At 44.0% G+C, this 143,364-nt stretch overlaps 3 protein-coding genes and 1 non-coding gene across 6 annotated transcripts; 2 read left to right on the plus strand and 2 right to left on the minus strand.

Moving 5' to 3' along the window:
• Positions 1 to 8,179: 8,179 nt before the first annotated feature.
• TRNAR-UCG lies at positions 8,180 to 8,252 on the minus strand. The gene has a single exon. It is a non-coding gene; the product is annotated as a tRNA-Arg (tRNA).
• Positions 8,253 to 8,464: 212 nt separating this feature from the next.
• POLG (DNA polymerase gamma, catalytic subunit) lies at positions 8,465 to 26,566 on the plus strand. Of its 2 annotated transcripts, none has more exons than XM_025391539.1 (23): positions 8,465 to 8,641; positions 9,408 to 10,195; positions 12,988 to 13,180; positions 14,111 to 14,278; positions 14,397 to 14,543; positions 14,693 to 14,772; positions 15,882 to 16,064; positions 16,168 to 16,319; positions 16,494 to 16,620; positions 17,544 to 17,780; positions 18,749 to 18,869; positions 19,077 to 19,163; positions 19,471 to 19,578; positions 20,003 to 20,163; positions 20,885 to 20,938; positions 21,043 to 21,160; positions 21,662 to 21,797; positions 21,914 to 22,160; positions 23,564 to 23,686; positions 23,815 to 23,983; positions 24,172 to 24,380; positions 25,365 to 25,525; positions 26,068 to 26,566. In XM_025391539.1, exons 2-23 carry the CDS (start codon positions 9,567 to 9,569, stop codon positions 26,142 to 26,144), a joined length of 3,687 nt encoding a protein of 1,228 aa, XP_025247324.1. In that variant the 5' UTR covers positions 8,465 to 8,641; positions 9,408 to 9,566; the 3' UTR covers positions 26,145 to 26,566. The 2 variants fall into 2 exon arrangements, with proteins under 2 accessions (XP_025247324.1, XP_025247323.1); XM_025391538.1 differs by having other exon boundaries at positions 8,479 to 8,653.
• On the minus strand, positions 25,770 to 108,410 carry FANCI (FA complementation group I). Of its 2 annotated transcripts, XM_025391535.1 has the most exons (38): positions 108,341 to 108,410; positions 104,690 to 104,792; positions 92,575 to 92,647; positions 84,040 to 84,170; positions 83,130 to 83,286; positions 82,993 to 83,050; positions 81,427 to 81,468; positions 80,871 to 80,994; positions 80,324 to 80,409; positions 76,417 to 76,543; positions 71,201 to 71,293; positions 70,360 to 70,496; positions 67,148 to 67,328; positions 65,292 to 65,379; positions 62,769 to 62,899; positions 62,239 to 62,309; positions 59,861 to 59,975; positions 57,570 to 57,692; positions 51,875 to 51,943; positions 50,463 to 50,564; positions 49,358 to 49,534; positions 49,160 to 49,281; positions 48,251 to 48,415; positions 47,137 to 47,316; positions 43,386 to 43,552; positions 42,965 to 43,050; positions 41,824 to 41,940; positions 39,384 to 39,435; positions 38,027 to 38,154; positions 37,860 to 37,928; positions 37,571 to 37,664; positions 37,072 to 37,259; positions 35,416 to 35,469; positions 35,275 to 35,334; positions 30,004 to 30,072; positions 28,194 to 28,289; positions 27,514 to 27,621; positions 25,770 to 26,498 (listed from the first exon to the last, which is right to left on the minus strand). In XM_025391535.1, the coding sequence occupies exons 2-38, from the start codon at positions 104,771 to 104,773 to the stop codon at positions 26,436 to 26,438; spliced, it is 3,987 nt and encodes a 1,328-aa protein (XP_025247320.1). In that variant the 5' UTR covers positions 104,774 to 104,792; positions 108,341 to 108,410; the 3' UTR covers positions 25,770 to 26,435. The 2 variants fall into 2 exon arrangements, with proteins under 2 accessions (XP_025247320.1, XP_025247321.1); XM_025391536.1 differs by lacking the exon at positions 47,137 to 47,316 and having other exon boundaries at positions 26,412 to 26,498.
• A 16,507-nt stretch (positions 108,411 to 124,917) lies between these two features.
• RLBP1 (retinaldehyde binding protein 1) lies at positions 124,918 to 136,827 on the plus strand. Its single transcript, XM_025392215.1, has 9 exons — positions 124,918 to 125,156; positions 126,877 to 126,999; positions 127,655 to 127,766; positions 128,030 to 128,158; positions 129,401 to 129,605; positions 131,492 to 131,670; positions 134,794 to 134,952; positions 135,886 to 135,996; positions 136,254 to 136,827. Exons 3-9 carry the CDS (start codon positions 127,755 to 127,757, stop codon positions 136,410 to 136,412), a joined length of 954 nt encoding a protein of 317 aa, XP_025248000.1. The 5' UTR covers positions 124,918 to 125,156; positions 126,877 to 126,999; positions 127,655 to 127,754; the 3' UTR covers positions 136,413 to 136,827.
• Positions 136,828 to 143,364: the final 6,537 nt, after the last annotated feature.

The following is a 143,364-nucleotide window of genomic DNA, read 5'->3' on the forward strand; positions in this document are numbered from 1 at the left end:
AATCCCAGCACTTTGGGAGGCCAAGGCAGGTGGATCACCTGAGGTCAGGAGTTTGACACTAGCCTGGCCAACATGGTGAAACCCTGTCTCTACTAAAAATACAAAAATTAGCCAGATGTGATGGTCGCACATGCCTGTAATCCCAGCTACTGGGGAGGCTGAGGTAGGAGAATCGTTTGAACCGGGGAGGCGGAGGTTGCAGTGAGCTGAGATTGCACCACTGCACTTTAGCCTGGGCAAAAGGGCGAGACTCTGTCTCAAAAAAATAAAAATAAATAAATAAAAAATAAAAAACTCAGTCTGTTTCCTAGTTCTTGATCTGAACTCTGAACGATACAATGGGTACAGAGGCGAAAAAGAAATTTATTCTCACTGGGGTGGTTCATTTAGCACATACTGATTGGGCACCTCCTAGTGCAGGCCCTGTGCTAGGTGCTGGGGATGTAAGAGAATCTAGGCAGAATCCCTGCCCTCAGGGAGCTCCCACTTTGATGGGGGAGATGTTAAACAATCTTAGTCCCTGCAATCCATGCACAAGGTGCAGTGGGAGCCCAGAGGAGGGCACTGGAACCAGTCAGCGTTCACCTGCAGGAAACACAGGCCTTTCCAGATATTTTAATGAGAAAGAGATGTAGTACAGAAGATTAGGTGCTTACAAAACTTTGGAAGGGCCAGACAGTGGGTTCTCAGTGGGGTCTCCAAAATGACTTCCAGAATGCCACAGAACTGGCCCTCTAGTAAAGCAATGACCCTGGCTACCATCCCAGCCACTCCTGGGACTGCTGACTTGGCATCACTCTAGTGCTCCAAGTACTGTGGGGAGAACCGCCTGAGCTTTCACGGCCGGGATGTTCTGCCAGCCTCCTCATCACCACATGCTGCAGCACTAGCTCCGGTGACCCTGGGCATCCTATCCTCTCAGATGAGAATGGCCAGGGTCCCTTCTCACAATTCCCTAAAGAAGGTGATATAACTGGGATGCTTTGTTACCATCTGCTTTGGATCAGCTCTATTGGCCGAGCCTCCTCATGGACGTTTGGTCTCCCTCAAGCCTGGCCGACGCATACCTACCTTGCTCAGGCACCTGCCTGTGTCCAGCCTGCTATGGCCGGGGAGCATGACCAGATTCCTGGGCGGTGGGCCTGTGGGAGTGGCAGGCCCTGCTATACCTCCTGGCAGGACGCCACCAGGTAGTTTGAGCTGCTTCCCTCTTTATGCTCAGATAGCAATGATTATGTGATCACAACTAACCTCTGCCACCTCAAAGTCTTTCTGGAACACAGTGGGCAGTAAATAAATAAATACAGACCAATCCAAACTGAATGACACTATGCAACGACCAAGCATGTCCATCATTTTCCCTGAAGAAAAAAAATACAGAATCTTTCCTCCAAGCCCTGACAATTAAATGAAAAAGCAACGTGGCTATTTGCTTCCAGATTCAGGACGCGGGAGATGATGTTCCCTGACATGTGAGTACCTGCTCACGGAGTCTTGCTCTTGTTTTCCTGCATTGCTTGGATAACTTAAACACTTGTCGTTCCTGGGATAGGATGGGGTGTTGTTTCCCCTTTCAACAGGAGAACACCACCAAGAACAAAAGTTCTTGACCCCAAGAGTTCAGCCCAATGTACTCCTCAAAAGAAGGAAAAACACTGCGAGAAAGAAATACACATTTATCTTCACCCCTTTTACACTCAGCTAATATTTTGAGCTGAAAAGCTCCTGTGATAAACAAATTGCAAAAAACCCATCTACCATCTGCACCAGGCCCCAGGCAGTGGGTTGTAGGTCAAGGCTATAAGCCAAGGCTGCCCTCAGCGGGCAATGCTGTGCTGGCCTGGACCTGACTGGGATCTAATAGGTCAGGAGGTGGAATGTACAATTTTGCAGCTGGTGAAACAGGCCACAGGACCCTGACCAGGACTCAGAACCCATGGATGTTTCAGTCATTCAGAAACTGAAGATTCTGCCCTTCTCTCTGAAGGACACACTGCCCTGATGACATGCTTCCAGAATGGATCCTTCTATTCAAGTGTCCACTCTTTTTAATTTTTAAACCATTATTTTAAAAATTTGTTTTTAGTAGAGATGGGATCTCACTATGTTGCCCAGGCTGGACTCAAACTCCTCGCCTCAAGTGATCCTCCTGCCACGGCCTCCCAAAGTGCTGGGATTACAGGTGTGAGCCACCAAGCCCAGACTTCTAGTGTCCATTCTTTTTTTTTTTTTTTTTTTTTTTAGTTTTGGAGACACAGTCTCACTCTGTCACCCAGGCTGGAGTGCAGTGGTGCAATCTTGGCTCATTGCAACCTCCGCCTCCAACCTCTACTTCCTGGGTTTCAAGCAATTCTCATGCCTCAGCCTCCCGAGTAGCTGGGACTACAGGTGTGTGCTCCATGCCCGCTAATTTTTTTGTATTTTTAGTAGAGACGGGGTTTCACTATGCTGCCCAGGCTGGTCTCAAACTCCTGAGCTCAGGCAATCTGCCCGCCTTGGCTTCCCAAAGTGCTAGGATTACAGGTGTGAGCCACCGTGCCTGGCCCAGTGTCCACTCCTATTGGAACTTTTTTTTTAGTAATGTATAGAAACGTTACTACTCGAAATCAATATTTGTTTAGTATGTGCAAGTGTGCAAAAATATATCAGAAATGGCAGTTTAATTTTTTTGCCTTTTCTGGTGGCATACACATGTAGACTGAGATTCTTGAGGTTAACATCAACATTTTCAAAATTAAATTGTCTTATTGACATAGAATCTCATCTTTGTCTTAAACTATGAGACATTAATGGAGTATCACCTTATTGCACATTGCTCAAAAAGTTTCATTCTTCTGATCAAGGAACTTACATTCAGGTATGACTTTTGTAAGCTGGTTGACTTTCTTACTGGTGCTTGTTATTTTTTTTTTTAACACATTAAACTAAATGATATATCAAATGTATATTATATATTTTAATAAATAAATTATATATTGTGTAGTTATATATAGTTGTCTATATTTAAATTGTATGTATGGTAAGTGACAGCAGTTTTCAATTTAGGGCAGAAATACACCACATTTCCTTTGAAAATACTTACCTGTATCATAGATACCTCCCGTATCATAGATTGTTGTGGAGCGAAGGTAATATTATAAGTAGTTGCAAACAACAAACTACAAAGCATTTTGCAAATCTAAGAATCTCACTTATAGCCTAGCTAGTCTCATCTCAGTGAAACTTACTTCTGTGAAATTTAGCTGAAGACTTTTTTCAAAAAGTTCATTCATTTGTTTAGCAAATATGTAATAAGCACTCAATCAGTGAGAGCTCTTTCCATCACAAGTGACAGAAAATCCAGCCCAAACTAGCCAGAGCAAAAGATGCTCTTGCCATTGGCAATTTCAACATTGACTGGATATTTGATGATATGAAGGCAATGCTGTGGGTCCTGATTGGCTCAGCTTAGTTAATAAGCCTTGTCCCTAACTCCCTGTGCCAGGAGCCTTGGTCAGGAGCTAAGGAGGGACAAATTGGGGTAGGGACAAGAGCGACAGACGTCTGTCTCTGCGTGCCAGACATACGGATGACAGGGCACAGTTTATTCCCATCAGGAAGCTTCCCAATCTTCAAGAAATTATTTGCGTTTCAATCAATTTCTTTTTGACCTGTTCGTAAACTGTGTAGAGTTGATGGAACCAATTATTCCCCCTGAAATAAGAATCATGTTTTGAAAACAGTCTATGGCTATCATCCTGAATTTCACACATAGGTCACAAGGCCACATTCTCATTTTTTTCTTTTTATACGTTTTATTTATTTATTATTTATTTTGTTTTTGGAGATGAGGTTCTTGCTATATTGCCCAGGCTAGATTGGAACTGCTGGGTTCAAGCAATCCTCCCACCTCAGCCTCCTGAGTAGCTGGGATTACAGGTACATACCGCCACACCCAGCCAGTTACAAAAAAAAATTCTTTTTCTTTTTTAGAAATGGGGGTCTTGCTGTGTTGGCCAGGTTGGTCTTGAACTCCTGCCTCAAGCTATTTTCCTGCCTTGGCCTCCCAAAGTCCTGGGATTACAGGCATCAGCCACCATGCTTCACATTTCTTACTTCACACTTCTTACTGGAGTCTGTCTTCTCTCAGCTGTAAAATGAATAATTTTGCACCTACTTTATGGGGTTGTTGAAATGATCAAATAAAATGGTGCTCTAAAGCGTTCAGCCTGGTTCATTTGGAAGTGGTAGCTGTTGATAAAGGAAGAGCAGTGATATTTTCTGCCTGTGGTAGAAATTGCTGGAGTTGGGCTTGGCAAACAGGAGAGAAGACCTTGAAAGTCACCAGGAAGTAAGCACACGAGAGGGACCCTGGAGGAGCAGGCTGTCACCTGAGGGCCCCTTACTTAGTTAGCCAGCAGCAGTGATGTAGGAGGCCGCAGCAGTGATGTAGGAGGCCACACCAGTCTGCACGTGCATCGCCTGCAGCGCCTGGCACACAACCGTGCAGTAGGGATCCTCCGCTAGCATCATAAACCAGTATTTGCCGTGTAGTGTAGTTGCTGAGATCCTGGTTCCCATGAATTCAAATCCCAGCTCTACCAATGACCAGTTATAGGACTTTAGGCAAGCTTCTTTGCCGCTCTGTGCCTCAGTTTCCCCATGGGTGAAAGGGGATAATAACAGTACCTCTATCCAACGGTTGATGTGAGGATTCACTTAGGTGACATATGTGAGCCCTTGGAACAGCACCTGGAAGCTAGGAAGTGCTGATTATTACCAAGCTCCAGGCAGGGCCTGGAATTGAGCTCAAAATAAGACATAAGGTCAGTCCCTATGGGCATTTACAGCAGTGGAAAGGAGAGATTTTTTTTTTTTTTTTTTTTTTTTTGAGACGGAGTCTCGCGCTGTGTCACCCAGGCTGGAGTGCAGTGGCGCGATCTCGGCTCACTGCAAGCTCCGCCTCCCAGGTTCACGCCATTCTCCTGCCTCAGCCTGCGAGTAGCTGGGACTACAGGCGCCCGCCACCACGCCCGGCTAGTTTTTTGTATTTTTAGTAGAGACGGGGTTTCACCATGTTAGCCAGGATGGTCTTGATCTCCTGACCTCGTGATCCACCCGCCTCGGCCTCCCAAAGTGCTGGGATTACAGGCTTGAGCCACCGCGCCCGGCCGGAAGGGAGAGATTTTTAAAAAATCATCATTAGTTACAACTGAGGTACATGCTTTGAAAGTACAGGGTGTTCTGGCCCAGTGCAGTGACTCAAGCCCGTAAACTCAAAATTCTGGGAGGCCGAGGTGGCCGGATCCCTTGAGGCTAGGAGTTTCAGACCAACCTGGCCAACATGGTGAAACCAGTCTCTACTAAAAATACAAAAATTGGGCTGGGCACGGTGGCTCAAGCCTGTAATCCTAGCACTTTAGGAGGCCGTGACGGGCGGATCACGAGGTCAGGAGATCGAGACCACCCTGGCTAAAATGGTGAAACCCCGTCTCTACTAAAAAATACAAAAAAAAAAACCTAGCCGGGCGAGGTGGCGGGCGCCTGTAGTCCCAGCTACTCAGGAGGCTGAGGCAGGAGAATGGCGTAAACTCGGGAGGCGGAGCTTGCAATGAGCTGAGATCCAGCCACTGCACTCCAGCCTGGGCGACAGAGCGAGACTCCATCTCAAAAAAAAAAAAATTAGATCCACATGGTGGTGCACACCTGTAATCTCAGCTACTCCAGAGGCTGAGGCACGAGAATCGCTTGAACCTGGGAGGTGGAGGCTGCAGTGAGCTGAGATCGTGCCTCTGCACTCACAGAGTGAGACCCTGTCTCTGAAGAAGAAGAAAAAAAGTACAGAATGTTGTGATGAGAACAGGGGTCCTGATGAACTTTGCCTCTTGCTCTGTGGGGGGAGAGGTCCAGGGAATTGTGGGAAAATGTAACTGTTTCTCAGGAACTACTATCAGGGACAGACTTTTCTAGAAGGATGTTGGGGAGCTCCTAGAAAAGGAGGCAGGGGAAGTGGAGGAGCTGGGCTCAGAAAGGACTGGAAACGGTGTAACTTGGCAGGAAGGGTGCAGGCCTTCAGTTACCCTCCCTCAGCAGGAATCAGTATTAAACATTTTTGTCCTTGTTGAAGATTCTAATTCCAGGGCCAGGGCACTAGGCTAGCCTGAAGTAGTCTATGTGAGGAGCAGGCATCTTGATGGACATCTCCTGAGACTGAATCTCAGTGGAGGTCAATCAGGACTGGTAACAGCAGCCCCTGTGGACAGTTGGGCCAGGGGTTCTTAGCTTTTTTTGTGTCATAGACACCTTCTTAGAATAGTGTTTTTTATTTTGTTTTGTTTTGTTGTTTTTCTTGGGTGGGGGCAGGGGGATGGAATCTCACTCTGTTGCCCAGACCGGAGTGCAGTGGTGCAATCTTGGCTGACCGCAGACTTCGCCTCCTGGGTTCAAGCGGTTCTCCTCCCTCAACCTCCTGAGTAGCTGGGATTACAGGCGTGTGCCACCACACTGGGCTAAGTTTTGTATTTTTTTGGTAGAGACGGGGTTTCGCCATGTTGGCCAGGCTGGTCTTGAACTCTTGAGCTCAGGCAATCCATCCACCTCAGCCTCCCAAAGTGTTGGGATTACAGGCGTGAGCCACTGTGCCTGGCCTAGAATAGTGTTTTCTGTTTTTAATTTTTTTCTGTGAAATATGTTTTATTAATTTTTATCTCAATAGTTTTTGGGGTACAGGCAGTCTTTGGTTATATGGAAGAATAGTGTTTTTAAGCACATAAAACATGCAGGATTACAAAGAACATCAAAGGTATTGAAATATCAGGACAAATAGGTAAACTTATTAACTAACAGGATCTAGCGGCAGTCTAGTAACCACCGTTATTTTGAAGTACAGATGAGTGCAAACAAATTTTGAAAAACCTGCAGCACCTGTAATGCGTTATGAAAATATCTGTGGTCGCTAGAGGGGACAAAGTCACAGGCACTGTTAATACCACGGTGGCTGACAGCCTGTGCTCATAATTGGAGGAAATGCCAAGTATCAGTAGGCGGTTAGAAGAAACAAGATGAAAATGTTTTCCCCGTTCAGGGACTCCCTTATTTAAGCTGAGAGCCTCTCCTTCCAGTATTTTGTAAAAGTCAACCGTTATGTGAAAAAAAAAAGAGATGAATTTCTGATTGTGGTTTTTTTTTTTTTGGCAAAACAAAAAAACCACAAACATTAAAACACTGTGTATATTAAGTACATCTAGAAAAGTGTATGCAAAATATTTCATATTTAAATAGAAGGGACTAGAGCTCAATGCTGCTTGGCTCGGGGCTTCTCTCTACCTCTCCAGGTGGCGGGAGCAGGTGAGGGTCGGCATCAGCCCGCAGGGCCGGCGGAGGACTGTTTCCCTGCACCCCACTGCTGAAAAACGCCAAGGTCAATTTCTCAAGTCCGTTCACGGTGTCTTGGGATCCACGCTGGACGGTGGCGGCCGACTTTCAGCTTGACCTGAATTTTATTCCTAATCAGCTGTGTGATCTCGGTTGGTCCTAAACGTCTCCGAGCCTCCCTTTCATCTGTGCAGCTGGGCCTCCAGACCCCAACCCTCAGGCGGTGGTTAATCAAGTAGACCTTATTCTGCGTGCACTTTACCACAGTTCACCAATCACCGAGCGCTGCGAGTTGTTGAAGCACCTGGAGCAACAGAAGACGGATGCGGAGACCGGAAACAGCCGGGGAGGGGGACAAGGTCCAGCCGCGCTGTGGGCTGAAGGCTAGCATCTGCCAGCACATTCAGGTTCAACGGAAGGCAACGTTTTTACCCATCAGAATTGCTCAGGACGAGGAGACGAGGAGGCAGGGGCATGGGCGAGGAAGAGAGCCTCGCTTGCGGCTGCGAGCCCAAACTCTTGGAAACCATCAACTGAGTATAAATTGAGATTTCTGTATAGGATGCCCCGCCCTCTCCACTTTCCTCCACCTGCGACGGGGTGTGAGACCCGGCACATTTTAGAAATGTGCCTCCGCTGAGACAGGCAGGCGGGCAATCTCGCAGGGACTTGTGGGCGTGGTGGGTTGGAGTGGTTACTTCCGCTGATCTTAGCGTTCCACACATCTTTGAATTGCGGTGAGAATCGGTGGCAACTACATTCAGGTCGTCTCAATACTTCGTTCCTGAAGGGGAATAAACTAAAAGTTAGTCATCACACCATCCTACGACCGCGGCAGGACTCGAACCTGCAATCTTCTGATCCGAAGTCAGACGCCTTATCCATTAGGCCACGCGGCCACCTGGTTGTTGCTTTTACTTGAGCAACTCATAAAAATGTTACCCCCGCCCACCGGCTAGCTCGGGACCAACCCACCTGCTCCTTGAGAGGGGGAGGTTGGCCTGTAGTTCGCAGTGTTCCGCAGGGAGAGCCCACCCAGAAGTCCCCTTTCTCCCCCCGCGGGCGGATCGCACCATTGGCGGCCCTCCTATTGGTCGCGCTGGGAGTCTCCCGCTTGCCTCTCGGGTAGCAGCGGGACCTAGTCGGGTGCAGACGGGAAGTTGCTGCTGCCAGCGAAGCGGACCGGCCGGGTGGAGGCCACACGCCATCCCGAGGCTGCGTAGGCCGCGCATAGGGGGACGCTGCGCCGTGGGCCTGGGGTCGGGAGAACCGCAGACCAGGAAGCACCGTGCGGACCGAGGTTGGCGGCGGGGAGGCTGGGTCGCTGAGCGGCAGCGCGGCCCCTCCCTCTCCAGTCAGGGAGCGAGGCCCGGAGCAGGGCGGCGGCTCGTCCCAGGGCGCACCGCGGCGCCTCTGCCGGGCGCAGGCGGGCGGCGGGGCGGACGGGGGTGGCCGCCCACGCCCGCTGCAGGACGCCCTCGGCCGGCTGGGCCGTGGTCAGGGTGTGGGTGGAGGTCCCACGGGACGGCGGCCCACCCTACGGGTTCGAATCCGGGTTCTGGCACTTCTCGACGCTAGGCTCTCGGGCCGCGCCGGTCGCGGTAATGGCAGCCACCATTTGCCGAGCGCTTGCCAAGAGCAGGGCCGCAAGACGTAGGCGCCCTGTGTGCTCCGGACAGCGGCCCTGTGTGACAGGCAGAATCCATAACCCCATTTTACAGAATAGGATATCAGGGCCTAAGGAGCGTTGCCCAAGGTCACACAGCTCGAGAGAGCCAGAAGCGGGGTTCAAAGCCGCGTCGCTCTACTCCAGATACTGCTCTCTTACTCGCTGCCTTCGGCTTCCCCACGTGGGTCCACTGACGAAGCTGCGTGGACCCCGGTTCCCCCAGGAGGGGTATTGACGTTTCCCAAGTTTTGAGGCTTAACAGAAAATGCAACTGAGGCGCCTGGCACAGTGCTGGGGACGCAGTAAATGCTCAAGGAATGGTGACTATGAATACAGCTTTTACATATATGGTAAAATAACGCTTTATATCATCTGTCTCCTTTAGGATTTGGGGTGGAAGGCAGGCATGGTCAAACCCATTTCACTGACAGGAGAGCAGAGACAGGACGTGTCTCTCTCCACGTCTTCCAGCCAATAAAAGCAGCCAAGCTGGAGTCCAAAGCTAGGTGTTCTGACTCCCAGCGTGGGGGTCCCTGCACCAACCATGAGCCGCCTGCTCTGGAGGAAGTTGGCCGGCGCCACCGTCGTGCCAGGGCCGGTTCCAGCTCCGGGGCGCTGGGTCTCCAGCTCCGTCCCCGCGTCCGACCCCAGCGACGGGCGGCGGCGGCAGCAGCAGCAGCTGCAGCAGCCGCAAGTGCCATCCTCGGAGGGCGGGCAGCTGCGGCACAACCCGTTGCACATCCAGATGCTCTCGAAAGGGCTGCACGAGCAAATCTTCGGGCAAGGAGGGGAGATACCCGGCGAGGCCGCGGTGCGCCGCAGCGTCGAACACCTGCAGAAGCACGGGCTCTGGGGGCAGCCAGCAGCGCCCTTGCCCGACGTGGAGCTGCGCCTGCCGCCCCTCTACGGGGACAACCTGGACCAGCACTTCCGCCTCCTGGCCCAGAAGCAGAGCCTGCCCTACCTGGAGGCGGCCAACTCGCTGTTGCAGGCCCAGCTGCCCCCGCAGCCCACGGGTTGGGCTTGGGCGGAGGGCTGGACCCGGTACGGCCCCGAGGGGGAGGCCGTACCCGTGGCCATCCCCGAGGAGCGGGCCCTGGTGTTCGACGTGGAGGTCTGCTTGGCAGAGGGAACTTGCCCCACATTGGCGGTGGCCATATCCCCCTCGGCCTGGTAAGTAGGGGCAGGGTTGGGGACATAAGTAGGCATGGGGGCCCAGCTTAATAATTTGTTTCAGTGAACATTTACTGAGGTCCTGTTATGTGCTGGGTGCTCACGTAGGGAGCACTGATGTGGTGAATTAGGACTAGACCCCTGTTTATGTGGGACTCACTTTCTGGTGGGAAGATCACAGGCAGTAAGCAAATACCCAAGTAAATGTCAGGCAGTAAAGGCCATGCGGAGAATCACAGTAGAGCGCTGTACATGAGACCTGTGGGAGGCCACTTAAGATCACCATGATTTGGTGCCTTTACCCCCTCCCCTAATAGCGTCATGAGAAGTTAGTCTGAAAAGTCATTTGAATAGTGTTTCTTTTTGGGGAGCTATTAATTATTTTGGGCAGTAGAAAGCTCCCTTTTGTGGGACTGTCCCAGGCAGTATCGGACATTAGCATCCCTGGCCTTTCCCATAAACGCCAGACCAACACCCCCCTCCCCACTGTCCCAGCCACCAACATTTCCACATGCCCCCTTGAGGCGGCATCTGGTTTACCACCCCTAGTTGAGAAACATTGCTTCCTGCCCCCAGCCTTCCAAGCAGGCATTTTGGTCCCAAACAAGTATATCCAATCTCTCTTTTCTTTTAAAATAACTTTCTAAGTGCTACCCAAGTTTCTTTTTCAAACAATGATGGCAGTACTGTTTCTCCCCTTTTTTTATTCTTCATTCCAGGATTAAAATACTATTTACAACCTTAATGCTTTCAGGCATGGCCAGCAAAAAAGTTGGCAGTTTCTTTATTCCTATTGGAAGCTACATCTTTGTAAAGAAAGCTGCGAAATGTTAAATATGCAGTTGAAAATGGTGAAAACATGGCTAAATAGATAAGGTAGGCATTAATGGCTGAAAAGAGCAAAACTAGATGATTCTGCATTGATTGAATTCCAGTTACAATGAGAATCACACTACTTAGAATATGTAACTCGATGGTCAAAGTAAAGGGGAATACCGGCCATCATTTGGAAAGATAAAGTAGGCTTTGGTGGCTGAAAGAAAATTAGGAAATCAGTGACAAGAAAGATTTGTTTTTTGATCTGTTGGTCATTTTTGGCCAAGTTACCTCAAGTCCCCTTTTCTCTTCCTCCTTTCTCTCCTTTTACCTCTCCTTTCCCTCCCTGTCCTTCCCGCTCTGCCCTCATTCTCATTCCATTCTTGCCAGTGGTACTCAGGGCATTGGCCTGATGGCAGAAGTCATTGTTAAGGCCTGGGCTCATGCTGGGACCTTCCTCCTGGGAGTCTGACTGGTGGGGTGGAGGTGGGTGCCACATGGTGCCCTAATAGCGGTCCACTTTGAACCTGGGCATGCCCCTCCCCCTTAACTGAGTAACATTAGGTACCTTACCATCCCACAGTTTACAATGGGAGGAGAAGCCTTCGTCAGCTATGAGCCTCCCACAGGGCAGCTTCTTCCCAAAGGCTGTTTGTAAGGGTAAGGGCTTTGGCCATCAGGCTAGAGGGACATCACTCCGGCTATCAACATTTATCTGAGAGTCACAGTAAAACTAGTATTAATGGCATGGATCCCTACTCATCATAAATTTGGCTTTCTTCTTTTTAATCACTAGTGTATAATGAGATGGCTTCATGCAGAGCTGCATCTTGACACCAGTGTGGCGTTTTATTGTAACCAAAGTCCCTGTTATCACCATGGCCTCAACTATTTGGCATTCTTTAGCCTTTTTGTCTGTGTTGTTGTAAGGGCTTTGACATGCTGAATTAAAAGGTGGGGGAGATTTCTTTCAGTCCCTTGGCTTATTTTCACCATTTGGAGTATGAGTTAGATTTTGTCAGGTTTAAAACTAGGACCCTCTTGCTTTCTCTTTGAAATAAATTAGTTTTATATGTGTTGAATCTGTTGAGGCAGATACTCACTCTTCCATTCCATAAAGGTTGCAAGGAGCTCCTTCTCTGCAGTGTTGTCCACACATGGCCTCGTCACTCACTTTGATGCTGAGTGGGCCTTGACTGTTGAGAACAATCTGTGGCTTGCAGCAGGCATTTCCTCAGTGGCCATTCCCCTACACCTAGCCTTGTGGATCTTGAGCAAACTGCAGCCTTTTACTGAATTAGTGTCAGGCCCCCAACAGGCCGCACTCATCCCTTATCCTCCCACCCCCACCTTATCACATGCGCATACATTTTCTCATTCTGGCACTTTCCCTAGTCTCTCACTGAGGGTGAGATTCTCCAAGGTGTGTGATTTGTTCTTTGTCCCCCAGAATCTTTTCAGCCATGAGATGATTCATCCTGTACATGTGTGCAGTATTTGTCTTTTTTTTTTTTTTTTTTTACCAGTTAAATTTTTAAAAACTCCACTTTTGGTTCTGTTACTGTCTATCTCCTTTACTAGCACTTTGAACAGTAGCTGGTTTGTGCCTATAGACACAAGGGGTTGATAATGTTCATAAAACCTCAGAGCTAGATGTAGACTTAGTGAACACTAGGTCTAGCAAACACCTTGATGGCCCAGGCTGTAATATAATACCTACGTGTAGGTCTAATAGCCCAGTAGTTCCATTTTTATGTGCAGAAGTTTAAAGAAGCTTTTGTAGCTCTTGCCCACCAGCACACACACCCACCCTGCTACACCTGACCTGTAGCTGAGTTAGGAGCACCCTTTGGTCTCACTTGTGTCCCCAGCTGCCAGTACGCCATCTGGCATGTAGTGGTAGGTGTGCAGTGGGTGTTGTGGAGTGGAAGTTTAATGTCTCCATGGTGAACCTGCCTGCCTCTCGCCTCCCTCAGGTATTCCTGGTGCAGCCGGCGGCTGGTGGAAGAGCGTTACTCTTGGACCAGCCAGCTGTCGCCGGCTGACCTCATCCCCCTGGAGGTCCCTGCTGGTGCCAGCCCCACCCAGAGAGATTGGAAGGAGCAGTTAGTGGTGGGGCACAATGTTTCCTTTGACCGAGCTCATATCAGGGAGCAGTACCTGATCCAGGTAAGGTTCCTGGGGCCAGCTACAGGTTCTGGCATGGGATGGGCCAGGAGCCCGAATCTCAGTGGTTAGGGAAGGCACTGCTTGCTTGGCAAGTGTCTCTATTGCCTTTGCTGAAGCCACAAGGCCCATCTGTTGACCAGCTGTGCCTCTGGTCCCTGTGCCTAGCTGTTTATGTCCCCGGGAAAGCCTGGTATAGGACCTAAGTTGTCACAAAGTAATAATGGCTTTTATCTCTGTGGCATTTTAGAGTTTAGCATGGATCTTAAAGGTTTTGAGCCACAGCCTGGGCTCATTTCCTGCCTTAACCACTGATGACTATTATGAGGTCCTTAACATCTCTAAGTCTTAGTTTCCTTTTTTTTATAAAAAGGCAGAGATAACATAAATCTCATAGGATTAATAGGAGGGTTGGAACAATGCCTGCATGTCAAACACTCAGTACTCTGCCTGGTGTATAGTAGTGGCAATTCTTAATTTTATGAAGTGTTTTTTCATTGTATCTTCACAGCAGCCCTAGGAGACAAGCCGGGCAGGGGAGAGCAACCTTAGCCTATAGCTGAGGGTGCTGAGGCTCAGACAGCCTTGTTGACATGCCCAGGGCCACAGAGCTTATGAGTGGCAGGGTTGGGGCCAGACTAGATAGCCCTGAAGGCTTTGTTTTGGCCACTCTGTATCTACGTTGCTCAGAGCTACTACTGGAAGCTGGGAAGGACTTGCACGTTGGGTTTGAGGCAGGCCCCTTAAAGGTGATGGGGCAAGCGTGAACAAACATGAGGATTCTGTATTTTGTGCTGGAGGCTGTGTGCTGGGAGGGGAGGCTGTTTGAGGAGCTGAGGTGGGGCTGGAGGTCCACACCACTAAGCAGTGGTGGGCTGGCCCCACAGTTGCAGCCTCCCTCCTTCCCTTCCCTTTCCTCCTCCTCCTCCTCAGGGTTCCCGCATGCGTTTCCTGGACACCATGAGCATGCACATGGCCATCTCAGGGCTAAGTAGCTTCCAGCGCAGTCTGTGGATAGCAGCCAAGCAGGGCAAGCACAAGGTCCAGGGCCCCACAAAGCAAGGCCAGAAGTCCCAGAGGAAAGCCAGAAGAGGCCCAGCGGTGAGAGCACACTGCCAGTGGGCAGGAGCATAGTAGTATAGTGCTTGGGACCCCCCTCACCAGCCCGTCTGACCCGAGGCCAAGCTGATCTGCCGTGTCCCTTGCTCTGGTTCCCCAGATCTCATCCTGGGACTGGCTGGACATCAGCAGTGTCAACAGTCTGGCAGAGGTGCACAGACTTTATGTAGGGGGGCCTCCCTTAGAGAAGGAGCCTCGAGAACTGTTCGTGAAGGGTACCATGAAGGACATTCGTGAGAACTTCCAGGTATGGTGCTAGAGGGGGCTCTCGGGAGATGGGCTGTGACACACCCCTAGCTGCGCTTGGGGAGATACAACTGCCAGGCCTGACCCTGAGACCTGGTGGTGGTAATGGGATGGCTGCCCACCTTGCGCCTTCCTGTCGTGTTGTGCCAGGACCTGATGCAGTACTGTGCCCAGGACGTGTGGGCCACCCATGAGGTTTTCCAGCAGCAGCTACCGCTCTTCTTGGAGAGGTAAGGGGGAGCCCATGTGGGAAGCTTTGGGGGTCAGTGTGTTCCTGGTACCCGGGCCTGCTGTAATCAGGTGGCACTGGTTCTATCTCAGGTTGGGGACCTTAGCTTTTCCAGGCTGAAAGAATGGAGCCCTTCTGTCCAGTGGTGTCCATCTGGGCCCTGGACTCTGGATTTCTACAGAGGCCCTGGAGGGGAGGGCCATGGAGTTGTGCTTGTGTTTCATGTGCATGGTGCTGGTTTACTATGCACCTTCTCTGAACTAGATCCTTAACCAAGGGCTTCATGCACATCATGCTTGTGTTTATTAATGAGTCCGTCTTATGAAGTGACCCTTGTGTAGCTGAAAATTCAGGTATATTTGTACCAAAGATACTGAAAGAAGAAAGAAGGGAAGAAAATTTGGCTAGAACTTTTGACCCAAAGCTTAACTACTAATAGCTTACTGTTGGCTAGAAGCTTTACTGATAACATAATACATATTTTGTATGTTATATGTATTATATGCTATATTCTTAAAGTAAGCGAGAGAAAAGAAAATGTATTAAAATCATGAGAAAATGTGTTTACTATTCATTAGGTGGAAGTGGATCATCATAAAGATCTCTGTCCTTCACGTTGAGTAGGCTGAGGAGGAGGGGGGTGGGGCTTGCTGTCTCGGGTGGCTAAGGCAGAAGAAAATAAGTGTGTAAGTGAACTTGCGCGATCCAGACCTGTGTTGTTTAAAGGTCAACTGTATTTTACCACCCAAGTTGTGAGGTTCAGGCATGATGTTTTTCATGTATGGGATTATTAGCACAGTGCCTGGCACACAGTCATTACTCCATGTGTGGCAGCCGTTTTCACTTTTGCCATCTATATTTCCCACATTACCCCTGAGGATGGGATGATATTGTTCCCATTTTATAGATGAAAGAACTGAGACTCCAAGAGATGGGGTTACTTACCCAGGGATGAGTAACAGTGAGCTGGGATTTAATGCCTTGTCTATTTGACTTTTGAGCTGTGCCATGTCGGTGGCTCGGTTGAGGCTTGCTAAACCAGCTCAGGGATTGGGCCAAAGTCTTGCCTCCTGTGGTCATTTATGGCAGCTCCTGGTGTTTGCCTCCAAGGTGTCCCCACCCAGTGACTCTGGCTGGCATGCTGGAGATGGGTGTCTCCTACCTGCCTGTCAACCAGAACTGGGAGCGTTACCTGGCAGAGGCACAGGGCACTTATGAGGAGCTCCAGCGGGAGATGAAGAAGTCGTTGATGGACCTGGCCAACGACGCCTGCCAGCTGCTCTCAGGAGAGAGGTAGCCAGGCCTTGGGTGGGCAGGATCTAGGCAGGGGTCTGGCAAGTGGGTGGCCTAGCCTTCGGCTTAGCCTTAGCCCTGCCCTAGTGGACTGACTCTGTAGGTACAAAGAAGACCCCTGGCTCTGGGACCTGGAGTGGGACCTGCAAGAATTTAAGCAGAAGAAAGCTAAGAAGGTGAAGAAGGAGCCAGCCACAGCCAGCAAGTTGCCCATCGAGGGGGCTAGGGCCCCTGGTGATCCCATGGATCAGGAAGGTGGGGAGCATGGGCAGGAGGTAGAGGTAGGGTAGGGGTTGTTGCTGGGAAGGTCCTGTGATTGAAGGGGTCCTTGGAAAGGGTTGCTCCAGCCTTCTGGAGATGAGCGGGTGGGAGCAGGTCTTACTGAGAGTTCCTTCTCCTGCTCCTGATTATCTTCCCCCACCCTCACAGACCTCGGCCCCTGCAGTGAGGAGGAGGAGTTTCAACAAGATGTCATGGCCCGTGCCTGCTTGCAGAAGCTGAAGGGGACCACAGAGCTCCTGCCCAAGCGGCCCCAGCACCTTCCTGGACACCCTGGGTGAGCCCAGCCCACCCCCAGCAGTGTATCTAGAGTCCACCCTTGCGCCATTCTCAGGACAGACCTGGTCTGGGTTCTGGCACAGAGGCATCATGCGCATGTGTACTTACTGACCTGCTGCCATTCATTCACACTGTCTTCCAGTCCTGTTCTCATTTGCTCACTCTGGACTGGCTTACTGGACTCATTCAGCACTGTTCTGAGCACCTGCTGTGCACTGGCCCGTGGCAGCCACTGGGTGTACAGACTGGAGCATAGCTCCTCCTTTCCAGTAGTTCCTTTTTTCTAGGAGAAGCCAGGCATGTAGACCAGCTAGTGCAGCTAGTGTCCATAGGTAGTTCTGACTCTGCCTGGGGAAATAAATCAAGAAGCCTTTCTTGAGAAGGTGCCCTTTCCTTTGAGCCTCATAGGGTGGCAGAGATGAGAAAAAGGGCATCCAGGGTGAGCAGCAGGGTGCCAACTTTGCACTTGCATGACCCTGAGAGCAAGTGTCCTGAGTGCCTTCCTAGCTTCACCCTGGGCTCAACTCTGGTGAACAGCCTGCAAGAGAGCACCCAGAAGGACTGGTGTTTCTCTAGAGGAGTGGGGAGGGCAGATGAGCTCCCTCCTCTGGTCAGTTACACTGAATGAAATGGAGCTTGGGAAGGAGCCCTGCCCTGGGCCAGGGTATGCTTTTGTGTCCTGGCTTCTGACTAGTGCAGTGGGACTGACTTAGTGTCTTTGCTTTTGAAATATTCTTCTAGAGGATTCCATGGGGGTCCTGGCTAAAGCATCCCAAAGGAGGGGATGGTGGCTGTAGGCCGGGGTCACCAGAAAGCCCCAGGGCTTTGGAGGGTGGGTGGGGCACGTTGTGGGAGAGAGAACCTTCCCCCCAACAGCTGCCCTTACCATTGTGACACTGCTGTCTTCCTGGTGGGACGTAGATGGTACCGGAAGCTCTGTCCCCGGCTAGACGACCCCGCATGGACCCCAGGCCCCAGCCTTCTCAGCCTGCAGATGCGGGTCACACCTAAACTCATGGCACTGACCTGGGATGGCTTCCCTCTGCACTACTCAGAGCGTCATGGCTGGGGCTACCTGGTGCCTGGGCGGCGGGACAACCTGGCCAAGCTCCCGACAGGTACCACCCTGGAATCAGCTGGGGTGGTCTGCCCCTACAGGTAAGGCTCAGGCCCAGGGGAGGAAGGGGCTGGAGCCTAGGAACCCCTTCCCCTGGCTGGTCAGCTCAGGCTAGTGGAAAGAGTTTGGGTTCAAGAGTCTGGGTTCAGAAGAAGGGAAAACAAAAAAGGAAAAAATTTTAAAACACACACACACACACACAAAAAGGCGTCTGGGTTCATGTTTTTTTTTCCATGGCTACCCTTACCCTCTGGATCTCAGAGGCCCTGGGAGAGAGTACGTTGAGATGTTCAGAGTGGGGAGGACTAAAGGCCTTCCTCTTGGGCCTGGCAGCACAGCTGCCTTCACAGGAACATGCAGAGGGCTGTTACAAGTAGCAGGGAGATGGGCTTTTTAAAAAATGTATATATAATTCGAGTGATAATTATGGGCCAAGCAGTGCTTCCCTCATTTGTTCCCCAAGGAGCCCCATGAGCTAGAATGATTATCCCCATGTTGTAGTTGACAAAGGCCCGGTTGACTTGTTTAAGATCACAGAACCTGAGCTTTAGACAAGCAGGTGTTGGGGAGAAACTTACAGTGGCCCAGAATTAAGAGTCCTGGCTTTTCAGGGCAGCCTGAGTCTCTTGCAGGGCCTTGGGACAAAAGGGGTAAGACTGGCCTTGTTCCTTTGAGCCCAATGGTAGGTGAGCTGGCAGGAGCCAGCCTGCAGCTGGGCCCTGGGTCCTGTCCTCTTGCTGTGCGCTCAGAACTTCTCGAGGCGGCAGTTCTGTAGTGTAAGAGGAACTTGGATTTGAGTGAGACAAGGCCTCGAACCCCAGCCTGCTGCCAGGGTGCTGTCATTTTTAGTTTGTCAATCCCTATCTAAAACCTGGGGAAAGTGCTGTCTGGTTCTGCCTCAGAGCTGATTCTGAGGACTAAACAGAGAATTGTGGAAGGCACCAGCAAGCTGCCTGGCCCACAGTGGGCATATGGTAATCAGAGGCTGCTGCTGCTGTTCTCTGCCCAGAGCCATCGAGTCCCTGTACAGGAAGCACTGTCTCGAACAGGGGAAGCAGCAGCTAACGCCTCAGGAGGCCGGCCTGGCTGAGGAGTTCCTGCTCACTGACAATAGTGCCATATGGCAAACGGTGAGGGCAGGCTCTGAACCTGAGCTTTGGGGAGGGGAGGTCTCTGTATTCCACCCAGGGAAGGAGCAGCCTTTTTGGGTGGGAGGCTGGCACTGGTGGCTCACCCCAGACTGACCTGCGGTGTCTGAGTACCATGCAGGGAGGGGCTGGTGGATTGGGACCTACCCAGTCCCCTGCTTCACTCTCTTGGTCCTTGGACCACTCCAGGTAGAAGAACTGGATTACTTAGAAGTGGAGGCTGAGGCCAAGATGGAGAACTTGCGAGCTGCAGTGCCAGGTCAACCGCTAGCTCTGGTGAGCAGTGTGCCTGCTCAGGGGTTCTCTGGGTGGGTGCTGGGTGGAAAGGGCTTCCTCTTGCCCATGTAGTTCTTCCCAGCCAGAGTTCCCTAGGTCTTAGGGGGGTTGGAGATGCCACCCTGTCCTTGGGAGGCCCCACACATGTTGGAGGACAAGGAGAAAGCCTGAGTGAGACCTCATGGCCATCTTGTCATTTCCCAGCTGATGACGACAGTTTCAGGCCCTTTTCCCACTCCCTACCCCCTGGCCCTTGCTGAATGCAGGTGCTGGAGCAGGGCCTGATCTAGGTGTGTGGCCCCCACAGACTGCCCCTGGCGGCCCCAAGGACAGCCAGCCCAACTATCACCATGGCAACGGACCTTACAACGATGTGGACATCCCTGGCTGCTGGTTTTTCAAGCTGCCTCACAAGGTGTGTCCTGGGTCATGGCCTGTCCTGTGGTGTGTCCTCACTCTGCTCAAGGCCCACAGCAGGCCTTCAGAGTGACACACCTGAGACTGTCCTTTTTGTGGGAATGACTAGTAGTGGGACAGAGTGTGATTTCAGGCACATACTGTCATGTCTCAGCTTTTGTTTTTCTAATGAAAGTTGGGTGGCAGGGGGTACATCTGATACGTGATAGATTCTGCCGATTTGTCACTATGTGGGGAGCCAGGTTTGCTTGTGTCTGTGTGTCCTAGGGGGCGTGTGTGTGCATGTGTGATGCAATCAGGGATTTGCCTCAGACTGCTGAGGTTCTGAGCTCAGTGTTGGGAGAAGTGCAGGTGCTCACATTGGTTCCCCACCCAGGGGTCTGCCACCTGCCTCCAGCTCCTGCTTTCTTTGCTCTGTCCAGGATGGTAATAGCTGTAATGTGGGAAGCCCCTTTGCCAAGGACTTCCTGCCCAAGATGGAGGATGGCACCCTGCAGGCTGGCCCAGGAGGTGCCAGTGGGCCCCGTGCTCTGGAAATCAACAAAATGATTTCTTTCTGGAGGAACGCCCATAAACGTATCAGGTGGGCCACCATGGGAGGAGTCCTGGGACGCCTTTCCCCCCTCTTCCCACCCAGGGACCTCTGACTAACCTTGGATTCCCAGAGGGCCAGCCTAGCTGTGGTCCAGAGGCCTAGCTACTTTTGGTCCTGGTGCCATGGACCTTGGGCAAGTCTCCCCTCTAGCTTCAGTTTCCCTGTTAACGTAAAAAGAATGGTGCTGTAGGACCATGAGAGCCCCTCGTAGCTCCCAACAGAACCTCTTGGTGTAACTGCCGGAGCCATGGGATATGGCTGAGGACCATGGAGAGCTGGTGGCCTATAAGCCCTGTTGGGGGCTGGGAGCTGGGTCTTGTAGTCTGGAATGGCAAATGTATTCATCTTGAAGGCCATTTCCAAGGTGATTGTGGCCACCAGCACTCTCTGGTGAGCAGAGTGGGTTTTGGGATGATGAAGTCTGCCTGTGTGTAGGAAGAGGTAGTGGTGGAAGGAGTGCCTCATGGATGCCCCCCAGAGAGGAGGAGGAGCTCACTCAGAGGCCTGGCCGGTTCCCAGATGGCTTATGCTCTTGACTGGTGTATCACAGCGCCCCAGGCCTTGGCTGAGCCAGGGCTCATGTTGAGTCCAGTTAGTGAGGCTGGGTAGGAGTATAGCAGTCCAGGAGGTGGGCAGGTGAGGGCCATGGTGGGATGCGGGATAGATTCTGCTTCCCATGGCTGTGCTGAGCCTCACTTTGTCCCCACAGCTCCCAGATGGTGGTGTGGCTGCCCAGGTCAGCTCTGCCCCGTGCTGTGATCAGGTATGGTCTGCTGAGTGGTTGTAGGGATAGGAGAACTGAGGTGAGGTGGTAGGTCCTAGGGCCAAAGCAACTAAGACCCATTTCCTTCCCCTGCACCCCACCAGGCACCCCGACTATGATGAGGAAGGCCTCTATGGGGCCATCCTGCCCCAAGTGGTGACTGCCGGCACCATCACTCGCCGGGCTGTGGAGCCCACGTGGCTCACTGCCAGCAATGCCCGGGTATGTGTCGTCTGCACCTCTGGCCCCTGCTCTTCCTCTCCCAAGTCTGTAGAAACTCAGCTCTGAGGGCCTTTAGGTATTTAGCGAGGAGCATGAAAAGGATCCTATGATCTGGGTCAGGCAGGACTCTAGTTCACTGCCTGACCCAGATCTTGGAGTGGATGGAAGACAGGAAAATCTGGCTTCATGATTCCTGTCCACTCCTTCAGTACATGTGTTTTGGGCACCTGCTCCTGGCCAATGACAGGCGTAATAGCTACAGCTCTCATGGAATTTAGATGGGACCATGTAGGTGAGGGGTCTGGCATAGCGCTAGGCATAGAGTAGATTCTTTACCTGTCATCCCAATTGCTGATAGGTGGCTGTCTATAGAACTGTGGAGTTTCACCAGTGCTGTCTGGCATTCTCTAAAGCCATTCCCTTAGGAAAGGCTCTCAGTCAACTCTGGCTCCAGGAATAGGGTAGGAGGAGTCTCATTTGGGTATCTCACTCTTCCCACAGCCTGACCGAGTAGGCAGTGAGTTGAAAGCCATGGTGCAGGCCCCACCTGGCTACACCCTTGTGGGTGCTGATGTGGACTCTCAAGAGCTGTGGATTGCAGCTGTGCTTGGAGACGCCCACTTTGCCGGCATGCATGGTGAGCAGGAGCCGGGGTTGGGGCAGCCCAGCCCCTCAGGTAGCATATTGACAGTTCTGATGAACATTGGGCAGAATGTTCCTGAGTTTCTTTTCTCACTCCTGCTTATCTTCCAGGCTGCACAGCCTTTGGATGGATGACACTGCAGGGCAGGAAGAGCAGGGGCACTGATCTACACAGTAAGACAGCCACTACCGTGGGCATCAGCCGTGAGCATGCCAAAGTCTTCAACTACGGCCGCATCTATGGGGCTGGGCAGCCTTTTGCTGAGCGCTTACTAATGCAATTTAACCACCGGCTCACGCAGCAGGAGGCAGCTGAGAAGGCCCAGCAGATGTACGCCGTCACCAAGGGCCTCCGCTGGTGAGGGTCCCTCTCCCATCCACTTTAACACCCAGGACCTGAGGCCTGCTTTACTGTCCTTTAGTATTCCCATCTGTTCTATCTCGTGCCCATTACTTGAACTCTCACCTAGCCGCTCTCCTTCTACAACTGTGTAACCTAGTTCCAGGATGATTTGTCCTGTTGTGATACTTGCTTGCTTTATAGTCAGCCTTAAACAGTTTTTCCTCATGGGAGTAAAGCATATACTTACTGTCACCAAGTGGTAGCCTCTTGACAATTCTGATTATGCCGCATAATCAATAATACAGGGGTTGCAAACTCAGATGCCTACAGGGAATGAAAGCAAATGGAGTGGGTGGAAGACAGGAGTTGACAGGAGGGCGCTGTGGCAAACTGGAGCATGTAGGCTGATGTTGATACAGGAGAAAGCATTACCAGGCCTCCAGGTTACTTAGCCTAGCTCTCCAATTTGTTTCCTTTCATAGTACTGCATACTGTGTGCTCAGGGCCTTAGCAGACTCTGGAGGGTTCCAAAAGTGTGAGGGAAGAGAGGTACAACTTCCTGAGGTACAATACATTGTCCACATTTAATTAGCTGGCTCATTGTGGAAACTTTCTTATGAACAACTAAAACTTAAGTATGTGATAAATGATATAGTGGTTGATGACTGTAAATGCAGGAAAGGGGAGCTGGGTATCATCCAGTGGATAAAGTGAGGTTGGGTAAGGCTCATACTGTGAGCAGCGTGTGCTGGTAGAGGCAAGAAAGGTGGTGGGGCTTTAGTTGTGGACACCTTCGAAAGTGTCACAGGAGTTTGGACTGCGGGCGCAGGTGGTAGGGAAGCCGTTTATACAAGTGAGTGATGGGTCTCTGGAGCCTTCAGGCAACAAGCCTTGTGAAATCTGCAGGTTAGATGGAAGCTGAGTTGTCTAGGGTTGTGGCAGTTGAAAAGGGTAAGCCAGGCCTGGCTGTTGTGTTTTCTGCTTCAACAAATGCCCCCTCCCCTTCAGGGTAGCCTATTCTTACCCCATCCCCCCAAATCTAGAGTGATGGTCCTTGCTACCTCCTGAATATAAGGCCCGTGTTGGTCATTGGGCAATTCAGTATCTAAAGAAACAGGACAGTAGGAATAGTGGTTGCTTGTGTGCTGGAGTCTTTGTCCTTTATTGGGCTACCATGGGGTGTCCCAGGCTTTGGAGCTACAAAAGCCTGGGCTGCATCTCTTTCTAGCTCCGTGATCCTAGGCAAGGCACTTAGCCTCTCTAAGCCTGTTTCTTCCTCTGAATAAAAGCCTTTAGGGGACTGGCATGATGCCAGTGTTTTTGAAAGTTGAAGTGATGTGAGCATTCCACGCCAAGGCACTAGGTGTGACACAGGAAGCACTCCTGTGGAATGATGGTGATAACAACGCTGCCCCCAGGTATCGGCTGTCGGATGAGGGCGAGTGGCTGGTGAGGGAGTTGCACCTCCCAGTGGACAGGACTGAGGGTGGCTGGATTTCCCTGCAGGATCTGCGCAAGGTCCAGAGAGAAGCTGCAAGGAAGTAAGAACCTTCTTTGTGTTAAGGATGGAGGGAGGGGTCTGGGCTTGCCCCAGAAGAGCTTGGATGCTTTGTTTTTCAGCTTTGAGATGCTGACAGACAGAGTCTGCCCTCTGTTTCTGGTCCCTTAGGTCACACTGGAAGAAGTGGGAGGTGATTGCTGAACGGGCATGGAAGGGGGGCACAGAGTCAGAAATGTTCAATAAGCTTGAGAGCATTGCTACGTCTGACATACCACGTACCCCGGTGCTGGGCTGCCGCATCAGCCGAGCCCTGGAGCCCTCGGCTGTCCAGGGAGAGGTATCTTGCTACCTTTGGAGCATAGGTAGAGGGGCCCCCGGGGAGGGCAGGGCAGGGCACAGGCTCCCTGTGGATCTTACCGATGTTGGTAGGTAGGGCCAGAGTGAAGCTTCTCTTGGGGCTTCTACCCTAGAGTTAATTGGTATGTAGCATAGCCCCTCTCACCTGTGCCCACCTTCCCTCCCCAGTTTATGACCAGCCGTGTGAATTGGGTGGTACAGAGCTCTGCTGTTGACTACTTACACCTCATGCTTGTGGCCATGAAGTGGCTGTTTGAAGAGTTTGCCATAGATGGGCGCTTCTGCATCAGCATCCATGACGAAGTTCGCTACCTGGTGCGGGAGGAGGACCGCTACCGTGCTGCCCTGGCCCTGCAGATCACCAACCTCTTGACCAGGTATGCGGGGCCCATGGCCTCTAGCCTGGCCATGTGCTCCTATGTGGGGCTTTGGGTGAGCGCTTCTTGGGCCAGACTGGGCAGTTTTGAGTTTTCATCCCCCTAGAAGTGAATGTTTCACCTTCTTTCTTCTAATTTTTAAAAAGTTATAGAAGTCCTAAAAAGACTAGCCTGAATTTTTAAAAAAAGAGTTCTTGGGTTTGAAAATGTCAAATACCAAGACTGATCATTGAGGAAGCTGTGAGGTTAGGGGAATTATTCCAAAGGGTGGTACTCACACTTTTCTATTTTGAAAATCAAATGACAGAAGCCTTTTCTCATTTCATAGAAAATTGAGATGTTTTTCTTTCTCCCATAAATGTTTCCTTTCTTAAGTGCCAAAAGTTTGTTACTTGACTGCTAACAGAAAACATTGTTAATGGGGACACTCAAATGTGATTTTTAAAAATATCTTATATATTTTATATATTGAGTTGTATTTTCTTGTAGTAAAATTCCTAGTTCTTATGGATGAATTAAATGATATTACCGTTCCATGTTGATCTGCCACTCAGAACCAGTTTGGGAACCATGATCTATCCTGATTATTGGGTAAATAAGAGATGTTTACAATATTCAACATTGTTTCCGTTGCCCTCTTAATCATCTCCGGGGGGTTATGCTTAACAAAGCTAAAAGTCCTCATTTATGCTTCAAACTCTGGCCCAATTGGAAGTGATTTCGTATATCAATAAAATGTACCAAACTGGAAGAAAAAAAGTGTGTTGAGTCCATAATTGCATTTCAGTATCTCAGTGGGAGGTTAGGCTGCTGGATGGAAGACAGTGCTGGACCTTCACCTTTCTTGACTTAGCTAAGTGAACAGATGGGGTGTTGGACCAGGGGAAGCCCTGCTCTGAGGGGTGTGGGGTCATTGTTCCAGGAGTGATGCGTCTGTGTTCACAGGAGGGGCATGACTGTGAGGGGAGATTGGGTCTCTTTCAGGTGCATGTTTGCCTACAAGCTGGGTCTGAATGACTTGCCCCAGTCAGTCGCCTTTTTCAGTGCAGTTGATATTGACCGGTGCCTCAGGAAGGAAGTGACCATGGATTGTAAAACCCCTTCCAACCCAACTGGGATGGAAAGGAGATACGGGATTCCCCAGGGTGAGCACAACGCATTTGTTCCTCGTTACAAATAGGATCTGAGGTGGACTAGCAAGTGGGTTTTGGAGAACAGGAAGCTTGGGGCCCCAGAGATCACCCTCTTGATTCATGCTATATTCTAGGCTAATTTCAGTTTAGAAGGTGCCCTGTATCCACAGTGAATGTGACATGATATTTCAAAAATGAAGACAGCAGAGCTTCAAATATTCTACCTGTACCTGTCCCCTACTTCCAACCACAGCAGAAATGTTTAAAGAGGATTTATTCTATAGAGTGCATTCTTAGATGACAGAAAGACAAACTGTGCTTTAAATACCAAACAAATCAGAAAGCTTATTTTCTATTTAAAATGTATCTAAGACAGACTTATTTTATATAAAAAGAAAACAGACCCTCCTAACATATAACATTACCATTCGTGACAGTTGTTCTCAACCTTTCACTCTCCTTTTTGACCTTAGCATTAAGCTCCTTTGCTCACTTCTGAGCTCTCAGTTACAGTTATTGAGGTGGCATCCTAACCAATTTGCACTATTTTTCAGGTGAAGCGCTGGATATTTACCAGATAATTGAACTCACCAAAGGCTCCTTGGAAAAACGAAGCCAGCCTGGACCATAGCACTGCCTGGAGGCTCTGTATTTGCTCCCATGGAGCTTCGTCGGGGTGGTGCAGGCTCCCAAACTCAGGCTTTCAGCTGTGCTTTTTGCAAAAGGGCTTGCCTAAGGCCAGCCATTTTTCAGTAGCAGGACCTGCCAAGAAGATTCCTTCTAACTGAAGGTGCAGTTGAATTCAGTGGGTTCAGAACTAAGATGCCAACATCGGTGTGGGCTGTAGGACAAGGGGCATTGTTGCTTGTTGGGTAAAAACGAAGCAGAAGCCCCAAAGTTCACATTAACTCAGGCATTTCATTTATTTTTTCCTTTTCTTCTTGGCTGGTTCTTTGTTCTGTTCACCATGCTCTGATGCAGTGCCCTAGAAGGGAAAAGAAGTAATGCTCTAACGTGATAAACCTGCTCCAAAGCAGTGGAAATAAAAAGAAGAAGAAAAAAAAAACTATCTTCTCATCAAAGCCTGTGTTACTCATGCTTTCCCCCCTTTCCCACTCACAGGAGGTAATTATGTTGAAGAAGAGGAAGGAGTCCTCCAAAGTGTAGAGTAAGGTAGTGCCACCTCCTTCTCTTAGGACTTTTGCTATACTGAGGAAACTCATGGGACAAAATGATAGAGAAGCTATTGGCATCAAAATGCTACATGACTCTCCTGAGTGCAGCTGCCAAGTGGGTAAAGGGAATGGATGGGGCCAGGTACATTACACCCTGGAGTGTGATCATCTGAAGAATGCATTTTCAAAATTCTTGAGAAGTCAGAAATCCAGGGGATTTGTATGTAAACTTCCAATTTTGAAATGGGAGTGGCCTACTGATTTGCTACCTTTCAGACGATCCTAAGGTGAAAATTTTAGGTGCTAGAAGTAAGGAAACATTTGGTTCTGTTTCAAAGATGATGCAGGGATGGGGATGTGGCACTGTCACTGGTAAGAGTAAAGAGAGAGGAACAAACCACAAGGGAAAAGGATAAGACACTGGCATGAATTGAAGAAAGAAGCCTTAACCCAAACTAATGAGTGGCCTTTGAATGAGGGCATGACTTGAGAAGTAAACTAGTTTCTGAGCCAGACTGCTACAGCTGGTCATCATCCAGTAGTCTAAAGGATAACAGGAAGAGGACCCACAGCAGGACACTGTTTTGTTACCACCTGTTTCCTGGAAGTGTTTACCAAAAATGTATGCAAGTTGGGGCAACTTCATTGGTCCAAAGTTTACAGCCCTTCTGAGAGTCCTTGACTCTCATCTTTGCCAGATCACCTTTTAGCCCTTTCCCAGTCTGTTGCCCTTCCACTAATCTGTGACTGCTCCCAGATAGGCTGCTAACCAGCTAGGGAGAGTGGCTGGGATTCGCTGGGCTCCAGCAAGAAGCCAGCACTGACCTCTTCATTTTCGTCTTCGCCATCCTCTCGAAGAACCATGTCTAGGATGTTTCCTTTGATCTTGAAGTCTCGTGAGGTGCTGAGCTTCATGTGCTGCATCAGGTTCACCTGTGACAGGATTGTAAGCATGGGACATCTCCCTACTCATAGGTCCTGCCAGAACAGCTTAAGCTATTTTTAGTGCACCTCTGAGAAACCTTTCCGTTTCTACCTAAAGAAAGCACACACCCACACTTCCTTCTGTATGCTGGGGTTCAGATCATCAGATCAGGAACAGCAAAGAGGCTGAGTGTGGTGGCTCATGCCTGTAATCCCAGCACTTTGGGAGGCTGAGGTGGGAGGATCACTTCAGGCCAGGAGTTTGAGACCAGCCTGGGCAATACAGACCCCATCTCTACAAAAACAAACAAACCCAGAAAATTAGTAGGTGTGGTGGCATATGTCTGTAGTCCCAGCTACGCTGGAGGCTAAGGCCGAAAGATCACTTGAACCTGCACTCCAGCCTGGGTGACAGAATGAGACACCATCTCAAAAAAAAAAGGGCGGTGTCGGGGGGGGGGATGGCAAACACACAAATGGCCTAGAGTCTTTTTTCCTCTATTGTAGTTGTGCTGCTTTAGTTTGCTAGATCTGTCAAGAAGGTAAATGGGAATGGAAGGACATAATAAGAGAATGTTTACCTTGGACCTCTTAGAAAGGTGGATGAGAAATTTTTCATACTGTTCAATGGCAAAGATAAGGTTAGGGATTGGCTTGGTTTCCCGAAGAACTCTGGCCTAAGGGCAAAGAACATAAGACAAATTTCAGGTTGAACAGTTTTTGAAGTTTTCCTCTGAAGCTGTCACTTACAAAACTGTGTATGGCTTTGGGGGAAAAGTTTGTTTTCCAATCAAATGCAGTTTTACTTATATACCAGTAATCTAAAATTTTTGACAGTTCAATCTGGAAGGACCCAAATGCCAGTAGAGATAATTGCACTGATCCTCTCCATTTAAAATTCCGGTATTTGTTGTTATCTAGAGACTGGCTGAGGAGAGCAGGATCATTTGCAGAAATTTAGTTGCTTTTCTAACTTGAAATTCTTAAGCCTATTCTGACCCTAGCTCTATTTCCTTGTTCTGGTTTGGATACGAGTTTTCACTGCTGGGATTATATATCTTTCCCCCTAACTTGAATTGTAATTTGTAGGTCCTTATACATTTTTTTGTGTGTGTATATGTATATCTGTGTGTGTATATATATATTTATATATTTTTTTAACCCATGAGGATACTGTACACTTTTTTTAATTTTTATTTTTTTTGTGATGGAGTCTCACTCTGTCGCCCAGGCTGGAGTGCAGTGGCCGGATCTCAGCTCACTGCAAGCTCTGCCTCCTGGGTTCACGCCATTCTCCTGCCTCAGCCTCCCAAGTAGCTGGGACTACAGGCGCCCACCACCTCGCCTGGCTAGTTTTTTGTATTTTTTAGTAGAGACGGGATTTCACTGTGTTAGCCAGGATGGTCTCGATCTCCTGACCTCGTGATCCACCCGTCTCGGCCTCCCAAAGTGCTGGGATTACAGGCTTGAGCCACTGCGCCCGGCCCACATTTTTTTTTTTAACATTATCTTGGAGCTAAATCCAGAGAGCCGAACATTTAGATGTTTATTTTTTTCATATCTCTCCAGCATAAATATACTATAACCTATTTAGCCAGTCCTCTATTAATGGATATCTTTGTTTCTAATATTTTACTTTTATGAATAATGTTGTGAGGACCATCCTGTACACAGGCCTGTATATCCTAAAAGTGAAACTGTTACATCAGAATGTATGTTTATCTTCTGAGATTCAGTAGTCATTGCTAAGCCTCTGGAGAGGCTGTACTAATTTTCACCTTTGCCAGCAATGTACTAAGTGCCTCCTTTCCTGTACCCCCGCTGACTCTTACACATCTTTTAGGGAGCACCTTTTGCATTCACCAACTTTACCTAAAAATAATTTCTCCCAATTGAGTATCACAAGTTATTTTACTATTTCTATTTCAACTCAAGGTTTTCTGATGCTTCCTGAATAAAATGTTTTTGGTTCAGAGGAAAAATAAGATGCTCCATCTGATCATAAAATCCCTGATTTGAGAAGCAGTCATGTATATAATACACACACATACACACACACACTTTTTGGTAACAGCTTTATAGAGCTATATGCCATACAATTCACTCACAATGTACTTTTAAGTATTTTCAGAGTTGTGCAACCATCACCAGTCAATTCTAAAACATTTTCATCACCCCCAAAAGAGATTCCATACCCTGTTTAGCTGTCACCCCAGTTTCCCCATCTCGAGCTACTACTAATCTAGTTTGCCTTTTTAGATTTATTTATTCTGGGCATTTCATGAAAATAGAATCATACAACATGTGGTCTTTTTGTCACTGGCTTCTTTCGCTTAATGTTTTCAGGGTTCACTAACAACCATATTTTAATGGTCACTGTCAGCAGCTTACCATGGCAGTGGCAATGGTGGCAGGTTTCTCCTTTTTCTCTCCTGTATAGTTCAGGCTCTTACTCTTATTCTAAAGAAACAGAAACACATTCTCTTATTCCTGATGATTTTTCTGTAGAGCTAGCATGCTAGTGGTAATTTTTTTTTTTCTTTTTCTTTTTGAGATGGAGTCTTGCTGTCATCCAGGCTGGTGTGCAGTGGTGCGATGTTGACTCACTGTAACCTCCGCCTCCCAAGTTAAGCGATTCTTGTGCTCCAGCTTCCCGAGTAGCTGGGACTACAGGCACGCGCCACCACACTCAGCTAATTTTTGTATTTTTAGTAGAGACGGGGTTTCGCCATGTTGGCCAGGCTGGTTTCGAACTCCTGGCCTCACGTGATCTGCCCACCTCAGCCTCCCAAAGTGCTGGGATTACAGGCCTGAGCCACCACGCCCACCAGCTAGTGGCAATTTTCTTAGAAGGTATTACACAGGGTATGAAAGCCAAGTCTGGAATAGGATTATCTGTGTGACAGATGTTAGAAGATAGGGAAAAAATGTGATGCTTTGTAATCCTCAGATATTTTTCTTTTTTAATTGTTGGGAGGTTTACAATCTGTTGTTCTTAGAGCTGGCACGTGGAAGTTGAAGGCGGGACTATTACTGCACTGGGTCAGCCAAGGGGCTGGTGAAGTACTAAAGAGTGGTTAAAATGGGGACTGTCAAGGTGGTAGCAGGAATAGGCATTTCTATTTCTATTTTAGCCAGTGGACTAAAAGGATTCCATAAAGGAGAGGAAGCTGAGGAGGCTGCTGCAGGGCCCTGCAGTCTTCCCACTTAAAAGCAATCACCAGATATATTTTATTTTCGTTACTCAGCAAAGCCAAAACTAGATACATTATATGTGCAATGGGTTATCATGCTCAAGAAGGGTTTAAAGGGTCACAGAACACTTCCCTGTGTTGTAAATTATTGGGTAATAAAGAGCTCCTGGAGAGGGATGAAGAACTAATAAAAGGAACCAAAAGGTATAGGATTCTGATAATATCAAGACTTGAGTCAGGAGAGACGGGAGAAAAACCTACCCAAATGTAAGGTACAGAAATGTAGGAAGCTTTTTACCTCAAGGGGAGTTCTAAACCTTCTTAGGAAGGGAATATACCATACTCCACGAGGACAAGAGAATTAAAGAAACAGACCTGAAAATAAGAGAAGCTCTGCAACTGGAGCCATGAGAGAAACAGGTTTGTTCCACATGTCATGTTCTGGAAAATGAACTGTAGACATTCCAGAGGGGCTGGTATGTAGGAATCTGTTTTTGGCCCTGGAAGGCAGGGTAGAGGATGGTAGAGGGTGAAGCCCTATTAAGTCGGGGGCAAGGAAGCAGTCACAGATCGACCTCACTGACCAAGTGGGAAGTGAACCATCTTCCCAGAGGTTGTGTCCAAGATGGGACCCCGTTCAACTCCTTAGATCAACCCTGTTCCCTGCCCATTGCAACTGATCCAGGCAGGACTAAAATTAGAGCCAGAAGAGAAGCATCTTTTTTTTTTTGAGATGGAGTTTCACCCTGTCGCCCAGGCTGGAGTACAATGGTGTGATCTTGGCTCACTGCAACCTCTGCCTCCTAGGTTCAAGCGATTCTCCTGCCTCAGCTTCCTGAGTAGCTGGGATTACAGGCACGTACTACCACGCCCCGCTTTTTTTTTTTTTTTTTTTTTGAGACAGAGTCATGCTCTGTTGCCCAGGCTAGAGTGCAGTGGCATGATCTTTTCTCACTGCAACCTCCACCTCCTGGGTTCAAGTAATTCTGCCTCAGCCTCCCGAGTAGCTGGGATTACAGGTGCCTGCCACCATGCCCAGCTAATTTTTGTATTTTTTTAGTAGAGATGGGGTTTCACCATGTTGGCCAGGCTAGTCTCCAACTCCTGACCTTGTGATCCACCTGCCTCAGCCTCCCAAAGTGCTGGGATTACAGGTGTGAGCCACCGTGCCCGGCTATTTTTTGTATCTTTAGTAGAGATGGGGTTTTGCCATGTTGGCCAGGCTGGTCTCGAACTCTGGACCTCGTGATTCTCCCACCTCAGCCTCCCAAAGTGCTAGGATTACAGGCATGAGCCAGGCACCCAGCCCTTGAGAAGCATCTTTTAAAGGTATACAGTTCTAGGCAGAATGTTAAGAGTTGGAGCAATGGTTTTCGTTGCTTTCTTCCCATTGAGATCTAAGGAACTGGGGAAATGAAGAGGGGGCTACAAGAGAATAACAGTTCACTGAGAGATGCGGAAAATGCAATCCCCATTTCTAGATAAGGGTTGGAGTTAATGGAACCATGCATGGGCTCTTGCCCAGGGGTATTCATTAAGTACATCTCACAAAAACAGAAAAATGTAAAATGTTTGCCTGCAGATCAGCTGACTTGTCAGTAAGGCTTTCAATCAAATATGGATGGAGGAGGAGGAATGCCCAGGGAGGAAATGAAACTGATTACTGTGTAATGAGGGGAAAATAATAGTCTAGGAAGTAGTAGTGATTCCCAGAAGAAAATGCTTGAGAATGGGGTCAGAAACACGAAAATCCAAAACCTTGCAACATTTTACATGTCAACAAGTATCAGGTATGACTCTAGAGCAATGGTTGGCTAATTAAAGCCCATAGTATAAATCTGGCCCACGGCCTGTTTTTGACAAGAAAATTTCATTAGAACATAGCCATGCTCGTTTATTTGTATGTTGTCTATGGCTGCTTTTTATGTTCTAATAGTAGAGTAGGTGTGATAGAGACTGTATGACCCACATTTACTATCTGGCCCTTTACAGAGAAAGTGTGCCAATTCCTGCTATCGAGTCTAACTAGCTGGGTTCAAGTCTCAGATCTGCCTTTTACTCATGGTCTGTTCTTGGGCATTCTGATTAACCTTTCTAATCTTTTCTCATCATGCATATGGGGATAACTACTAATCAAAACCTATAGCTAGGATGAATGAGATGATGTATGAAGAGAGCTTAACACATCAGACACAAGGTAGAGGTTCTCTAAGTATTACCTGTTCTAATAAAATGATTAGACAATGTGACTTTTGAATCACAACAAGGGTAGTAAATAGGATCTAACAGCAGTATTTCCCAGACTGTACTCTATGGAACATTATTCTGCCAAATAGTAGTAACATTTGTTATTTTTTAAAAAATGTTCTTGAATAGGTCTGAAAACTACTAATGAACATACTGTTGGAACTCTCAGCATTGTTTTTATTTTTCTTGATACAGGGTCTCACTCTGTTGCCCTGGAGTACAGTGGCATGATCATGGCTCACTGCAGCCTTCAAGTCCTGGGCTCAAGTGATCTTCCTGCCTCAGCCTCCCAAGTAGCTGGGACTATAGGCAAATACCTGGCTAAATTTTAAATTTTTTGTAGAGATGGGGTCTCACTATGTTACCCAGGCTGGTCTTGAACTCCTGGCCTCAAGTGATCTTCTTACCTCCATTAACCACCATGGCTGGTCTCAGCACCTTTAATATGCAAATAGACACCATGAATCTCTAAGATGAGAGATACGGTATGAGCATCTCTCCCTGAATTCCTTTTTTTGAGGACTGTCTCAGTCTATATAGGATATTTTGTGAAATGTGGCTTTATAGGTAACCTTAAGACTTGGAGATGAGGAAACTCAAAACCCAAATACGGTAATGGACAGATATATATCCAACAGATTTGTTTGACGAATGGCACCCACATGAAAATTTACAAGCATGAGGTTTGAGAAAGCATTCCTGCAAGCATTTGGGTGAGATAAAAGGAGAGGACCAGAAGTAATAGCTTTATGACAGTTGACTACTGGCTGGATGGCTGGATATAGAAAATGGATGATGATGCATTCCTGACCCAGATCACAAAACTGATACAAAGACAAGGTGACAGGGAGTCTCAGCTATCAGTCCATTACTAAGAACTCCTTCAGCTAAACCCAGATGACAGCCCACTTGATGGCTGATTCTTTTTTTTTTTTTTTTTTGAGATGGAGTTTTGCTTTTGTTGCTAGGCTGGAGTGCAATGGCGCGATCTTTGCTCACTGTAATCTCCGCCCTCCAGGTTCAAGCGATTCTCCTGCCTCAGCCTCCCAAGTAGCTGGGATTACAGGTGCCCACCACCATGCTCAGCTAATTTTTTGTATTTTTATTAGAGATGGGGTTTCACCAGATTGGCCAGGCTGGTCTCGAAGTCCTGACCTCAGGTGATCCACCCGCCTTAACCTCCCAAAGTGCTGGAATTACAGGCGTAAGCCACCGTGCCCAGCCGATTGCTGATTCTTAAAGGGAGGGGAAGAGGCACCCTGAATACACATACTGAGGCAAGTTACCGATAAAATGATATTGTGCCTGTAAGTGATGCAGAGGCAGAAAACAAGTGAAGCATCACTATCAAAGTGGTCACAATCCATTGCTTTAATAATTGGTTCTAGAATCTTGGTTGAGATTGACACTTAGTGGACCCATTCTCTTTGATTCCTCAAAGATCAGTAACAGCCCTGTGATACATTTACTGCATGACTAAGTGGCCTTAGGAGACAGTAGATCTCTCGTTTCTTCCTCTTTCCAACCAGGGGTGATTCTGTCCCTTAAGGACAACTGGCAATTTCTGGAGACATTTTTGGCTGTTACAACTAGGGGGCTGCTATTGGCATCCGGTAGGTGGAGGCCAGGGATGCTGCTCAACATCCCAAAATGCACAGAACAGGTCCCACAGCAAAGAATTATCTAGCCCAACATGTCAATAGTGGTGAGGTTAAAAAACTCTGGTTTAAGCAAACAGTAAAGGAGATTCAAGTACTGCCGGAATCTGATGGTATTTAGGGCCAAATGACACCTACAAAGCCCACGTCCTTCCACTTCCCTGAAAGTGCCCTCACTGCACTGCCATCTCCTCACAGCCCTTCTTCATGTGCTTGCTGCTACTCTGCTCACACTCCCAGAGGATGCCTCATGGCATGGACTTTCAGTCACCCAGGAATAAACCAAGTCCATGAGCCCAAGCATGCTTTTTCCTTCCTTGCTCCAAATGCAAACATATATGCTTCCTTTCTCCAAATTAAGTGAAACAGTTTTCTTTACATAAATAAAGATCTCCTTGCTCCAAAGCCCTCAAGCCTTGACTTGGTCTCTGATGGGTGCCTCCAGCTTGTGGTAAGCAGGGGAAAAAGTTTATATATGCTCAGTTCAGGTGATCAATTGTCCCCTGGGCATGTAAGAAATCCTTTCTTGAAGACCTATTGGGTACTGCCTCTGAATCACTTACCTGTACATAAGAAATGAAAGAATAACACACAGGGGTCAGATGAGAACCAGACAGCTTCACCTGCAACAAGGGAAAAGGAAACCAATGTAACCAGCAATAAAGGTGCTTCCCCCATTCCTAGGAAAGACATTCTCAACTCACCAGCTTTTCCATATTTTTTGGAATTCCTCCAGAGCTCTGACACACCTGGAGATACTAATAAAAAAAGATTACTAGATTTAGCAGACTATCCTATGAAGCTACAAGTGACTGCTGTAGTGAGCTTATGGAGTGTGACTCATCATTCTGACTGAAGAGGGAAAAGAAAAATTCACAGAGAAGCCAAGACACAAGGCTTCCTTATTCCTCTCCTCCAGAGCTCCTAAGCTTCCCAAACAATAGGTAATGAAGGGTTTGTTTCTGACTTGCTCATTTCTTTAAAAATTCCTCAGGTTGATAGTCCCTGTATATAAAACCCAACAACTTTGCTGTTTTTCCTTTTAAAGATGCCAAGAAAGAGAAGAGGCTCTCGGTGTTTCCACTACACAGCTTAGCCACATGTAGCTAGAGCTGCACATTCTGAGAGAGCCACACTGCTGTGATGCAGGGTGGTCCACATCTTTCTTGGGTTATCTGTGCCTTTCTAAGTATTTAATATGGATCGTTGCTAGAAACACAAACAGTAAGCGCAGGGTACGCCTTGTATTTTTATAAAAAACAATTGTCTTCCCCACCTTAGTACTTGATCTATAAGGCATTTAACACCTACATGTTAAAGGAATGAAAAAAGGAATAAACATCTCTTTAGTGTCCAGACTGGTTAGAAATGGTATAATTTCTATGCATTATGGGCTCAGATTTAATTCTAGGATCGTTTTAGATTAAACCTTAGAAGGTATTTAAAAGAGGCATTCATTCTCAATCAGGTGCCACATACATGCCAAGGAATTAAAGGCCTCCAAAAGCAGATTTTTATTTTATTTTTTTAATTTTTGAGATGGGGTCTCTGTTGCCAAGGCTGGAGTGCAGTGGCACGATCTCAGCTCACTGTGCAACCTCCACCTCCCGAGTTCAAGTGATTCTCCTGCCTCAGCCTCCTGAGTAGCTGGGATTACAGGTGCCCGCCACCACGCCCAGCTAATTTTTGTATTTTTAGTAGAGACGAGGTTTCACCATGTTGGCCAGGCTGGTCTTGAACTCCTGACTTCAGGTGATCCACCCGCCTCAGCCTCCCAAAGTGCTGGGATTATAGGCATGAGCCACCATGTCTGACCCAAAAGCAGATCAGAATTATAAACTCTTTTTCCGGCCGGGCGCGGTGGCTCAAGCCTGTAATCCCAGCACTTTGGGAGGCCGAGGCGGGCGGATCACGAGGTCAGGAGATCGAGACCATCCTGGCTAACATGGTGAAACCCCGTCTCTACTAAAAATACAAAAAAAAAACTAGCCGGGCGTGGTGGCGGGCGCCTGTAGTCCCAGCTACTCGGAGGCTGAGGCAGGAGAATGGCCTGAACCTGGGAGGCGGAGCTTGCAGTGAGCCGAGATCGCGCCACTGCACTCCAGCCTGGGTGACACAGCGTGAGACTCCGTCTCAAAAAAAAAAAAAAATAAAAAAAAAAAATAAACTCTTTTTCCCTGGCTTGTGGAGATGCCTGCCACGTACTGACCAAACTGAAATGAAACCATGACCTGCCAAGATGGAGGCAAACGCTCTCTTGTTTAGGGACATTCTGCAGCAGTGGGCTACTGCCCCAGCCTCATCTCCTGGCTCACTGGGGTAGAATGGTGGGGGTGAATCTGCTTGTTTCAAATACTTACATATCTGACAAGTGCTGTAAGTGTGGTGTACATTTTGCACAAGTCCTTTAACAAGGTGTCCACACAGCTGCCTGATGGCAGAGCTGTCTGCACCAGCTCATGGAAAAATGTAAGCAGAGTTCCCAGTTGCATGACGATGGCTTTCTCGACAGGCTGATTTGGCAGAGTTGTCTGAGAAGAGGCCTCTTCTAAAGAAAAATAAAATTGGCACATTCAAACCCAACTTCATTTTCTAGTTAAGAGTAAAGGAGATTTAGAAATTGATTACTACTAACTAAAAAGTCTTTATGGAAAAATGAACATTCAATATGCAGAGTGAATTAATAATTGTACTGTGATAAGACATACGATCTTCTACTTCTTTCATCACATAGGAAAAAATCTAGCTTAAAAGCAAATAAGAAATTTAGCTCAGGGGCTCCATTTTTATGCACTAGCCCAGTATGAATTTTGACCTTGCTCATGTCAATTCCTGGAATCCCAGTTGAACTTATCTTACCTGATACAGTTTCTTGGCTCACTTGTCCCTTAAGCTTGGTGATTAGCCAGTCCACTTCTTCTAGAACCTTCTCGGCCTGACTCAGAACAAGTAACTGAAAGAAAAGAATGCCTGGTGTGATTCACTACACACAGCTGTCGGGGTAATATAATAACTGTGGTCACCTGGCCACCTACAGGTGGGTTACAGGTCTCAGGACACAAGCCACTATAGGACACAAGTCACTTCACATAGAGTAGAATGGAAGGAATGACAAAGCTATTCTCCATGGCTCAGGTACAACACTTACACAGATAGTGGGGGCAGCCGTTCTCAAATTCACTATTGCAAAGTGGTTTGTTTTCTCCACCTCTACATCCTGGGGAAAAAAAGAGAGGTGAGACCTAATGACAGTAAGGTTGTTCCCTTGACCCCCATCCCCACACAGGGTATTGTACTGAAGGCTCATTATAGTACCTGGTCTATATCTCCCAGATGCCCATGGATATCCTGGGACAAGTCACGCAGCAGAATGACAGGACTCTTATACAAAACATGCAGGCTGAAGAGCAAGTTCATCAAGCTCTTGCAAAACAAGGCATCCTCTAGGAATAGGAAGAAAAGCAAATTAAAAGGTAAGTTATGGCCAGGCATGGTGGCTCACGCCTGTCATCCCAGCACCTTGGGAAGCCAAGGCAGGTGGATCACCTGAGGTCAGGAGTTCGAGACCAGCCTGACCAACATGGAGACACCCCATCTCTACTAAAAACACAGAATTCGCTGGGCGTGGTGGCGCATGCCTGTAATCCCAGCTACTTGGGAGGCTGAGGCAGAAGAATTGCTTGAACCCAGGAGGCAGAGGCTGTGGTGAGCCAAGATTGTGCCATTGCATTCCAGCCTGGGCAACAAGAGCAAAACTCTGTCTCAAAAAAAAAAAAAAAAAGAAAGAAAGAAAGAAAGGGAAAAAAAAGGTAAGTTATAACCCAGTCAGGTCCCTCAGGTATGTGTACAGGGTATGTGGGGTGGAGTGCCTAACCAGAACAGGAAGTAACTTGTCATGTCCCAGGCACAACATCCCAGTGTTACACATACTACAGCCAAGCAGTTAGTCTGCAATGATGCCTCTTTATCCATGTGCCCAAAGAAGGCAGACATTTCCCATCATTAGTCATGATTACTGTGTAACTCGCATCCAGATCAAGTACATTACGAGTATTTTAGGGACTCCCTCCTAACTTGCCCCACCAAGGAAACTGCTATTCTGACTTCTAACATCTCAGATGAATTTTGTCTAATTTTGAACTTCATCTAAATGGAATTCTACAGTAAGTACCCTTTTTTTCTATCTGGCTTCTTTTGTCTTACAGTACGTTTGTGAGATCCTCTCCAAGTTGTGTGTACATGTAGTTTGTTCATGCTCATTTGCTCTATAGGATTCCACTGTGTGAATATATCATAATTCTTTTATCCTTTCTACTGCTGATGAACACTTAGGTTTGTTTTCACCTATTAAAATAGTGCTGCTAAGAGGACTCTTCCACATTTTTCTGTTGTGGCTGGAATTGTTGAGTCATGGGCATATATTTAATTTTAGTAGATATTGCTGAACAGCTTTCCAGAGTGGTTATACCAATTTATACCTCCACCCCCAGTGAATGAAAGGCCCAACTACTCTACATTCTTGCCAACACTTAGACTTGGTATTAGGTGTCTGTTTCATTTTGACCACTCTGGTGAATGTGTAATGAATGGGGAATACCTTTTCTTTTCCCAATGCCATTGGAGGATAGTGATTTTATATAAAGCCTTTAGGAAAACATGGCAGGAAACTTACCCCGGCTGTTTTCCTTGCAAATCTTTGATGTCCAGGATAACATCTGCACAAACTAAATTAGAGATCATTCAGATATTAAAGAAACATGCCAGAGATAGACCTAGGTGTTGTCAGAAGAGTTCTAGACCTTTCCCTGTCTAAGCAAATCAGCTGCTAAAATATGTTCTTAGATCTCAAGTGGTAATATATGACGAAGGGCATAAAAATAAGTCCAAAATTCTAAGAATTATGAGAATAATATATAATTTAATTCTCAATGTCTATGTCCTTATTGAGGGCCAAAAGTTTTGGGGTCCTTACACCTGAACTTCCTCTGCTTCTACCATAGTGGTCTAGGGCTAAAGCACCCTCTTTTCTTTCCCGTGCACCCAGACTCTCCGCTTGAGAATATTAGGTTATCAGAAAGGTGTGGGAAAGAGAAATCCTGGCTATAAGAACAGTAGAATTAGCATTTAGAAGCCGAAAGAACAAAGGAGGTTAGAAGAGAGAAGGGCAGAAAAAAGAGAAATAAAAGAGTCAAGAAACCAGACAGAATTTTCTTAGCTAAGTGAAGGAGACTTAAGGTCTTTAGATAGCAAGGGTCTGCATCACCAGACACACAGTCACCTTTCTGCTTCAGCAGTTCTTTCAGCTACAAAGGCACTGAAATGCGGTTATACTTAAGTGTAAATGACTAACAAGAATGCAGTTTTGATCTGTTGAGAAAAAAGGTAAATTAAGAGGCTAACTGAAAGCTCTCTACAAACTGATATTAAAAGATCTTCAGAATACTATGTTCAATGAAATAAGCAGGATGTACAAGTTTTCCTGTGAAGAGGGGTAGGATTGGGAATAAAACTCTGTATTTACTTGGAGAGGAATAAAGAAGGTTGAAGGACACAAAAAAACTAAAGGTGTTTACTTACTGGGGAGAGGAGGAACTAAACAGATGGAGGACATGGGTGGGGGAGACCATTCACCATAAATCTCTTGATAATCTCTGGTTTTCAAATCACAGGACTTTATTACCAATTCAAAATTAAATGGAAAAATTTTTGGCCGGGCACAGTGGCTCACGCCTGTAATCCCAGCACTTTGGGAGGCCGAGGCAGGTGGATCACGAGGTCAGCAGATCCAGATCATCCTGGCTAACACGGTGAAACCCCGTCTCTACTAAAAATATAAAAAATTAGCCGGGCGTGGTGGCGGGCACCTGTAGTCCCAGCTACTCAGGAGGCTGAGGCAGGAGAATGGCAAGAACCCAGGAGGCGGAGCTTGCAGTGAGCCCAGACTGCGCCACTGCACTCCAGCCTGGGTGACAGAGCAAGACTCCATCTCAAAAAAAAAAAAAAAAAAAAAATTTAAAGAGACTACCTGAAGTTAAGGGAGAAGGGGTAGGTGGTAAAACATTTAAAAATCTAAAAGTTTAAAGTTTAAGACAGAAACATTTTTTAATTTTCCTATAAATTTTAGCCTTTCTAAATCCATTTATTTTCTCTCAAATTTCCCCCTGCCCCAATTATCTATTTCCTTCCCAGTCCTTTACTCTTTGCAGCAAAAACAGCAGTATGAAATAATGATGCTGAAAGCAAAGTGGGGGTGAGCTGTTTGGAACTGGGATGAAGTAACAAAAGGGACTTTCTTTGGGCAAACCTGGAAGTAGGACGACAGGAAACAGCTCTGCTTTCTAGTGCCAAACACCTTCATACTCAGAAGGCTACAAGTCTTCTGAGGCAAGGGCTCACATAAAGAGGAGTATACAGCAGGGCTTCATTGTCTTTCTCAAGCCCAGGATGTAGATGTGGTAGGAGCACACAGTCCTGGGCTCCGGTAGGTACTCTATCATCCTACAGGAAAATTACTCCTGAATGGAACAGACCCCCAACATGCTGTCCTTCTCTTATTCTTGTGTGTGTGAACGCTCATGTGGGTGCACACTTACACATATATACATACAACCTATCTCTGCAGAGGTGTTTCTGCTTTGGGGATATAGTTACACTTTCTGAATTAATCATCTTTGGTTGAATTTCCTCCAAATTCAGTACCAGGTAATTGTGCTGAGAAAGTCAGCTGCTGAATGTCAACTGCCTTCTTCATAATTAACAGACTTTCTTCTTAGAAAAGGGGAAACATCAAGAGTGGCAAAGAACACAGGTTTAAGAAGGTTGAAGGCACCAAAGATCACACAGGATTCTTTCCGTGGTGTTTCACTCTACCCGGAACAAACAAAACAAAAGCAGTATGTCCTTGCCCCATATGGCTGCATATAAGTATGTTGTGGTAGACATATTACGTAGGAAAGAATATATCTTACAGGTCTTATATTAACTCAGGTGTATAATTTAACATATTATGTAAAATAAGTTCAACTTCAAGAGGACATTTAGATATACACTTTTATGATGCAATAATCTTTGCCTTCTAAGGAATGCTAAATGGAATTGAGTGATACTAGTACCTGAGGAGAGGAGGGCTCCAGTAGCTTGGACAAACTGGTAAGAACAGTGACTAGCAGGAGGGCTTCTTTGCTATTAAAATCTTCCTCTTGGCTGCTAAGTAAATTCAACAAGGACCTCTGAGAAAGGAAGGCACACACAGCAAGCAAGGTTAGCAGACACAATCCTATCAGGAAGAAGAGGCATCTAGTCAGAGACTCCTAAGACTAGGACACAAAGAATTAAAAGCTACCAAAATTCCAAGAGGATAAAATCTGAAAATAATCCTGAATTGAGCAGTAGTTTCCTAAGCTGTTTTTGACCATAAACCTCTCTGAGAATTCTCCTGAAAACTGGCTCTTTCTGTTCCAACCCCATGCTAAATGTAGATAAGGAACTATGTACCCAATTTCTGGTGGCTCACAGCTCCCTGGAGCCTATCCATTGATCTCAGGCTTAGACCAGGCACCAAACCCAGCGTTCCTTATATACCTTCCCTGTTACCTGAAATAACTATGTATTTGATTATTTGTCAGTGTCTTTCTACTATAATGTAAGCTCCATAAGGATAGGAATATTTTGTTTCTTTTATTCCCTGCTATATCCCCAGCACCTAGAACTGTTTCTGGCACATGGTAGGAACTTCAAAATTACTTGTTAAATAAAAAAGTCCTGTGATAGAACATCCTGATATTTTGACAACTATTGGTTAGAAACTAACAAGCTATGCAGTGAGCTGAGATCCGGCCACTGCACTCCAGCCTGGGCGACAGAGCCAGACTCCGTCTCAAAAAAAAAAAAAAGAAAAAAAAAAGAAACTAACAAGCTATATTGTCCAGTCTTTACGGAGTCTATCAGACCAAGCCAAATTATACCACAGACTCAGAAACAAAAACAGACTCTATACCTTGAAGATTCCTTTCTGTTTACATCAACTCAAACAGTGGTCCTTGGAGGTAATGAGTATTGCAGGTTGGGTGGCTAAATACACATCCTCACTATACATTATCTTCCATTCTGAGAGCTATGTCCTGTGGCTTGGATGACCCAGAAAAAATTCATTTCCTACTTGGTCACTGTCTGCCCATTCTTACCAGCTGCCCCTGCTAACAGTTCCTTTGCAAACCCCTCAGGCCGCTACAGCAGCTTCGCGAGGCTTCTCACCTGAAATTGCCGGATCTGGAATGCTGTTCTCTGAGTGACACTGACGTCTGCGTCTTCTCTCTCTTCTCCTTCCTTATCTGTGACATCTATGAATGAAAAAGAAACTCTATCTTCTTTGATGTAAACTCATGCTTCTTGGCCTTTTAATAGCTAAAATTTTTGAAAGCCAAAAAAAGTCTAAAGGCAGAGTTAAATTTATTTCTAAAATTTTGTGATTTCTTAATACTATATTCCATTTTCCAGTCACTCTTTGTGGTTGAATATAATCCAGTAGGTGCCAATCCTGAATCCACTAGATGTCACTCCTTAGCAACATTAGGACTGTTCTCAAGTGTCTTCTGGTAGATTAACAAATGGAATTAAGGGGCTGAGTTAAGGAGAAACCTAAATCAAGTCAATTTATTGATACTGCAATGCTCACCCAGAGCTCTGAGAAACTGCTGAATCTTGGGCTGATAGAACTGTTGCACAGCACTGAATATTTTCTGTAAACCCTCCAAGCACAGCAGTGAGATGCTCTTTCCTTTCTCTTTCTTTCCCGACTCTTCCACTGAAGTAGGAATTGAAGTGTATCTCCATAGCAAGACTCTGAAGCAGGGTAAAGTGGTTTTGTTTTTAAAGACAGGTTCACCAAGATAAAATTACATACAGTAAAATTCATACCCTGTAGGTGAACAGTTCTAGAATTTTAAAACAACTTATATGGTTGTGTAATCTCCCCACAATCAAGGTATTTCTATCACTCTAAAAGTTCCCTTATGCTCACTGATAGTCTATGCTCTCCTCCCATTTCCAAGCAACTACTGATCTAATTTCTGTCCCTATGGTTTTACTTTCTACAAAACATCATACAAAAATGGTTATCATTCAGTATATAGCCTCCTGAGTCTGCCTTTAACACAGCAGACTCTATATTCATGAGGGATATTGCTATGCAGTTTTCTTGCAATGGTCTGGGTCTGGTTTAGTATCAGGGTAATGCTGACCTCATTAATTAAATGAGGTGGAATATGTTCTCTCTTATTTTCTAGAATTTGCACAGAATTTACATTACTTCTCCCTTAAATGTTTGGATGAATTTATCACTGAATAGACCTAGATCTGAAGTTTTGTGAAAAGAGTTTGAACCACATATTCAATTTCTTTGAATAGAAATATGATTACTCAGGTTTTTTTTTTTTTTTTTTTTTTTTTTTTGAGACAGAGTCTTACTCTGTCACCCAGGCTGGAGTGCAGTCAGGTGATCTCAGCTCACTGCAAACTCACACCTCCTGGATTCAAGTGGTCTTCCTGCCTCAGCTTCCCGAGTAGCTGGGACTACAAGTGCACGCCACCACATCTGGCTAATTTTTGTATTTTTTTAGTAGAGTTGGGGTTTCACCTAGTTGGCCAGGCTGGTCTTGAACTGCTGACCTCAGGTGATCCACCTGCCCTGGCCTCCCAAAAGTGCTGGGATTACAGATGTGAGCTACCACGTCTGGCCAGGTTGCCTATTTTTTGTTGAATGAGCTTTCAAGAAATCTGTCTATTAAAGTTTACTGGCATAAAATTGTTAATATTCTGTTATCCATTTTTTTTTTTTTTTTTTTTTTGAGACGGAGTCTCGCTCTGTGGCCCAGGCTAGAGTGCAGTGGCCGGATCGCGGCTCACTGCAAGCTCCGCCTCCCGGGTTTACACCATTCTCCTGCCTCAGCCTCCTGAGTAGCTGGGACTACAGGCGCCTGCCACCACGCCCGGCTAGTTTTTTTTTTGTATTTTTTAGTAGAGACGGGATTTCATCGTGTTAGCCAGGATGGTCTCAATCTCCTGACCTCGTGATCCGCCCGTCTCGGCCTCCCAAAGTGCTGGGATTAAAGGCTTGAGCCACCGCGCCCGGCCCTGTTATCCATTTTTTAGCATCTGTAGGATCAGTAGTGATGTCCCCTCTTCCTCAATTCTGCTATTTGTAATGTGTCTTCTCTTTTTCTGATTAGCCTGGCTAAAGTTCATTAAATTTATTGATCTTCTCACAGAACCAACTTTCTTTTTCTGTTTTCTATTTTAATTTTCTGCTTCCTCATAGTTGTGCTTTTGTCTATTTCCTTCCTTCTGATTGCTTTCATTATAATTTGCTCTTCTTTTTCTGTTTTCTTAATGTGGAAGTTTATATGGGAGATTTAAGATTTTTAAATCACTAACTGCTTTAATTTCCTCAGTAGTGCTTTGGCTGGATCATATGTTTTGACATGTTGTCTGTTTGTTTCCATTCTATTCAAGATGTTTTCTAATTTCCCTTATGACTTTTTGACTATGGGCTATTTAAAAGTGCATTTAATTTCCAATATATGGGGATTATCTAGATATCTTTCTGTTACTGCTTTCTTCTTTTATTCTGTTGTGGTCACAGAATTTCTACTTTTTAGTAGAAATTTGCTGAGTTTTTATGGCCCAAAATATGGTTCATCTTGGTGAATACACCATGTGCATATAAAAAGAATGTATATTTTGAAGCTGCTGCACAGTGTTCTTTTAAGTGTCAATTAAATCAAGCTGGGTGACAGTGTTGTTCACTTCTTCTACCTCCTTCCAGTAGATTTTCTATCTACTGCTTTTTTTTTGTTTTCTGTTTTTTGACTACAGAGAGAAGGCTGATTACATTACTTAAGGATTTGTCTATTTTTCCTTCAGTTCCATCAGTTTTTGCTTTAAGTATTTTGAATCACTTAACCATTATGTAGTATCCCTCTTTTTTGCCCCAGTAATAGCATAACATTTTATATGTGACTAACAATCTATATCAAAGCAAAACTAGAAGCCCTGGTGAACCCAAGAGTTCAAGGCCAGCCTGGGCAACACAGCAAACCCTATCTCTTTAAATGGAAAACAAACAAACAAACAAACAAAAAACAAAAGCCACAGAGGCTCAGGCCTGTAATCCCAGCACTTTGGGAGGCGGATGTGGGTGTATCGCTTGAGCCCAGGAGTTCAAGACCAGTCTGGGCAACATGGTGAAATCCTATCTCTACAGAAAATTAAAAAAAAAATAAGGGTCAGGTGCAGTGGCTCACACCTGTAAACCCAACACTTTGGGAGGCCGGGGTGGGTGGATCCCTTGAGGTCAGGAGTTTGAGACCAGCCTGGCCAACATGGTGAAACCCCGTCTCTACTAAAAATACAAAAATTAGCAGGGCATGGTGGCGCATCTCTGTAATCCCAGCTACTTGAGAGATTGAGCAGGAGGATCACTTGAACCGGGGAGGCGGAGGTTGCAGTAAGCAAGATCACACCACTGCACTTCAGCCTGGGTGACAGAGCAAGACCTGTCTCCAAAAAAAAAGTAGTAAATAAAATAAATTAAAATTAAAAATTAAAAAGTAGTTGGGCATGGTGGCATGCACCTGTAGTCCCAGCTATTCAGAAAGCTGCAGTGGAATGACTGTTTGAACCTGGGAGAAAGAGGTTGCTGTGAGCTAAGATTGCACCATAGCATTCCACCCTGGGCAACAGAGTGAGACTCTCAAAAAAACCCCCAAAAAACAACAAAAAAGAAACAAAAGGAGGGGTGCGCCAGGGGAAGGCAGGACTAGAAAAAAGACCCTATGTCAATGACTGCACTTTTTTTCACTCTTTTGAGACAGAGTTTTGCTCTTGTCACCCAGGCTGGAGTGCAACGGTGTAATCTACGCTCACCGCAACCTCCACCTCCCTGGTTCAAGCAATTCTCCTGCCTCAGCCTCCCGAGTAACTGGGATTACAGGCATGCACCACCAAGCCCGGCTAATTTTTGTATATTTAGTAGAGACAGGGTTTCCCGATGTTGGTCAGACTGGTCTCAAATTCCTGACCTCAGGTAATCTACCCGCCTTAGCCTCCGAAAGGCGTGAGCTGCCGTGCCTGGCTTTTTTTTTTTTTTTTTTTTTTGAGAGTCTTGCTCTGTCACCCAGGCTAGAGTGCAGTGATATGAACTCAGCTCACTGCAACCTCCACCTCCCAGTTCAAGCAATTCTCCTGCCTCAGCCTCCTGAGTAGCTGGGATTACAGGCACCTGCCACGACGCTTGGCTAATTTTTTATATTCTTTCACTCTTAAAATATGTGTAACCTCAAATTACCTTCATCCTCCGTTCCCAGTTTGTTCTCTTGAAGACACCACGGCCAGGTGGAGTAAGTTTCTAAGGGGTGGGAGTGGCTTACCGAGTTATGTCACAGAGGTTCTGAAAGATCTTGTCTGGGTTTTGGCCATCAGGGCCACTCACATGCCCCGTTTCCTTTAGCTGCTGTACTTTCTGCAGAGCTATGTTCACTGCATAGCGCATAAACTCACTGCTAGACCTGAGAACAGAAAGGCTTTCTTGGTGGCTTTGGATACTATCCCTAGAGAGAGAGAGAGAGAGAGAGAGAGAGAGAGAGAGAGAACAAGAAAGATTCCCTTACTGCTATTGGTATATGGAATTACGCTTTCTAGAAATTGTTCAGAACAGCAGCACCCAACAGCTTACCAGTAAGCTCCAACTGGCAGACTCTCTAGGCAGCCCAAGCTATAGTCACTGCTATGGCTGCCCTTTTATAATTGTTATTCCTAGTGGTTCCTCATTTTCTCCCCCTCCCCAAATCCTTTACTTTGATAAAATTTAAATGTCAGTCTTAGTCTCTTTTTTTGTTCCTTTGTATTTTTAATTCAGTCACTCCCCACCTATCTGTCTATTTATTTATTTATTTAGAGACAGAGTTTTGTTCTTGTTGCCCAGGCTAGAGTGCAATCGTGTGATCTCAGCTCACTGCAACCTCTGCCTCCTGGGTTCAAGTGATTCTCCTGCCTCAGCCTCCCAAGTAGCTGGGATTACAGGTGCACACCACCATGCCCGGCTAATTTTGTATTTTTAGTAGAGATGAAGTCTCACCATATTGGTCATGGCTGGTCTTGAACTTCTGACCTCAGGTGATCCACCCACCTCAGTCTACCAAAGTACTGGAATTACAGGAGTGAGACACCAGACCTGGTGCCCCCTACCTTTTTAAATCTGTTATCTTGCACAAGCCACTTATATAGACTTTCTTAAAACACCCTGTTGGAATTCATCCCTATCTTTTCATTTATTAGCCCACTGTTCCTCATTTATCCTTTAATAATTCAAGGTACCTATTTAAAGTACCTACCTAGGATTGTCCAGCATTCATTTCAAGAAAATTAAAACCTCCTGACTTAATTCTTACTGTAAATAATCCAAACGAGGTGAAACAAGTGAGCCTAGGTAGGCATACGATCCTCAGGGAGTGGCTGTCTTTAAGCACTCTAGCAGAACCTTACCTGAAAAGAACAGTGAGAAGACTGGACACAAATTTCATGGACAAAAGACTATCATTTGTCTTGTTGGCCATTTTAGTTTTGGCTTTACCAGCTTTTTCATTAAGGATGTCAGAGAGCTTTTTGTAACACATAAATAAGCTCAGAATGTCCTCAAATTTGTTCTTACTGTAAAAAACAAAAAAGAGACCGCTAAGGACAAACATCAGAATATTGTGGTTTACTTTTACATATGATAATAAATAAATCACAATGCTTCTTTAAATATCATATTTTAGACAAAACATTATAAATGAATAGAACTTCGTTAATATAATACTCCCAGGTCATAGCAATCTATCTGGGTTTTGTTTCCCCTGGTGTGACCTCGGCTCACCACAACCTCTGCCTCTCAGGCTCAAGTGATTCCCCTGCCTCAGCGTCCTGAGTAGCTGGGACTACAGGTCCCCACCACTACCACCCGGCTAATTTTTACATTATTAGTAGAGACGGGGTCTCACCATGTTGGCCAGGCTGGTCTTGAACTCCTGATCTCAAATGATCCACCCACCTTGGCCTCCCAAAGTTCTAGGATTACAGGCGTGAGCCACTGTGCCTGGCCTCCCCTCCCTTATTTATACCAGTCCCTGCAGAGCATTAAAGTCCAATACTACCACCAATCAAAATTTCCATTAGGAGTTCTTGAATTCAGGGTCTGGGAAATTCTGAGTAAGTGAAACCCTGCTGGAGGGCTTTCATCTTATAGGCCTGGTAAGCATATACTTCAGTGTTCTCTAGTGGAAAGAACACAGTTTAGTCTTAGACTAGGTGCTCATTTAGTCTGTTTACTGCCTGGAATATTGCTACAGTAAAAATATATAAATAAAATGAAGAATTCACCAAATTACAAGTGGAGTTATAGCAATACCTTACCTGAAATTACTTATGGAGAAATTGTATTCTATTAAAACCTCACAAACTCCCATCACAAGAAAAGCACAGATATTATTTTTTATGCCAATACTGGTGCTCTGAGAAAAATCTGCTGATTTATCCTAAAAGACACAAGATACAAATTAATAAGCTACTAAAGAACTCCATCATTCAATACAGCTGAAGACTCGCAATTACCAGTTCAAAGTCTTCCAGCTCACTCTTAATCATTCTATTAGTAATGGACTCCAATATATCATCTAGGGCTTGGTAGAATGCCTCTTCCTCCTCCTCTTCCTCCTCTCCCTGCTGTAAGGGTATCACTGTATTCTTATACCAGGCTAAGCAATGCTGAATACAACACAGCAGATAATCCTGTAGGAGAAAATAAGTAAATTAAATACTCTTGAGTGTTGATGGATAACCTATAAAGTTGTTCATAACCAGCAAATAATTCTTATCTATAAGGATAAAGAAAATGATTCATTAGTGTTACAAATTAAGTCCGTCTAAATTAACGAAACTGGGAAAATAAACTGAATAGCAGCATCCTTTTCTAATGCTGCCCCCCGAATATTGGCCTAAGTGGCTGACACCTCAAAATGCAACATTAGATGTGCTATCTCTGGTCTGATACAAATAACCCTGGAGCTAGGTGGTGAAGTTAAATCTTCTGTAGTTCATTTGAGTCCCAGAAGCTATTCTAAAGATAGAGGTTTATGTTGAGGGAATCTTTAGGAGACCAACACAGCATCTTAGATCTAGGCTGAGGACATCTCATGTCACAGAAGGCACAAAAATGAAGGTAAGATATGACAACGGAAAGACTTCCTCCTTTCTTCTGCCATGAGTTGTAAGTTACGTGGGGTGAGAGTTTCCATTTTTATCCTCTTCGCTGTCCTAAGGCTAGATAAGAACAGAAAGTCAACCAGGCCAGCTCCTTTGAAGGTTCAACAGTGCCAATCCTAGTTCAGCCTAAATCATATACATCCTCTAGACTAATGAAGCAGGTCCCCATTCTAAAGCATATTTAGTAAATGTAATCAAAGATTCATAAATGAGATAAAATATTCTCTGGGGGAAGTGATGGAAGCCTTGATTTAGTAAAGAGCTAACAAAGAGATAACTTACCAAGAGATCCAAAATAATAAGGATTCAGAAATGATAAGCAGGGAAGACTTAAAAGTAAACATTCATTGGAAGAACCAGGAAGAGAGTTTCACAGGGAAAGGTATCTCTTTACGAAGTTCAACCCTATCCTTAACACTAAAAATAATGGTTGAAGGAAGAATAAAAGTCTCACCAGTGGTTCTTGTAGAGAGATCTTATCTCCTTGGGTCAGAATACAAGCTTCTAATTTCAAAGGAGGCAGCAGATCAGGTTTTGGCTCATAGAACTGTTTTAACTGCGTATAGTAAGGAAAAAAAGACATCTTGGCTCATAAATGCTTTTTACTTTTTTAACTTGTCAGGTGAAAGGTATCTTTAATGTCTAATGCCTTCTAAGACACATTTCCCAACTGTTCAAAGAACAATGCAGCCAAATTTTTATTGCTTTGGCTTACGCACATCCTGTGCTCTTGCTTTGGATATAGTACTGATTAGGTTCATCTTTCCTATTCCAATTCCTTCTATTCCTAAACTTGTACATGCAATCAACATTTTCAGTTAACTTAGAGGTTAAAAATATAGGATCCAGAGTCAGAATGGCTGAGTCCAAGATCCCAGTACCATTACTTATTACTGGTTTTTATAAGGGTATCTGTACCTTGGTTCCTCATCTTAAAAATGAGGATATTATTAATATTCATTGTATAAGGATTAAACATGACAATACATGTAAAGCACTTCAAACAGTATCTGGCATATAAGAGAGCCAAAAAAATATGAGTTACTATTTTTCTTTTAACTTTTGGAATCTGCAGAATTTTACTGGCCTGCATATTAACTTGAGTCAGAAAGTGCTATTCTATGCCTTCAAACACAATTTTCTATTTTTGTTAAACATGCCAATGTAAATGTGTTGATTACAGTTTGAAAGATAGAATATAGCTAACAGAATATAAATTTTATATAGGATCAAGCCCAAGGCCAAATGAAAAGCTTTTGATGGATAGTATGGGACCTTCCAATATTTTCACACATCTGAGACCTTAATTTCAAATGAAACTTCATAACTATCATAAAGCAATGGCATTGAGAGCAAACAAAATGACAGACTAGGGGTCTAGAGGAACCTTCCTGGTACAGAGTCTCTAATCTTGAAGATTAGAAGAATTTAGTCTTCTAATTTAAAAAATTGTTAACTGAAAAGTGCAGAAAGGAACGTAAAAGACATCCATGTATCTGTTACCCAGATTTAAGAAATAATATTTTGCTATATTTGTTTTGTATTTCTTTTTTCTTTCAGAAATATAACATAATGGATACAGCTGCTGATAGTCCTTATATAAACGGTTCTTCAAAATGTCCTTCTGACTTGGGATACAGACTGTTAATTCACAGGGATAACTGGTAGATGATGGTATTATGGCAGACAGGTAAGTGGTGACCGAGAAAAGACAACCCAGAACAGCATCACATACCCATAGCATGTTCACAAAGTACCAATGTACTAGTTGGGAATTATTTTATATTTTGAAAGGTCTAAAAACCATCAATTGTCTCTCAATCCTTGATTATCTGTTTTCCATATATCCATAAAAATGTATTTTACCTGTGAGAGCAGAGTTTGCATGATTGAATTAGCCAGCTGAGAGTTCCTTCGAAGAACATCATAAAACCCCTAAGAGGAATCAAAGAGAAGAAATAGGCGCTTTAACAGGGATACTAGTGATTTGGACAATCATAACTTAAAAATAACACTTTCTTTATCCTCTTCTCAGTTCTTTCCTACCGAGACCATATTTGATGGTCCTAAATGACCGTATTTTTTTCCCAATCAAAATTTCCTAGTCTTAGTTAAGAACTGCTCAGATTAAAATCCTGGGGAGGCCAGGTGCAGTAACTCACACCTGTAATCGCAGCATTGTGGGAGGCTGAGACAGGCAGATCACTTGAGGCCAAGAGTTCGAGACCAGCCTGGCCAACACAGCAAAACCCTGTCTCTACTAAAAAATACAAAAATTAGCCAAGCGTGGTGGCACACGCCTATAATCCCAGCTACTCAGGAGGCTGAGGTATGAAGGTTGCAGTGAGCTGAGATCACGCCAGCACTCCAGCCCGGGCAACAGAGCAAGACTCCGCCTCAAAAAAAAAAACAAAAAACAAAAAACAAAATAAAAAAACAACAACAATAATCCTGGGGAGAACTTTCTTTCTAGAACCTGGAAAAGAGGTTATACAGTTCATCTGTGAGTAAAAGCAAATGAGAATTGATCAAAAAAATATTTTTTGTTTAAAGAAAAGAAACAGGCCAGACACGGTGGCTCATGCCTGTAATCCCAGCACTTTGGAAGGCCAAGGCAGAGGATCACCTGAGGTCAGGAGGTCAAGACCAGCCTGGTCAACAACATGGTGAAACCCCATCTCTACTAAAAATACAAAAATCAGCCAGGTGTGGTGATGCACGCCTGTGGTCCCAGCTACTTGGGAGACTGAGGCAGGAGAATCACTTGAACCTGGGAGGGGGAGGTTGCGGTGAGCCGAGACCTGAGATCGCACCACTGCATTCTAGTCTGGGCAACAGAGTGAGACTCCATCTCAAAAAAAAAAAAAGAAAAGAAAAGAAAAGAAATGAAAGAAAATTAATCCTAACAGGAATTAAAATATTTTATGATTGTGTAATGATAATAAAAAGACACTTTGTCTTGGCACAAAAATCTACAGGCAAAATAAAAAAATGGCATACAGAGATACATAGTACACATAAAGGAGGCAATGATGTCTGAACAAATGGTTAGCTTGGGGGAAAAGCTCCTTATATATATTATCATACAAATTCAGGATGAATTAAGTAGCTAAACGTCAAAAACAAATGCATTAAAAAAAAAAAAATGTTAGTGAATATTCACTGGAAGGATTTGGACTTTCTACAGATAAAATGGGCCAGGCACGGTAGCTCATGCCTTTAATCCTAGTACTTTGGAAGACTGAGGCAGGAGGGCCGCTTGAAGCCAGGCCATTTGAGACCATCCTGGGCAACAAAATGAGACCGTGTCTCTAAAAAACGTTTAAAAAAAAAAAAAAAAAAAATTAGCTGGGTGCAGTGGCTTGTGCCTATGGTCCCAACCATTTGGGGAGGGGGCTGAGGCAAGAGGATTGTTTGAGCCTAGGAGCTGGAGGCTGCAGTGAGTTAGACTGCACCAGTGCACCCCAGCCTGGATAACAGAGCAAGACTCTGTCTCTTTAAAAAAAAAAAAAAAAAGTAAGAGAAGACATCTCAAAGGAAGAAAATCAATAGATTTAGTAACCAAAAATTATTATTTCTGTAAGTCTAAAAGGATATTTAAAAAAAAGCAAATGGCATTCTGGCATATACTTGCAACAAATATGACAAGTTATTTAGTTATTTATATCACTACATAAGGTATTTTTATATACCAATGATATACTAAGACTGCTGAATAAATGAACAGCAATATTTTAATAGGTTTAAGTCTATGATTCACTTCATGTTAATTTATTTTACTTTAGAGCTAAATAAGGGTGAAGTTTTTTTTTGTTTTTGTTTTTTTCCGTGGGGGCTGCATATCAAGGACTGTACAAGAGTTAACACATGAAGTCTAAGACTGTCTATCCTTAGTGCACCTTTGCCAGCTGGTGGCTGAGAATTTGGCTGGTAAACAGTTACTTACACTGATACAACGCTCACCCTAAATCAGAGTGGCTCACCGTGCCTTAACTGTTTAAACAATGTGGTTATACAGAATATGGGCATACCTAATTTTATTGCAATTTGCTTGATTGCACTTCGCAGATGTTACTTTTACAAATTAAAGGTTTGTGGCAACCCTATGTCAAGCAAGTCTATCAGCACCATTTTTCCAAAAGCATGTGCTCACTTCATGTCTGTGTCACATTTTGGTAATTCTCACAATATTTCAAACTTTCTCATTATTATTGTATGTGTTATGGGGATCTATGATAAATGATCTTTGATAGTACTATTGCAATTGGTTTGAGGAGTCACAAATTGTGTCTATATAAGATAGTGAACTTAATTGATAAATGCTGTGTATGTTCTGACCATTCCACTGACTGGGCCATCCCATCTCTCCACCTCTCCTCAGGCCTCCCTATTCCCTGTGACAAAACAATATTGAAATGAGATCAATTAATAACTCCTACAATGGCACATAAATATTCAAGTGAAAGGAAAAGTCGCACATCTTTCACTTTAAATCAAAAGCTAGAAATGATCAAGTTTAGTAAGAAAGGCATGTCACAAGCTGAGGCAGGTCAAAAGCTAGGCTTCTTGCACCAAAGAGCCAAGTTGTGAATGCAAAGAAAATGTTCTTAATGGAAATTTAAAGTGCTACTCCAGTGAACACATGAATGATTAGAAAGCAAAACAGCCTTATTGCTGATGTGGAGAAAGGTTTAGTGGTCTAGATAAAAGACCAAGCCAACCACAACATTCCCTTAAGTCAAAGCCTAACCCAGAGCAAGGACTAAACTCCTCAATTCTATAAAGCCTGAAAGAGATGAGAAAGCTGCCAAAGAAAAGTTGAAGTGAGCAGAGGTTGGTTTATGAGGTTTAAGGAAAGAAGCCATCTCCATAACATAAAAGTGCAAGGGGCTGGGCGCGGTGGCTCACACCTGTAATCCCAGCACTTTGGGAGGCCAAGGCGGGTGGATCACGTGGTCAAGAGATTGAGACCATCCTGGCCAACATGGTGAAACCCAGCATCTACTAAAAATACAAAAATTAGCTGGGCGTGGTGGCATGAGCCTGTAGTCCCAGCTACTTGGGAGGCTGAGGCAGGAGAATCACCTGAACCTGGGAGGTGGAGGTTGCAGTGAGCCGAGATTGCGCCACTGTACTCCAGCCTTGTGACAGAGTAAGACTCAAAAAAAAAAAGTGCAAGGTGAAGCAGCAAATGCTGATGGAGCAGGTGAGGCAAATTATCCAGAAGATATAGCTAACATAATTGATGGAGGTAGCTATATTAAACAGATTTTCAAAGTAGATGAACGGCCGGGCGCGGTGGCTCAAGCCTGTAATCCCAGCACTTTGGGAGGCCGAGATGGGCGGATCACGAGGTCAGGAGATCGAGACCATCCTGGCTAACACAGTGAAACCCCGTCTCTACTAAAAATACAAAAAACTAGCCGGGCGAGGTGGCGGGCGCCTGTAGTCCGAGCTACTCCGGAGGCTGAGGCAGGAGAATGGCGTGAACCCGGGAGGCGGAGCTTGCAGTGAGCTGAGATCCGGCCACTGCACTCCAGCCTGGGCGACAGAGCAAGACTCCGTCTCAAAAAAAAAAAAAAAAAAAAAAAAAAAAAAAAAAAAAAAAAAACAAAGTAGATGAACTAGCCTTATATTCCAAGAAGATTTTATCTGAGACTTTCCTAGCTAGGGAGGAGAAGTCAATGCCTGGCTTCAAAGGACAGGCTGTCTTGTTAGGGGTTAATGTAGCTGGTGACTTTAAGTTGAAGTCAATGCTTATTTACTATTCCAAAAATCCTAGGGCCCTTAAGAATTATGCTACATCTACCCTGCCTATGCTCTATAAGTGGAAAAACAAAGCTTGCATAATAACACATCTGTTTATAGCATGGTTTACTGAATATTTTAAGCCCAGTGTTGAGACCTACTGCTCAGAAAAAAAAAAAATTCCTCTCAAAATATTATTGCTCATTGATACTGTGCCTAGGCACCTAAGAGCACGGATGGAAATGTACAGAAAGATGAATGCTGTTTTCATATATGCTACCACAATATCCTCTGGGTAAGTTATATGCTACTCACAAGTTAGTTGTATTTCTCTTAGCTGTACTATCATAATAACTAGTGATTTAATCAGACATTCAGTAAACTGTTGAAAACCTAGTGCAAAAAGAAGTTGCTTTTATAAAAACTAAGTTAGGCTGGGCATGGTGGCTCACACCTGTAATCCCAACACTTTGAGATGCTGAGACAGGTGGATCACTTGAGGCCAGGAGTACAAGACCAGCCTGGTCAACATGGTGAAATCCCATCTCTACTAAAAACACAAAAATCAGCTGGGCGTGGTGGCGCACACCTGTAATCCCAGGTACTCAGGAGGCTGAGAAGCAGGAGAATTACTTGAACCCAGGAGATGGAGGATGGAGGTTGCAGTGAGCCGAGAATTGTGTCACTGCACTCCAGCCTGGGTGACAGAGCAAGGCTCTATCTCAAAGAAAAAAAAAACTAAGTTAAATGTTCGGAAAGTCAGTCTCTCAAACCAATTTCTGATAAATTAGGCGTAAGGCAATTGTAAAAAGAGAAAAAACTGAAGCTATCTAAAAGATTTTTGTACTAAACTGTCTGAAGTAGCTTAAAGTTTTTATACCACTTTAGGTAAACACAAATTTGAAACTATAGGCAATAAATTAAGGGTATGGGTTTGTATGAGAGACAGGAAGTAAACTTGTACTCAATAACAAAACAAAACAAAGGACTTGGTCTTAAGACTGGCAAATTTATAGTACATTTAAATATTTCAAATTAAAATAAAATATTTAAGGTCTATCAACTGTGTTTTATGATTCCTCACCTTAAAAACCTTAAATTTTTTTTTTTTTTAGAGACGGAGTCTCGCTGTGTCGCCCAGGCTGGAGTGCAGTGGCGCGATCTTGGCTCACTGCAAGCTCCACCTCCTGGGTTCACGCCATTCTCCTGCATCAGCCTTCCGAGTAGCTGGGACTACAGGCGCTGCCACCACGCCCAGCTAATTTTTTGTATTTTCAGTAGAGACAGGGTTTCACCATGTTAGCCTGGATGGTCTCTATCTCCTGACCTCGTGATCCACCTGCCTCGGCCTCCCAAAGTGCTGGGATTACAGGCGTGAGCTGCCACGCCCGGCCAAAAAAAATTTTTTTTAGAGACAAGGTCTCATTCTGTTGCCTGGGTTGGAGTGCAGTGGTGTGATCATAGCTCACTGCAACCTCAAACTGCTGGGATCCTCCTGCCTCAGCTTCCTGAGTAGCTGGGACCACAGGCGCATGTCACCACACCCAGCTAATGTTTTTTATTTTCTTATTTTTTGTAAAGACAGTCTTGTTTGATCCTCCTGCCTTGAATTCACAAGGAGTTGGGATTACAAGTGTGAGCCACTGTGCCCTGCCTTAAACAACTTTTTGACTAAACATTAGTAGCTACTGGTGCTGACTACATCAAATAAGAGCATATCTACTGTACTTTTACAATCACAAAAAAAAATTACTAAAATAAAAAGAATTATTAGTTGGGGGTTTGCTACATTCCTTCCATTCTACTGACTTACCTCATAAAGCATGAGTCGAACATCAGCTTGCTGGCTTAAGCATCTCCTCAAACTATCCATGATCTCAAGGCAAAAAGTTTCATTGGCAACAGAATTGTAATGACTGTGAACATCCACATGAACCTGAAAGGAAGACAGGCCAATTCATGTCTATCTTACCAAAGCAGTTTCCAATAAGGAGCTAAATAAGCCTATGTTCTTGGTCAAAAAAACTTAGCTTTTTCCACATCCCAAACCCCAGGGGTGAGACATACAGTATAATCATTACCATGCAGTAATAAGTGTCATTCTTATTCTGGTTTGGAATAAGAGAATTTTTAAGCATTTTAATAAAACTAACTGTTCCCATTCCTTAAGGTTTCCTTGACAATATCAATTGCTTAGGAAGGCACACTGCTTATTTCAAGCCACTAGAATCCAGTAGTAATAATATACATAATTTTATTTAAAAGCTCTAAGACTTCTTCAATAGCTAGAAGAATCTCACTCTTCCACAAATTCTAGAAAGGTTTAGAGGAAGACAGTTTTTTGTTTAGAAATGGACGTGACAAAGAATTGACATCCTTTGTGTAAATTATATAATAAAATCAGCAATTATACACCAAGAATTCCTAATCCTTACTCCAGGTATCACAGTAATGTAGTTCATACTGCCTGAAGCCAAATCCTTCTTCCACTCTTTCTTGGTTATATAACCTTGGGTGAGTTATTTAACCTGGCTCAGCCTCAGTTTACCTATCCTTAAAACGGGGATAATAACACACAAATGATAACTAGTGTTCCTAATATTTAATCTATGCTATAAGTTATAGACAAAGCTTTATATAGTTATACCAAAGCAATAAAGTGAGGATTCCTAGTCAAACTGTTATATATAAATATGTCTCCTATTTATAAATCTTATAGTACATCATTTAAATTATGAAGACAATTTTATTGCTCCAACGCCTAGATTACCAGATTATAAAAAGTTTTGTTTTCTCAGATTACAAGGTGTAATATATATACATGTGCAAAGTAAATAAATTGACATAAGAAAATAGGGATAATAATAGTATCTAGCCTCAGAGGACTGCTTTGAAGATTAAATGAGATAATAAATGTAAAACACTTTAGCACAATATCTAGCACAGTGCTATCCAAAACAAATATAATATGGGCCGGGTGCAGTGGCTCACGCCTGTAATACCAGCACTCTGGGAGGCTGAGGTGGGCAGATCACAAGTTCGGGAGATTGAGACCATCCTGGCTAACACAGTAAAACCCTGTCTCTACTAAAAATACAAAAAATTAGCTGGGTGTGGTGGTGAGCACCTGTAGTCCCAGCTACTTGGGAGGCTGCGGTAGGAGAATGGCATGAACCTGGGAGGTGGAGCTTGCAATAAGCCGAGATTGTGCCACAGCACTCCAGCCTGGGCGATAGAGCAAGACTCCGTCTCCAAAAAAAAAAAAAAGAAAGAAATATAATATGAACCACAAATGCAAGCCATATATGTAATTTTATATTTTCCAGTAGCCACGTTAAAAAAGAGAAAGAGGTAAAGTCAATTTTAATATTTTCTGTAACCCTACACATACAAAATTCTCTCTGAAGATGTAATCAATATTAAACATTATTAGATTTTTACATTCTTTTATTTCAAAATCTGGTATGAAGGCTGGGCGCGGTGGCTCAAGCCTGTAATCCCAGCACTTTGGGAGGCCGAGACGGGCGGATCGCGAGGTCAGGAGATCGAGACCATCCTGGCTAACGCGGTGAAACCCCGTCTCTACTAAAAAAATACAAAAAAACTAGCCGGGCGTGGCGGTGGGCGCCTGTAGCCCCACCTACTCTGGAGGCTGAGGCAGAAGAATGGCATAAAGCCGGAAGGCAGAACTTGCAGTGAGCCAAGATTTGGCCACTGCACTCCAGCCTGGGTGACAGAGCGAGACTCCGTCTCAAAAAAAAAAAAAAAAAAAAAAAAATCTGGTATGAATTTTGCACGTACAGCACAACACAATGTGGACTAGTCACATTTCAATCAAATGTTCCATTTAGTAGCCACACTGAGGATAGTGGCTACCATACTGGATAGCATAGTTTATCATACAGTAAATCTGCCATTAATAAGTGTTAGCCAATATCATCATTATTATCATCACCATCATCATCATCATCATCATCATCATCAGACTCTTTAGTTCTAGGATCATTCTTATAACCATAACAGGAATAAAAGAAAACAGCATGCATTTCATCAATGCACATGAATGATATGCACACACTGCAAGTTAACATAAATAATCCTTACCTGACTGAAACTAAGAGACTGACTGCACTGAGAGGACGACAGGCTGCCTAAAACTTTGAAGTTCTTTAGGAGCAGCAAAAATCCAGCAACTGCAGATTTTCGGGCATCAAGCTGGCTAGCTCAGAAATAGAGAAGTTAACAAACCTGTTTCACAGGAATATGCTTCTGGGTCAGAAAAATACAGCCAGTTACATACAGAGAAGGCATATGTATAAACAATGAAGCGTAGAGCAAAACAAAGTGAATTTATGTACTCAAAATAAAGTATCAGCTGTTCAAAGCAATTTATAGTACAGAAATTGAACTGACATTTTTCATTACTTAACTCATGATACTCTACTTCCTTCTATCCTGCTCTCAAGTCTATGTGAGGAATAAGAATAAGAGTGCCGAGAGACTGCAAAATTGGCTGGTTACTCAAATGTAGGAAATCGCTGATTTTAAGCCCCAGTACTCAGCAGGAGAAACAGAATGGAGAACCTCACGAGGACATACTTTCCTCCCCTCCAGATGGCTAGACACCGAAGAAGGAAAAATACTTTTGCCTGCAGCTAACCAATAGAAATTATTTAAAACCGTTCACCAAACCTTCCACTTAGGCATTGATAGCACCCATCAGATGGCCAAATTATTATTTACACTGGACCAAGCCTTTTCAAAACTATCAAGCAGATAGTCAGGGCCTGTGAAGTGTGCCAAAGAAATAATCCCCTGCACTGCAGGCCATACATTTGAATCCCTATACCTTTAACCTCCTTGTTAAGTTTGTCTCTTCCAGAATCGAAACTGTAAAACTACAAATGGTTCTTCAAATGGAGCCCCAGATGCAGTCCATGACTAAGATCTACCACGGACCCCTGGACCAGTCTGTTAGCCCATGCTCCGATGTTAATGACATTGAAGGCACCCTTCCCGAGGAAATCTCAACTGCACAATCCCTACTAGGCCCCAATTCAGCAGGAAGCAGTTAGAGCGGTCATCGGCCAACCTCCCCAACAGCACTTGGGTCTTCCTGTTGAGAGGACGGACTGAGACAGAACTAGCTGGATTTCCTAGGCCGACTAAGAATCCCTAAGCCTAGCTGGGAAGGTGACCGCTTCCACCTTTAAATATGGGGCTTGCACCTTAGCTCACACCTGACCAATCGGATAGTAAAGAGAGCTCACTAAAATGCTAATTAGGCAAAAACAGGAGGTAAAGAAATAGCCAATCATCTATTGCCTGAGAGCACAGCAGGAGGGACAAGGATTGGGATATAAACCCAGGCATTCAAGCCAGCAACAGCAACCCCCTTTGGGTCCCCTCCCTTTGTATGGGAGCTCTGTTTCCACTCTATTTCACACTATTAAATCTTGCAACTCCAAAAAAAAAAAAAAGAAAAGAAAAGAAATTGCTGATTTTGCCATGTTTGAAGGAGTGCTTTCCTTCATATGCTCTCTTTCATCACAGGATAATGTAGTACTTGATGCCATGTAAACTCTCCATCCAGAAAATGTCACACTCATCTTCTCACTGAGGCTCAATGACTAATACATGTTAAAGATGTTACAACATAATATCTCAGTCTATTCGCCATGCCTTTGGGTGAGGAGTAACAAAAACTGTTAATTCTAGAACAAAGATAATAGCATATGGCTTAGTTGTTCCTGTGGACACCCATGAATATATTTTAATATGGCCAATGTGATATTAATTGGGTATCTTATCCTCAAAGTACCAAATGCTTTTCACATATTACTGTCTTATATTTTTAGGAGATGGTATGACCATCTCTAGCTTATATACTAAGAAATAAAGGAAGAGATGTTAGGAGGGATTGGCTAAGCTACAAATAAAACTCATTCCCCTCAACAATTAATTTGATCTTCTAGCCTCTAGATCATAATTCAGATGTTCACTAAAATGAGATTCTTAAGTATATTCTTCTTGACTAAGTTCCAAAGCAGTCCCCTTTGGTACTGCTGCCAGCTCAGGTTTCAGAGTATTTGGCACTAGAACATTATCCTGAAGATTATTCTAATGTAGCAGAGTAAAGTACTTGACATCACAAGCTCTGATATTAGAACTGACTTTGAATCCTTGCTCCACCACCAGCTATTGTTTTAGGTTTGGAAAGTTACTCATCTTCTCTAAGCCTAAGTTTTCTTATCTGTAAAATGGGAATTGCAATAATTCTTACTTCATAGGGTTGCTCTGAAGACTAAATGAAAAAAGCACACAAAGGACTTAGCAAAATGCCTTATTTGATGAAATTGCTCTGCGGGGCTGGGAATTCGCATGATCACTGTGAACAGGTGGTACTAGGAGATGGCAAAGATAACTTTAGCCCCAACATTAGAGGGCGACATCTTCCTATGATATAAAAAGATGCTACCTACTTGGCAAACATAGCTTTCCGAAGAACAAGTATCAAGGAGTCTCTCATTGACATGCTGACTTTGAGAAGAGGCTGAAAAAGAATCAGTGGGTAAAAACAGAACAAGTTTGCTTATTAGCCTTAGCTCATTTCCAATACTGTTACCATATGGCTTCTATAAGGAAGCTTACTTCTGTTTTATATATGCTTTAATGTTTATTACAGTTAACAAGGACAATAGTATACTTTGTAACACTACAATGAAACTGGTTGTGAATGCCTTTGTAAATCTATTGTACTCAATAATGTTCTAAGAGAGTTTTAATTATTTCATTAACTTGAAAATGAGTTAACAGAATAGTGCTATGGATAGTAAATAAACCTGGAAAACAGTCTTGCTCAATGCTCTTGCCCTTTTCATGCAAATTTTATGTTTCAGACTAAAGTGGAATAGATTTCTTAGACATATATATTTATACAGAAATGCATCAGACTTCCACTAGACAGTTAAACCTCAGTTTTGGCAAGTTACTTGGGAATCTGAAGACTTACCTGCACTGCCTTAAGTAGCCTTTGTACAGTCTGAAGGGGCAGAAAGGACAAATAGTCAAAAGCTTCTGTGACTTTAGAAGAACAACTTTGAAGAACTAAGGGTGCATACATGACAATATTTGAAAGCAGGTCTGAAAAACAGAATCTATAATCAGTTGCCTCAAATAACTACAGATGTTTGAAATAAAAGAAAAATAAGGAGAAAGAAATGTAAGTCTTTTGCTTCCTTTCTCAAATAAGTCAAGTATACTGCAATACACATTTCTACTGATTCTATATATACTTTTTCTCCAATGTAACCAGGATAATTTTAGCTTTTTTCTGTGATAGTTTCAATTTCTCTAAAAATTAAACTGCCTAAAAGAAAGGAAGAAACCGATTACACTCCTAGACATAAGTAGTAGCACACATCTTTCTACTTCTAAGCTAAAATAAATCAATAAATATTTCTGAATTTTTAGTATGTGCAAACATAATATGGTCCTATTAGGAACATAAAAGTATAAAACATAGTCTTTCTTCAAAAATTTTAATAATTTAGTTGGAAGTAAAAAAAAATTTTTTTTAAGAATTAAAGAGGTAAATCACAGAGCAATATCAAATATCTAATAATTCCAAACATAGTTTATTGCCTACTAAATGGTAAAAGGAGAGTTTAAATAGGAGTTCAAAGGAAGAAGAGATCATTATGAGTTGGCATATATTAGGAAAGCAATGAGAAGGAACTTAAACTAGGTTCTAAAAGATGGGGAACATTTAAATGCACAAAGAACCAGAAAGACCTACATATATAAAGGGAAAAGTATGGGTAAAGGTCTGAGAAAGGTAAGCATAAGACATATTCAGAAGATGGTAGGGAAATCAATGATGCTAGGGTGAAGAATCCAGGAAAGTAAATAACTGACTTTAACATTGGAAAGGTAGGTTGGGATCCACTTGTCAAGGACTTTCAGTGCCAGGATAAAGAGCTGACGATTTGGCCAGGTGCGGTGGCTCACACCTGTAATCCCAGCACTTTGGAAGGTCGAGGCAGGGGGATCATGAGGTCAAGAGATTGAGACCATCCTGGCCAACATGGCGAAACACCGTCTCTACTAAAAATACAAAAATTATCTGGGTGTGGTGGCGCGTGCCTGTAGTCCCAGCTACTTGCAAGGCTGAAGCAGGAGAATTGCTTGAACCTGGGAGGCCGAGGTTGCAGTGGGCTGAGATCATACCACTGCACTCCAGCCTGGGTGACAGAGTGAGACTCCATCTCAAAAAAACAAACAAACAAAAAGAGCTGACAATTTATTAAAGAACATATTGATGATTTTATAGTCATAAAGTGGTATTTTAGGAATACTAACCTGTGGTAATATGCAGGTTAAATTGCTGAAGGGAGAAGAAAAAGCCAGGAAACCAGTTAGAAAGCTGTGGTAGTAGTCTAAATTCAAGGTTGTAAGAATGGGAACTAGACAGTGGATGTGAGGTTGGGGGAAGGAGGGAATAAAAAGATAGAAAAAAATAACAGTATGAGGCAGAAAAATGACAGAACTTTGGTACCAAGTGTGTTTGAGAAAATAAAAGGTAATTCCAGCCTCCAGGACCTGGAGAGCCATGCTTCAAATAATGGAAATAGGAGCAATGGAAAGGAAAATTTGTTTGAAGGGAGCTGTATTATATTTGAGGTAAAAGAAAAACTGGTCACAGGCAGGAAAAGAAGCAAACTCGTACAGTAGTCAGAGAACTTACCTAAAAAAGTTTCCGGGGAGTTACAAACAGTGATGAATGACATAGAGAAATTTTTAAAATTGGTGATTAAGACCAGTCAATTTAGACATTAGGAGTTATGTATTAAAAACAGCAAATTCAGGCTGGGCGTGGTGGCTCAAGCCTGTAATCCCAGCACTTTGGGAAGCTAAGGTGGGTGGATCACCTGAAGTCAGGAGTTCGAGACCAGCCTGGCCAGCATGGCGAAACCCTGCCTCTATTAATAATACAAAAATTATCTGGGCGTGGTAGCGTGTGCCTATACCAGCTACTGAGGAGGCTGAGACACAAGAATTGCTTGAACCCAGGAGGCAGAGGTTGCAGTGAGCTGAGATTGTGCCACTGCACTCCAGCCTGGGCAACAGAGTGAAACTGTGTCTAAAAAAGAAAAAAACAAAAAAACCCCAGCAAATTCAGAGGTTACCAGAGACAAATGCTGTGCAGTCCAAATGTCAAGGCTAAAAGGACTAGGAAGTCAATGAGTGGCAGCAGAAGGACAGCATTCATTTGAGAGGTATTAATAATAACAGAAAATGTTGAGGCAAAATGGAAGTTTTACTTATTGGTTAATTGTTGCTTTCCTTACTGACAACTACAGCCTTTTTGACAATTGACAATCCCAGACAACATAAATGGATTTGCTTTATTGGCATCCTATCAAAGATACTGCATTTAAATGCTCATTAAATTTTTTTTCCCAGGACCAAATGATTATGACATTTAAATGAAAATATTTCTAAAAACTTTATTCATCCTTTCAAAGTTTAATACCTAAGAAATGACTGATGGGAGAAGATGCTCTGGTAACAACCCTGTTGAGGACCTGCTCCAGAATTTCTTGTCTGATCATCTCATGGATCTAAAAACAACAGCATAAATAAAATATTCCTGGGTGACCTTCAGCTTTTAAGTATATCAATGCATGTCAGGCAGGATGAAGAACAGTTTGGATATGGGTAAAACTCAAAACCTCAGAATATAATGTGAATCACCTGGAAAGACAGAATCACTCAACTTTCCCCTTGTTCTGTGCTTCGATGATTCATTAGTAGGGTAAATACCATGTTTATTAGCCTAAAAGTACAGATCACATTAAACTATTGCTAATATAAGGTTCAGCATCAAACAGGACAAATTCTACTTAGGTATCCATTACCTGACAATATCCATATTCCTGACAGTACACATAACTTTTATTCTAAAAATTAAAATGTAAAAGCCCATGAAAATTTCTAGAAACTTAAAAGATCTTCCCTAACCCCTGTCTCAGTTTCTAGAAGCACAGCAGTTGCTGTTAAAAAGACCCATTCTGAATTTTCACTTAAATTTTAGTTAAAATTCTTACTTGAACTTAATTACTTTATGGTACAGACTAATTTCGTTCAGACCTCAGACTGTTAGTGACTTAGCAGCAATTTATAAAGATGACTTGATAAAGCTGACATCTATGTGAAATCAAATGGAGCCTCTTTAGTTTTGAAAAATAATAATTTAAATACAAAAACATACTCTAAGATAATGTCTTTAACAATATCACTGTAAAACAGGGTAATTTATATTACATCATCAAATCACAACTCTCAAGAACTATTCTGACATTTACTTCATAGTTCTGGATTAGAACACTAGATTTACATTTAGATCAGCCTCCCAAATAACATTTTCAGCAGACACTCTTGGTGTGTAGCTACATTAAACAACTGAACATTAAGAAGACTTAGAGGAATTACTAGCAAAGTTGTTTAACCTCAGATATGATCTAGCATTTTTTCATTCAAAACAAAATACATTTTTGAAAACTGTTTTGGAAATTAATATTGTCAGTGATAATTTGGTAATAATGTCAAAAAAATGTAAATTTCCCATTTTGGGTTCTTCAGAAACAATGAACCAATAAGTATGACTTTTTTTTTTTTTTTTTTTTCTGAGATAGGGTCTCACTTTGTTACCCAGGCTGGAGTGCAGTGGTGCAAACACAGCTCACCATAGCCTTGACTTCCTGGGCTCAAGTGATCCACCTCAGTCACCCAAGTAGCAGGTGCACGCCACCATGCCTGGCTAATTTTTGTATCTTTTGTAGAGATATTGTTTCGCCACGTTGCCCAGGCTGGTCTCAAACTCCTGAGCTCAAGTGATCTGCCCATCTCAGCCTCCCAAAGTGTTGGGATCATAGGTTAAGTCATGCCCAACCAAGCATGATTCTTTTTTTGTTTTATTTTCAGTAAAAATTCTTAGAGCATAATTCTTTAAGCTTGATGCTCTACAGTGACCTAAAAAAATTTCTTCTGTGTAAAGGAACAGCATTAAAACAAAATAAAACAAAAACTAGAAAGGTTTACTGCTGGAAGAAGGAAAAGTCATGAAAAAGCTATCTTATATTCAAACTTCTAGGTCAGAAGCAATTGGATTACGTGGAATAAATGAAAAACTTACATAAAAGAATAAAAAAGTTAAGTATTCCATCAAACTGGATCTATAATGTTTCAATATTATCCTAATCTCTGTCATATATCCTCTGTCAAACTAATACTCAAATTTCCTTGTCCAGCAAACTCCCAGGCAAATGCCAAGCCCTACTTGGATTATTTAAACAAAATTAGGGAGTGGTTGCCAAAACAGTGTCTCACCTTAAAAGTTTCCAACAGGATATTAGCTCCGAGCTTACATGCATGCTGGTTTGGCATTCTAGAAAGACTTGGGCTGGTTTCAATAGTTTTTCCATCAAGAACCTTCTTTGGCCCGTATGAATCCATCAAAATGAAACCAAGTTCAACGAGGCCCTGAGTAACATGGTCCCAACTATGAACGCTACAAGAAAACAAAGCTTGGTTAAAAAAGAAAAACGTAGTAAGATATCTTACCTTTATACTCAATGCCCTGTTACACATTTCCCAAACTTGACCTGGATAACCAACGTACTCTGCATATAAACCTTTTCTTCACACACATCATCTGACAGAATTCTGCATTCCTAAATGTACCATAATGGGAATAGCAGGCAAGTGGTCTCCAATGACAGACAGAGTACTGGGAAAATCCAGAAGCTAGAGAATATTCAAAAACATACAAAAGAAACTGGAATATTTCAATATGATGACAATTAAAGATTCCCATTCAAGATTTCATGATGAGAAGTTCATTGCTGCCTCTTCTATTACCCTACAGCACTGACAACGCTTATGTAGAGGCTTACAAATTAGCTCCTCTCCATAGACAGAGATTCTGTAAGAGAGAGGTCATAGTATAGTCATATTTTTACCCACATTGCTTAACATAAGGGTGGCATATAAAAGACACTCAGTAGATATTTATAGTATAAATGGATGAATGATCTGGTGTCAACAGCATGAGCTAAAACTACAAATAATCTTTTGTAAAGGAGTAGAATCACTGGTGGTTTTATACCACTTAATGTTATACCCCACAGTGGAAATAATGTGCATATAACCTTTATCCATTATATCTACCTGTTAAATTGCAACAAATTATAATGCAGCACTACAGAATGAAGTAGATAGTTATGGATAAATTATAACATTTTAACAGAGTTAACAATATTCATACTCTGAAGAGCCAAAAATTCAATTACATAAAATGGAGAATGCATTATTTAAAGGTTCATTAACTGACTGGGGCAAGCATGTGTAACTAACCAGCCAGTTATTTTACAGGATCTAATAAGGCTATCCAAATCTCTCCCAGCTGAGGTTTGGTCCCACCTGGTGACAAGTACCCACTCCAGGCTAATTACACATGGAGATGCTTTCAAGTCCTATGATGGAGACTTTCAGAAGACGGGCAGCTTTCCAGGAATTTCCTAGTTAGTGAGTACCTGTTTCTTTAGCCCAATTTGAAGAGATTGGGTTGGGAAAATACTGGAGACACAACTATAAGCCTCAGGAAAAAGAATAATCAGATACAAAGATTAAAAAGCTTTAAGGCGGCCAAGCGTGGTGGCTCACGCCTGTAATCCCAGCACTTTGGGAGGCCAAGGTGGGTGGATCACGAGATCAGGAGATCAAGACCATCTTGGCTAACACGGTGAAACCCTGTCTCTACTAAAAATGCAAAACATTAGCCAGGCGTGGCAGCGGGCGCCTGTAGTCCCAGCTACTTGGGAGGCTGAGGCAGTAGAACGGCGTGAACCTGGGAGGCGGAGCTTGCAGTGAGCTGAGATCGCACCACTGCACTCCAACCTGGGTGACTGAGCGAGACTCCGTCTCCAAAAAAAAAAAGCTTTAAAAGCCTTAAGGCCTATCAATGGGTAAAACACTCAAACAATAAACTCTAATTTCAAATTTGCCCTACTGCAAAGCTCATGTAAATTCAATCTATTAATAAACAAGAATTCCGGGCCTAGAAGAGACCTACCATAAATTATGCTTAAATTACGAAACTTTAAAATTTTTTTTTTTTTTTGAGACGGAGTCTCGCTCGGTCGCCCAGGCTGGAGTGCAGTGGCCGGATCTCAGCTCACTGCAAGCTCTGCCTCCCGGGTTTATGCCATTCTCCTGCCTCAGCCTCCCGAGTAGCTGGGACTACAGGCGCCCGCCACCTCGCCCGGCTAGTTTTTTGTATTTTTAGTAGAGACGGGGTTTCACCATGTTAGCCAGGATGGTCTCGATCTCCTGACCTTGTGATCCGCCCGTCTCGGCCTCCCAAAGTGCTGGGATTACAGGCTTGAGCCACCGCGCCCGGCCGAAACTTTAAACTTTTTTAATGCATAATGAAAGCATGACATAGTAAAGACTGTTAGAACAGCTAATGCATATCCTGAAATTAAAATTAAAACCAGGATAGTTACTGATGTTTTCCATGTGGTTTTAAATGAATTTGTCTAAACTGGCTAATCAATAATTCAATTCCAACCATAAGCTCCAAATTTCAACAAAGTAAATAAAACTCTTAATGTTTTTTACTCACTTTAAAAAGAGGCCATTAGCCAGATGCAGTGGCATGCGCCTATTGTCCTGGCTACTTGAGAGGCTGAGGCAGGAGGATCAGTTGAGCCCACAAAATCAAGTCCAGCCTGGGCAACATAGTGAAAAGTTCCTACGTCTCCAAGAAAAAAAAAAAAAAAAAAGAAGAAAGGCCAAGCCAGGTACAAGGGTACATGCCTATAGTCCCAGCTACTAAGGTGGGAGGCCAGGAGTTCGAGACTTTATCGTGCTATAACAGAGCCTGTGAATAGCCATTGCCCTCCAGCCTAGGGAACATAGTGAGACTCTGTTTCCTTTAAAAAAGAAAAGAAAGGGCCCAGACCGGTGGCTCAAGCCTGTAATCCCAGCACTTTGGGAGGCCAAGGCAGGTGGATCGCTTGAGCTCAGGAGTTCAAGACCAGCCTGGGCAACATGGCGCAACTCTGTCTCTACAAAACACACAAAAATTACTTGGGCATGGTGGAGCATGCCTGTAATCCCAGGTACTCGAGAGGCTGAGGTGGGAGGATTGCTTGAGCCCAGGAAGTCAAGGGTGCAGTAAAGCCAAGATTGTGGCACTACACTCCAGCCTGGGTGACAGAATGAGACTGTCTCAAAAAAAAAATGGAAAGAAAGCAAAGGAAAATAGAGAATTGTAGTATCATGAAATAAACAATAGCACCTAATTCAGTTTTGTGTGCTTGCTGTCAAGGTGAACAAGAAACCAGGTCCTGAGATTCAAGGATATTTCCATAGGGAAAAAGTATGCTCTACCAGTTTTAAGAAATTGAACCTTGATGTGTGAAGTCAACAGCTGTAAGTCATCAGCTTCCCCTCATAGCCTGCAAGTATGATACCACATTGCATTTTCTAACATTAAACACCTTATAAACCTTTTGAGATATGGTTCACCAACTTACCTATTCTTTACCACTTCCAAGATCATGGTTGAAACATAAGACCTATGAGGAACTAGATTCTGAAGAAATTTTGAGCCTTGGAGGAGTTGAAGATCCTTAAAGCTCTTTACAACTGAAGTCTTTAAAAGATCAAGCACCTTGGGTATAGTTAATAAAAATAAATGAAAAAAACAAATAATTAAAAGATCAAGCGCCTAATAGAATGAAATAAGAAAATAAAGCAAATATTATAGCTCATGCTATAAATCTTAACCCTATAACTGTTCCTATGAGCTGCCATTCACTATATCCCTATGACAACTATTTTAACTAGATGAAGATGTTACAAAAATTATGACGTTCAGTGGGAACTTTAAAGAGTTGAAGACAAGCCTTCCTTAAGCAAAAAGGGGGGAAAAAAAGGCTAAAAGTCAATATAAATATTACCCACAACCTGGAACACATATAAGAAAAAAAGGGTAAATTTCATCCTTGCAACTAACCTATTCTTGGAAAGCTACAACATAATAAAACTGCTGGTGAATATCCAGCTAAATTGTCCCTTCCTCCAACTTGGGCTGTGTGATATCCTTCCACTCTTATTCCCACCTCATCACCTAGCTTACCATACAATAGGAAATGAAAGAATAAACCAAAAACCTGTAGAAGTCTTCCATCAGTCCCCACAGAACAGAGGGGACATACATGTCTTATAGCAGCTTTGCTGCTGGCAGGAAGGGGGTAAAATTGTTTAGGAAAGGATACAACAAAAACAGATTTCTGTGTGTGTGTGTGCTTTGTTTTGTTTTGTTTTGTTTTTACCAACTACAGAAGGAAACAAAATGGCATTAAAAAAAAATACCTGGTCCTGAAATCTTTGTATTCTTGTTACAGAGAGAAGAAGAGCAATGCTGAAGGGACTTAAGTTATTATTGGAATCTCCTTGCTGTCCTGCCTAGAAAAGAGCAACCAAAAGAAAGTCATTACTTACATTTTCTTTTTTTTTTTTTTTTTAAAGATAGGGTCTCACTCTGTTGCCCAGGCTGGAGTGCAGTGATGCAATCATAAACCACTGCAGCCTTGATTTCCCAGACTCAAGGGATCCTCCTGGCTTAGCCTCCCAAGTAGCTGGGACTACACCATGCCTGGCTAATTTTTAAATTTTTAATTTTTAAATTTTTTGGAGAGATGAAGTCTCACTGTGTTGCCCAGGTGAGTCTCAAACTCCTGGCCTCAAGTGATCCTCCCACCTTGGTCTTCCAAAGTGCTGGGATTACAGGTGTGAACCACCACACCTGTCCCATTACATACATCTTAAAAGTATAACAGCCTATTTAACAATAAGTCCCTTGGCCAGGTGTCATGGCTCACACTTGTAATCCCAGCACTTTGGGAAACTGAGGCAGGTGGATCACTTGAGGTCAGGAGTTCAAGACCAGTCTGGCCAACATAGTGAGACCCCGTCTCGTAAAGTACAAAAATTAGCTGGGAGTGGTGGCGCATGTCTGTAATCCCAGCTACTCAGGAGGTTGAGGGTGAGGCAGGAGAATCACTTGAATATAGGAGGCGAAGGTTGCAGTGAGCTGAGATTGCGCCACTGCACCCCCCACCAAAAAAAAAAAAGTCCCTATGACTCAAAGGACATAAAAAAAATTTTTTAATAGTAATAAAAAATAAAAATAGGTCCTTGAATGGATCAGAAATCCAAATGTAAGAGCAAAAATTATAATACTTTTAAAAGAAAACATACAGAAAAATTTCAAGACCTTGGATTAGGTAAAGATTTCTTAGATACAATACCAAAAGCATAATTTGTACAAGAAAAAATTGATAAGCTGGACCTCACCAAAATTTAAAACTTTTGTACTTCAAAAGATACCATTAAGAAAACAAAAAGACAAGTCACAGACTGAGAAAAAATATTTGCTAATTATATACCCGATAAGGAACTTGTCACCATTCATAACAAAGTTATTGAAAAAATAAAAAAGAACTTGTCAGTAGAATATACAAAGAATTTTAATTAAGAAGACAAACAACACACTCAAAAAATGGGCAAAAGATTTGAATAGACATTTCATCAAAGAAGATTTTAGAACAGTTAATGAGCACATGAAAAGATGCTCAATTATCATCAGTCATTAAGAAAATGCAAAGTTAAACCTCAATGAGGTACTGTTTCATACCCATTAGAATGGATATAATAAAAAAGACAGGCAACAAATGTTGGCCAAGAGACAAAGAAATAGGAACCCTCACACAGTGATAGTGGGAATGTCAAATGATACTGTTTTGGAAAGCAGGCAGTTTCTTAAAAATATAAACATAAATTTCTCATACAAGCCAGCAGTTCTACTCCTGGGTATATGCACAAAAGAAATAAAACATATGTCCACACAAAGACTTGCATGTGAATGTTAGTGGCAGCATTATTTGTAGTAGCCAAACAGTAGAAAAAATTCAAATATCCACCAGCAGGGAGACTGCTAAATAAAACTCACATATATCCACAAAATGGAATACTATTCAACAATAAAAAGAAATGAGCCTAATATGGTAGCTCACACCTATAATCCCAGCTAGTTGGGAGGCTAAGGCAGGAGGATCACTTGAGGCCAGGAGTTCACAGCAAGACCTCCGTCTCTTAAAAAAATTTTTTTTTGGCCGGGCGCGGTGGCTCAAGCCTGTAATCCCAGCACTTTGGGAGGCCGAGACGGGCAGATCACGAGGTCAGGAGATCAAGACCATCCTGGCTAACACGGTGAAACCCCGTCTCTACTAGAGGTGGCGGGCGCCTGTAGTCCCAGCTACTCGGGAGGCTGAGGCAGGAGAATGGCGTAAACCCAGGAGGCGGAGCTTGCAGTGAGCTGAGATCTGGCCACTGCACTCCAGCCTGGGTGACAGAGCGAGACTCCGTCTCAAAAAAAAAAAAAAAAAAATTTTTTTTTTAAATTAGCCAGGTGTGGTGGTGTGCGCCTGTGGTCCTAGCTAGTCAGAAGTCCACAATGGGAGGATCACTTGAGGCCAGGAGTTTGAGGGTGCAATGAGCCATGATCACGGATATTGCACTCCACCCTAGGTGACAGAGTGAGACCATGTCTCTTAAAACAAACAAACCAGTAAAAAGAAATGAAATACTGACATACACTACAACACAGGTGAACCCTGAAAACATTACACTTCATGAAAGAAGATATACACAAAAGACCACATATCATATAATTTCATTTATACAAAATATCTAGGAAAGGTAAATCTATAGAGACAGAAAGTAGATTAGTGGTTACCTGGGGCTGGGAGTGCTAATGCAGATTAAATGGGCATAAAAGATCTTACAGGGTGATAAAAATGTTCTACAATTGGATTATAGTGACAGTTACAAACTAGGTAAACTTATGAAAAACATCACTGGATTGCATGCTTAGAATAAAATAATGTTATGCTATGTAAATTGTGCCTCAAAAAGTTTAAAAAATACATTTTCAAGGCCTAGAAAAGATGATACCAATAAAACAAAAAATATATAAAATAAAACATCAATCAAACAGAAAACAAAAACAAAACAAGAGAGTGGATCAAAATACATAAAGCTGGTGAAATGGCCAGTAATATAGTTACTACGAACCTAAATTTAAAAAAAGAGTGAACAGATACAGAGAAGATAAATTAAAGCCTACTCACAGATTATGGTCTTTAAGTATCCTTTCCTACAAAAGGGACCCAGGGCTTTTTAGAGACATGGTTGGCATCAGGATGGGGCAAAGAAAGTACTATAGTGAGCCTTGGGCATATCATGCCACAGCTCAAAGACTAATGGGGTCACATCAAAAGAACACATAAGCTGACCTGAAGGATCCAACTGGCTAAATTTGGGTAATTTTGTGCTCAAAACAAATAACGACAGTAATGAATAATGAGTACATTGAATTTAAAAATGTTCATGAGTGCATAATGATATTCATGAATAAACAATAGGGAAAGGAGAGGCTCTTTTTACAGAAGAATGCCAGCTAATAATGTAGAAAGAAAGACGCAATTAAAATTTTCTAATTAAAATCAGAATCCCTTGGGAACAGATTGTGAGGACAAAAAGAAAAAAATAATAAAATATAAAATTCAAATTCCTGGTATAATTACTGATTTAGGCCAAGAATCATCAATAGATAGGAAAACGAAAACCATTGTGTGAAATGTTGTTGGGAAAAGGATTTTCAATACTATCTCGAACTATGATCCTATAGATTCCTTTCTAATTACAAAGGGATACATATATACTTATAAATGAAGAAAATCGATGGTCATTTTCTTAAAAGCAAATGATTTAGCATCACAAATAATAAGGTAGTTAATACTATGTTCCTCCTGATGTAATGCATAGAACAGTGGTTGGCTAACTACAAAAAGCCTGTTGGCCAAATCCAACACACTACCTGTTTTTGTGCAACCCATGAGCTAAGACTGGTTTTTATGGTTTTAAATGGTTGGCGGGGGGGAATCAAAGGAAGGCCAGTGCAGTGGCTCACGCCTGTAGTCTCAGCACTTTGGGAGGACAAGGCAGGCAGATCACTTGAGGCCAGGAGTTGAAGACTAGCCTGGCCAACATGGCGAAACCCCACCTCTACTAAAAATACGAAAATTAGCCAGGCGCGGTGGCATGCGCTTGTAGTCCCAGCTACTTGGGAGGTTGAGGCATGAGAATCACTTGAACCTGGGAGGTGGAGGTCGCAGTGAGCCAAGATTGGGCCATGGCACTTCAGCTTGGGTGAGAGTGAGACTCTGTCCAAATAAAAAACAAAAAACGAAGAATAATATCCCACAATATAAAAATGGAATAAAATTCAAATTTCAGTGTCCATAAATAATGGGAAAACAGCCACACTCATTAGTACATTTTATCTGTGGCTGCCTTCTTGCTGCAATGGTAAAGCTGAGTAGTTGTGACAGAGCCTGCATGGCCTGCAAAGTGCAAAATATTAGTATCTGGCCCTTGCAAGAAAATGTATACAACATCACTTACGAAGTACTCAAGTCAAAAATGTCTAACTTGAACCCAATCATGAGGAAACAATCAGATAAATCCAAAAATGTGGGACATTACACAAGTGGGCTGATGCTTCAAAAAAATCAGTGTAAAACTAGAAAGACCAACCAAATGCAATGCATGAAGCCTGATGAGAGCCTGGAGCGGAGGAAAAAAAAAACACAGCTGTAAAAGACATTTTAGAGACAACTGTGAAAATGTGAATAGGGAATATAAATTAAATAATATTATGGAATTATTGTTAATTTTCTTAGATGTGATGATGGTATTGTGATAATATGTCCCTGTTCTTAGCAAGCTGAAATATTAAGGCATTGAGGTGTTAGGGTTTGGGTTTCTGCATCTTACTTTTAAATGTTCAGAAAAAGAATATGTATGAGAGAAAAAGTGAGGTAAATGTGGCAAAGCGTCTAATAATTGGTGAATCTAGGTGAAGGGAACATAGGTGTTCTTCATGCTATGTAGTGTTTTAACTTTTCTAAGTTAGAATTTTCAAACTAAAAAGTTGGAGGAACAAATATATCTGTACACTACTTTTCTTTAATATAGTTCAAAACACTTGAGTTTTATTTTACTACTTTACAAATACTTCATGATGAATGACTTAGCATCACACAACTCCATGATCTACTACTAGATGCAACATCCTAATTCATAAATGAGAAAGCAGAGGCCATAGGTGAAGGTCACATAAGATAGTGACACATAATCTACTTAGATTTTGAGTTTCCTGCTGAATAGTTCTCAGCCTTTTTTCCACTTTTTTGCATTAGAACATTTGAGGCTTTTTTAATAGACCTTTCTGGCTTGCCTAAGGATGTGGTATACAGCTAAAGTGAGGACTTTTAAAAAAAAGGGAGTGTGGTAACATGTATTGTCCACTTTTAAAGTAAAAAAAAAAAAAAAAAAAAAAAAAGAGATCCTCCACACCCAGAGTCATTTTACAGTATTTATTTCCTGTCATTAACTGGCATAAAAGTGGCTTAAAACACTTTCATTCAAAAGAGACCCAGATCACCTTACAAGTTTGGTGCTACCTTTAAGTGTTTCAGGAGTTCTCTGCCTAGTTCATAGTCCAATTTGATGGCAAACACAATGTGTAGAATAATGGTGCCTTCCACATGACGAAGTTCACCTGATGGCACAGTAACAACATCCAACAGCCTAAAAGATTCAACAGAAAGGTATGAGCTATAAGGTGCGGTGCCTCATGCCTGTAATCCCAGCACTTTGGGAGGCCGAGGCAGGCAGATCACTTGATCCCAGGAGTTCAAGACCAGCCTCTACTAAAAGTTTAAAAAAATCAGCCCCATGTGGTGGCACACCTGTAGTCCCAACTACTTGGGAGGCTGAGGTGGGAGGATTGTTTCAGCCCGGAAGGTGGAGGTTGCAGTGAGCCAAGATTGCGCCACTGCACTCTAGCCAAGGCAACAACAAAAAAAAGGTATGAGCTATGGTTTTTGAGTGAGAGACAAGGGCAGGTGCTACGATGAACAAGTAGACCAACTCAATCTAAACTCATACAATCACTGAAGGCAGGTGTTTACTAGAAATTCTACTGCCTAGTTCTCTACTCCTGTCTGTCTGTTCTGTCTATGTACCCATCCATCCATCCATCCATCCATCCATCCATCCATCCATCCATCCATCCGAGACAGGGTCTTGCTCTGTCACTCAGGCTGGTGTGCAATGGCATGATCATAGCTCACTGTAGCCTCAACCTCCCAGGCTCAAAAAGTCTTCCTACCTCAGCCTCCTGAGTAGCTGGGACTACAGGCATGGGCCACTTTGCCCAACTAATATTTCTATTTTTTGGTAGAGATGGAGTTTCACTATATTGCCCAGCTGGTCTCGAACTCCTGGGCTCAAGTGATTCTCATGCCTCAGCCTCACAAAATGTTGGGATCACAGGCATGATTTACTGTGCCCAGACTCCACTTCTTTTTACAAGATTTCATAAAATAAATGTCTATAGTCATAATTTCTTCTTTTTTATCTCACAATCTCTTCCCAGTACAATCCAATTCAATCAGGTTTCTATCCTCTTTCTACCCTCACCCCCGCAATAACATTAGATTACTTTTTCAGGGGTCACAAATGACCTCCAAGTTGCCAAAAACAATAAAGTCCCATCTTAATTAACATCTCAGATCTGACACAATTAACCACTTCTTTCTTGAAAAATTTTCTTCTCTTAGCTTCCAGGGCATCATCACTGGCCTCTCCTCAAACAAACATTTTTTTTTTTTTAGACAAGGATTCATTCCCATTGCCCAGGCTGGAATGCAAAGGTGCAATCTCAGCTCACTGCAACCTCCGCATCCTAAGCTCAAGTGATTCTCCTGCTTCAACCTCCTGAGTAGTTGGTACTACAGGCATGCAACACTGCACCTGGCTATTTTTGTACTTTTTGTAGAGATAGGGTTTTACCATGTCATCCAGGCTGGTCTTGAACTCCTGAGCTCAAGCAATCTGCCTGCCTCAGCCTCCCAAAGTGCTTGACCTTGAAATGGTGGAATGCCTCTGAACTCAGTCTTACATTTCTTTTAATTCATGCTTTCCCTTGATAATCCCATTCAGTCTCTTGGCTTTAGTCCCTTCCAGTCTTATCCCAAGTTCCGCCCTCTCCCTACTACTCCAGAGTACCTGGTTAATATCTCCTTATGGGACCCTAATATATCAGTGTGGTCAAAAGTGAGCTAATTAAAAAAAAAAAAAATGAGCTAATTATTTTCTCCAAAATCTGATTCTTTGTCAGCTTATTCTAATTTAGTATCTAAGACCACCTTCTCTGCTGGGTGTGGCAGCTTGCTCCTGTAATTCCAGCACTTTGGGAGGCTGAGGCAGGAGATTGCCTGAGGCTAGGAGTTCAAGACCAGCCTGGGCAACATAGTGAAAAAATTTTTTAAATTAGCCAGGTTTGGGCCGGGTGCAGTGGCTCATGCCTGTAATCCCAGCAGTTTGGGAGGCCAAGGCAGGCGGATCACTTGAGGTCAGGAGTTCGAGACCAGCCTGGCCAATATAGTGAAAGCCCGTCTACTAAAAATACAAAAAGTAGCCAGGCATGGTGGTGCGCACCTGTAATCCCAGCTAGTAGGGAGGCTGAGGCAGGAGGATCACTTGAACCCGGGAGGCAGAGTTTGCAGTGACCTGAGATCATGCCACTGCACTCCAGCCTGGGCAACACAGTGAGACTTCATCTCAAAAAAAAAAAAAAATTTAGCCATAGTGGGGGGTGCCTGAAATCCCAGACATTTGGGAGGGTGAGGCAGGAGAATCACTTAAACTTGGAAAGCAGAGGTTGCAGGGAGTCGAGATTACGCCACTGTACTCCAGCCTGGGTGACAGAGACTCCATTTCAAAAAAAAAAAGAAAAAAATAGAAAAAAATTAACCAGGCTTGGTGTCACGTGCCTATACTCCCAGCTATTGGGAAGCTGAGGCTGGAGGGTCACTTGAGCCCAGGAATTAGAGACTACAGTGAGCTATGATGGTGCTACTGCACTCCAACCTGGACAACAGAATAAGACACTCTTAAAAAAAGAAAAGAAAAAATGAAAAAATAAACCACCTCTAATTAATTGCTCAAGCCAAACTAAATTCTCTGTCTCTCGATTTCCATATCCATAAAATAGAGGTAAAATAGGGTTGTGAGGTTTAAAGTGCTTGGAATAGCACCTGGCACAGAATGAACACTCTACAAATGTTTGCTTAAAAAACAAAAATCTGGCTGGGCACGGGGACTCACGCCTGTAATCCCAGCACTGTGGGAGGCCGAGGTGGGTGGATCACCCGAGGTCAGGAGTTCCAGACCAGCCTGGCCAATTTGGTGAAACCCCATCTCTACTAAAAATACAAAAAATTAGCTGGGCGTGGTGGCGCATGCCTGCAATCTCAGCTACTCAGGTGGTTGAGGGAGGAGAATCGCTTGAACCCAAGAGGCGGAGGTTGCAGTGAGCCGAGATCGTGACACTGCACTCCAGTCTGGACAACAGAGCGACACTCAACAACAAAAAAAAAAAAAAGAAAGAAAGAAAAAACAAAAATCCTTGGCCAGGCACAAAGGCTCATGTCTGTAATGCCAGCACTCTGAGAGACTGAGGAGGGTGAATCACTTGAGGCCAGGAGTTTGAGACCACCCTGGCCAACATGGCAAACCCTGTCTCTACTAAAAATACAAAAATTAGCTGGGCATAGTGGTGCGTACCTGTAGTACCAGATACTTAGGAGGCTGAGGCAGGAGAAACGCTTAAACCTGGGAGGTGGAGGATGCAGTGAATTGAGATATGCCACTGCACTCCAGCATGGGCGACACAGCGATACTCTGTATCAAAAACAAACAAACAAAAACACCCCAAATCCTCTTTCTCAGACATGTCACACTGTTCTGCCTTTGTACTATTCCCCTACCTGAGAATGTTCTCTGATCTATATATTATGGATCTTATCATTCAGGCTTCAGTTAAAATAGTACATCTGAGAGAGGTTTTCCCTGACCCAATCTAAAGTAGCTATACTGTCAGTGTTAGATCAACCATTTGAATTATCTGCATAGCACTTTTAACTCTAATATTTTTCTTGTTATTTATTTTCTGTCCTCTTCTCACTAAAACTGAAGCTCTGCAAGAGCAGGGACGTTGTCTGACTGGTTCAACACGGTAGCCCCAAGACTAAACAGTTCCTGGCAGAGAGTTGACACTTAATAAATAGGTTTTAAACTTGCAGCTTATAGGACAATTATTGCTATTTTCCTGGAAAGGTGAAAATGAAAGAGCTGAAGAGATCATGTTATTCTCTTTATTACTGAGCAGCCAAGAGAAGATTAGAAAAGTTTTGTGCTGAGGTGAAGTTAGGCGGTAAAAGAGAAGAAAATGAAGTAGCTAAAATACACAATGAGAAGATGAATTTGTAAAAATGATCTTTATTTCTACACTATATTACTCACTCATCACCACTCTGTTCCTCATTGTGCTGCTTATCTAGTGCACTGAAGAAGGCTATGATTCCTTCCAAAACACTCTTTCTGCTTCCCTGAAAACAGTACAAAATTTATAAGGTCTCCCAATTAACAGCAAAATAACCAAGTTGAATTCAAAGTACTTTTCAGCTTAAAGAATTCTCCAGTACAAATTTAAATAAATCATCTATGACTTAGACTCAAACTAAGAATGTATAGAACACTTTCATGTTGAAACAAGGTTTGAAATACCTCTTACTGTAAGAATTTATGGGGCCTATAGTCTACCCTTTCTGAGATCTTTATCCCTTTTACCACCACAAAGAAAATGTAGCAATAGAAGAGATAATGCATGTTTTCCTTGGATGAGAAGCATGATCTTTTTACCAGGCCAAACCAAACCACTAAACATGAAATGAAAGCATCTATGTTCGGCTATGTTTGTTCTGCTATGTAAACCAAGGGTATGAATAAGTTGAATGGTCATAACTGGTCATACCACGAGAACTAAGGAGAAACAATTTTCCATTTGTACCTTGGAGGAGAGAACCAGAAGCTGATAGACCAAAGGTGGTATTTCTTGAAGATTCATCTTGGAGAACATGCTCAATGCTTTTTCCACCACAAATTCCACCTCTTCTGCAGTCAGAGGGACATCCCTGTGGATGAAAGATTCTAAAGGCTACAGACAGAGTCCAACTGCCTTGTTTTCAGAAATTCAATTCAGGGCTTTACAGTGGTTAAAATTCCATTAAACATATTTTAAGAAATAAAACTTGGGAGCAGAGAATTAAAGAGATAATAGATTATTATAACTGTCCCTTTTGATTTTTCTCTAATGAACCTTTAAGGGAACCGATAACCTTACCTAAGCAAAGTCATCTTAGAAAAAAAATCATAAAGTTACATTTTAAATAAGTAAATAAAGCCAAAAAGGAGGCAGGAGTGGGGAGGAAATCTGTAACAGAAAACATAACTACTAATATTCTTACAGTCAGGAGAGCGTGATGTTTACGTTTGCTATGGTTTAATTTCTAGCAAGTAAGTTCACAAAGTAGGATATACAAAGAAAAGGGAAAGATGATGCTTACTTGAACATGGAGGTGAGCTGGATTACGTATTGCTGATCCCACCTGGTAGAAGAAAATGACAAAGAAAGTTTATTTCATTCCAACTTATTTAGATATAACTTTGTAAAATTAATGAGGACAAAAAAAAGGGCCAATTCAAGTTTGATTTTGCAATACTGAGAAACAAGATCAAATAAATACCATTTAAAACAATAAAATAGCGGTTGTTAACCTATCTGACTTGCAAAATCAAAATTCTGATCATACCCAATGTTGGTGAAATTGTGGAAAACACACACTCTTCACATACTGTTTTAGGGAATGCATGACAAGTTGGCGGTATTTATCAACTTTAAAAATGCACGTAATCACAGACCTACCCGATTTACTATTTGAAATATATGACATGTACATGCTTACAAAAGGTCATCTAGATATATAAAAATGTTCAGGCCAGGTGCAATGGCTCATATCTATTATCCCCACACTTTGGGAGGCCAAGGATCACTTGAGGCCAGGAGTTCAAGACCAGCCTGGGCAATAAAGCAAGATTCCCATCTCTATTTAAAATTTAAAAAGACGTTCATTGAAACACTCTTTGTAACAGCACAAAAACTGGAAACAACCAAATAATCCGACAATTGTAGATTAGCCAAATAATAGATTACTGCAAACCATTAAAAAGAATGATGTAGAGTTGTATATGCTGACATGGACAGCTGTATTAAATAAAAAATGAAAGGTATGTTACGACATGTATTGAATAAACTCTTGTGTAATTAAAAACAAATAAATTGATACATATATGCTTAAAATTATTTATGTAAGGGATCTTATGTAAGCAACCATAAAAACAATTATCTGGTTTAGATAATCTTGGGTATTCCCTTCTTGACCTACATGCAATCACAGTGTTATATAACACAGTAAACTCTTTATTTTGTTAATTATATGGTAAGAATTTTTCATCTTTGATGTATACATTTCACTTTTAATAGGTATAAATGTCATGGAGTGGCTCGACCTTAACTTAGTTTACATGTTCTATTACTGTATGCTTATATTGGTCACAAATTTCTTGTTGAACATGTTCATATGTGAGGATTTTCTTGTATGTTGGAGTCATTCTTTAATGTAGATTCCCAGAAATACAATTACTGGTTAAAGGATACATTATTTGTATATTCTACTCCCTCAAAAAAAAAAAAGAAAGAAAGAAAAGATGCAGCAGCAGGGTAACTTCCCCAGCCTTCACGACCTTGAGACTCCAATAATGCTTAGATTGGAGCATTAAACACACTAAATTAACATTTAATTATGTGTATCTTAACACAATAAATTGCTGTACTAAGATACACAGTCAAGCAAATAAAACTATACGAACAGTCTTAGAGGACAGAATATAGTAAATCATCTCTTTCTCACTAATTCATTGCAGACTAAATAGTTTTATAGTGTTATATTCAAAACTACAAAAAAGAAGGACTTAAAACCTTCACAGACATAAATTCCTGAAATAAAGTGGCTTTTTTTTTTTTTTTGGCCACTTGTATTCCTAAGAAAGTTCTACATATTAATAAGACTCACCTGCCAGAACACAGGATGTTAATCAACTGCTTCTTACACTCTTCCCCACTCAGTACACCTAGAAATGCAAAATATACTGAGCAATAAATTTGAGTATGTGAATAGACAAAAAGCCAATAAAATTGGAAGAAAATTACCTTTTCCATAAGCCAGATTTTCCTTTTTGGTAGCCAGGGCAGTGAGAATGATAGGTAGTAACTCCAAAGATTTTCCATTCACTAGGCTGCCCTCTCTGACAGCACTAATAAACTCATTGGCTAATTCAACCAATAATGGTCCTGGAAAATGGTGAGCCTAAAAGTTCACAGGATAAAGGAAATCTCAAGCAGAAATCCCATGTTTGATATATCTTTCTAAGAAATAAAGTCTTTTGCTGAAATAAATTAATTGTCTGAGATCCAGAATTGGTCCCATAAGGGATTTATGGAATCATTCTGCTCTGTCTGGTACATAGTTATAATTGCGCAGGGCTTCAAAAGTTAGAATCCTCTGTCGGTTCCCTAATGCTTTCAGATATGCCAACTCTTCAAAGAGATATATGTCCATGGTACCAGAAATGTAATATGAATATGAACATCTAAGTGGATTATAACCCATTCATCTGCCTTTTTTTGAGATGGGGTCTCACTCTGCTGCCCAGGCTGGACTGCAGTGGCACAATCTCGGCTCACTGCAACCTCCACCTCCCTGGCTCCGGCGATCTTCTTGCCCCAGCCTCCCAAATAGCTGTGACCACTGACATGCACCACCAGCCTGGTTAATTTTTTTTTCTTTTGTATTTTTGGTAGAGATGGGGTTTCACCATGTTGCTCAGGCTGGTCTCAAACTCCTGAGCTCAAGCGATCCTCCCACCTCAGCCTCCCAAACGGCTGGGATTACAGGTGTGAGTCACTATGCCCAGCCTGCCTGCTTCTTTGTTTTTTAACAACAGGTCTTATTCATAAATAAGAACTATGCTAGGTTAGGCACTTAAGTTTTCCTTCCCTCAACAAACTACAAACCCCCCAAAATCTACCCTCAAATAAAAGTTTTTGTTTGCCATCTTACCTCCAGCATCAGTAATCCTATGATCTCAGACGCTATTTCTTTCTGCAAATCCCCTGATTCCACCAACTGGATACAATAAGTGTATATCTTACGTCTCCTAAGTGCTCCAGCTTCCTCACAGCAGGGGGAACCTTATTGTTTTAAACAGGGGGTACAGAAACAAAGGAAGAAATCTTACAAGATTGATAGATAAATAGGAAAAACGAACAGGTTTGTAGTTAAATACAAAAAATAGACTTATCAAACAACTGATTACTATAGTGCTTAGAAAAGCAATGGTTAAGGGCTTTGAAAAAGTGCTTAATTTAGCCAAAGTAAAGGGACGAAAATGTCATCTTTTCTTCATCCACCTATTTTATTAATTTATTTGAATACTTATGTAGTACAGGATGAAGTAACCTTCTAATAGGTCTTACAGCTTTTGAGAAGTCCAGTAACCCAAATTTAATAAGTTAATAAATCTATTTTCTTCAAACTTCTGCAATAGTTCTTTAAAATCACAACAGTTAGCAAGCTTTTTTAATGTGCTCTATACAAATACTTGTGAACTTTTAATATGTTCAGTGCTTTCATTTTGATAACTGTATCTCCATTTGATATTTTCACTTGTATAACTCATTTGCAGTCTGAAAATTTTTTTTAGTGCCAGTCCCTGAACATATCATTAAAAGTTAATTTTCTTTGCATTTTAAAATATCTGGATCATGAAGAAAAAGTGATGAAAATAAATAAAAACTGAAAAAAAAAAAAAGATAATAACAAGTGTTGATGAGGATGTGAAAAAATGGGCATCTTAATCCAGCCACAGTGGAAAACAGTTTGGCGGTTTCTCAAACACTTAAACATAAGAGTTTCCATATGATATGGCAATTCCACTCCTAGATATATATCCAAGAGGAAGGAAAACATATGTCCACACAAAAATTTATACATAAATGTTCATAGTAGTAGTATTTATAATAGATACAACTTAAGTCTTCATCAACTCATGAATGGAAAAATGTTGTATATCCACATAATGGAATATTATTCAGCAGTAAAAATAAACTACTGATACATATTACAACATAGAAGAACCTTTGTAACATTAAAAATGAAAGAAGTCAGTCACAAAGGACCATATGTAGAATGATTCCACTAAATGAAATGTCCAGAATAGACAAATCTGTAGAGACAAAAAGTAGATTCGTGGTTTCTTAGGACTGGAATGGACTAGGGGTTTGGAGAGGTGACATCTAAGAGATGCAAACCTTCTTTCAGGGGTAATGAAATTGTTTTAAAATCAATTGTGGTAATGGATACACAACTGTGAATATACTAAAAGCCACAGAATTGCTCTTCCATTTAGTAGTGCACATAGGCAGCTGCTATTGATCTTTCATTCTTTCCTTTTCTCTGATATTTCTATAAAACATTTAGCAAGTTTCCATACAGGTTGACTCAACCAATCTTGAAAGTTCTTTCAGCCAAGCACAGTGGCTCATGCCTGTAATCCCAGCACTTTGGGAGGCCGAGGCAGGCGGATCATGAGGTCAGGAGATCAAGACCATCCTGGCTAACATGGTGAAACCCCGTCTCTACTAAAATACAAAAAAAATTAGCCGGGCTTGGTGGCAGGCACCTGTAGTCCCAGCTACTCAGGAGGCTGAGGCAGGAGAATGGCGTGAACCTGGGAGGTGGAGGTTGCAGTGAGCTGAGATCGCGCCACTGCACTCCAGCCTGGGACAGAGCAAGACTCCGTCTCAAAAAAAAAAAACAACAGGGGCACGCCCAAGATGGCCGAATAGGAACAGCTCCAGCCTCCAGCTCCCACAGTGAGTGACACAGAAGACGGGTGATTTCTGCATTTTCAACTGAGGTACTGGGTTCATCTCACTGGGGAGTGCCGGACAATCGGTGCTGGTCAGCTGGTGCAGCCCGACCAGCGAGAGCTGAAGCAGGGCGAGGCATCGCCTCACCTGGGAAGTGCAAGGGGGAAGGGAATGCCTTTTCCTAGCCAAGGGAAACTGAGACACACAACACCTGGAAAATCGGGTAACTCCCACCCTAATACTGCGCTTTACCAAGGGTCTTAGCAAGCGGCACACTAGGAGATTATATCCCACACCTGGCCCGGAGGGTCCCACGCCCACGGAGCCTCCCTCATTGCTAGCAAGGCAGTCTGAGATCTAACTGCAAAGCAGCAGCGAGGCTGAGGGAGGGGCGCCCGCCATTGCTGAGGCTTAAGTGGGTAAATGAAGCCACCCAGAAGCTCGAATTGGGTGGAGCCCACCGCAGCTCAAGGAGGTCGGCCTGCCTCTGTAGACTCCTCCTCTGGGGACAGGGCATAGCTAAACAAAAAGCAGCAGAAACCTTGGCAGAGGTAAATGACCCCGTCTGACAGCTTTGAAGAGAGCAGTGGATCTCCCAGCACGGAGGTTGAGATCTGAGAACAGACAGACTGCCTGCTCAAGTGGGTCCCTGACCCCTGAGTAGCCTAACTGAGAGACATCCCACACTAGGTGCAGACCGACACCTCACACCTCACACGGCAGGGTACACCCCTGAGACGAAGCTTCCAGAGCAAGAATCAGACAGCAACACTCACTGTGCAGCAATATTCTATCTTCTGCAGCCTCCGCTGCTGATACCCAGGCAAACAGGGTCTGGAGTGGACCTGAAGCAAACTCCAACAGACCTACAGCTGAGGGTCCTGACTGTTAGAAGGAAAACTAACAAACAGAAAGGACACCCACACCAAAACCCCATCAGTACGTCACCATCATCAAAGACCAAAGGCAGAAAAAACCACAAAGATGGGGAAAAAGCAATGCAGAAAAGCTGGAAATTCAAAAAATCAGAGCACATCTCCCCCTCAAAAGGAACGCAGCTCATCGCAAGCAACAGAACAAAGCTGGACGGAGAATGACTTTGACGAGTTGAGAGAAGAAGGCTTCAGTTAATCAAACTTCTCAGAGCTAAAGGAGGAACTACATAACCAGCACAAAGAAACTAAAAACCTTGAGAAAAGAATGGATGAACGGATAACTAGAATAATCAATGCAGAGAAGACCTTAAAAGAACTGATAGAGATGAAAACCATAACATGAGAAATACATGACAAATGCACAAGCTTCAGTAACTGACTCAATCAACTGGAATAAAGAGTATCAGCGATTGAAGATCAAATTAATGAAATGAAGCAAGAAGAGAAGTGTGGAGAAAAAAGAGTAAAAAGAAATGAACAAAGCCTCCAAGAATTATGAGATTATGTGAAAAGACCAAATCTACATCTGATTGGTGTGCCTGTAAGTGACACGAAAAATGGAACCAAGTTGGAAAACACTCTGCAGGATATCATCCAGGAGAACTTCCCCAACCTAGGAAGGCAGGCCAACATCCAAATTCAGGAAATACAGAGAACGCCACAAAGATACTCCTCGAGAAGAGCAACTCCAAGACACATAATTGTCAGATTCACCAAAGTTGAAATGAAGGAAAAAATGTTAAGGGCAGCCAGAGAGAAAGGTCGGGTTACCCACAAAGGGAAGCCCACCAGACTAACAGCAGATCTCTCAGCAGAAACTCTCCAAGCCAGAGGAGAGTAGGGGCCAATATTCAACATTCTTAAAGAATTTTCAACCCAGAATTTCATATCCAGCCAAACTAAGTTTCATAAGTGAAGGAGAAATAAAATCCTTTACAGACAAGCAAATGCTGAGAGATTTTGTCACCACCAGGCCTGCCCTACAAGAGATCCTGAAGGAAGCACTAAACATGGAAAGGAACAACAGGTACCAGCCATTGCAAAAACATGTCAAAATGTAAAGTCCATCAATGCTAGGAAGAAACTGCATCACCTAACGAGCAAAATAACCAGCTAATATCATAATGACAGGATCAAGTTCATACATAACAATACTAACCTTAAATGTAAATGGACTAAATGGTCCAATTAAAAGACACAGACTGGAAAATTGGATAAACAGTCAAGACCCATCAGTTTGCTGTATTCAGGAGACCCATCTCACATGCAGAGACACACATAGGCTCAAAATAAAGGGATGGAGGAAGATCTACCAAAAGGAAAATCAAAAAAGCAGGGCTTGCAATCCTAGTCTCTGATAAAACAGACTTTAAACCATCAAAGATCAAAAGAGATAAAGAAGGCCACTACATAATGGTAAAGGGATCAATTCATCAGGAAGAGCTAACTATCCTAAATATATATGCACCCAATACAGGAGCACCCAGATTCATAAAACAAGTCCTTAGAGACTTACAAAGAGATTTATACTCCCATACAATAATAATGGGAGACTTCAACACCCCACTGTCAACATTACACAGATCAACAAGACAGAAAGTTAACAAGGATATCCAGGAATTGAACTCAACTCTGCACCAAGCAGACCTAATAGACATCTACAGAACTCTCCACCCCAAATCAACAGAATATACATTCTTCTCAGCACCACATCGCACTTACTCCAAAATTGACCGCATAGTTGGAAGTAAAGCACTCCTCAGCAAATGCACAAGAACAGAAATTATAACAAACTGTCTCTCAGACCACAGTGCAATCAAACTAGAACTCAGGACTAAGAAACTCAATCAAAACCGCTCAACTACATGGAAACTGAACAACCTGCTCCTGAATGACTACTGGGTACATAACGAAATGAAGGCAGAAATAAAGATGTTCTTTGAAACCAATGAGAACAAAAATACAACATACCAGAATCTCTGGGACACATTTAAAGCAGTGTGTAGAGGGAAATTTACAGCACTAAATGCCCACAAGAGAAAGCAGGAAAGATCTAAAATTGACACCCTAACATCACAATTAAAAGAACTAGAGAAGCAAGAGCAAACACATTCAAAAGCTAGCAGAAGGCAAGAAATAACTAAAATCAGAGCAGAACTGAAGGAGATAGAGACACAAAAAACCCTCCAAAAAATCAATGAATCCAGGAGCTGGTTTTTTGAAAAGATCAACAAAATTGATAGACCACTAGCAAGACTAATAAAGAAAAGAGAGAAGAATCAAATAGATGCAATAAAAAATGATAAAGGGGATATCACCACTGACCCCACAGAAATACAAACTACCATCAGAGAATACTATAAACACCTCTATGCAAATAAACTAGAAAACCTAGAAGAAATGGATAATTTCCTGGACACATACACTCTCCCAAGACTAAACCAGGAAGAAGTTGAATCCCTGAATAGACCAATAGCAGGCTCTGAAATTGAGGCAATAATTAATAGCCTACTAACCAAAAAAAGTCCAGGGTCAGGCAGATTCACAGCCGAATTCTACCAGAGGTACAAGGAGGAGTTGGTACCATTCCTTCTGAAACTATTCCAATCAATAAAAAAAGAGGGAATCCTCCCTAACTCATTTTACGAGGCCAACATCATCCTGATACCAAAGCCTGACAGAGATACAACAAAAAAAGAGAAGTTTAGACCAATATCCCTGATGAACATCGATGCAAAAATCCTCAATAAAATACTGGCAAACCGAATCCAGCAGCACATCAAAAAGCTTATCCACCATGATCAAGTGGGCTTCATCCCTGGGATGCAAGGCTGGTTCAACATACGCAAACCAATAAACATAATTCAGCATATAAACGGAACCAAAGACAAAAACCACATGATTATCTCAATAGATGCAGTAAAGGCCTTTGACAAAATTCAACAGCCCTTCATGCTAAAAACGCTCAATAAATTCGGTATTGATGGAACATACCTCAAAATAATAAGAGCTATTTATGACAAACCCACAGCCAATATCATGCTGAATGGGCAAAAACTGGAAGCATTCCCTTTGAAAACTGGCACAAGACAGGGATGCCCTCTCTCACCACTCCTATTCAACATAGTGTTGGAAGTTCTGGCTAGGGCAATCAGGCAAGAGAAAGAAATAAAGGGTATTCAGTTAGGAAAAGAAGAAGTCAAATTGTCCCTGTTTGCAGATGACATGATTGCATATTTAGAAAACTCCATTGTCTCAGCCCAAAATCTCCTTAAGCTCACAAGCAACTTCAGCAAAGTCTCAGGATACAAAATCAATGTGCAAAAATCACAAGCATTCTTACACACCAGTAACAAAGAGCCAAATCATGAATGAACTCCCATTCACAATAGCTTCAAAGAGAATAAAATACCTAGCAATTCAACTTACAAGGGATGTAAAGGACCTCTTTATGGAGAACTACAAACCACTGCTCAGTGAAATAAAAGAGGACACAAACAAATGGAAGAACATACCATGCTCATGGATAGGAAGAATCAATATCGTGAAAATGGCCATACTGCCCAAGGTAATTTATAGATTCAATGCCATCCCCATTAAGCTACCAATGACTTTCTTCACAGAATTGGAAAAAACTGCTTTAAAGTTCATGTGGAACCAAAAAAGACCCCGCATTGCCAAGACAATCCTAAGCCAAAAGAACAAAGCTGGAGGCATCATGCTACCTGACTTCAAACTATACTACAAGGCTACAGTAACCAAAACAGCATGGTACTGGTACCAAAACAGAGATACAGACCAACGGAACAGAACAGAGCCCTCAGAAATAATACCACACATCTACAGCCATCTGATCTTTGACAAACCTGACAAAAACAAGAAATGGGGAAAGGATTCCCTATTTAAGAAATGGTGCTGGGAAAATTGGCTAGCCATAAGTAGAAAGCTGAAACTGGATCCTTTCCTTAGTCCTTATACAAAAATTAATTCAAGATGGATTAGAGACTTAAATGTTAGACCTAAAACCATAAAAACCCTAGAAGAAAACCTAGGTAATACCATTCAGGACATAGGCATGGGCAAGGACTTCATGTCTAAAACACCAAAAGCAATGGCAACAAAACCCAAAATTGACAAATGGGATCTAATTAAACTAAAGCTTCTGCACAGCAAAAGAAACTACCATCAGAGTGAACAGGCAACCTACAGAATGGGAGAAAATTTTTGCAGTCTACTCATCTGACAAAGGGCTAATATCCAGAACCTATAAAGAACTCAATCAAATTTACAAGAAAAAAACAAACAACCCCATCAAAAAGTGGGCAAAGGATATGAACAGACACTTCTCAAAAGAAGACATTCATACAGCCAACAGACACATGAAGAAATGCTCATCATCACTCGCCATTAGAGAAATGCAAATCAAAACCAAAATGAGATACCATCTCACACCAGTTAGAATGGCAATCATTAAAAAATCAGGAAACAACAGGTGCTGGAGAGGATGTGGAGAAATAGGAACACTTTTACACTGTTGGTGGGACTGTAAACTAGTTCAACCATTGTGGAAAACAGTGTGGCGATTCCTCAAGGATCTAAAACTAGAAATACCATTTGACCCAGCCATCCCATGACTGGGGATATACCCAAAGGATTATAAGTCATGCTGCTATAAAGACACATGCACACGTATGTTTATTGCGGCACTATTCACAATAGCAAAGACTTGGAATCAACCCAAATGTCCATCAGTGACAGACTGGATTAAGAAAATGTGGCACATATACACCATGGAATACTATGCAGCCATAAAAAAGGATGAGTTCGTGTCCTTTGTGGGACATGGATGCAGCTGGAAACCATCATTCTCAGCAAACTATCACAAGAACAGAAAACCAAATACCACATGTTCTCACTCATAGGTGGGAACTGAACAATGAGATCACTTGGACACAGGAAGGGGAGCATCACACACGGGGTCCTATTGTGGGGAGGGGGTCGGGGGAGGGATAGCATTACGAGATACATCCAATGTAAATGACCAGTTAATGGGTGCAGCACACCAACATGGCACATGTATACATATGTAACAAACCTGCATGTTGTGCACATGTACCCTAGAACTTAAAGTATAATAAAAAAACAAAAAACAGAAAGTTCTTTCATGAATAGGAAGATGTGTTTTTGTACCCTTGCAGAAGAGATCTAATTTACTTGGGCGAAGAAAAATAAACCAAGTTAACGTACCTAATTAAGAGTCCAAAGACACTTAATTTTTGCCTTGTAAAATTTTATCCTACCAGAATTTATAAAACCACTATAAGTCACAATCTGTAACAACTTAAACTAGCCCTTGTTCAAGACAGGAGAACAAATATGTCTCACTGGGCATGAAGAATCTCTATACAAGGCACCTTAAGATACCCCATTTCATTAAACACCAGCGGTTACTCGCCCCTTGTTAAGCATGGATTATGTATGAAACATTGCTGTTCTCTTCTCCACAATCTTAAAAGCACAAGTAAACCAAAGCAGATTTTACGAAAAGCACATTATGTAATTATAGGCTCCAAAATCAGCAACACAATCTCAGGTAGCCACTTCAACTCCCTTCAGTAAAATTATTTAAGTCCACTAGACAGGAAACTGCTGCTGTAGTTGATTCTGCAGAAGCCTCAAAACATGGAAAATGTTCCAGTGGGGCTTCAAACAGTAAGAAAAGTACCAAAACTAAACAAATCTACCAATGAATGTAGGAGATAGACAGAAGTTACATTAATTATTATTACCTTTGAAGATGGCTCTCAGGAGTGCTCCAGCAACTTTTCCTTTCACTGCTTGATTCTGAAGGAGATTAGTCAACTGCAAAGAAAGAAAAAGCTACAAGTCTCTGTCAACAGTCTTTTACCCCAATGACCTAAACACTCCATATGAAAAAGTACTCCTGTCAGGTTCAGATCATTCAGAGATACCAAGTATTACAAACACCATAATTTTTAGACAGAGGAGGGTATATCTTAATATGATCCTGGACTGTCAAGACTAAAATCTATTCATACTCATTCTATAAACATTTATGGAGCACTCAGCACTAAGTTGGGAACATACATTCATCCAACAAGTACTTTGTGAGCGTGTTATTTTCCTTAGGCATGTTATAAAGATGAACAAGACAGACATAGTAATTTGACTCAGAGTTTATAATAGAGCAGGAGGGGAAAGGATGGCAGAAAAAAAATTGTAAAAGAACCAAATAAGAGGCTGAGATAGAAAATAAGTGAGGAGGCCGGGCATGGTGGCTCAAGCCTGTAATCCCAGCACTTTGGGAGGCCGAGACGGGCGGATCACGAGGTCAGGAGATCGAGACCATCCTGGCTAACACGGTGAAACTCCGTCTCTACTAAATACAAAAAACTAGCCGGGCGACGTGGTGGGCACCTGCAGTCCCAGCTACTCGGGAGGCTGAGGCAGGAGAATGGCGTAAACCCGGGAGGCGGAGCTTGCAGTGAGCTGAGATCTGGCCACTGCACTTCAGCCTGGGCGGCAGAGCTAGACTCCGTCTCAAAAAAAAAAAAAAGAAAAGAAAATAAGTGAGAAAAGGAAGGAAACTTCATTTAGGGTAGTAAGGGGAAGCTTCTCTGAAGTAGGTGACATTTAAGTAGAGACCTAGAGGACAAGGAGGAGCTAATTATTCAAAGGAGTTAGAGAAGGATATTCCAGATAGAAGTATGATCATGTGCAATGGCCAAGAAGAAGCAAAGAGCTTGGCATATTTGAGGCCAAAGTCTTGTTTAAAAAAAAAAAAAAAATCAATATGGCTGGAGAATAATAAAGAAAAGAATAGATGAGTTTGAAGAGAGACAGGAAAGGACCAGATTATGAAGAATCTTACAGGCCATGGTAGAAGTTTAGCTTTTGTCTATGCAACAGAAGTTACTCAAGAGAAAAGAAGGAAATGAGATGATATTTTCAAAAATCATCCTTGCTCCTTGTGTGGAGAATGAGTTATGGGGGTTTAAGAGTGAAATGGGGATACCTGTTAGTAGACTGCTACTATGTTTAAGAGAGAGATGACAGTGGCCTAGACCAAAGTAATAGAGGTGTTATAAATTGAATTGTGTCCTCCCCACATCCCCAAATTTCATATGTTGAAGTTCTAACCCCCAGTACTTCACAATGTGACCTTATTTGGAAATTGGGTTCTTGTAGGTGTGATTAGTTGATGTCATTAGGATGGGTCCTACTCCAATGACTGATGCCCTTATAAAAAGGGGAACTCTGGACACAGAAACACAAACAGGGGGAATGCCAAGTGAAGATGAAAGCAGAGATCAGGTGATACAAGCCAAGGAATGCTAAAGGTTGCCAGCAAACCACCAGAAGCTAGGCAAGAGACACAGAACAAATTCTCATACCCCTCAAAAGGAACCAACCCTGACAACACTTTATCTTGGACTTCTAGTCTCCAGAACTGTGAAACATTACATTGCTGCTATTTAAGCTACCCAATTTGTGGTACTTTGTAACAGCAGCCCTAGCACACTAATACAGAAAATGAAGAAAAGTGGATAGATCCAAGATAAATATTTGAGAACTAAGAATAGAAATTCCTTAGTTTGGAAGTGAAGTAGGGGGTGGTGATGAAGGAAGAAATCAAGGAGGACTCCAGCTAGCTGGGTGAATAGTGGCACCATCCGTTTACGTGGTGAAAATCTGGGATTAAGGAAGCATCTAAATCACCCTGAGAGTTTACTAAAACAAATTTCCGGGTTCTACTCGCAGTTTATGATTCAGATCTGCTGTGAGGCTCAGAAGCACTATTCTGAGATACCCAAGTAGAAGTGCCAAGTAGATGACAATGAAATATGCCAAAGTGGAGCATCAATGGAAACAGATGAGACCATCCAGGAAAGAATATAAAGAGAAGAGAAACACCAAGAGTCAGTCGTTAAAAAGAGAAGCAGCTGCCAGCAAACACAAAGGTCAAAAACACTGGAGGATAATCTAGGGAGAGAAGTGTCACAGAAACCAAGACTAATAAAACAATAAACTATCTCTTCCACAAGTACATGAAGCTGGTGTTTCCAGCTGGAGTCCATCTCTCTACTAAATATATAATAAAGAAGTATCTGACTACTCTTGCCTGTACCTTCCAACAGAGTACTTGATCCTTGACATAACCCTTAGAGCAGCAGTTCTCAACCAGTGATTTTTGTTCCCCAGGGGACACTATACAATGTCTAGAAACATTTCTGGTTGTCACAGCCGGATGGGTGCTGTTGGAATCTAGTGGATAGAGGTAAGGGATGCTATCATTCTGCAGTGCACTGGACAGCCCACAACAAAGATTTATCCAAGCCAAAACGTGAGCACTACCAAGGCTGAGAAGCTGTTGACTCTTTTTGAAATAGTTCAGTTTCAACAGAAAGCAGTGTGGCATAGAAGGCGGGGGGAGAAAAGCTGGATCCAGAATCAGAAGCCCTGTATGTAAATCCTAGCTATACCATTTACTAGCTATATAACCTCAGGCAAGTTATTTTATCTGTCATGTGTGTCCATTTCTCCACCTCAAAGGACTGAGATAAAGGGTAGAAGAATTTGCACGGAGCCTAACACACGACAAGTACTCAACGAATGTTAATTTTCTTCTATTGTCTCTGTCCTCTACTCCCCTTCTTCCTCCTTCCACTTATGTGATCTTCAGTCTTCCTTTTGACCATGTTCAGTTATACTTTTCACTACCTTTTAAAGCTCAGAAATAGAGCAAGTAAGATTTAAGTATCCCTGTTATCTCAGAAGGCTTTAAAATTTTTAATTGGCAGACTGGAACTACCAAGTTAACAGTACAATCCAAATAAATTTTAGTTTTTTTAAAAAAATAGAACATTCTTCATTTTGTGTTGTCTGATGTTTCCTTGTGGCTAGATTGAGTTTGTGCGGTCTCACAAGAACACAGGTGATATCATGTCATTCTGGGAGTATCACATCAGGAAGCACATGATGTCCATCTGTCCCTCGTTGGTGATATTAATTCTGATCCCACTTTATAATTACTTCCCCCACCCTGTCCCTTTGCCACCAGTAAGCAATTTATAGGGAGATACTTTAAGACCATGCAAATATCTTGCTCCTCATCTAATTTTCTCCCTGTAAAATGGAAAAGCCCAACAGAAACCACTGTTACCAAGTTATCAGTCAGTATCACCAGGAATGACACTGACATCAAGAGCTCAGTGATTTGATACACTAAAAAGGGCATGGTACCATTTCTGTGGTCCTTATGCCAGGCATACATAACCTTGGTCCAATCATGAGACAACACCAAACAGGCCCTAATTGAGACACATTCAGCAAAACAACTAATCAATACTCCTCAAGACTATCATGATCAACAGAGATAAGGAAAGACTGAGAATTGTTGCAGAATGCAGGCTATCAGGAGGAAGTGACAAGTAAGAGCGATGTAGGATGCTGAATGGGATCCTGGAACATAAAGAGAACATTAGTGAAATAATTACTGGGGAGAATTGGAATAAGGTTCTTAGCTTCACTAATTGTATCATATCAATGTTTTTCAAGTCCCCCTGGATTTAGCATTCATTGGTATTTCTTGCCTGGTTCAATCTTTACCATGACAATTGCAAAGTAATGATTTTCCAACTCCTGCACTGTAAGTAAGAGAACTCCTTTCTACCCATGTATTCATTTACTTACTTTACTTACCTTACTTACTTAGAGACAGAGTCTTCTTTGTCGCCCTGGCTGGACTGCAGTGGCACAATCATAGCTCACTGTAACTTCAAACTCCTGGGCTCAAGCAATTCTCCTGCCTCAGCACCCCTCCAGTTAGCTAGGAATACAAGCAAGTGCCAATATGCCATGCTAATTTTTTAAATTATTTGTTTGCAGAGGTGGGGTCTCACTATGTTGTCCAAGCTGGTCTCAAACTCCTAGACTCAAGTGATCCTCTCCTTGAACTCCCAAAGTGATTTACTTATTTATTAATTATTAGTATGAACTTATACATCTCTGTAATTTTCAATGGTTCATTACTGAACTTAAATTATTTTGATGCTCAAATAGTCCCAGATTTGGCCAAAGGAAAACCTTTCAAGCTGGCTCTTGTGTCTTTGTGACATGCCCCCATTGTCTTTTTTGAGCACTTCTTTACTTTCTGGTATAGAAAGATGTTCCAGGTTAATCTTGTATCCATCCTGCCCACCCATAAACTCAGCCATTTCTCTGAAGAGCCCTGGTTCCCTTGAGTGGGGAATGGTTATGAAACAGCAAGGATCTAGGTGATGGGTTTGTTTGTTGTTACCATGGCATCTTTTTTAAATTTATTATTTTTCTTTTATAGAGACAGGATTTGATCATGTTGCCCAAACTGGTATTGAACTCCTGGGACTCAAGTGACCCACCGATTCAGTTTCCCAAAGTGTTGGGATTACAGGCGTGAGCCACCACATGGAGCAACTATGGCATCTTTGCTTCATGGTTCTTTCAGTGGAGAGAGCAAGGAAATGTATGCATGTTTATACACATAAAAATATACACGTGGCCAGGCGTGGTGGCTCACACCTGTAATCCCAGCACTTTGGGAGGCCAAGGCGGGCGGATCATGAGGTCAGGAGATCCAGACCATCCTGGCTAACAAGGTGAAACCTCGTCTCTACGAAAAAAAATACAAAAATATTAGCTGGGCGTGGTGGCATGTGCCTGTAGTCCCAGCTACTCGGGAGGCTGAGGCAGGAGGATCACCTGAACCCAGGAAGCAGAGGCTGCAGTGAGCCGAGATTGCACCACTGCACTCCAGCCTGGGCCACAGAGTGAGACTCCGTCTCAAAAAAAAAAAAAGAAAAATACATGTACACATATACATACACATATCTGAGAAAGCCTAAGTTCACAAGTTCACACCAGTACCTCTATTTCTTTTTTTTTTTTTTTTTTTTTTTGAGATGGAGGCTGGCGCTGTCACCCAGGCTGGAGTGCAGTGGCGCAATCTCGGCTCACTGCAAGCCCCACCCCCTGGGTTCACGCCATTCTCCTGCCCCAGCCTCCGGTGTAGCTGGGACTACAAGTGCCCGCCACCACGCCCAGCTAATTTTTTTGTGTGTGTTTTTAGTAGAGGCGGGGTTTCACCGTGTTAGCCAGGATGGTCTCGATCTCCTGACCTCGTGATCCGCCCGCCTCGGCCTCCCAACGTGCTGGGATTACAGGCGTGAGCCACTGCGCCCGGCCCAGTACCTCTATTTTTAATCTGTCTCCACAGGATTCTTTCTTGCCTTCCTACATTTCATAATTGCATGTCCCTTTACCAGTGAAAGAACACTGACTCTGAATATCAACATGTTTATTACATCTAAAATAGTTTCAAAATTGCTTGACTGGTACCACTACAATAAACAATCCTACTAAAGAGTTCAAGGTTTATTTGTATTTTTCCCCACCACTCCCATACCAAGACTGTGGGTAGATAATAAAATACTTAGAATAGTTCTTTCTCCCCTCCCCACCTTCAGTATGGTTAAAGTATTCTTTGTTTTTTTTGTAATGATACCCAGACATATGTATGTTTTCTCTTCTTCTTCATATGAAAGGGAGAATACTACACATTTTGCACATTTCCTAGAAGTGGGATGACTGGGTTGAGGGAAAATGTATATGCAGTTTTGCTGGGTATTACCAAATTCTAACCATGGTCATACCATTTTTCATTCCTACCAGCAATGAATGAGTACCTGTTTCCCCCAAATGGCTCAATCGGACAAGAAATAGTATCTTTTTAATTTACATTTCTCTTATTATGAGTGAAGTTGAGCATATTTTCTTATGTTTAAGGCCATTTTTTACATATCTTTTAGTGATTATTCTCATGTTTTTTGTCTTTTTTAAATATAATTTTTTTATCTCCCCCCAAGTTATTTATGAATTAGGGATATTAATCCTTTATCTGTGATATGTTTACAAATATTTTTTCCCAGTTTGCCATTTGTCTTTTGACTCTGCTTATGGTATTTCTGGCCACACAAACTTTTTAACTTTTATGTCGACAAACTTGTCTTTTATTGCATCTATATGTTGTACGATAGTTAGACAGCTTTTCACTGCACTGAGCTTAAAGAGAAATTCATCCATGTTTTCTTCTGACATATACTTAGTTTTTTAATTTATTTTTTTAAGAGACAGAGTCTCACTGTCACCCCTGCGAAGTGCAGTGGCACAGTTATATCATAGCTCACTGTAATCTCAACCTCCTGGCTCAAGCGATCTTCCCACCTCAGCCTCCCAAAGTGCTGGGATTACAGGGATAAGCCCCTGTGCCCAGCCCTAACATTTATTTACATTTGTTTTTTACATTTACATTTCTGATTCATTTGGAGCTTACTCTTGAATATGAGAAACATCTAATTTTATCTATTTTTTCCAAATGTCCACCCAGTTGTTCCAATACCATTTGTCAAAGACTATATTTCACTGTTTTAAGATGTAATTTTATTATATACTAGATTTTACTTGTAGTTGGGTCTATTTTGAGACTTTCCACTCTTAAGCATTACCTATTCTATTCTTTGTATCCTATTCCGTTTCTGTTCATCTACTCACGTACCAGTACCGCACTCTTATTTATAAAAGTTTTTGTGGTGTTTAGTCTCCGCTAGGGTTAATCCTCCCTCAGAGCTCTTTTCAGTTTTTCCCTAACTATTCCTGTGTGTACAATTTGCTATATGAATTTTACAGTCAGCTTATCTAGTTAAACAAAATAGCTCAATGGAATTTTTATTGGTATTAAATTGATAAATTAACTTGGGGAGAATCAACATTTTCATGATGCTGAGACTCCCCAATCAAGAACAGGGGATATCTTCCTAGTTTTCTACTTTTGTCCTTTAGAAGTGTTTCATAGTTTTTTTCACATGGGTTTTGGACATTTCTCAGGTTTATCCCTATTTTTTGTTGCTATTATAAATGGGGCTTTCTCATTTACTGTATCTTCTTTTTTTTTTTTTTTTTTTGAGACGGAGTCTCACTCTGTCACCCAGGCTGGAGTACAGTGGCGTGATCTCAGCTCACACTGCAACCTCTGCCTCCCAGGTTCAAGCAAGTCTCCTGCCTCAGCCTCCCAAATAGCTGAGACTACAGGCATGCACCACCATGCCCAGTTAATTTTTGTATTTTTAGTAGAGAAGGGGTTTCACCATGTTGGCCAGGTGGGTTTAGAACTCCTGACCTCAGGTGATCTGCCTGCCTCGGCCTCCCAAAGTGCTGGGATTACAGGCATGAGCCACCCTGCCTGGCCAACTGTTTTCCAACTTTATCTTCTAACTGACTATTATGTATGAATGCTACTGATTTTTGCATATTAATTTTATATTCTGATACCTTGATGAATTCTATTTATAGATGGTTTTATCACAGATTCTCCAGGATTTTCCAGGTATGCTATCATGCCGTCTACAAAGAGAGATGTTTTACATTTTATGTTTTTCTTTCCTTCTTTTCCTTTTTTTTTTTTTAGATGGAATCTCACTTTGTTTGCCCAGGCTGAAGTGCAATGGTGCAATCTGGGCTCACTGCAACTTCCACCTCCCAGGTTCAAGTGATTCTTCTGCTTCAGTTTCCCGAGTAGCTGGGAATACAGGCATGCACCACCATGCCCAGCTAATTTTTGTATTTTTAGTAGAGAAGGGGTTTCACCATGTTGGCCAGGCTGGTTTAGAACTCCTGACCTCAAGTGATCTGCCCACGTTGGCCTCCCAAAGCACTGTAATTATGGGTGTGAGCCACCGCGTTCAGCCTTTATGTTTCTATTATCATGCCTGTGATTGTTTTCTCTAGGTTAACTGCATAGGCTAGCCAACCAGAACATTACACAGTAGTGGAGACAGCCGGCATCATTGCTTTGTTCCCGGCCTTAGAGGAAATGCCTCTATGGTTTCCGACTAAGATGCTGACTCTAGAATTTAGATGTATACATTTTATGATGTAAAGGAAACAGCCACCCATTCTGATTTTCTCAAGTTTTTATTAGGAATGAGTGTTGAATTTTGTCGAAGGCTTTCTGTGATCCTTGAAGATAATCGTATAATCTTTATAGTAATATACTTTCAAATATTGAACCAACCTTGTATTCCTGCTATTAAATCCCACTTGATCATGGTGTATTTTTTAAAATGTGGTGTTGCAATCTGTCCCTTAATATTTAAGACTTTTATATCAATATTCATAAGTGATACTAGTCTATAACCTCTTTTTTCTATGCTATCTTTATGAGGTTTAGGGTTATACCTGATAAAGACAGCATAAAAAATCAATGTTATATTTGTTTAATTCAATGTTATACTTGCTTCATTCAAAGTACTTGGAAGTTTTTCTTTATTATTTATGCTCTGAAACAATTTATGTAGCATTAGGACTATCTACCTGATCTTTAAAGGTTTGACAGAAGTTTCCTGTCAAACTGTCTGGGCCTGGTGTTTTTATATGAAGTAGTTCCTTCGTAACTTTCTCTTTTCTTCTATGGAAACTGGTCTGCTTAAGCTTTCCATCTCAAATTGGCTCAATTTTATTAAACTGTATGTGCCTAAGAAATTATCCATTTCCTCTAGGTTTTCAAATTTATTTGCACAGAAATGTACTGTAGTCTCACAGTATTTTTTGAGATTTTCTCTGTATTAACAGCGTTTCTCCCTTGTCATTTCTCATTTTGTGCATGTTTTTACTCCACTGTTTTATTATATTAATTAATGGTGATTTTTTCCCCCAAAGAACCAAGATTTTGATTAATTTGATCCACTATTTTTCTGTTCTCTACTTTATTAATTTCCACTTTTATCTTTAGTAGTTTCTTTGTGTTTTTTGTTGTTGTTTACTTTCTTTTTTCTAGGTTTTTGAGTTGGGAATTTATTTTCATTATTTCATTTGTATTGATTTCATTATTTCATTTGTTAAACACAGTTGTTTTTAACATTATTCCATGGATTTTAACATATAGTATTTTTGTTATCTGTAATTATTCTTCAAAAATCCTGTAATTTCTGTTTGTATCTCTTCATCCAAGAGTTATTTAAAAGGCATTTTAATTTCCAGGTAAAAGTGTCTTTTGTTTTTTGACTTTTAGTTTCAGTTTTCATTTCCAGTTTTATTGCATTGTGATCACAGAGAATAGTTTGTAGTAATTCTACCTTATGGGACCTACCCATGTTTTCTTTGTGCTCTAGTATATGACACATGATTAATTTTTATGAACATCCTGTGTGTTTAAGAAGAAAATATATTATCAAAGTTCTCTGCGTATATTTCAGATATTCTTTATATTTTCCACCTCTTTACAATCTGTGCTTTATTTAATTATCCTCAGCTCTGTATTCCACTTTACTAATTTTCTCTTTAGCAATGTTTCGTCTACTGTTAAACCATCTACTGAGGTTTTCATTTCAAGAAGTTTTCCTTGATCGTTTTCTAAATCCATCCCTTATTTTGTGGGTTCTATTCCTTCATTTACATCTTCAAATATGTTAAATACTAAGTCAGGCAGAGTGGCTCATATGTGTAATCCCAGCACTGTAGGAGGCTGAGGTGGGTGGATTGCTTGAGCTCAGGAGTTCAAGACCAGCCTGGAAAGCATGGCGAAACCCCATCTCTGCTAAAAATACAAAAATTAGTCGGACATGGTGGCACAGGCCCGTACTCGCAGCTATTCAGGAGGCTGAGGTGGGAGGATCGCTTGAGTCCAGGAGGTTGAGGCTGCAGTGTGCCGAGATCGCCCCACTGCACTCCAGCCTGGGCAAGAGTGAGATCCTGTCTCTAAATAAAAAAATAAAGTTAAATACTGTATTAAGTATTTGTGTTAAATATTTAAAGTTTTTTTTCAAATTGCTCTAAATCCTTGAATATGAATTTTCCCATTTCTGGTCCTGTGGGAGTCTTTCTTGCCACAGGACTTCTTTATGTGTTTTATAATTTTTTTACTCGAGTTCATCTTCTGTGGATCATTTTATCGAATGAACTGCATGCATATATTACTGACATGCTTAACAAATTTGTAGAGGATAAAAAGGTGATTAATATGGTTAATAGAATCATACAAAATGACCTTGAGGAATAAAATAAGATGAATCTAAAAAAGATGACAGTTAACAGACATCAAGTTTGTTGTTTTAAGAAACCCGGTCTCTGGCCGGGCGCGGTGGCTCAAGCCTGTAATCCCAGCACTTTGGGAGGCCGAGGCGGGTGGATCACGAGGTCAGGAGATCGAGACTATCCTGGCTAACATGGTGAAACCCCGTCTCTACTAAAAATACAAAAAACTAGCCGGGCGTGGTGGCGGGCACCTGTAGTCTCAGCTACTTGAGAGGCTGAGGTGGGAGAATGGCGTGAACCCGGGAGGCGGAGCTTGCAGTGAGCCGAGATCAGGCCACTGCACTCCAGCCTGGGAGACACAGCGAGACTCCGTCTCAAAAAAAAAAAAAAAAAAAAAAAGAAACCCGGTCTCATTATGTTGCCTAAGCTGATCTCGAATCCTGGCCTGAAGGAATCCTCCCAAAGTGCTGGGATTACAGGTGTAAGCCACCACCATGCCTGGCCCATATATCGTTTTTAACATGGGTTCTAAAAGGACTTCAGAGATAAAGGAAACTTAGCTTAATATCAACATATACAAAAATAAGGCCGGGCATGGTGGCTCATACCTATAATCCCAGCACTCTGGGAGGCTGAGGCAGGCGGATCACCTGAGGTCAGGAGTTCAAGACCAGCCTGGCCATGGTGAAACCGTCTCTACTAAAAATACAAAAAATAAATAAATAAATAAATAATAAATATAAGAGCAATGAGACTACAATAAAATGTTGCTGCTAAAAAGCTGATTTTGCATTAATGGAAAAATGAGGGAAATATTAGCATTACTCTATTCTAGACTCAGAATACAACTGGAACACTGTCTTCAATTTGACAGTGTTCATGCCTTCAATTTGAGGCATGAAACTTTAAATAAATAATTTAAATGCTGGTTTCAATGAATCTTGTCTATAGAATGATTCAAGTTACAACTCATGCAACAAGCCATCTCAAAAAATAGCTATAAAGGCAGTCTTCAATAATTTCAAAGAAAGAAAAAAAATCAAACAGCAACCCTACATCAATTCCTAGTATGTCAGATAACAGAGACTAAGATGCACCTTGCTTCAATAACTACGACACTAACACATAAAAATTCCCTTAAAAACATAATATTCATCAACTGACAAAGAAAAAAACCCCATGATACTCAATGTCTTTACTTGTTTATACATATACCTTGAAGAGGGATTCTTTTCCAGGCAGGGACCTGGATAGGATGAGATCATTTATTATGGAAAAAGGAGCAGTATATCAGCTGAGAAAGAACATTAGGAAGAAGAAACAGCCTAACATATAAGGCAATTACTATCCCATTTTATAATCCTACACTTATAGTGAAAACAGAGGCCCTAACTTTTACTAATAATCTCAAAATATTTTGCTGCTTATAAACTTAATTTAAGGAAAAATACAGAGAAGCATCAAAATGCAAAACCAATGTCTCAATCAATAACTATAGTCTGGATATTATCTTCAAATAGGATGGTTCTAAGGATGATAAAAGTATACTAATTTGCTTTTATAAATACAGTTGTAAAAGCATTCTATTCTTAGGCTATTTCAGGTTTAAATTTGGTCACAAATGCCCTCAAGTTGTCTATTTCTCTCATTCCCTCACCCCAATTTCTTTACCTCTATAAATTATTATTAAATAAATCCTTGTCTCCTACGATGAATGGGGAGTATATGAAGAAGCAGCATTTTTCTTTCTCACATGTCCTTTGAATGTGTCATCACGCCTGACACTTATTTTAAGAGAACATGCTTCCTAATACTCACATCATCTTCTCTCAGGGTTTGAAGAAATTCTTGCAGTTTGTCTGCTGTTTTTTCTGCTGCTAGAGATAAAATCTTCTGGTCCATTGTTGCTCATATCACAGAACTATAAGGAAAAAGCATCAGAGGTGGGTGAAGATTCCAGAAATGAACAAACTTGATTTTTTTTCCTTCCCTGTTAACTGAATATTTCATACCTATTATGCAATGGGTGCTCAACAAACTTAGGACTAACTATCTTTGAGTAGGTGATTGTTTTTTTTCTTCTTCTTCTTAAGTTCAGTGGTGAGATGATTCTTAAGCTAACCAAAATAATCTTGAAAATTCCCTGGAATTGCCTTATTAGGAACCTATATTCTAATCAAGAGGTTTCATAATTTTTGCCCACACTTGTTATCATCTGCTCACCATACTACCTAGAACAAAGCCTCCACTTAACAGCATATCAAGTATGTAATGCATTATATATTATCATAAGCATGTAATAAAGTATTTGACAAATAAATGAACCAATAGCACTATAAATGCTATGTGCCAATTAAATGGTATAAAATCAAGTGAGAAGGAGAGCCCAAGAGTGTGAGGCTGCAGTGAGCTATGATCATGCCACTGTACTCCAGCCTAGGCAACAAGGTAAGACCCTGCCTCAAAAAAACAAAAAAAAAAAGAGGCGGGGCACGGTGGTTTACGCCTGTAATCCCAGCACTTTGGGAGGCTGAGGCAGGCAGATCACTAGGTCAGGAGATTGAGACCATCCTGGCTAACACGGTGAAACCCTGTCTCTACTAAAAACACACAAAAAATTAGCCAGATGTGGTGGGAGGTGCCTGTAGTCCCAGCTACTTGGGAGGCTGAGGCAGGAGAATGGCGTGAACCTGGGAGGCGGAGCTTGCAGTGAGCCAAGATCGCGCCACTGCACTGCAGCCTGCGTGACAGAGCGAGGTTCCGTCTAAAAAAAAAAAAAAAAAAAGAAAAAGAAAAAAAGAAAGAAAAGGTGAGAAGTTACCAAGGTAAAAGATGTAATTGTGTTCTTAAATGTCAAGGCTTCCCATCAGAGGAAAGCTTGAACTGGAACTTAGAGATTAAATTTAAATAGTCAAGACAACCAGGTTGTATACATTATTGAGAAGGGTATCATGAACAAAGGCATTCATATGGGAAATGAGAAATTTATTTGGGGAAAATGAGTAAAATGGCTGAGATAGACTCCAAGTAGGAAAATAGTGAGTAGGAAGGCTGGAAAGATAGGCTGCGAGTAAACAGGTTAAGGAATTTAGATTCTATTTCGTAAATCACTGAGAACCATTAAAAAATTCTGAGCAAAAGACAATCTCACAAGATTGCAAGTGTTTGAGGAAACAGAAACTAGCATCTTTGTGCAGATTACAGAGGGGAGAAGGTAAGGAGAAACAGCAAATGCTAAGAGACCATTTGGAAGTTATTTTAGTGGAAATAATAAAGACCTGTACTAGGGTGGTGACTGGAGACTAGAAAAGATGGGATGAAATGGAGGCACATGAAGCAGATAGAATTCAGTGAGTAGCTATGAAAATAGAAGGGGGAAATACAGCCTAGTAGAAAGAAAATCTGTTCCTCTTCTTCCTCCTGTGTTTCCCATCTCCATAAATGGTACCATCATCCACTCAGCTGCTCAAACCAGAAACCTGGGTAACATTCTTAACAACTTTGCCTTCATCCTTCACCACATCCATTCCAAGTCTTGTCAATGTTACCTACTAAAAATCTCCCAAATCTGTCTACTTTTCTCTATCTCCACTACTGACACATTACTCCAAACCCCCATCATCTCTCACCTGAACTACTGCAATCGTTTCCTAACTTGTCCCCTCTGTGCAGCCACTAAAGTGATGTTTTTGAAACACAAATCTGATTATCTGATTTATCTTCCCTCCATGCCATCCTCATCTTAAAGCTCTTCAGTGGCTTCCATTGCTTTCTTATCAGTCCCAAATCGTTAAGTAAGGATAAAATTAAGTCCTGCAAAGTCTGACCCATGCCTAACTCCCCTTCATCACTCTGCTCCAGCCATACAGAATTGCTTCCAGTCCTTTAAATCTCCAAGTTCTTTCTGCCACAGGCCCTTCCACATGTTTGCAGCTGGAACTTAAATAAATATTCTTCTTTCCATCCACTGCCCCCCAATCTTTTATTACTAATTCCTACAAATCCTTCAGATCTCAGCTGAATACACATCTCCACAAAAAGTCAATCTAGGCCGGGCGCAGTAGCTCACGCCTGTAATCTCAGCATTTTGGGAGGCCAAAGAGGGCGGATCACGAGGTCAAGAGATCAAGACCATCCTGGCCAACATGGTGAAACCCCGTCTCTACTAAAAATACAAAAAAATTAGCCGGGCGTGGTGACGCACACCTGTAGTCCCAGCTACTCGGGAGGCTGAGGCAGGAGAATCACTTGAACTCAGGAGGTGGAGGTTGCAGTGAGCCAAGATAGCGCCACTGCACTCCAGCCTGGCGACAGAGGGAGACGCCATCTCAAAGAAAAAAAAAATCTATCTATCTATCTCAGTCTAGGTTAAACGTTTCCGTAGTACATCCTCTCATGGCACCAGTAAACTCTCTTACATACTGTCACCAATTTTTAATATTACATGTGTAATTATCAGATTAACAAATGTTATCTCCCACTAGACTATAAGTCCCGTAAGGACAGGGACCGTAGCTGTTTTTATCACTGTATCTCCAGCACTTAACACAGTACCTAGCTCAAACTAGGTAACTAACAAATATTTGTTGAACAAATTATTGAACCCCTATAATAGGGAAGACACTGGGCCCAGCACTTTACGTTCATTAACATGACCTTCACAATACCACCTATTAAGTACGTGTAATATTAGCCCCATTTTAAATGAACAATTTTTGGGATTCAGAGATTAGGGAATTTTCCCCAAGATTAGAAGGCTAGCAAGTCGCATAGAGAGAAGTGAAACCCAAGTCTGTCCAGCTCCAGACTCCAAGATCTCACGCTTTGAACTACCGGATGCAAATAGGGCACACCAACCTAATAAGGTGTCCAGCCAGAAGGGACAGGCGGCTTCGGAGGGGAATACGTTTATATCAATCTAGGCACATTTGCTTAAATCATCCTAAAACCAGAGGTAAGACCACAGGCGGGTGGCTGTGAATTCCCTGAGCGCGAAGTAAATTTCTTGTCAAGAGACGCCGGAGAGCATCAGAGATCTGAAGTCAAGATCCGAGAATGGCAGAGCTCCGCCGGCGGGAAACGCTGCGGCCTTCCCTTCCGGGTTCTTCAGTTAACAAGCCGTGAACGCAAATACAGAAACTATAACACGAAGCAGCTGGTGATGGAGACCGTGACTGGACAACAAATGCAAAGCCAGGTTAAGGGAAATTTCTCAGAAGAGCTGAACCTCGACCAAGGGAGAAGAATTTAACCGGAGGGGCTCCCACTGAGGCACACCCCTAGGAGGGAACTGCGAAAGCTGAAGCAGGCAGCGCGAGACAGCGGAGAGCGTCTACTTTCCAGGCCACAGAACGCCAAGTCAGAACACGAGCCTCCTTTCCCCCACGGAACCGCTCCCTCCTAGGGTCCCAGTCCCACAGCCCGAGCCCGAGCAACTCGCGAGCCGCTCTACAGTCACCACGGCCTCACCTCCGCCACAAACTTCCAAAAAGCCCGCTCAACCCAGCGCCGCCACACTTCCGTTACCCGTAACAACAAGTTCCGCCCTCGCGGCTCACTTCCGCCGTCCGAGTACCCGCGGGCGGGGTGTAAGATGAAGACTCAAGGGGTGCCGGGAAGCGTGCGGAGTACTAGAATGTCCCCGCTCACAGTCGGAGGGGGGCGCTGCCTGTCCGAACTCGCGCTCGGGACTGCCGATGAGCACGCGCTGTGGGACCTGAGCGTGCCCGGCGCGGTGTCCCGACAGGTTCAGCTTCCCTCGTGTCCTGTTGCGGGAGTAGTCAGTGCGGGAGGGGACTCACAACTGGTGGCCCTGCAGGTCTTGGCATTGGAAAAGCCTGGAAGGCAGAGGCGGATTTCATACTCCACCTTGTGCCAAGAGACAGTAACCCCTCAGATGTAAGCCCCCTGTTACTAGGGGTCTTAATGGACTTTTGTGGGTTGTGGTTTTTGTTTGTTCTTTGTTTTGTTTTGTCTTGCGCTCCCCTTGCGTAACCCCAGCGTTTAGCGCGTAGCCTGGTAAAAGCAGCGAATATTTGTTAAATGAACAACTGACAGTAGAGCGAAGACCGACAGAGGGTGGGCCGAGATTCTGTTTTGGGTTGACGGATCACCTTGTGCAAAGGGTCTGAGAGCAACGAGCAAGCAAGAGAGCCCCTGGCCAGTTCAGAAGGCGAAGGTGCTGGGTGGGAGTGGGAAGGCAGGGGTTCCTAACTCCTTTTCACATTGGGGGCAGTGGGGAACCGCTGAAGGGGAAGGATATGACTATGTTCGCATTGTAGAATGCTATCTCCGGCAGGTGAGTACCGCAGAAACTGTTCAAAAGAGATGAGCCAGGTGGGGAGGACCGAAGGCAGGACCCCTTAGGAGACTAAGTTGTCCCAGAGATAGGTGGTGGTGGCCCAACCGCGGCAATGGGGACAGAAAGGAGTGGACTGCATGTGAAAGAGATTAGGAGGTAGAGATTTAGGAAGCCCAAATATCCGGATTTGAGGGGGTGTGGGAGTTGTTGAGGAATGTTCAGGCTTGAGCGACTGGGGTTGGGGGGTGGGGAGTTAATCCTGCAGTTGACTAACACAGGGAGCACCGGAAAAGGATGATGGGGTGACGATGAACCCTTCAGATTTGAACTCACCAAATTTGAGGTGCCTGTGGAATGGCAAGTGAAGGAATGCTAAGATCAGGGAGCACTCAGTATGGAGCCTGACTCGACTCCCAGTGCGCGGGGGGTAGAACGGGTCTACATGGCCAGTTATTGAAGAAACATAGCTGTTGGAGGAGAATGGTGCCTCTCAGCTGTCTAGACCTGCTCCTTGCTTGTGACCCTTCGGCATTTTTTTCCTTCTACATTTCTGTCCCAATACTGAGCTGTGATGTTTAATTAACACGGCAGCTTGAGGTAGAAGATGATTCCTGAAAGGAATCCTTTACCTTGCCAAGGAAACAGATTACTTTGCCTCATCTCCCCACACAGTCTCCCAGGCTACTTGTGGGATTCAGACGTGAATCTGTGGGTCTGGTTAGCTAGGACAGGCTCATTAGCCTTTCGGAGCCTCCACTGGCGTATCCCAGACGTACTTACTGAATTGCTTGTGTGTCTACCCACTGGCATTGATGCTTCAGGGCTCTTGTCTCCCCTTGTTGCATGAATGTATCATCTGTGTTTTCCATTTGCATTAATAGGTGTTACATATGCAAAAGAAGAGAAGAACAGATTCATTCAGATGAACAACAATGGTTTTTCACCCTGGTGCAGGCTTCCTTAATTAAGGAGCAAATCTTATCCGTCTGTTTCATCAACTAGACACTATACGCTGAGAAGCTAGTGATACACTGATTCTAGAAAATACGGCCAGTTAAAAACAGGTTTACAGTAATGGAACTAAATGTTCTTCAGACCTTGTCAATAGTACTTGTTTATCTAACAACATTATAGCTATTAATATTTACAGGAGTCCAGAGAAAAAGTACAGATGGAATCCCCTTACCACTCCCAACTCAGTCCTGCAGTGTGAGGTCTCAGGCTTCCTATGCCTGCATGTGGACACCCAGCCTGAAGATCCACACCATGACTCCCCCACAAAGCTGCCCTGTAGCTACCCTTTGGGTCTAGAGCTGTACATACTAGCAGGTCCACTCTAGGGAGGGTGGACCTAGGAAAAGGCCTCTCTGGGCCCTGGAAGCAAATTTGAGGATGGTTAAGTAGGTACCTAGAGCATGATCTAAAGGAAGGTATGTGGGCACATCCTCTAGGTTCCTTAGACTCTGGGCAGAGGAGGACCAATAAGGCTCCCACCCAGCCCAAGAGCTCCAGTTGCTTGGGATCAAGGGCAGCACTGCTTGAGAGAATGATCAAGGTAACACATATAAAGAGCCAAACTTAGAAGCACATGAAAGTGTTATTTCCTTCCAGCAATCCCACTACTGGGTATATATCCAAAAGAATTGAAAGCAGGATCTCAAAGAGATATTTGTATATCTATGTTCATAATAGTACTATTTACAATAACCAAAAGGTAGAAACAACACAAATGTCCCTCATTGTATGAATAGCACATACGACCGGGTGCAGTGGCTCAAGCTTGTAATCCCAATACTTTGGGATACTGAGGCGGGCAGATCACAAGGTCAGGAGATTGAGACCATCCTAGCCAACATGGTGAAACCCCGTCTGTACTAAAAAAATATATATATATAAAAAATTAGCTGGGTGTGGTCTCGCACGCCTGTAGTCTAAGTTACTCAGGAGGTTGAGGCAGGGGAATTGCTTGAACCTGGGAGGCGGAGATTGCAGTGAGCTGAGATCACGCCAGTGCACTCCAGACTAGTGACACAGTGAGACTCCATCTCAAAAAAAAAAAAAAAAAAAATTGTGGGACATACATACTATGGAATATTATCCAGCTTTAAAAGGAAGGAAATTCTGACACGTGCTACAACATGGGTGAACCTTGAGAACATTATGCTAAAGTGAAATAAGCCAGTCACCAAAAGACAAATACTAATGTACGTGATTCCATTTATATGAGATATCTCATCAAATTCATAGTAACACGCCGGGCACAGTGGCTGACACCTGTAATCCCAGCACTTTGGGAGGCCAAGGAGGGTGGATCACCTGAGGTCAAGAGTTTGAGGCCAGCCTGGCCAAAATGGTGAAACCCTGTCTCTACTAAAAATACAAAAATTAGCCAGGCGTGGTGGCAGGTGCCTGTAATCCCAGCTACTCAGGAGGCTGAAGCAGGAGAATTGCTTGAACCCAGGAGGTGGAGGTTGCAGTGAGCTGAGATCATGCCATTGCATTCCAGCCTGGGTGACAGAGCAAAACTCCATCTTAAAAAAAAATTCATAGAAACAGAAAGAAGGATGGTGATTCTGGGGTCTTGGGGGAGGGGAAATTAGTTATTACTTAATGGGTACAGAGTCTCAGTTTTGCAAGATGAAAAAGTTCTGGAGATCTGTTGCACAACAGTGTGAATATACTTGACACTACTGAACTATACACTTAAAAACCATTAAGATGGTAAAAGAAACAAACACAATACTACCTGGATGGCTCACAGGTTGTTAAGGAGAACTGGTTTACTCCACACGGAAGAAATTCCAGTTTGGTAGAGTTTGAGGCAGAGGTTTAACTGCTCACTATTTATATCACCAATTTGTAGAAAAGTGCCTGGCATAAGATAGTGCTTCATAAGGTTGTTTTGTTTTGTCTTTTGTATTGTTTTGTTTTGAGACTTGTTGGGAACAGGCCCCCAAATCTGGCCATAAACTGGCCCCAAAACTGGCCATAAATAAAATCTCTGCAGCACTGTGACATGCTCGTGATGGCCATGATGCCCACGCTGAAGGTTGTGGGTTTACCCGAATGAAGGCAAGAACACCTGGCCCACCCAGGGTAGAAAACCGCTTAAAGGCGTTCCTGGCCGGGCGCGGTGGCTCAAGCCTGTAATCCCAGCACTTTGGGAGGCTGAGACGGGCGGATCACGAGGTCAGGAGATCGAGACCATCCTGGCTAACACGGTGAAACCCCGTCTCTACTAAAAAATACAAAAAACTAGCCGGGTGCGGTGGCGGGCGCCTGTAGTCCCAGCTACTCGGGAGGCTGAGGCAGGAGAATGGCGTGAACCCGGGAGGCGGAGCTTGCAGTGAGCCGAGATCCGGCCATTGCACTCCAGCCTGGGCGGCAGAGTGAGACTCCGTCTCAAAAAAAAAAAAAAAAAAAAAAAAAAAAAAAAAAAAAGGCGTTCCTAAACCACAAACAATGGCATGAGTGATCTATGCCATAAGGACATGTTCCTGCTGCAGATAACTAGCCAGAGCCCATCCCTTTGTTTCGGCGCATCCCTTTGTTTCCCATAAGGAATACTTCTAGTTAATCTATAATCTATAGAAACAGTGCTTATCACTGGCTTGCTGTCAATAAATATGTGGGTCAAACTCTGTTCAGGGCTGTCAGCTCTGAAGGCTGTCAGCCCCCTGATTTCCCACTCTGCACTCTGTATTTCTCTGTGTGTGTGTCTTTAATTCTTTAGTGCCGCTGGGTTAGGGTCTCCATGACCCAGCTGGTCTCGGTAAGTGGTGTCCATATGTGGGGCTTGAACTGGGGTTGAAGGATCGCTAGAGCGACAGTTGGAGAACATGGAACTAAGCTGGAGGACACCTGAGTACTCTTAAGCAATCCCTGTGGTGAGTAAGAAGGGGAGCTCAGAAGCATCAGGGTAACAATGGGAAAGGTGTGGGCTCTGGTTTGTTCCACCTTGGAACCTTTTCACACTAATGATGAGGAAGAAGGAAAGTATAACAAACTAACAAGAGGTAACAGAGCAGGTTTGTTTGCCAGCTAAAGCTAAAGTGGCAAAGGAGGAAGAGGTTTATCCCTACCCTTCTGTAACCCCTCATTATTTTGAAGAAAAAGAGTGGCCTGACCCTCCAGAACTTTCTTTTCCGGAGGACACTGGGCAAAAAATAGTTGCCCCAGTGACTGTTCAAGCAGCTCCTTGAGCAACCGCTCTCAGTTCTATTCAGGCAGGAATTCAGCAAGCTAGAGGGAAGGGTGATATAGAGGCTTGGCAGTTCCATGTTAGGATACACCCCCTGGATCGACAGGGAAATGTTATAGCTACATTTAAGCATTTTCCTTTTAAATTACTCAAAGAATTTAAACAAGCTATTAATCAATATGAACCAGGTCTATGCCCGAAGTGTAAAAAAGGAAAACATTGGGCTAATCAATGTCACTCTAAGTTTGATAAAGATTGGAACCCAATTTTGGGAAATGCCATGAGGGGCTTGTCCCGGGACCCGTTCCAACCTGGGGCATTTCCGGCTCAGGCCACTCCCTCACCCCGTACAATGTCTGTCCCCCACCACAGCCAGTAGTGCTGCAGTAGATTTATGCTGCGCAAAAGCTGCAAGTCTTCTGCCTGGGGAACCCCCGCAAAAAGTTCCAACAGGGGTCTGTGGACCTTTGCCAGCAGGGAGGAAGCAGAGTGGAAAGTAATCCATAAAAACTGGCCCCTTACAATTGGCAATATTTGATTAAATCATATGGATTATCCAATGGTGTCTATGTTCAATTCCTGATTTTGATAATTGTACCATGATTAATTAAGAAAATCTTAGTCCATTCAGGCTGCAATAACTAACTACTATGGACTGGGTGGCATCTAAACAACAAAAATTTATTTCTCACAGTTCTGGAAGCTGGGAAGTTCAAAATCAAGACACCAGCAGTGTTGGTATCTGGTGAAGGCCGTTTTCTCATAGATGGCAACTTTTTGCTGTGTCCTTGCAAGGTGGAAGGCGCGAGGCAGCTTTCAGGTGCTCTATTATAAAGACACTAATCCCAAACCACCGCCTCCTAATACTATCTCTTTGGGGCTTGGGATTTCAGTGTATGAATTTAGGGGAACACAAGCATTCAGACGAAAGCAAAGAGAATGTCCCTGTTTTTAGGAAGTCCACACTGAAGTATTTAGGAGTAGAAGGGCATCATGTCTGCAACTTAACGCTAAAATAGTTTAGAAAAAAATATGCTTGGACATGGAGAATGAAAGAGTAAACGTGAAGTGTTAACATCTAGGTGAAAGGCATGTGGGAATTCTGTGTACCATTCTTGCAGCTTTTCTGTAAAGCTGAAGTTATGTCAAAATAAAAAGTTAAAAAAATACTGGCCCAATTGCAAATCTAGTGGACCTCTCTGGTCTATAAATAATCAGCAAACTGGGCCTTTGAAGTGCTATCTCAGCCCTTTTCTGTGGAGAGGTAGATACCTGTTCTCCTTCTACTTCGCCCCTCTTCTGCTGTCATCCTAGATCATCCTCATCCTATGGCCTCTTGGCCACTCCCCTCTCCACCTCCATGACTTTCTCTTCCACATCACCTCAGCCACTCACCCTCCTGGTCATACCCCAAGCCACCTCCCAAATCACTACTCAGATAGCAACCTCTCAACTATCCAATTAGCCTGCTCAATTATTCCCACCTACCTAGTCTCTAATCTTCACTGCCTCTGACTCCTCATCTTCAATTGCAAGGTTAAATAAACCATGTATGCAATATTTATTTATTTATGTATTTATTCATGTATTTAATATGGGTTTTTTTTGTTTGTTTTTGTTTTTTAAACAGTCTCGCTCTGTCACCGAGGCTGGAGTGCAGTGGCATGATCTCGGCTCACTGCAACCTCCGCCTCCCAGGTTCAAGCGATTCTCCTGCCTCAGCCTCCTGAGTAGCTAGAACTACAGGCGCGTGCCACCACGCCCGGCTATTTTTTGTATTTTTAGTAGAGACGGGGTTTCACTGTGTTAGCCAGGATGGTCTCAATCTCCTGACCTCATGATTTGCCCACCTCAGCCTCCCAAAGTGCTGGGAATACAGGCATGAGCCACTGCGCCCAGCTGTTTTTGTTTGTTTTTTATTTTGTTTTGAGATGGAGTCTCACTCTGTCACCCAGGCTGGAGTGCAGTGGCACAATCTCTGCTCACTGCAACCTCCACCTCCCTGGTTGAAGCAATTCACCTGCTTCAGCCTCTCAAGTAGCTGGGATTACACCACCATGCTTGGCTAATTTTTGTATTTTTAGTAGAGATGGGGTTTCACCATGTTGGCCAGACTGGTCCCAAACTCCTGACCTTATGATCCACCTGCCTCGACCCCCCAAAGTGCTGGGATTACAGGCGTGGGCCACCATGTCCAGCCTATTCATTTATTTGTTTTGAGATGGTCTCACTGTTGCCCAGACTGAGTGCAGTGGGGTAATCATGACTCACTGCAGCCTCAGCCTCCCAAGCTTAAACAATCCTTCCACTTCAGCCCCCTGAGTAGCTGGGACTATAGGCACGCACCACCACACCCAGCTAATTTTATTTTTTTGTAAGGAAGGGGTCTTGCTATGCTACCCAGGCTGGTCTCAAATGCCTGGACTCAAGCAATCCTACTGCCTCAACCTCCAAAATTGCTGGGATTACAGGCATAAGCGACTGTTCCCACCCTTTTCCCCCTTTTGCCTTTCCTTCCATCCCATTCACTCAGCAAACCCTAACCCTGTATGAAGCCATCTGTATTCTCTTGTTGGAGCTATACTTCAGCTGCTGGATTGTGCTAGAGAAGTAACGTGTAAGTGGGTGCCCCAGTCTCAAGTGGGCCTTCAGCACTGTCAGATAATCTTCCCCAGTAAGTTTATCCTTCCTTTCTTCATGAAGTTGTACTTGACCTGCCCCCACACCCCCAAGAAAGAGAGAAAAAAATAAGTGCCGTCAGATGGATATTTCTATTAACTCCCCACCATCAAGTCTTTAAACTCAGTGTCCTCAGCACCAGTTCTTTCCTCCAGCTCCCTGTAGCAGTGGAGGGTGTTCCACATTCCCGGCCGATTCTGGTCCCTCTGCTGGAGGGACAGAGACAGGTGCTTAAGGCTTCCACCTTCTCAGTGAGGACCTTACTACCACTTACCCCTCTCAGACCTTGGTCTTTAACCTCTAACTGTCTACAGCTGCCCTTTCATAAACACATCTCCTTTGGTGGTGAGGAGTTAAAACCAAGTTCCCATCTGAGGGCACCTATTTTTCCCCCCTGAAGTAGTGAGATCATCTGTGGAGAATAAAGGAGGAGATGGAAAAGTCTCCCCCATCCATCTAAACAAAGCTCCCCTTGAGCTCCCCTTGCCTTACAATTACTGCCCTCTTTCTCACCTGCTTTCAGCCAGATTTCTCGAAGTAGTCATCTGTTGTCTTTCTCTGTGTTTCTATATCTCCTATTCATTCTTCTGCTGTTTTCTTTCCTCTGGTAATTCACCAAAACAGCTGTGGCCAAGATCATGGCAGCCTTCTTGGTTTTTTGTTTGTTTTAGATGTAGTCTCGCTCTGTCACCCAGGCTGGAGTGCAGTGGTGCGGTCTCGGCTCACTGCAAACTCCGCCTCCCAGGTTCAAGCAATTCTCCTGCCTCAGCCTCTCGAGTAGCTGGGATTACAGGCACCCGTGGCGGTAACACTTGGCCCTCCCTTCTGTGACCTCCTGGGCTCAAGCAATCCTTCTGCCTCGGCCTCCTAAGTAGCTGGGACCACAGGTGCAAGCCACGATATCAAGTTACTTATTTTATTTTTTTAGAGACAGGGTCTCACTATGTTGACCAGGCTGGTCTGAAACTCTTAGGCTATCAATCCTCTCATCTCAAGCCCTGCTAATTTTTGTATTTTTAGTAGAGATGGGGTTTCACCATGTTGACCAGGCTGGTCTCACACTCCTGACCTCAGGTGATCCGCCAGCCTTGGCCTCCCAAAGTGCTGGGATTCCAGGCGTGAGCCACCACGCCTGGCTGCCTTCTTTTTTTTAAATCCTGTGGACATGTTTAATCCCATCTTGACCCCCTATAGCACTTGGCACTCCATTATAAGACTCCCTGTCTTATAAAGCAACAGCTCCCCAGTACCTGGCACAGGGCCTGGTACATAGTAGGTGCTCAACAAATATTATTTTATATTTACATTGAAACAGAATTCTTTGAATTGTGGAATATAGCATCTTAGGGCCCAAAGGACCTGGCCACCGCCTTCATCTTTTCACTCATCTCCTACCCAAACCCTAGGCTCCAACCATACTACATAGTTGCAATTCTCCAAACAAGCCAAACTCCTACTTTTCCATATTTTTTAAATGTGCTGTTTACTGTCTGGTAGTCCTTTTCAGGGACACCTACTCCATTTCCCCACATCGTCTCCCTGGTGAATCTCTTGGTCTTTTCTTAGTTTGAAAATCACTTTCTTTAGGAAGTCCTTCTTAATTCCCCCCAGCAGAGCTGTCTTCTCCCTCTAAGCTCTTCCTAGATTCTTTCCACAGACCACAGCTATCACAGTGATTCCCAAGCATATTCAGAGAAATAATTGTTCCGAGGTTGTTCATGAAAGGGTCACACTGACTCATACATTTGGGACATGCTGAGTTAAACTGTTTTTTTGTTTGCGTTCTTGAGAGAGGGTCTCACTTTTTCAGCCAGGCTATAGTGCAGTGGCAAGATGATAGTTCACCTCAGCCTTGACCTCCTGGGCTCAAGCAATCCTTCTGCCTTGGCCTCGTAAGTAGCTGGGACCACAGATGCAAGCCATGACACCGAGTTATTTATTTTATTTTTTTAGAGACAGGGTCTCACTATGTTGACCAGGCTGGTCTGAAACTCTTAGGCTGTCAATCCTCCCATCTCAGCCCCACAAAGTGCTGGATTAAAGGTGTGAGCCATTGTACCCAGCCTAAACTGGTTTTCTAGATTTCTTTGCTGCAGGACTTCTCAGAGCCTTTGCATTGCTTACTTTCATTAATAACTTCCAATATAATTTGTAACATTTCTCAAACTTAATTAACCAAAGAACAACTCCCCATTTTCGTGGAGCATTTTTTTGGCCCTACCACATAGATCATTTCAGAACCTTTGTCTTGTCGTAGAACTTGCCCTATTTTATAATTATTTTGTGCAGGCCTCTCCCCTTGTAAGCTGTGAGCTGCTTAAGGCAGAGACAGTATTTTGTTTATCTCTGGATGCACAGTGCCTAATATATAATAGCTACTCAATATATGTTTGTTGAAAGAATATGGGAAAGGGAAGGTAAGAGAGGAAGGGAAAGAATGGTGAAATAAGAGGAAGAAGGCTTCTTGAGGCTGGGCATGGTGGCTCACACCTGTAATCCCAGCACTTTGGGAGGTCAAGGTGGGTGGATCACCTGAGGTCAGGAGTTCAAGAGCAGCCTGGCCAACATGGTAAAACCCCATCTCTACTAAAAATACAAAAATTAGCCGGGCATGGTGGTGGGTGCCTGTGATCCCAGCTACTTGGGAGGCTGAGGCAGGAGAATCGCTTGAACCCGGGAGGCAGAGGTTGCAGTGAGCCAAGATCGCACCACTGCACTCCAGCCTGGATGAAAGAGCGAGACTCTGTCTCAAAAAAAAAAAAGAAGAGGAAGAAGAAGAAGCCTTCTTGATTTTTACATTTAACATCCCAGAAACCCAGTACTTAGATTCTATCATAAATATTTTATTCTACTTGCTTCATCACATCTATCCATCTGTCCATCCCTCACATTAGCCATGGATCCATCTTCACTTTCTTATTACTTGTGTGTGTTTGCAAGCTTATTTTTCCTCAGATCGTGGAATCACCTTAATTCTGAAATCCTCTCAGAACAAGCATCCTGATAGACTGTATTGTTCAGCTCCTCCTTGCTCATTCCCAGCACCTCCCACTCTTCCCCTGACACGGGCAGGCCTCTGTGGAATGAGCGGTGCCTCCTAGAGGGAGGGAACTTTTTAGAACATGAAGAGGCTGCCAGCCTCAGGGGTCAGAGATTCTGCTTGCTCGCTCTCATTACCACTGTTTAATTTTAAGGAAAATGCAGAATGTTCCTGGACTTGGGTTTTCCCACTTCTCAAAGGAAAGGTTAAGGCCTAGGGTTCCATAAGGTCCTCCCTATCCCAGGATAATTATTACTGACCAAAGTAGGGATTGCATTGACCAAACTCTTGCCCATTGAAACTGCTCCCAGGGAGGGTCAGGTGATGTCACTTTCCCCAGCAGCCAGGGGGCAGGGGTGAAGTCCCTGGGCAGACACTCCTGTGTTGATCTCGCTTCTTGAGGAGGGATAACCTTGTGTGTTGAATGCTGAAAGGGCTTTAGAATGGCTAAGACTCTATTTCTAACCAGCTATGTGGCTTTGGGAAGACCCCTCACCTCCTGGACTCTCAGTATCCTAGTCTGTGAAAAAGGGGATTATACTCTCTCACATCTGGAAGGATTGGCTGAGATAAGCCTGGTAGGGCACAGGCCATGGTACAGAAAGGGGGCACCACAAATGTGAGCCATCCCTGCCTTCAGCCAGGCAGAGGGCAGCAGGCCAGGGAGCCCACGGTTGTCTGCCAGTGTTGCCAGCACAGGTGTCTGGGCCAATGAGTTAAACTGATTGGGAAGTGAGGAGGGAAGATTAGAGGCACTAGAAGGGCTGTGAGCAGAAGATAATGCTGCAGAAAGCTCTGCTCCCCCAGAATGACCTCATAGCCTGCTAGTATCCCAAAAAGCTCTCTGCAGCCCACTCCTGTCAGGGCTGGGCCATTAACTCAAAAGTGTTCCTGGTGCACAGGAATGTTCTTTGTGACGGAGTCTATCACCCAGCATTGACAGAGCCTCTTCTGAGCCCTCATGGTTCCTTCCCACGGGGCGGCCTGGGCTCTCATTCTCATAATCTCCCAGGAGACTTGCACTCTGTGAAGTACCTGGGGAAAAAACCATCATCCCATCTGTATTCGTTTGCTATGGCTGCCATCACAAAGTACCATAGACCTGGTGGCTTAAACAACAGAAATTAATTTCCTCACAGTTCTAGAAGCTGGAAGTCTGAGATCAAGGAGTTCGCAGAATCAGTTTCCTCTGCGACCTATCTCCTTTCTTTGTAGGTGGCGTTCTCTCCCTGTGTCTTCCCATGGTCTTCCCACTGTAACTGTCTGTGTCCAAATTTCCTCTTCTTATAAGGATACCAACCATATTGAATTAGGGCTCACACTAATGACCTCTTTTTAACTTAATTGCCTCTTTAAAAGCACAATCTGTAAATAACAGTCACATTCGGAAGCCCTGGGGGTTATGGCTTCCACATATAGATTGGGTGGGTGGGGAGTGGACGGATGCAGTTTGGCCCATGTGGCATCTTACAGGTGAAACAACTGAGGCCTAAGAGGGTCAGTGGCTCGTACTGGGCAGGGCCAGACCTAGAATCAGGACAGGACACCCTCCCTCTCTGCCTTCACTCACATCCCAGCCTCCACTTGCCTGTCCCAGAGAGGAAGAGGATGGTGGGTGAGGGCAGTCATCGGTCTGACTCCCCACCAAACCTCCCAGCTGGTGGAAGTGACAGGTCAGGCAAGCCACTGTGTTGGGCACAGCCAGGAACAGCAGAAGGGCAGACATTCTCTAGGGCAGTGCTTTTCAAACTTTTATATGCATAGGAATTATTATACCTGGTGAACTCCGTTAAAATTATTTTTTATTTAAATTTTTTTGGGGTCGGGGTCTCACTGTGTTGCCCAGGCTGGAGTGTAGTGGCTGTTCACAGGTACAATCATAGCTTACTACAGCCTTGAATTCCTGGAGTCAAGAAATCCTCCTTCCTCACCCTCCCCATTAGCTGAGACTACAGAGCTGTGCCACCATTCTGGCTAAAAAATAAGTAATTTTAAGTAATTAAGTCAAAATGAGGTCATTAGGGTGGGCCCTAATCCAATCCAGGCTCTGACTTGGCCTCTCTGGGGAAGGGCCTGAGACTCTCCATTTCCCACAGGCTCCCAGGTAATGCCAGTGCTGCTGGTTTCTAGACCACACTGAGCAGTAGCAAGGTTTGGACCAGCACACTCCATGAGAAATAGATGTTATTCTAAATTTTCTAATATCACATCAAAAAAAGTAAAAACAAACAGGTGGGCCAGGTGCCTTGGCTCAGGCCTGTAATCCCAACACTTTGGGAAGCCAAGGTAGGAGGACAGCTTGAGACCAAGAGTTTGAGTTGGGCAATATAGTGAGACCCCATTTCTACAAAAAATAATTTTAAAAATTAGTTGAGGCCGGGCGTGGTGGCTCATGCCTGTAATCCCAGCACTTTGGGAGGCTGAGACGGGCGGCTCACTTGAGGTCAGGAGTTCGAGACCAGCCTGGCCAACATGGTATAACCCTGTCTCTACTAAAAATATATACAAAAATTAGCCAGCCATGGTGGTGCCCACCTGTAGTCCCAGCTACTTGAGAGGCTGAGGCAGGAGAATTGCTTGAACCCAGGAGGTGGAGGCTGCAGTGAGCTGAGATCACATCACTGCACTCCAGCCTGGGCGACAGAGCAAGACTCCATCTCAAAACAACAACAACAACAACAACAACAACAACAAAACAATTAGTTGGGCAGGTTAGCGCTTGCTTATAGTCCTTGCTACTCAAGGGGCTGAAGCAGGAGAATTGCCTGAGTAGAGGAGTTGGGAGTTGGAGGCTGCAGTGACCTATGATCATACCAGTGTACTCCAGGCTGGGCGACAGAGAGAGAGCCTACCCCTAAAAAAAAGAAACAGGACTAGGCGCGGTGGCTCACATCTGTAATCCCAGTAATTTGGGAGGCAAGGTGGGATGATCGCTTGAGTCCAGAAGTTTGAGACCAGCTTGGGCAACGGAGTAAGACTTTGTCTTAACAAAAAACAAACAAACAAACAAACAAAATGGCCGGGCATGGTGGCTCTTGTCTGTAATCCCAGCACTTTGGGAGGCTGAGGCAGGTGGATCACCTGAGGTCAGGAGTTCGAAACCAGCCCAGCCAACATGGTGAAACCCTACCTCTACTAAAAATACAAAAAAAAAAATAGCTGGGTGTGGTGGTGGGCACCTATAATCCCAGCTACTCAGGAGGCTGAGACAGAAGGATTGCTTGAACCCGGGAGGCAGAGGTTGCAGTGAGCTGAGATTGCGCCACTGCACTCCTGCCTGGGTGACAGAGTGAGATTCTGTCCCCCCAAAAAAAAAAAAAAAAAAAAATTAGTCAAATGTAGTGGTGCACTCCTGTGGTTTCAGCTACTTAGGAGGTTGAGGTAGGAAGATGACTTGAGCTAGGGAGATCGAGGTTGCAGTGAGCCATAATCATGCCACTGCACTCTAGCCAGGGTGAGAGAACAAAACCCAGTCTCAAAAAAAAGAAACAGGCAAAATTAGCTCCTGTGTGTGTATGGGTATCTTTTTTTTTTTTTTTTTTTCAGAGGGAGTCTCACTCCATCACCCAGGCTGGAGTGTAGTTGTGTGATCTCAGCTCACTGCAACCTTTACCTCCGAGGTTCAAGTGATCCTCCTACCTCAGCCTCCCGAATAGATGGGATTACAGGTGCCTGCCACCACGCCCAGCTAATTTTTGCTTTTTTTGCAAGGACTAGGTTTCACCATGTTGGCCAGGCTGGTCTCAAACTCCTGACCTCAAGTGATCCTCCCGCCTTGGCCTCCCAAAGTGCTGGGATTACAAAGTCTAATATATTTTTAACCCAATATATCACAAACATGATCATGATAATTTCAGAACATTAAGCCTTATAAAAAGTGTTAATGAGATATTTTACATTATTTTGTTTGTACTAAGTCTTTAGGTACTTTATAGCACATCTCACTTGGGACTCTAAATTCTTATGAGAAATACTTCATCACAAAATTTACAGTTGAAAAAAATAGGATCACACATCTAAGTTGTTCTAAACCTACTTACAAGTTTTCAAAAAACTGAATCCAGTATTAGTTTTTAAATTTACATTTAAGTTAATTAAAATCAAATAAATTTTAAAATGTGAGACTGGGCACAATGACTCACGCCTGTAATCCCAGCACTTTGGGAGGCCAAGTCGGTGTGATCACTTGAACTCAGGAGTTTGAGACCAGCCTGGCCAACATGTGAAACCCCATCTCTACTAAAAATACAAAAATTAGCCGGACGTGGTGGTGCGCGCCTGTAATCCCAGCTCCTTGGGAGGCTGAGGCACAAGAATCACTTGTACCTGGGAGGCAGAGGTTGCAATAAGCTGAGATTGCACCACTGCACTCCAGCCTGGGCAACGTAGTGAGACTCTGTCCTCTGCCAGCCCCCACCAAAAATTTAGTTCTTGGGTCGTATTACCCCATTAAAAAAATTTTTTTTATAGTGAGACCCAATCTCTAGCATTACCCCATTGCAAATGATGAAAAGCTACATGTGGCTAGTGGCTACTGTATAAGACAGCACAGGACTAGACCACCAGGAAGAAGAATGACATAAATGAAGGATCCCCAGCTCCACAGAGGACTTGGGACAGAAACAGCCCAAGACCCAGAGAGCAGCCAGAGTAGGAGCCCAGGGAAAGAGCTGTTGGAAACAAAGAGCTCAAGGTGACTGAAGTGTACCCCAAGATCTAAGCACCAGGCATTGTAGCCTGCTCTGGAGGAACGGCTCAGCAGGAAATGGGAAGGTGAGAAGAAATCCCAAACCTGTCAAAGTAGGAATGGGTGGAAAAGCAAGAACTATGTCCAGGGAAAATAAAAAAGCACTTCTGGGGTTGGATTCTGGAGAGTGACCTGTGCAGGGGAGCTTGACCTTGTCCTGGGCACCTCTAGGAGGCAAAATTAGGACCAAGGGTGGTTATTACAGGAAGCTGCTTGGGGCTCAAACCAACACTGAGTTTTTAAACAAGGAGAGTCCTCAGTAATGGAAACAGGGAGCTTCCTGCCCTTGGAATCCTAGACGGAAAATGTTCTACAGGAATCACCTCCTCCTCATCCAGTGGAATAGCGAAACAGAGGCTGGGCAGGTACCCACTGAGAGGCTGCAGAGGGGTTTCTTCCTGTATAAAGGGTTGAATAATACGTTCCCTCCAGTTAGGTGCCTATTGATTCTGTATTCGGAGTAATTGACCTTTCCAGAGGACTTATTAAGTGTCAGGCAGCTAAACCCCTGAAATAAGCACTTTACTGCCATTTCATCCACACTAAAGTCATGAGCCTGGTCCTCTAGTTTTCTCCACTTCTTAGAGGAGGAGACTGAGCCACTGAGTTTTGAAGTCACGTCTTATGGCCAGAAGATGCTCCAGCGAGGCTTTATAAGTGGGCAGTCTGGTTCCGAGGCATGCCACTCGCTGCACCACGCTGCCCAGAAGGAGGCTCGGCCTGTCTTAGCCTCTCCCTGCTTGGCCTTAACCAGCCACATTTCCCAACTGATCCCACTCACTGCAGAGGTGAAAACTACCAGGCCAGGTCCTGCTGACTGGGAGAGGGGTGGGCAATAGGCCTGGATTTGCTGGAGCTTCCACTGTAGATGTAATCACATGTACAATTTCCCTTCACCTCTTGTTACCCTGGGGCGGGGGGAGGAGGGGTGCTCTCTCAGCAACCCCACCCTGGGATCTTGAGGAGAAAGAGGGCAGGGAAAAGAGGGAATGGGACTGGCCCAGATCCCAGCCCCACGACCGGGCTTCCACATGGCTGAGCAGGAACTCCAGAGCAGCCGCACACAAAAGAGGGCTTTGATGCGCCTCCAGCCAGGCCCAGGCCTCTCCCCTCTCCCATCTCTCTCCGGGTCTTCCTTTGCCCCACTCTGGGCCTCCTGTGAGCCCGATTTAACGGAAACTGTGGGCGGTGAGAAGTTCCTCATGACACACTAATCCCAACCTGCTGACTGGACCACGCCTCCAGCAGAGGCAACCTCCAGAGCTCCAGGACATTCAGGTACCAGGTGGCCCCAAGGAGGAGCTGCCGACCTGGCAGGTAAGTCAATACCTGGGGCCTGCCTGGGCCAGGGAGCCCAGGACTGGGGTGAGGACTCAGGGGAGCAGGGAGACCACATCCCAAGCTGCCTGTAAAACCGAAACCACCTGGCCATTCTTCAGGTTGAGCCAGACCAATTTGATGGCAGATTTAGCAAATAAAAATGCAGGACACCCAGTTAAATGTGAATTTCAGATGAACAGCAAATACATTTTTAGTATTAAAAAAGTTCACATGTAGGCCAGGTGCAGTGGCTCACGCCTGTAATCCCAGCACTTTGGGAGGCCAAGGCAGGCAGAACACCTGAGATCAGGAGTTCAAGACCAGCCTGGCCAACATGGAGAAACACTGTCTCTACTAAAAATACAAAAAATTAGCTAGGCATGGTGGTGGGCACCTGTAGTTCCAGCTACTCAGGAGGCTAAGGCAGGAGAATCGCTTGAACCTGGGAGGCAGAGGTTGCAGTGAGCTGAGATCGCACCATTGCATTCCAGCCTGGGCAACAAGAGCGAAACTCTATCTCAGAAAAACAAACAAACAAACAAACAACAACAACAACAACAAAAAGTTCACATTTAACTGGGCATTCTGTATTTTCATTGGCAACCTGAGATGGCAGGGAACAGCACTGGCATGGTGCGAGGGATAAGCATTTTTTCATTGTGTACAGCTTGTAAATCAGTATTTTTAAAACTCAAAGTTAACAGCTTGGGCATATTTAGAAAAGAGTTCCTGGACGGACTTGAACCCTGTATTCCTAAGATCTCGGATCTCGTTCTGATGGTCTGCACAACTGGCTGGGGGTGTCCAGTCACTGTCCCTTTTGTCTGGGCTCCCCAGGGCAGTTCTGTCAGCCTCTCCATTTCCATTCCTGTTCCAGCAAAACCCAACTGATAGCACAGCAGCATTTCAGTCTGTCTATCTCTGTGCCCACCTATCTGGACATCTACCAGCCAGAAAGATGGCTTAGATTTGGTTCCTGTGGGTGGATTATGGCCCCCAGAACTTCCCTGTGCTTGCTGGGGCTGTGGAGTGGAAGGAGCAGGAAATGGGGGACCCTCAGATACTCTTTGGGGGTCCTCCAAGTCTCTTTGTGCAAGTTAGGGTAATGATCAATATGTAGCTAAGAAAGAGAAGGGGAACTATGTTTTAGAACAGGACACTGTGCCAGGAGCATTGCAGGAATTATATGGTTTTCATGACAGTTCTTTTTGGTAGGTACTGTTATTATCCTCAGTTTGCAGATGAGGCAACTGAGACCCAGAAAGGTTAAATAACTTGCTAGAGTCACACAAGTTGTAACTGACAAAGCCTGATTCAAACCCAGGTCTCCCTAACCTTAAAGGTTTCTATGATGCCAGCTCTCCTAGGGAGTTTGCCTGCAGATGTCTTGGCTCTAGGTGTCAAAAAAAGACTTGGTGTCAGGCAGGCATAGGTTCAAGTCCCAGCTCTGTCACTTACCAATTGTGACTAGCTGATTGAACTGACCATGGAACCTGGTCACAGGTAGGAGCAGGATGGTGAAAGGTTCCTGAAGGCACTTAGGCAGGACATTTAGGCAGGAGAGAAAACCTGGAAACAGAAGAGCTGTCTCCAAAAATACCTACTGGGGAAGCAGGTTGTCATGTGGGCCATGAATGGGATCTGTTCTGGTAACCAAGCATTACTTATGTGTCCATTATTTAACTACATCTCATAACCCTTCCATCCTACTTTACAGGGAACAACCAAGACTGAGGTTAAATCACACAGCCTGCAAGTGGAAGAGAAGAACTTGAACCCAGGTCCGACTTTTGCGCCACAGCAGGCTGCCTCTTGGTGCTGACAGGAAGTCACAACTTGGGTCTGAGTCCTGATCCCTGGCTATTTTTTGGCTGTGTCACCTTGGACAAGTCACTTATTCCCCTCCTCTGTTTCCTCCTATGTAAAATGGGAATAATAATGCTGACCCTGGGTCTGAGAGAGTGGATTTGAAAGTACTTAGTGCATCACAAAGCACAGAACACACTTCCAGTTTCATGGTTACGTACTTACGTAACTGGTCATCACCCATCTTGAGAACGAATGCATTGGGGAAAGGGCCATCCATTAGGCTGTGAAGTTTCTGAGGGACCCCTTTGGGCTGGAGAAGGATGGCCACAGGAGAGAGGAGAGATTGCCTTATCCTGCAGTGATCGTGTCATTGAGAATAGAGCCAGACTTTTTTTCCTGGCAGGGCCAACTTGTAACATCTGAGGACTGAGCTATTTGTGTCTGTGCCTTGTCCAAACAGTGTTTCCCAAAGTGTAGCCCAAGAGCCATCTCCCTCAGAGCCACCAGGATGTGTTTTAAATTGCAGATTCCTAGGTCCCAGCCTGCACCTTCAGAGTCAGAATCATGGAAGTTGGGGCCCAGACACCTGCATTTCTAACAAATGCCTTGGGTGATTCTGATGCAATTGAAAGTTTGAGATCCACTATTCTGAGACAATAACAAAATGGTTTTTCTAACCCCTGCAGCCCTGACTTCCTATCCTAGGGAAGGGGCTGACTGGAGAGGCCAGGACAGAGAAAGCAGATCCCTTCTTTTTCCAAGGACTCTGTGTCTTCCAGAGGCAATATGTCAGAAGGGGTAAGTACCGTGTCCTCCCGGGCTCCCCTCCACCCACCTTCCCTCTCTTCCCTCTCCCTCCCTCCTCACTTCTCTATCTTCTGCTCTGCCCAGGAATATAGGCACACACTCCTATAACCTCTGTGCGGGTCCTGACCCCCACAAAAGGAGAAGGCTTAACAATGACCTTGGGAAAAAAAAATTAAATGTCTGAACAGGCCCATTCCCATGGCTGGCTCAGGCTGATGGGGTTGGCTGTTCCTGTTTTTCCTTTCTTTGCCCAGGTGGGCACGTTCCGCATGGTACCTGAAGAGGAACAGGAGCTCCGTGCCCAACTGGAGCAGCTCACAACCAAGGACCATGGACCTGTCTTTGGCCCGTGCAGCCAGCTGCCCCGCCACACCTTGCAGAAGGTGAGGTGGCTGACAGTGCGGGGAGGAGCAGCCTAGGGAGGCAACATGAGGGGAACATGGCCGCATTCTCTGTTCTGTGAAAGGGTCTAGCCCTGGCACTCCAGATCATCCTGGACCTGATAGACTGGCCTGTTCTAGGGTCCTTCCTGGTGGTCACGGCTATGGCAGCAACTGGGTTGACCAGACACCCAGCCAGGCCAGCCCAACCCAAGACTACAGCCCAGAGCCTTGGAACTAGGGACTCTAAACTGGACTCAATATGACCAGCATTGGTTTGGAAATGGCCCTGGGGAACAAGCATCCAAATGCTGCCCCTGCTAGACAGGCAAGAGACGTGAGTTCCAGAACCAGACCTACTTTCAGCTTGCTGTGTGACCTTGAGCAGATTGCTTTCCATCTCTGGGTCTTGCCCTCTGTACCTGTGAAAGACGGTTGGCGGACTAGCTCAGAGATGGTCAGACTGTGCTCTGTGGAGGCTGACAGAGCTGTCTTAGGGCTGCCGGGGAGGATGAGAAGTGGCTGAACTGAGCCTGGGCTCCCAGCTTCCATCTCTGCTTCCTTGGGCATCTCAAGGGAAAGGTGCTATTAGCTCCTTCACACTTTACTCCCCCTCCTTTCCCTTCCCTCCTCATGCTGTCCAAGGAGAGGGCTGTCTGAGGTGCGGGGAGGAGCTCTCCTGACCCAACAGAGGGGAGGAATGTGAGGCTCTGGGCAGGCGGGCAGGCTGCCATCTGCCGGAGAGCTGTGTTTTTGAAAAAATCAGAATGGAGCCTGGGAGGCAGCAGAGTGAAGTGATGAAAAGGAGTCCCAGCTCCACTCCTTTCTCTCTGGGTGACCTTGAGCAAGAATATCTTCACCTTTATGAGCCTCAGTCTGCTCATCTGAGAGACGGGGATAAGAACGCCAACCATGATGGTCTGTGGCAGATTGAAAAACACAATGCATTTAAGGGACTTAGGTTGCTAGGCAAAGGCTCAGTGAGTGTAGGCAGTCATTTTTAGAAACATTCAGACTGTTGGCCATATTCTGCAAATATCCAGGATGAACAGTTTGACCGAATTCTCTCCACACACAACAATCTCAGGTGTTGCCAGTACAGATGCTGCCCCTGGGGCAGAAGAACAAGGGCTGCAGCTGCAGACCTCTGGGCCCCCTCAGCTTTGGCAGGAGACTCATCACCTGTGTGTCCTACCCCTCACCCGCACCTAAGTCTAACTTCATGCACACCCCACCCTGTTCCAGGCCAAGGATGAGCTGAATGAGAGAGAGGAGACCCGGGAGGAGGCAGTGCGAGAGCTGCAGGAGATGGTGCAGGCGCAGGCGGCCTCGGGGGAGGAGCTGGCCGTGGCCGTGGCGGAGAGGATGCAAGAGAAGGACAGCGGCTTCTTCCTGCGCTTCATCCGCGCGCGAAAGTTCAACGTGGGCCGTGCCTATGAGCTGCTCAGAGGTGAGGCCCGCGCTGAAGGGACGGCCCTGAGAGGACGGGAGGCCATGAGGATGGTATCCACTCTCACCCAGGCACTGAAGAGGCCCGCTTCCATACTGTGGGCAAGTCTGTTTCTCTGAGCCTCCATATCCTTACTTGTAAAGTGGGTCAGCTCTGACAATGAACGAATGAATGAATGAATGAAATGTGTCAGGAGCAGATTCCTAGAGGTCAGAGTCCTCCCAACTCTCTCTCAGTCTTGGGATTCAATGAGTAAAATTTGGGTACCCCATTTGGTTGATGAGGGGAGGAGTTTCCGCTCCAGAACCCCACCATGGGAACCTAAGCTTTGGCTCTGGAATGCTGCAGGAAGGTGGATAGTGCCTCGCTGAAGGCAGTTACCTAAGCCCCATGTGCAGTGGAACTGAAGATGGTGTCAGACCTGGGAATGAGCCCTGGGGACAGAACTGCCCTGGCACTGCTGGCTGGATGAAGACAGGATGCCTCAAGAAATCATCGGCGGGGTGCGGTGGCTCACGCCTGTAATCCCAACACTTTGGGAGTCCGAGGAGGGCAGATCATCTGAGGTCGGGAGTTAGAGACCAGCCTGACCAACATGGAGAAACTCCACCTCTACTAAAAATACAAAACTAGCCAGGCGTGGTGGTGCATGCCTGTAACCTCAGCTACTTGGGAGGCTGAGGCAGGAGAATCGCTTGAACCTGGGAGGCGGAGGTTGCGGTGAGCTGAGATTGTGCCATTGCACTCCAGCCTGGGCAATAAGAGCAAAACTCCATCTCAAAAAAAAAAAAAGGGGGGGTCCCTCAGGAAATCAAATCTTGGGCACTGGTGGAGGGAAATGGGGTCTGAGCGGACCCTCTGCAGGCTAATGATTTTCCTTTTCTTACTTCTTCCTTCTCCAAATGGTAATTCAGGGCCATGCTGTGCCAAGAACTGTTTTAGGCCAAGGGATGCAGTGGAGACAAAACAGACAAGAGTTCCCTGCCCTGGTGGGACTTATATTCTAATGGTGGAAACGATATATCCAATAAATAAAGTAAAATTATTTGGGTTAAATAATGGTAAGGAATAAGGAAAGAAATTAAGGAGGTGGATATAAAGTCTTGAGGGGTTGAAGTTTTAGATAAAGTGGCCAAGGAAGTCCCAGTGCAAAGGGAATTTTTGAAGAAAAACCCAAAGGAAATGAGATATCTGTGGGGAAGAGCAGCCGGGGCAGAGGGAACAGCAAAGACAAGGCCAGGCGGTGGGAGGTGCCCGGAGTGTTCCAGAGCAGTGAGTAAGTGGATGTGGCGGTCTCTCGGCAGATGTGCCCAGCTCCTCTAGGGGCTCAAGTTTGGTGGTGCAGGCCACAGAGGTGGGGAACTGCTCAGGATGGGTAAGGATGGAGTTTATGGACTGTAGAGGTGCTGCTGGAATCAGGAAGGGCTCTGTGTCCTGCTTGGGGTTTGGATTCTCCTTGGGAGCTTCTCCCCAGCCCTGTGCACACCTCACCACTCAGCTTATCCTGTGCCCTGTGCCTTGTCCCCATGGGGAAGAAAATAACAAGTAATGCTTATCCTCATATTTAGGACTACGCCTTATGTTTGCACAAGCTTATGATGATGTTTACACCTTGAATCATTTGGTTCAATATGTTGTGTGAATCTCACAACAATTTGCTGAGATAGGCCACTATCTAGACTATCTAGAATAGATAGGCCAATATCGAGATCCCATTTTTTGGAGAGGCAACATGGGGCTCAGATAGGTTGAGTAGCCAGCTTGGTCACACATAGGACACATGTGGAAGAGCCAGGCAGGAGGCCAAGTCTCTGAGTCCCACTAGGTGGGATGGGGTAGGGATGGGATGGCTCCCTGAGGGGTTTCCTCTGCTCTCCTTCCTCCAGGCTATGTGAATTTCCGGCTGCAGTACCCTGAGCTCTTTGACAGCCTGTCCCCAGAGGCCGTCCGCTGTACCATTGAAGCTGGCTACCCTGGTGTCCTCTCTAGTCGGGACAAGTATGGCCGAGTGGTCATGCTCTTCAACATTGAGAACTGGCAAAGTCAAGAAATCACCTTCGATGAGGTTAGTGGGGGCTTGCCTGGCTCCCACCCCATGGGTTGGGTTCCCTCCCTCAACCCTGGCCTCTACTGAGCCCTCATTTCTGGTTCCCCAGGAGGCAAGGTCTGTAGAGGGGGAAAGGTGGGCAGCCACCTGCCACCAAGCCCTTTCCAGGCAGGGAGAGAAGTCCTAGGATGTGCCAGGGCAGCTGGAAAACCCAGCAGCTTTGCAGGTGGGGCTTGATGGTCAATAATACATGGCTCTTCCTGGGTATCCCAGCCAAGTGCCAAGCGGGGGTAACAGCTGTGTGCCACGAGCTGGGGGCTGCCCTGCCAAATGCTAAAAGCTGATAGCAACAGAAAGAACAAGGATTAGTGGACTATAGGCTGGAAGAGATTCTGGAAAGCACAGGTTCCAGTCTATTTAGGAGCCCGAGTTCTTTGTGCTTATATATGTACACAATTTTGCTTGTCTGAGCCGTTAAGGGGGCTGCCCCAAGTCGGGGAATTAGGGTTTGTCTTGGGAGAGCTTTGGCATGTGCCACTGAGCCTGAAAAATATTCCTTTAATTTTAAAAAAACCTGCTACAAACTTATTTTATTTTTTTTTGAGATGGAGTCTCGCTGTAGTCACCCAGAATGGAGTGCAGTGGCATGATCTTAGCTCACTGCAACCTCCACCTCCTGGGTTCAAGCGATTCTCACGCCTCAGCCTTCCAAGTAGCTGGGATTACAGGCGCACGCCACCATGCCCCGCTAATGTTTGTATTTTCAGCAGAGACGTGGTTTCACCATGTTGGCCAGGCTGGTCTCGAACTCCTGAGCTCAAGTGATCTGCCCACCTCGGCCTCCCAAAGTACTGGGATTACAGGCATGAGACACTGCACCCAACCCAAACTAATTTTAGATAATGCTATCTAGTTGTGCCAACACAATTTATTAAAAAGTCCATCTTTTTTCAATGACTTGAAATGCCATCTTTATCATATTTTATATTTTCATATGTACTTGGTCTCTTTCTGGACTTTCTATTCTGTTCCATTGGCCTCTTTATCTATTCATACTCCAATATCATACTGTTTTGATGATAGGGATTTTGTGGCATGTTTGATCTGTTAGGGCTAGTTTTGTCCTTACTGCTCTGCTTTTTGGGGGGCTTTTCTAGCTACTTCTACATGTTCATTTTCCCCTATGATCTATGATTTAGAATTAATTTGTCTAGCTTTAGGAGAAATATTAGGAGTATGTTTTTGGGGATAATATTAAACGTAAATAACAAGCTTGGGGAGAACTGGCTTCTTTCAGAATGTCACATTCTTGGCCAGTTGTCCTATCTACAAATGTGAGATGCCTTCTGTTTTATTCAAGTCAACTTTCGAGTTTTCAGGAGTGTTTTAAAAGTTTCTTCATAAGCTATGATTGTGCCATTGCACTTCAGCTGGGGGGACAGAGAGAGACTCTGTTTCTAAAAAATAAAAAGTTTTTAAAATTTTTTCCTCACAATGTCCTGCACAGTTCTCATTAAATTTGTCTTAGGTATTAATTTTGTTGTCATTGCTAAAAATGGGGCTCCTTCTTCCATTATATCTTCTAGTTGGTTATTGTTTGTATAAATGAAGGTTATTGTTTTTGTTTTTTAATTGTATATCCCCCTATTTTACTGAACTCTTTTAAAATTTATGTTAGTTTTATAATGGATTCTCTGGGGTTTTCTAAGTATACTATAATACTATCTGTAAGTAGAGGAGATAGTTTTTCTTTTCCCTTTCCACTTCTCATGCCCCTGATTTTTTTTTTTTTTTTTTTCCCCAAACAAATTGATTGCATTGGTTAGTACGTTCAACATAGAATTAAATGGTGGCAGAGATGGTGAAATCCTTATCTAATTCCTGATCTTAGTAAGGATGCCTGTAGTGTTTTCCCATTAAATAAGACACAGGCTGTAGAGCTGAAGCGCACACCTGCGTATCTGTGTGTATTACAGAAGAGACTTAAATATATATTTTTTCTTATTACATAAGTGATATCTACTCATTTTAGAAAATACAAAAAATTGGCTGGGCGCAGTGGCTCATGCCTGTAATCCCAGCACTTTGGGAGGCTGAGGCAGGTGGATTACCTGAGGTCAGGAGTTCGAGACCAGCCTGGCCCACATGGTGAAACCCTGTCTCTACTAAAAATATAAAAATTAGCCGGGCGTGGTGACAGGCACTTGTAATCCCAGCTACTCAGGAGACTGAGGCAGGGGAATCGTTTGAACCCATGAGGCGGAGGTTGCAGTGAGCCGGGATGGCACCACTGCACTCCAGCCTGGGCAACACAACAAGACTCCACCTCAAAAAAAAAAAAATTACAAATTTAAAATCATTTGCAATTCTACTACCCAGAGAGCTCTACTATTGACATCCTTTCAATCTTTTTATATGTGTATGCACACACATACACACACACATGCACACACATTTTTCTTTTTTTTGAAACAGAGTTTTGACACAGGTTGGAGTGCAGTGGCATGATCTCGGCTCACTGCAACCTCTGCCTCCCAAGTTCAAGTGATTCTCCTGCCTCAGCCTCCCAAAGTAGCTGGGATTACAGGTGCCTGCCACCACGCTCAGCTAATTTTTTTGTATTTTTAGTTGAGACAGGGTTTCACCATGTTGGCCAGGCTGGTCTTGAATTCTTGACCTCAGATGATCCACCCGCCTCAGCCTCCCAAAGTGCTAGGATTACAGACGTGAGCCACCATGCCCAGCTCACACATTTTTCTTATAATAATGGTATTATATTCTACAATAATATATCATGCACATTTTCCTGTATTATTAGTCTTCTATATTGTTTTTAATTGTTCCAGAGCATTCCATGGCATAAATGTACCATAATTTCACCAGTTCCCATTGTTGGGCGTTTAGGTTGTCTCCAACGTTCCCACTATTGTAAGAGTACTGGGATAAACCTTCTGGCCTCTAACCATGGATGTGACATTCAAGCTTATTTTCTTGGTATACATTCGCAGAAGTGGAATGTCCGAGATCAAAGCCTGCAGCAATGAAGAATGAAGAATGTACCAATTAGCTCTCCCCTTAGGACCTCAAGCCTTAATTATTGTTGCGGGTTAGGTCTTACAGCCTGTTCTCTCTGTGCCCAAGATCTTGCAGGCATATTGCTTCATCCTGGAGAAGCTGCTGGAGAATGAGGAAACTCAAATTAATGGATTCTGCATCATTGAGAACTTCAAGGGCTTTACCATGCAGCAGGCTGCTAGTCTCCGCACTTCAGATCTCAGGAAGATGGTGGACATGCTCCAGGTGAGGCTTAGAGCTCTATACCACAGGAGCCTCCCACAGCTGGGGAGGCTGAGAGGCTGGGCCTCCTTTCATGGTGCTTGCAGGGACCTGAGAATTTGGACCACCTCATGCCATAAAGAGCAGTGACAGTCACAGTCCCAACCACAAGCACTTGCAGAGTGATTGACAGTTTGCCAAGTACTCACTTTCATTTTTCCATTGACTCCTTGAGAGCATTCTTTCCCTCCTTCCCTGCTTCATTTTTCAAACCTGGAAACGAAGGCTCAGAGATTTAAGTGACATCTCAAGGTCACACAGCAATCAAGTGGCAGAGGCCAGACTTGAACCTGCATCTTCTGACCTGTAATCCCATGTTGTCTGTCCACATATGTCACACTGCCTCTCTTTGAATGTGGATTCACCCCGAGAAAGGGATATCACTAGCCCTCTGATAATTCACTCCTATATATGCTGACATGTCAGGAGTCCTTTCTTAGAGCCATCTTGGATCTGCTCTGTGTATTTGGGAAAGGAGGGGTGGGAGGTGGAGGTCATGGGAGGGGCTGATGGACAATGAGGGATGATAAGAGTGTTCCTGTGGTTTGTAATAGTTTGCAGTCCCTTCGGCAGGCAAGCGGGTTTGAAACAACTCACCAAAAGGCCAAGAAAAGCTACTTTCATTTCTTGACCTAATTCCTGGTTTTATTTGCATCAGCAGGGAGAGGGTTGGGTCATATGAATCTTGGGGCTTCCTCCCTGCAGTCTGGGCCACAGTAAAGCCAGGGATCCCTAGTTGCTGGCCTGGAAATAGGACCTTCAGTGGGCCCTTCTCCAGGGCAGCCCTGTGATGTTGGACAAGTCTGTTCTATGCCATGAGGAGAGGCAGCAGGGATGAGTGGGAGCCTCAGAGGTCATCAGGGCCATGGGGAATGGGATGTCTCTCTGTCACTGCAGGATTCCTTCCCAGCCCGGTTCAAAGCCATCCACTTCATCCACCAGCCATGGTACTTCACCACGACCTACAATGTGGTCAAGCCCTTCTTGAAGAGCAAGCTGCTTGAGAGGGTGAGTACATGGGCCGCCCAGACAATGAGACAAGAGGGCCGAGGGTGGGGCCCCATCTGAGCCCTCCTCACACTCTACCATGGTCCTGAGCTACGTGGATCCCACTGACACCCAATATGGAGACCTGCGGAGAGGGGTGTCGCCAGGCAAAGATTGCACACGATGGGGCTTTGTCCTCCTGCCCCTTTCCTTCCTCAACCCTCATCCTTAGGGCACCTCCTCCTGCTCAGCTCTCTCTCTCCCTTGCTTCCCTGCAGGTCTTTGTCCACGGGGAGGACCTCTCTGGTTTCTACCAGGAGATTGACGAGAACATCCTGCCCTCTGACTTTGGGGGCACGCTGCCCAAGTATGATGGCAAAGCTGTTGCTGAGCAGCTCTTTGGCCCCCGGGCCCAAGCTGAGAACACAGCCTTCTGAAAACATCTCCTGCCAGCTGAACTGTAGTTAGAATGCCTGGGCCTCTCCTCAACTGTCCTGGACCCAAGGCTAGGAAAGGGCTGCTTGAGATGACTGTGGTCCCCCCTTAGACTCCCTAAGCCTGAGTGACCTCAGATGTCACCCTGTTCTCAAGGTGGGGGATGGGGAATAAAGGAGGGGGAATTCCTTTGAACAAGAAGAACTGGGGGTAGTTATATTTCCAGCTGCTCTTGAAGCTTTAAGACAGTGATTTTTGTGTGAGGTTGTATTTCGAAGACTCTAATTCGTTTTCTCAATCATTTCCTTTGTAACAGAGTTTTACGACTTAGAGTCTGTGAAAACAGGCAAGGAGCCTGGGTTAAAATATCCCCCACTCCTAGCAAAAATGCAATAAAAGAAGATAAAAGAGGGAGGACATATGTTCAAATGATTTGGCAAACACAGCACTCCTGGTGGCCCCTAGGCAGGCGAGGGGTTTTCCACACAGAATTCCAGGGTGGAGGAGGCCTGGAAGTGGCTTCACTCAGGGGCGGCCTGCTCCCCTTGGTGAGGTACAGTCTGGCGTGTGTGGGATGGTCAGGAACTCGGACCTCTTTCCAGGGTGGCAGTCACGTTCCCTCCATCTGTCCGGGAGAGGGGGTCTCTCCAACAAACGCTGTCTCCTGCCATCCCCTTGCCTGGATGGACGGCTCTACTTAGATTCATAGGTGGCATCTTCTCTGAGCTCACTCAGTCCTCAAGTTATAGAGTTAAAGCTCTCTTTTTGTCTTCACTCTCAAGCACTTTACAGTGATGAACTTACACTTTCCAAATCTGCGGGTTTTTTTGTTTTTTTTTTTTTTTGAGACAGGGTCTCACTTGTCACCCAGGCTGGAGTGCAGTGGTGCTATCATAGTTCACTGCAACCTCAAACTCCTGGGCTCAGGCAAGCCTCCTGCCTCAGCCTGCTGAGTAGCTGGGACTACAGGCACATGCCACTGCACCCAACTAATTTTTTACATTTTTTTTTTTTTTGGTAGAGATAAGGCTCTGGCTGTACTGCCCAGGCTAGTCTTCAGCTCTTGGCTTCAAGCCATCCTTCCACCTCAGCCTCTCAAAGTGCTGGGATTGTAGTTGTGAGCCACCATGCCTGGCCCAAATCTGAATATTTTGACAAATACAAATGCTTTCCTTCTATGGAGTTGGCTTTCCTCAAGTGCTTGATGATTTTCGGGTGTGTGTTCATTTCTGTAGGTGAGAATCCCTGTTAGATGCCGTTTGCTGAGCGTGCTGTTCCCTCTTGGGGAAGTGCTGGCTTCTTCTGGGCATGCGTCTCCTAAGCACTGACAGATACTTTTTCTAAGATGCTACACTCATTTTCCTACATGGAAGCAGACACTGGCTGGCTAGTGGCAGTAGGTGAGGCCCTGTTGTTCCCACCAAGGTGTCCCAGTCAATCAACCCAAGACTTGTCTGCTCTTGCCTGTAGGGTCACCTCCATTCTTTGTGGGTATGAAGCACCCTAAGTGCTGCACCTACCTTTTGGGGCAGGATATTCCAACCGTTTTCTGGACTATGGATTCAATTCAGTCCTGTCTGCTTTCACACCTTTGGGAATTTCTCTGATCCACTGAGAGTTCTCTTTCTTGCTTTTCAGTGAGGCTGTGTACATGTTCATGTATATGTCAATGTATATATATGTGTGTGTGGGTATATGCACTTATTCCTTACATACTTTCTTTCACTACTAGGGTTTGTAGTGTATGCTCATTACCCAAGAAACTGCCTTCTTTATAACATTCACAGTCAACAATCCATGGTCATAAAATCCATGAAAACGAAAATGGTATTTACATAGGACTCCCAGGCTGGAGGAGGAATCATAGCAAATTATTATGGGCAGAAGGGTAGGAGATCAACCAGTGAGGATTTTGTCCCAAAAGTTGAGGCTTCCTTTTTGCAAACCAAATCTCACATGGAACCTTGGTATTTAAACCTAAAAAGGGCAGGCATGTGGCTCATGCCTATAATCTCAGCACTTTGCGGGGCCGAGGCAGGAGGATGGCTTGAACTTGGGAGTTTGAGAACAACCTGGGCAACATGGTGAAACCCACCTCTACAAAAAATACACAAATTAGTTGGGCATGGTGGTGCACGTCTGTAGTCCCCACTACTCAGGAGACTGAGGTGGGAGGATCACCTGAGCCCAGGAAGTTGAAGCTGCAGTTAGCCATGCAGTCCAGCCACTGCACTCCAGCCTGGACAACAGAGGGACACCCTGTATCAACAAAACAAAACACAACACCAACTTAAAAGAGTGAAGCTGCTCTGGCAGAAGGGGCCTCACCCTGAGAGATCGCTTAGGAACATCTGGAGCTAAGAAGGTATTTCAAGTACGAGAACTGTCAATGGTGCTTTGGGGTCCTGTGAGAAAGGAATAGAGACTAGCGTTTGCCAAGGTGGAGGGCACTGGTGACCCACGTGGAGGTGTTGATGGAAGGAGGTGGTGATGAGGCTGAATTAAATAATTAAAAGGAATGAGTATTTTTGGTCAGGCATGGTGGCTCATGCCTGTAATCCCAGCACTTCGGGAGGCCAAGGTGGGCAGATCACTTGAGGTCAGGATTTGAGACCAGCTTGGCAAACATGGTGAAACCCCATCTCTACTAAAAATACAAAAATTAGCCAGTCCTGGTGGTGGGGACCTGTAATCCCAGCTACTTGGGAGGCTGAGGCAAGAGAATCACTTGAACCCAGGAGGTGGAGGCTTCAGTGAGCCGAGATCACGCCATTGTACTCCAGCCTGGGCGACAGAGGGAAACTCTGTCTCAAAACCAGCAAACAAACAAAAACAACAACAAAAAAAATTAGCTGAGCTTGGTGGTGGGAACCTGTAATCCCAGCTACTTGGGAGACTGAGGCAGGAGAATTGCTTGAACCCGGGAGGCAGAGGTTGCAGTGAGCTGAGATCGTGCCACTGCACTCCAGCCTGGGTGACAGAGCGAGACTCCGTCTCAAAAAAGAAAGAAAAAAAGAATGGGTATCTTTTACGTCTTCATGATATAGTTCTAATTGTTCCTCAAGACCTGGGTCCCAAATCTGAGGGAAACACTGGTTGATCCCTGTCCACTGACTCCCATCTTCCCCCCAGCCCTGAGATGCCAGGTACCCTCCTGGACACAGCCCAGGCCCACTCTGAATTTGTGGCAGCTCTAAATATATAAATGAAATCAGGCACATACTGAGCAGAAGACTCTTGGGGCAGCCTTAGCTCCTACTCAAACCCGAATGGGATGCTGGGGTTGTCCCTAAGGTCAGCAGGGCTTGGGCCTTAGCTCAAGGACCCCGTCTGATAAGAAAACTCAGTGGCTTTCTGAGGAAGGAGCCACAGGGTTGGGATCCCGTGAGCCGGCTCTGACTGTGTGCTCGCGCTGCCCCCTGCTGGCCGTGCCCTGACACTGCCTCTCCAGGGACAAACTGGGTAGGAGGGTTGTTAGCTGGGTGGGCTGCGCCAGACCTTGCCCGAGGTGGTTCCACTTTTGGGAAAACGTGTTTGAAGACCACCAATGTTAAAATCTGACGTGCTCAGCCTCACAAAATCCCAGCTGCCTATGTGTGTGATTCCTACAAATGGCCCCCACATTGTTGGAGAGAGACAATAAAATACTCTTGAAGGCCACCAGCTATGGGAAGGGGAACGACAAAATATGAATTTTATGACAACCATTTGGTGCCCATAACAACTTCCTTTCTGGCGACATCTGTTTTTTTTGTTTGTTTGTTTTTGTTTCTTTCTTTCTTTCTTTCTTTTTTTTTTTTTTTGAGACGGAGTTTTGCTCTTGTTGCCCAGGCTGGAGTGCAATGGTGAGATCTCAGCTTACCACAACCTCCATCTCCTGGGTTCAAGCGATTCTCCTGCCTCAGTCTCCCAAATAGCTGGAATTACAGGCATGCGCCACCATGCCCAGCTAATTTTGTATTTTTAGTAGAGACAGGGTTTCTCCGTGTTGGTCAGGCTGGTCTCAAACTCCTGACCTTAGGTGATCCTCCCGCCTCAGCCTCCCAAAGTGCTGGGATTACTGGCATGAGCCACCACGCCCAACCCTTTCTGGGGACATCTGGGATGAGGCAGAGCTGCCTCATCAAAGTAATTTGAGAGTTGGAAGGCTGCAGTGATGCATTTCTGCCATGCTAATTTGGTCGTTGGGAGAATGCAGACAGCAGAGTCTGGAGGCAATTTCAGCTGTGGGTGGAGGTCTCAGGAAGGAAACTGGTGCCAGCTTCAGAGAGCCTCTCAATGAGATTGGCCACTGCCTCGGGTTTACCCAGGGGAAAGTGGAGGAGTTTAGTGCTGCCTGGGGGCATGGCAAAGCCTTACTGGAAGAAGCATACCTTTCTCTTAATTCAAGCTAGCAGGGAAAGAGGTGAAGTGGACCACTGTTGATCCTACTTTTTTTTTTTTTTTTTTGAGATGGAGTCTCACTCTGTCACCCAGGCTGGAGTGCAGTGGTGTGATCTTGGCTCACTGCAACCTCTGCCTCCCAGCTTAAAGCGATTCTCCTGCCTCAGCCTCCCGAGTAGCTCAGATTACAGGTGCATGCCACCACACCTGGCCAATTTTTGTATTTTTATTTTTATTTTTATTTTTTATTTTATTTTATTTTATTTTATTTTATTTTTTTTTTTTTGAGACGGAGTCTTACTCTGTCGCCCAGGCTGGAGTGTAGTGGCTGGATCTCAGCTCACTGCAAGCTCCGCCTCCCGGGTTTACGCCATTCTCCTGCCTCAGCCTCCCGAGTAGCTGGGACTACAGGCGCCCACCACCTCGCCCGGCTAGTTTTTTGTATTTTTTAGTAGAGACGGGGTTTCACTGTGTTAGCCAGGATGGTCTCGATCTCCTGACCTCGTGATCCGCCCGTCTCGGCCTCCCAAAGTGCTGGGATTACAGGCTTGAGCCACCGCGCCCGGCCGGAATTTTTGTATTTTTAGTAGAGGCGGGGTTTCACCATGTTGGCCAGGCTGGTCTCGAGCTCCTGACCTCAGGTGATCCATCCTCCTCAGTCTCCCAAAGTGCTGGGATTACAGGTGTGAGCCACCATGCCTGGCCTCTGATCCCACTTTCTGTTGGGGGCTTGGCTCTGGAGTTTAGGAAGCTCAGAAGTGTCAGATCTGGAAGCCTGTGGGATCTCCTGGAGCCTGACTATTCAAAGGGTGGTCCAAGGAGGGCTGGACCTTAGAGCTCCCAAGCTCCAAGGCCATATCTCAGACATGCTGCATCAGAATCTGCATTTTTAACAAGACCCCCAGGGGACTGCACATTAAACAACCAATCAGGCCAGGCACAGTGCCTCACACCTGTAAGCCCAACACTTTGGGAGGCTGAGGCAGGAGGATTGCTTGAAGCCAGGAGTTCAATACCAGCCTGAGCAACACAGCAAGACTCTGTTCCTATAAAAAAAAAATCAGCCAAATGCAGTGTAGTTTTAGCTACTAGAGGCTGAGGCAGGAGGATCTCAAGTCTGGGAGTTCAAAGCTGCCTGAGCCATGATCACACTACTGCTCTCCTATTAATGGGCAACAGAGTGAGACCCTGAGAGAGGAGGGAGAGAGAGAGAGAGAGAGAGAGAGAGAGAAGGCAATCAATGCTTACAAAACAGTGGTTGTCTACCTCCCTGCAGGTGTCTGAAATGTGCACTGCCTAAACCCTGTATGTTGACATATGGAGGTGAGGATATGGAAGAACCCACTCTAGTAAGTATTCATATCTGTGGGTTTAAAGGCAAACTTTGCACGTGAGCAGAGAACAGAGAAGAAGGCTGCAGGAGCCCTGTGGGAAGACCGCAGCTGATAGGCTAAATGTCCCAGAACTTTTTCCGCTGTGGGGCTGTGCCCGGAAGTTGCCTTGCCAGTAGGCAGGACACATAGTACACCTTGATTTCTCAAGGTGGCCACATATGAAGAAGGAAGAGACAAAGATAAGGGTTTGAAGGTGCACACAACGTGGCTCTTCAGCACTTCTGAGCCCAGGAATGTTTTTGGAAACTATAACCAGGCCGGGCTCCACTTTCCTTGAAGTCCATCAGTTAGATACCTTGGTGTGGAGCTGGACCACGTCAGACACTTTTCTAGTAGTTTCTACCTTGGAGATGACGTATGAGTGGCAACCAAACAGATAAAGCCAAAACCACTGTCCAAAGTAACAACGGCACTCTGAAAAATATCATCTGAACCTCTCAATTATCCTGAGGTAGGCATTTTTAGTATAATTATTCCCATAGGAAAATAAATAAATAAACAAATAAATAAATAAATAAAGGTTAAATTCTGCTTAGGATCAAAGAGCTAGAAATGACAAGGATGGGACCCTGACCCAGCACCTCTGGCTCCAAATCTCTTTGGCTCTGTTACCACTCATGCTTTGTCTCCAATGTTTGTTTTATTTATTTCTGGGGGTGGGAGAGGTGCAGGTAGGAGAAGGGAGAAGAAACAATGAAATGAGAATTTCATATATTTCAGGTTAATTTCACCAACTATCATCAGATGATGAGGAAATGACTTTAAGAGGAAACCGGCCGGGCGCGGTGGCTCAAGCCTGTAATCCCAGCACTTCGGGAGGCCGAGACGGGCGGATCACAAGGTCCGGAGATCGAGACCATCCTGGCTAACATGGTGAAACCCCGTCTCTACTAAAAAATACAAAAAACTAGCCGGGCGCCGTGGTGGGCGCCTGTAGTCCCAGCTACTCGGGAGGCTGAGGCAGGAAAATGGCGTAAACCCGGGACGCGGAGCTTGCAGTGAGCTGAGATCCGGCCACTGCACTCCAGCCTGGGCGACAGAGCGAGACTCCGTCTCAAAAAAAAAAAAAAAAAAAGAGGAAACCAGTCGTTAGTAGAGATGCTGGGGTAAATGTGGTAGGCAGCATGAATCAAAAGGAAGGTGTGGGTGACACAAAGCCACATGGAGAGAGGTGTTT

This window comes from Theropithecus gelada, chromosome 7b (assembly GCF_003255815.1).
Source record: "Theropithecus gelada isolate Dixy chromosome 7b, Tgel_1.0, whole genome shotgun sequence".
In the NCBI taxonomy this organism is placed as follows: Eukaryota; Metazoa; Chordata; class Mammalia; order Primates; family Cercopithecidae; genus Theropithecus; species Theropithecus gelada.

Bases quoted from the DNA above. Each gene is read 5' to 3' on its own strand.
- POLG (XM_025391539.1), top strand. From the start codon at position 9,567: ATGAGCCGCCTGCTCTGGAGGAAGTTGGCCGGCGCCACCGTCGTGCCA. The intron at 10,196-12,987 runs GTAAGTAGGGGC...CGCCTCCCTCAG, and splicing joins GCCATATCCCCCTCGGCCTG to GTATTCCTGGTGCAGCCGGC. The intron at 14,773-15,881 runs GTAAGGGGGAGC...TTTGCCTCCAAG, and splicing joins CTACCGCTCTTCTTGGAGAG to GTGTCCCCACCCAGTGACTC.
- FANCI (XM_025391535.1), bottom strand. From the start codon at position 104,773: ATGGACCAGAAGATTTTATCTCTAGCAGCAGAAAAAACAGCAGACAAA. The intron at 37,929-38,026 runs GTACTATAATGA...TTTTTTCCCCAG, and splicing joins ATCTGGGAGATATAGACCAG to GATGTAGAGGTGGAGAAAAC. The intron at 35,335-35,415 runs GTGAGTTGAGAA...CCCTTGTTGCAG, and splicing joins CAAAAAATATGGAAAAGCTG to GTGAAGCTGTCTGGTTCTCA.
- RLBP1 (XM_025392215.1), top strand. The intron at 128,159-129,400 runs GTGAGGTGGCTG...ACCCTGTTCCAG, and splicing joins CCCGCCACACCTTGCAGAAG to GCCAAGGATGAGCTGAATGA. The intron at 135,997-136,253 runs GTGAGTACATGG...GCTTCCCTGCAG, and splicing joins AGAGCAAGCTGCTTGAGAGG to GTCTTTGTCCACGGGGAGGA.